At 57.2% G+C, this 137,516-nt stretch overlaps 4 protein-coding genes across 7 annotated transcripts in view; 3 read left to right on the plus strand and 1 right to left on the minus strand.

The window, feature by feature from the left end:
- The first annotated feature begins 358 nt into the window (after nucleotides 1-358).
- Nucleotides 359-34,398, plus strand: UBL7 (ubiquitin like 7). Of its 4 annotated transcripts, XM_056128716.1 has the most exons (12): nucleotides 359-423; nucleotides 3,049-3,261; nucleotides 5,316-5,435; nucleotides 11,103-11,185; nucleotides 11,960-12,044; nucleotides 12,569-12,626; nucleotides 13,424-13,557; nucleotides 13,784-13,833; nucleotides 14,043-14,210; nucleotides 14,702-14,824; nucleotides 17,617-17,761; nucleotides 34,383-34,398. In XM_056128716.1, the coding sequence occupies exons 2-11, from the start codon at nucleotides 3,078-3,080 to the stop codon at nucleotides 17,752-17,754; spliced, it is 1,143 nt and encodes a 380-aa protein (XP_055984691.1). In that variant the 5' UTR covers nucleotides 359-423; nucleotides 3,049-3,077; the 3' UTR covers nucleotides 17,755-17,761; nucleotides 34,383-34,398. The 4 variants fall into 4 exon arrangements, with proteins under 4 accessions (XP_055984691.1, XP_055984688.1, XP_055984692.1 ...); XM_056128713.1 differs by lacking the exon at nucleotides 34,383-34,398 and having other exon boundaries at nucleotides 17,617-17,853; XM_056128717.1 differs by lacking the exons at nucleotides 359-423; nucleotides 34,383-34,398 and adding an exon at nucleotides 488-590 and having other exon boundaries at nucleotides 17,617-17,853.
- Nucleotides 28,907-50,519, plus strand: SEMA7A (semaphorin 7A (John Milton Hagen blood group)). The gene is made up of 14 exons (XM_056128712.1): nucleotides 28,907-29,166; nucleotides 40,591-40,742; nucleotides 41,158-41,199; nucleotides 41,415-41,507; nucleotides 41,612-41,696; nucleotides 41,782-41,892; nucleotides 42,495-42,634; nucleotides 43,029-43,213; nucleotides 44,225-44,333; nucleotides 44,418-44,616; nucleotides 48,031-48,158; nucleotides 48,269-48,423; nucleotides 48,564-48,625; nucleotides 48,839-50,519. Exons 1-14 carry the CDS (start codon nucleotides 28,992-28,994, stop codon nucleotides 49,201-49,203), a joined length of 2,001 nt encoding a protein of 666 aa, XP_055984687.1. The 5' UTR covers nucleotides 28,907-28,991; the 3' UTR covers nucleotides 49,204-50,519.
- Nucleotides 50,520-108,163: 57,644 nt separating this feature from the next.
- LOC130036871 (cholesterol side-chain cleavage enzyme, mitochondrial) lies at nucleotides 108,164-129,057 on the plus strand. The gene is made up of 9 exons (XM_056128795.1): nucleotides 108,164-108,432; nucleotides 117,925-118,080; nucleotides 120,325-120,524; nucleotides 121,643-121,846; nucleotides 123,273-123,430; nucleotides 127,452-127,618; nucleotides 127,971-128,049; nucleotides 128,396-128,593; nucleotides 128,926-129,057. Exons 1-9 carry the CDS (start codon nucleotides 108,164-108,166, stop codon nucleotides 129,055-129,057), a joined length of 1,563 nt encoding a protein of 520 aa, XP_055984770.1.
- A 2,537-nt stretch (nucleotides 129,058-131,594) lies between these two features.
- Nucleotides 131,595-137,516, minus strand: part of CCDC33 (coiled-coil domain containing 33) — a 94,191-nt gene continuing 88,269 nt past the window's right edge. Inside the window, exons 16-23 of the mRNA XM_056128733.1 lie at nucleotides 136,434-136,569; nucleotides 136,175-136,299; nucleotides 135,824-135,955; nucleotides 135,633-135,728; nucleotides 133,912-134,064; nucleotides 133,524-133,625; nucleotides 132,988-133,077; nucleotides 131,595-131,711 (exon numbers count right to left, since the gene is read on the minus strand). Coding sequence (XP_055984708.1) covers nucleotides 131,595-131,711; nucleotides 132,988-133,077; nucleotides 133,524-133,625; nucleotides 133,912-134,064; nucleotides 135,633-135,728; nucleotides 135,824-135,955; nucleotides 136,175-136,299; nucleotides 136,434-136,569 — 951 coding nt within the window. The remainder of the gene's footprint in view (nucleotides 131,712-132,987; nucleotides 133,078-133,523; nucleotides 133,626-133,911; nucleotides 134,065-135,632; nucleotides 135,729-135,823; nucleotides 135,956-136,174; nucleotides 136,300-136,433; nucleotides 136,570-137,516) is intronic.

Below are 137,516 nucleotides of genomic sequence, written 5' to 3' on the forward strand. Positions count from 1 at the left end.
AATCACACAAATCCCAAATCATCCTGTTATTCGTCGATTGCCTCGAGCAGGCCCCAGTAGCGTCTCCTTCATCCTAGCCCCGAGATTATATTCAAGGCTCTTTAGGAGAATGAGACCCGTCATTGTTACTGGTATTTGGCATATTGGGTACGCCACGGGGAGTTTGCCAGACTCTGTCCTGTGGGCAGGCTACATTCGGTAACCTGCCAGTTTGTCCAAAGTCCTTAAAAAAAAAAAAAAGAGAAAAGAAAAAGGAAAAAAAAGCCCCCGAAACCACGCCCCTCCCGGAACCGGAAGCGGGGCCTGGGCGCGGAGACTACAACTCCCAGAACGCAGCGCGGCGCGCCGGCTTCCGGCTTCCGGCGGCCCCGCGGAGTGAGTGTTTGCGGCGGCGGCGCTGCGGTCGATCCTTCCGCGGGACGGGTGAGGGGCGCGGGTCCCGCGGGCCCGACGCTGCTGCCGCGTGTCGCCGGCTCCGCGGGCGCGGGGGGCGCGTCGCGGCGAGTGTCCCCGCGCGGCGCGGCGCCTCTGCGACCTGGGCCGTGACTCGAGCTCTCCGAGGCCGGACCCGGGTCTGTCACCCGCGGCGGGTAAAGCCCGTCCGGGGGCGCGGGCGGGGGCCGGGCCGGGTCCGAGCGCACTCGGCCTGCGAGCACGGGGGTGGGGGGAGGGGTGGGGGCGGCGGCTGGCGGGGGTCGCGCTCGACCTAGAGGCCGGGGAGGGGAGCGGGGAGCGCAGACGCGGGGGAGGAAGGCGGGCAGAGGGGACGGGTGTGTGTGTGTGTGTGTATGTGTGTGTAATGAAGTGTGTGTGTGTGTGTGTGTGTGTGCAATGTAAGAGCCCGGTGTGTGTGTGTGTGTTCAATGAAACAGCCCGGGGTGTGTGTGTGTGTGTTCAATGAAACAGCCCTATGTGTGTGTGTGTGTGTAATGAAACAGCCCGGTGTGTGTGTGTTCAATGAAACAGCCCGGTGTGTGTGTGTGTGTGTGTGTGGTCAATGAAACAGCCCGGTGTGTGTGTGTGTGTGTGTGTGTGTGTGTGTGGTCAATGAAACAGCCCGGTGTGTGTGTGTGTGTGTGTGTGTGTGTGTGTGCACGCAATGAAACAGCCCGGTGTGTGTGTGTGTTAAATGAAACAGCCCGGTGTGTGTGTGTGTGTGTTTGTGGTCAATGAAACAGCCCGGTGTGTGTGTGTGTGTGTGTATGTGTGTGTAATGAAGTGTGTGTGTGTGTGTGTGTGTGCAATGTAAGAGCCCGGTGTGTGTGTGTGTGTTCAATGAAACAGCCCGGGGTGTGTGTGTGTGTGTTCAATGAAACAGCCCTATGTGTGTGTGTGTGTGTGTAATGAAACAGCCCGGTGTGTGTGTGTTCAATGAAACAGCCCGGTGTGTGTGTGTGTGTGTGTGTGGTCAATGAAACAGCCCGGTGTGTGTGTGTGTGTGTGTGTGTGTGGTCAATGAAACAGCCCGGTGTGTGTGTGTGTGTGTGTGTGTGTGTGTGCACGCAATGAAACAGCCCGGTGTGTGTGTGTGTGTTAAATGAAACAGCCCGGTGTGTGTGTGTGTGTGTTTGTGGTCAATGAAACAGCCCGGTGTGTGTGTGTGTGTGTGTGCGTGCACGCAATGAAACAGCCCGGGGTGTGTGTGTGTGTGTGTGTTCAATGAAACAGCCCGGGGGGTGTGTGTGTGTTAAATGAAACAGCCCTATGTGTGTGTGTGTGTGTGTGTGTGTTGTGGTCAATGAAACAGCCCAGTGTGTGTGTGCGTGCACGCAATGAAACAGCCCGGGGTGTGTGTGTGTGTGTGTTCAATGAAACAGCCCGGGGTGTGTGTGTGTGTTAAATGAAACAGCCCTATGTGTGTGTGTGTGTGTGTGTGTTGTGGTCAATGAAACAGCCCGGTGTGTATGTGTGTGTGTGTGTGTGTGGTCAATGAAACAGCCCGGTGTGTATGTGTGTGTGTTCAATGAAACAGCCCGGTGTGTGTGTGTGTGTGTGCGTGCACGCAATGAAACAGCCCGGTGTGTGTGTGTGTGTGTGTGTGTGTGTGTGTTCAATGAAACAGCCCGGTGTGTGTGTGTGTGTGTGTGTTTGTGTGTTTGTGGTCAATGAAACAGCCCGGTGTGTATGTGTGTGTGTGTGTGTGTGTGGTCAATGAAACAGCCCGGTGTGTATGTGTGTGTGTTCAATGAAACAGCCCGGTGTGTGTGTGTGTTCAATGAAACAGCCCGGTGTGTGTGTGGTCACTGAAACAGCCCGGACAGTCAATGAGACCTAGACACAGGTGGAGCGGTTCTAAGCATCAGCTGGGTGTGCCTGGGTCCGACTTGGGTCTGTCTATTTGTTTAGTGGTCGCTTTAGTTTGGGGGAGCCACACTGGCCTCTGTTTTCGGGCCTCCTGCATGCCAGGCGTCCTCCTAGTCCCCAGAGCTTGCGGTCCCTGGGACCGCCCCTGCTTTAAACGGCGAGTTGTGCCTCTGCATGACCCTTTGGAGAGAGGCGAGAGGCGGGGAGAAGCTGCGGTTCTGTCCCCGGAAGGCCAGAACGGTCGTCATTCAAGCCAGAGATGATGGAGGAAAATGAGTGAGGCCAAGGAAGAGAGGACTGAATTGCTTTGGAGTCTCACCGCGTTCCCGTTATTGGGGGATGGGGGGTTGCTGTTCCACTGTCCTCTTCCAAGACACAGGCCTAGGGAGTTGGTGCTTTTGGAAGGGTGGGGAGGGCCACGTCTGGGGATGCTCAGGGCTTATTGACGCCTGGCTCAGTGCTTAGGGATCACTCCTGGTGGGGCTTGGGGGGCCTTATGCAGTGCTGGGGTTTCCCCTAGGGTTGGCTGCTGTGTAAGGGAAGTGTCTTAACCCCTGTACTATTGCTCTGGCCTTAGATGTTTCTTGCTGTTCAACAGAGGATGAGTAGAGAGGGGCCCCCAGCGAACAGTTCTGGCCTCCTGGTGACAGACACAGCTTTTCCCACAGCAGACACTGTGGTGGTGTTGGGGTGGGTGGCAGTAGGGTGGTGACCTTTAACCACCTTGGCTCTGTTCACTTATAGGGAGAAAGAGAGAGCGAGAAAGAGAGAGGATGTCTCTCTCGGATTGGCACCTGACAGTGAAGCTGGCGGACCAGCCGCTTGCCCCAAAGTCCATTCTTCGGTTGCCAGAGTCTGAGCTGGGAGAATACTCCCTTGGGGGTTACAGCATTTCATTCCTGAAGCAGCTTATCGCTGGCAAGCTCCAGGAGTCTGTTCCGGACCCCGAACTGATTGGTAAGTGCAGTCCTTATTTTTGGGGGAGGGGAGTGAGTGGTGGGAGTGCGGGGGTCGGGGTACTTCTGTAATTACTAGGAAAATTCAGAGTTTGGAATTTATTGCCTTATTATGTTCATGCTTGTAGAAAATGAGCATTGGTGAATCTAAACCCAAAGCACAATGAAGCTGTTGGTTGTGCTCTTTTTTGGTGGGGGGTCCCAGATCCTGGCAGTACTCAGGGGTTACCCCTGGCAGTGCTTGAGGAACTGTGTGCCAATCCAACTCAGGTTGGCTGCGTGCAAGGCAGGCATCTCACCTGCTGTACTCTCTCTCTGGCCCATGGTTGCATTTTCATCTGTGGGCTATACTGACCTACTTTTCTCACGGTTTCCAAGTTGTGACGCTATTGAAGTTTTCTTTTGGAAAAATTGGGGGTAGTCTAGAAAGATGAACAGGCCAGAGAAGGCTCCCCACTATATTACTTCTGAGGTGAACCTCTGTTTGGTTTTTGGGTTTGGGGCCACACCTGGCAGTGCTCAAGGTTTATCCCTGACTCTGCACTCAGAAATTACTCCTTGTGGACTTGGGGGTCCATAAGGGTTACTGGGGATCGAACCCCGGTGGGCCACATGCAAGGTAAACACCCTACCCACTGTACTGTACGCTCACTCCAGCCCCATCGAGGTGAGCCTTTAAGTGATGATTAGAAGGATGGTTGGTGGAGAGTTAGTTTTTAAAAAAGGAAAGTATAAAACCCCTACCAATAAACCATGGCTCCTAAAATTAAATTTAAAAAATAGAAAGATAGCAGGGTTCATTCTGGGCTAAGGAAGAAGGGATATCAGCATAGCAAATTATATTAGAAACAGGGTTTCACTAGCGAGGGGATCCAATGGCATAAGTGGGTAGGGCACTGGCCTTGCACACAGCTGAGCTGGGTTCAGTCTCCAGCACCGCATGTAGTTTCTGAAGCCCCGTCAGGGCTGACCCCTGAGTGCAGAGCCAGGAGTAAACTCTGAGCACTGCTAGTTGTGACCCAAAAAGTTTTTCAAATGTGTGCTTTGGAGTCAGAGATGTTACCCATTAGTTCATACCTTGTGTGCTAGAACCCTTGATTGATCCCTGTTACTGGAAAAAAAATAAAAGTGGTCATTCATAAAAACACTGGGTTCGTGGGGCTGGAGTAATAGTTCAGCAGGTAGAGTGTTTGACTTGCATGTGGCTGACCAGGATTTGATCCCCGGCATCCCATATGGTTCCCTGAGCACCGTCAGGGGGTGACTCCTGGCTCTGCACACAGGAACTGCTCCTGACAGTGCGACCCAAAAAACCAAGACAGACAAACAAAAAACCCAGACAGACAAACAAAAAACCCAGAGGTGCGACCCAAAAAACCAAGACAGACAAACAAAAAACCCAACACTGGATTCAGGGCTGGAGTGATAGTACAGGGGGTAGGGCTCTTGATTTGCACAGTGACCCAGATTCGATTCCCAGCACATCCCATATGGTCCCCTAGACCTGCTAGGAGTAAGCCCTGAGCACCGCTGTGTGTGGCCCAGAAAACAAAACCAAAAAAACCAACATTGGAATCATCTTTTTGTTGGTTCTTGCAATTTTCCCATCTAAATTGACCAATCTCCATGGTGATGAGCTCTTTTTTTTTTTTTTTTTTTTTTTTGCTTTTTGGGTCACACCAGTGATGCACAGAGGTTACTCCTGGCTCTGCATTCAGGAATCGCCCCTGGCAGTGCTCAGGGGAGCATATGGGATTCTGGGAATCGAACCCGGGTTGGCCGAGTGCAAGGCAAACGCCCTACCCGCTGTGCTATTGCTCCAGCCCTGGTGATGAGCTCTTGAGCTTACCTGTTAGTGATTCTGTATATTTCTGAGTTTGGGCTTGCCAGCTAACCATTATTATTAAAATGCGTTTATTAAATAAATGCATTTTCTTTTGTCACATGCATTTTAAGGCCCATTATCATACCTGGGGTTAAGGGAAAGGTTTCTTTAGAGACAGAAACAAAATTGTTTTGAGGATCAAATTGTGATTGGATAGTTTTATTTTTTAGATCTGATCTACTGTGGCAGAAAGCTCAAGGATGAGCAGACTCTTGACTTTTACGGCATTCAGCCCGGGTCCACAGTCCATGTTCTGCGCAAGTCCTGGCCCGAGCCTGATCAGAAACCTGGTGAGTACTGGCCAGCTTAGCCATCAGACGGACAGAGCTTCCGGAATGTCCTCCACCAGGCCTCAGCGGGTCAGAACACTGGGGTGGTCTGTGGTGCAGAGAGGAGGGCTCTATTACAGGCCTGATAAACGGGGTAATTTTGATTTCCCTGCTACCAACACCTCTGAGGGAAGCAAAGCTGAGTCTCCTTTTTAAATTCATTCCCCACTGTTTCCTTAGGGGTGGGAAGTGTGTGTCTTTTTAAACCCTTTAAACTAACAGTTTACCTAGCAGTGAACTTTGTATGCTTTTGTTTCTGCTGTTATTCTCATCAGGAAAAAGCTGGAAACTCCTTTTAGGTGTGTGATGCTGCAGTTTGTTCTTTTGATGGCCAGGGTTCCTGCATGCTGCCTCAGGCCGCAAATGGGCCTAATCCCTCACTTTGCACCTTCCGCTTTCTATTCTGGGACTTTCCTGAGGCCTGGGTATGGTGGCGTATTTTTAAAGTATTCACATAGTTTGTGGAAGCCTTGTGTACCTTTCTGATTTAGTAACAATAGGTGCTGCTTGAAACGCATAATTCAGATTTTGCACCTGATACTTCATTTCTATTTTTTGGCCACACCCAATGATGCTCAGGGCTCTGTGCTCAGGGATCCCTCAGGAGATCACATTGGGTGCTGGGGATGAGTCTGGGTTAGCTGCGTGCAAGGCAGGCACCGTGCCCACTGTACTCTCTCTCCAGCCTCTATTTTTAAGTTTCAGTTCTTGGTTTACACCTAACTATGCTGGTCATTCATTCCTGACATGATCCAGGACCATGTGGTGTTGGGGGTCAAACCCAGGACTAGTCCATACAAAGCAGGCCCTCAACCCTTCATGCTATCTCCGCTGCTCTACATCTGTATTTTCTTTGTTTTTCATTTTTGGGGGCTATACTTGGTTATGTTCAGGGCTTACTCCTGGCTCAGTGCTTAGGGATCACTCCTGGCAAAAGTGCCAGGATTGAACTTGGGTTAGCCACGTGCAAGGCAAACACCTTAGTCACTCTCTCTAGCCTTAGGCTTGTGGTTTCATAAACTTTTTTTCTGAGGCTGTAGCGATAGTACAGTGGGTAGGATGCTTGTCTTCACGTGACCAACCCAGATTCATCCCCAGCGTCTCATATGGTCCTCTAAGCCCACCAGGAGGGCGTCCTGAGTGTAGAAGCAGGTGTCACCCCTGAGCACCACCAGCTGTGGCCCCAAAGCCACAAAAAACAAAATTTTGATTTTTTTTTTTTTTTCAAAATTTTGATTTTTGTTTGTGTTTTTGTTACTATCATTTAATTATGATTTCAAATAAAACTTTTTATTGCTGTTCAGTAATATGGTTGCAATAGAGTTAACATGTTTGGGTTTTGGCAGTTTTTATTTTTTCCCACGTAGTCAGTGCACTGTTAGCACCAGCACTGTCCTTAGGTCACTTGGTTGGCAGAGAGGTCGTCTTCGTCACCCTGGCCGGTGGAGGCTCTTGTGGGTGCGCGCGTTTCCCTGCCGGCCCTGCCGGGGACCAGTGGCAGTGCTGCCTGTGAGTGCCGCGTGTGCTCTGCGCTGATGCCCACCCGGCCCCTCACCGGGACGTGGGATTCATGAATGCCGTAATTGCATGCTGGACATTGACTCCCCTTTCAGTTCCACACATACAGGACAGGAGCATCTCTTTCCCATACCCTGCTGGGAGGGTGAGGACAAGAGCGTCTCTAGCGTCTGGGGGCCGGGCTGGCCCCAAGGAGGGTTTGGCATAGATTCTCGCTTCTCCAGCATCTGCTCTTTGTGACAGCGCTACAGTCAGAGCAGAAGTAGACAAGGGCCCGCTCATTTCTTTTTTGTTGTGTTTTGCTTTGGTGGTGCTCAGGGTTTACTCCTGGCTAGCGCTCACATTTGTGAATACATAAGAACCCCGGCATTATCCACACAGAAGTTGCCAGTATCTCTCCATTCCGATTCCGGGTGACCGTTAGTCTTTGTCCCGGCTCTAGTTTTGGCCCTCCTTCTAATCAGCAGTAAAGGCACTTTGTTCCAAAACCACCCCCAGAGCGAAACCTGCTTTCTAAGCCCAGGTAACCAAGCCCACCCCCCACCTGTGTTCCCTGTGCCGTTTGTGCTGTTGGCACAGCCCCCTCGCAGGAAGGAGCCGCACACGTGCCTCGTGCCGCTGCAGCTGTGCCTCTCCGGTCTCTGGCTGGAGGGCACCAACAGAAGGGAAGTCACATTTGCTGCTTCCGAAAGCCAGATTGTTTCTCTCTGATCTGTCATTGAAGCCTTGCAGTCGCCCTGCAGGGTAGGCACCTGCAGTTGCAATTTACAGAGGAAGAAAAAAAAGGAGTAGAAATTCAGTCAAGGTCACCGATTTCGCAAGTAGCTGTAAGAGTAGAGTGTGACTTCGGGTGTTCTGGCAGGGCGCGCACCGACTTTCCCCAGGCCTGGGCTGGCTGCCTCCAATTTCCTAAGGGTAAAATTAGCTCCAAGATGCAGTAGTGCGGATTATCTGGTGACTGGCTAATGGCATTAAGGGACCTTTCCTTCCGTCCTCTGTCTGAAGATTTATTTTGAAAACAAATGAACCTTTTTCATTGGGAGGTGAAAATAAACTTCCAAATTTGAAAGGAAACAGTTTCGTGGAAGCTATTCCATTTAGAATATTTCACCCTGAAGGCTCTTCCAACGAAGCAAATTTCACGTCTCCCTGATTGGAACCTGCGGGAGGAGAACCTGGCCCTCCCTTCCCCCTGGGTCTCTGTGGTGCTCTGCAGGATCCCCTATAGCTTGTGATTTAGGTCAGGGGTGTTGGGCTGGGTGTGGCTGAGCTGGTGTTCCTTTCAAACCTGTCACTTGTTCGTCTGCTGTGACTTGGCCTGGTGCATTCTGTCCGTCCCCTCTGATCTCAAGCCCTCTCAGCTGGACTCTGGGTGGCAGCCTTACCCTAGCTCTCGAGTAAGTGATGACTCACTGCCTTCGTGTTCCTGAGAACTAGCTGGGTTCCACGTCTCTGCAGAGGCCCTCAGCATGGGGCTTTGTAATCGTATGTTTGGGCTTGATCTAGTGTCATTTCCCCTGTGGTCTTAAGAGTTCCACATTGCAGGGATTCTTGATTGATTTTGCGTTCCTGTACCTTGTTCAGAACCAGGCGTGGAGTAAGTGCTCAGTGTAGGTTTGTTGGAGAAATAAATTAGACCATTTACCTAAAGTGATTTGATGTCCATGGCGGCAAACCCTGAGGATTAGAACTGTAGGTATCCATGTGGAATTGGGCAGTACATAAACTGTGACAGGCACAAGGAGCTGTTCGTTGCTGTTGTTGTTTTGTTTGGGGACCATACCCAGTGATGCTCAGGACACCTGGTTCTGCTCTCGCTTAGCTCAGAAAACCATATAAGGTCCTGGGGATTGAACCTGGTCAGCCTTATGCAAGGCTGGTGCTAACCCCAGTTCAAATCCCTGACACCCTGTGTGGTCCCCCGATCCCCTCTAAGAGTAATCCCTGAGCACAGAGCCAGGGGTAGGCCCTGAATACCACTGGGTGTGGCCTAAAACCAAAAAATCAGAACAATAAAGACCGGAGCAGTAATACGGCGAGTGGGGCATTTGCTTCGCACATGGCCCACCCGAGTTTGATCCCTGGCACACACGAACTTCCTACCTGCTTCTCCACTCCAAACCAAATTTCTTCACCTATGAATGGGACTGTGATGTTCTAAATAATAATTTTTTTTTCATTTCATTTCATCATCCTGTTATTCGTCGATTGCCTCGAGCAGGCCCCAGTAACGTCTCTTTCATCCTAGCCCTGAGATTATATTCACGGCTCTTTAGGAGAATGAGACCCATCGTTGTTACTGGTATTTGGCATATTTGGTACGCCACGGGGAGTTTGCCAGACTCTGCCCTGTGGGCAGGCTACATTCGATAGCCTGCAAGTTTGTCCAAAGTAGGAATAAGACAATAAGATGTCATAAAAAAAAAGTTCTGTTAAGAGGTCGCGCGGCCGCAAATGCGGCCGCGCGGTTCCGGGATCTGGATTTTATAGTCTCTGAGTCTTGGCCGCTGATGGGATTACACGGCGCCAGGGGGCCAGGTGGTGGGTGTGACCCCCGCCTACTGGAATTTGGAGGATCTGGGTGGAAGATGCTCGACTCCAATTCGAGTAGGCTTGGAGGTCTTGGCCCCGGAACCCGCGTGGCTTTGTCCCTCTGCCAGTACCTTCATGTGTGCGGAGAGTGGTCTCAGCATGGTGGTGGCTGGTCCTGGAGGTCTTCGGCTGCCGTAGCCCTGGTCGGGGCGGGGAGGAAAGCTCAACCCGCTCCCCTCCAAGGGACTCCGGGAAGGAACACCCAGGCGCGGGGGCAGAGACTGCACTCTTCTAAATAATAAACCAAAATAAAATTCAGACAGCTGCTAAACTTCCTTCCAGAATATGAATGATCATGTCCAGTGATGAAAAAAGACCTTCGAATTCTCATGAAACTCTTGGCTGTCAGGCTTGTGATGGAAGTTTTCTAAGAACCCTAGAAGTGGGCTGGAGCAATAGCACAGTGGGGAGGGCATTTGCCTTGCACGCGGCCAACCCGGGTTCGATTCCCAGTATCTCATATGGTCCCGTGAGCACCACCAGGAGTAATTCCTGAGTGCAAAGCCAGGAGTAACCCCTGTGCATCATTGGCTGTGACCCAAAAGCGGAAGAAAAAAAAACCCTAAAAGTCTTATGCCTATATTCTTTTTTGTTTGTTTTGGTTTTGGGCCGTACCTGGTAGTGCTCACGTCTTATTCCTGACTCTGCAAGAATCACTCCTGGTGGGGTTTGGGGAATCATGTGAGATGCAGGGTTGAACCCGGGTCAGCTACGTGTACGAGGCAAGTGCCCTCCTTGCTGTACTTTACCTCTGATTCTATATCATCGTTTCATTTCTTCTTTAAATTCAGAATTATCACGGAGACCTAAAAGGAACGCTTGGAGAGGAAACAGTTGCCCGATTCTGTCCCCCTTTCTTTGCTGCCTTCTCCCCTTCCCACCGTGGACCACATGCACACTGACACATTTTACATAGTTTTACCAGCAAATACGCACACAACTCTGCATTCTAATTCTTGTTCTTAACATATTGTGTCAGCGTAGCTCCATATTGTTCAGATGGCTTGCAACAGTACTTTAAATCACTGCAGGAAAGTCTGCGGCGATGATTAAGTCCTGCTCCTGCTTAAGCCTTAAAAGTCTCTAGTCCGTGCAGAAAGGAGATGAATCGGAGGGGTCTCTCTCACATGGTCTCATTCCCCTCTGTGTGTCTACTGAAGATGCATAAAAGACAATGCAGTGTTCAGGCTGGAGAGCTGCAACGGCTGGTAGGCTCTTACCGTACACACGGCCAGCCTGGGCCCAATCCCGGCAGCACCTGGGGTGCCCTGAGTCCCACCTGGAGAGATCCCTGAGCACTGCTGGATGTGGCACACACACCCCCCGCCCCCATTCTTCCCTCCAAAAAAGAAAGTGCAGTTTTCACAGCCGTGGCACAAATGGCTCTCTCTGCATGGGCCTTACCGGGGGATGGAGGGATGGGAGCTGCGGATCAGGCGGTGCCCGGCCGTGTGCTGATGGGATGGGACGAGCAGAGCCAGGCCCTGGGCTGCGGGGTGACCAGGTGTCTCTCTCCAGAGCCTGTGGACAAAGTGGCCGCCCTGAGGGAGTTCCGGGTGCTACACACAGCCCTGCACAGCAGCTCCTCCTACCGGGAGGCGGTAAGTGTGTGCCAAGTGTGCGCCCAGGCCTGCCAGGCCTGCGGGCGAGGGTGTGAACACTGGCTGGCAGAGATGTCGGTGGGAGCCAGGAGCCCGTTGTCATGGCTACCCAGAGTTCCTGGGGGAGTGTTTGCCATGTCTGAGGGTCTCTGTGGAGCCCTTCTTCCCCCCAGAGAGGCTCCCTCCCTCGGTTGGGTGCAGTGGGTCCCCTCTGATGCTGGTTGTCCGATTTGCCCCGATACCGGCCCCAGGGACCAGCTATGGCGACAGGCCTGGGCCCTTGCACTGCTCCACAGGCCCTATTCTATGGCCTAGCTGCCTCCTCTCCGCGCCAGGCCTGGACTGCCCTGCTGGGGAAATGTGCTGACATCTTTCTGCAGGAGAATCGAAGCCACACTGGTACAGCGGTGTCGCCCCAGTACCTATACGAATACAAATACCGAATGCTAATTGTTTGGAGGTTGAAAAGCACTTTGGGGACCTAGAGAAACCTTTGTTCTTGGCCTTGTAAAGAGCGCCTTTATTCCGGCAGGATCGGAATCAGAATTGGGGGAAAGAACTGGGAGGCGGGAGGGTGACGTGCTCTTGCTCTTCCCCCTATTGTTTGTTTTCCCTCCAATAAGCCTCAGTCTCAGAGAAAAAAGAGGGTCTCCTGTTTCCTGGGCTATTGTTCATTGTGGTTGCCAGGGTCTGCGCAGGGGAGGAAGTGCTTCAGCCTGTGGGAATCTGCGCCCAGGCAGTGTTGAGCTCCTGGAATGCACGTTTCTCCTGCAGGTCTTCAAGATGCTCGGCAATAAGGAGTCTCTGGATCAGATCATCGTGGCCACCCCAGGCCTCAGCAGTGATCCCATTGCTCTGGGTGAGTGTGGGCTTGGTGGGAGGAATTGCCGGAGCAGACCAGGAGAGGGCAGGGCCCCAAGGAGACTCTGATCGTATGGGGGCAGGTGGTAACCAAGATGTGGTCCGTCCACGGAGCCCCCTCCCCTGCCCTCCCCCCGTTCCTCTAGTGCCACAGATAAGCAACACCTCAGTGGCACCCTGAATGAGAGCCTGCAGCTCCCTGCGAGGGTGCAGTCAGGGAGCACTCCTGCATGTGCCGAGGGAGGTTTGGGGGGTGAGGGTGGGGTGGGGAGGGCACAGTCGGGGAGCACTCCCGCATGAACTGGGGGGCGGGGCGGGCGCAGCGAGATGAGGGCAGAGACCAGCGTGTGGGCATTTGGTGCCGCGGGAGGGAGAGCTGCAGGGATGCGTTTTCTAGTGCCCGGACCCTCTGCTTCTCCTGAGGTGGCCGCACTGCCCCAGGTCACTCAGCGCCCCGAGCCTCTTCCCCCTCCTGGGTCTCACTGGGTTTCCAGGCTCTGAACTGAGCCCTGTCTCCTGCAGGGGTTCTCCAGGACAAGGACCTCTTCTCTGTTTTTGCTGACCCCAACATGCTGGACACGTACGTAGTCCCTTCTAGCTAGTGTACTCTGTGCTCGCTCCCACGGCCACTCCTGAAGCCAGGTGTTGTCTAGGCTGGTTGCATCAGGATGTGAGGACTGAGCAGATGTCCAGGGGCCTGCGGGCAGCCATGTGGAGAGCCGAATGGCAGCTCTGTCCTCTCGCGCCGGTCAGCGTGAGGGAGCCTCTGGAAGGTCTCTCTGTGAGCCGCACCCATAGTGCTGGACCGACCCGGCGCTCCGGGTGCCATCTGGGCCCCCTGTACGAGTGTGGACTCGGCCTGTTGGGGAAAGTGGCAGCTGCGGTGATCCCTGTGATGCTAAGAGTTGGGCTTGAGCTGTGGCACAGCAGGGTGGGCACTGGTCTGCCACGCAGCTAACCTGGGTTTGAGCTCCCCCATCCCCTAGGTCCTCTGAGCACTGCCAGGAGTCACCCCTGAGCATCGCCCAATGTGGCCCCCAAACCAATAAAGAAATAACAGTTTCTTTTTTAAAAAGAAATAAGCTGTTCAGGCTGGAAGGGCAGGAGCGGGCAATGAAGGGCTTCTTACTGGGTGCAGCAGACATCTCAGTTGGCTGGACACTGACTGCCACGTGCCCTTCATGCCTACCCAGGGGCCGATGGGGGGCATCTGCATTGGGTCGGAGCAGCAGGAGGACAGAGCTAGGCAGAGAGCGGTGCTGGCGATGGAGCGAGTTAAGGGCAATGCGGCCCCTCAGCGAGGGCTACTGAGAAACCCTGTCGGTTCCCAGGATGCTCCGTCCTTAACTACTCTGGGCTTCTCTTGCCCTGGCCCAGGTTGGTCCCCGCCCACCCAGCCCTGGTCAATGCCATCATCCTGGTTCTGCACTCGGTGGCGGGGAGCACGCCGCTGCCTGGGGCCGACGCCGCTGCCCGGAGCCTGCCCTCCAGCTCGTACCGGGACATGCCAGGTGAGTGCGGGAGGCGCGTTCCCGCCCCCGGGGTATCCCGGCCCAAGCCCGCTATGTATAGTGCTGTGGAGGGCGTCCCTCGGGAACTCTGGGTTTGATTCAGAGCGTGCATCTGTCTTGTAATTTTCCAAGGGAAGAGAGGAAGAGAGAAATCGGGAGTGCCCGCGCTAAGCCTGGAGCGGCGCCTGTGCCGCTCTGTTCTCCTGAAATCTGCTCTCCCCCCCAGGTGGCTTCCTGTTGGAAGGGCTCTCGGATGACGAGGACGACTTCCACCCTGTAGGTGGCCTGGCTGCCAGCCTTCGGGGGGCACATGGGGTCCACCTGAGCTGGGTGCTGCTCTCCAGCCTATGGGCCGAGTTCTGTGGTGTACAGGCTTCCAGCTGGCCGCTCGGGGACCACCGCGCCCCCGTGGTTCTGGAGCAGGGGTGGGGTTCGTCTGGCAGCTAGCCAGTACCACCGCCCTGACTTGCTGGCCCCCTCTTCAGAGCACCAGGTCCACGCCATCCAGCAGTGCTCCCAGCTCCCGCCCGGCCTCACTGGGGTATAGCGGGGCTGCCGGACCCCGGCCCATCACCCAGAGCGAGCTGGCTACAGCCCTGGCCCTGGCCAGCACCCCGGAAAGCAGCTCTCACACACCAACTCCTGGCACCCAGGTATGGGGAAGGGGCTGGGAAGAGGGTTTGCGATCTCGAGGGTAGCCTTCCGAGAGGGGCCCAGGGCTCGCCTAGCTGACCATCGGCCACGGTGCTTTCGGCTGATGGGACCCACAGCTCTGCTGACCGTCCACTGCAGTTTCGTGAGCATCCCTCGCCTGCTGACGGCCTCAGAGCCCACATGCAGTGGGATGCTGTCACAGCCCTTCAGGGGACCCTCGTGACCTGGACCCACTGGGTTCGTGCACATCCCCTACCTAAGGGGTTGGACATCTGGGGACGGTCACTCCCGTTCCACAGCTGTGCCTCTGGGTGCTGGGCTTCCACAGAGGGCAGGACCTGCCTTTCCGGAGTGGAGGAGCACAGTGTCTCCCAACACCTCTGTCTCTCACAGGCTCCTGGACACCATAGGGCGGGGGGTGTGACAGCAGGGCAGCTTGCTGGGAGATTGAGATGGCTCAGGGTGGCGCTGACCACGGGTCTATCTCCAGGGCCATTCCTCAGGAACCTCACCAATGTCGTCCAGCGTCCAGTCAGGGACCCCCATCACCAACGATCTCTTCAGCCAAGCCCTCCAGCATGCCCTGCAGGCTTCCGGGCAGCCCAGCCTCCAGGTAGGTCTGGCCTTGTGATGGAGAGGTGTGCCCACCAAGGCTGCTCTCTTGGGCCTGCCGCTGCTGACCCGTGACCTGATCTGCCTCCACAGGCTGGCTGGGCTCAGGGTTTGTTCAGTGATGCATGCATCCGTTTACCCGTAGTGACCGGGCTTAGCAGGTGGGGGTCAGCATGCTGGCTGGAGTGAGCTGATTCTCATCCTTTTCCCAGGCAGTTCCTGAGGCGGAACTTGAGGGGAGAGCTGCCGTCCAATTAAGCTTTCTTGAGGACGGAGTGTCTGAGCTGACTGTGAGGGTGAGGGAAGGTTAGCCAGGCAGGGTGGTGGCGTGTAGGGCAGTGAGCTGGCTGGTGTCCAGGTTGAGCACATGTGCAGAATCCATGGGATGTACTTACGGGTACAAAGCTGGTGGCTGGAGCCCTGGCACAGCAAGTTGGGCGCTTGCCACACACAAGGCTGACACGGGTTCCGTCCCCAGCACCCCATGTGGTCCAGGAGTGATTTCCTGAAGGCAGAGCCAGGAATTGGCCCTGAGCACACCAAGTGTGGCCCAGAAACCAAAAGCAAAGACTACCAGGCCAGAGGCAGTGTCCTTGTGTAGAAAATCCAAAGAGAGAGCATGCTGGAGTGAGCGTACTTGCCTTACACACAGATGCCCCTGGCTTGGTCCCCGGTACAACCCCAGTGCCACACACATGGTCCCCTGAGTCCCACCAGGTGTGGCCTATAGACTCTGCCCTCCATCCCCAAAATAGGAAAATCCTGAGATTAGTCTGAGAAATGGTGAGCAGGAGCCTGCCTGGGTGTGAGGCCCTGAGAGCTGGGCCAGGAGGAAGACCCCCTTCCTGTGGTCAGCAGCACTGCCTGTTCTGCTCACGGACAGGTCACCAAGCACCCCTGCAGGCACCCGGGAGTCTCCAGTGCCATGTACCAACTCTCCGTGTTTCCTTCATTCACAAGAGCCCAGGGCCGAGCCAGCTTCCTCCTGGACGGCACAGAGCTTCAGTGGCCCAAGTGGAGATCCAGCCTGAGTGGCCAGGGCAGGGGGAGGACCAGCTGGAGCAGGAGACAGGGGCCCTCTTAACATTCTTTCACATCCCCAGGTTACACCTAGTTGTGCTGTGCCCAGCCTGGGAGCTGCCACTGCTCTCCTAGTCTGGAAAATGAGTTTGAAGTGGTTTATGTGGCTTTAAAATGCCTGCGTGCCCTCAGCCCTGTCTGCCTCTCTCTCTTTTTTTTTTTTTTTTTTTTTTGCTTTTTGGGTCACACCCGGCAATGCACAGGGGTTATTCTTGGCTCATGCACTCAGGAATTACTTCTGGCGTTGCTCGGGGGACCATATGGGATGCTGGGAATCGAACCCAGGTCGGCTGCGTGCAAGGCAAACGCCCTACCCGCTGTGCTATCACTCCAGCCCCAGTCTGCCTCTCTTGAGTCTGTTTCTTCTTCGCTGCGTTCTCTGAGTTTCCCTGTGAAAACGTGATTTTTCTCTAAGTTGTGCTTTTCCCTCCTTCCCGAGAGAGACGAGTGAAGCTGTGAAGGTTCTAGATAAGAAACCGAGGGTGACTGTCTGGGAAGCCGTGGAGTCAGGAAGGCTGACATTCTCAGAGACAGTTCTGGGGCCAGGGAGTGAGGTCCCCGCAGACAGCGCCGTGCTTGCTTTCTGTGCGGCTGCATCAGCTTCAGCCCTAGTGTGAGTTCCTGGCACTACTGAGCACCACCAGGGGTCACTTGTGAGCACAGAACCGGGAATAGCCCTGAGCACTGCTAGGTTTGACCCAAAGTGCCCCCCTCGGCCCCTCCCCCCAAAAAATCTAGGTAAAAATCCAAATAAAAATTCCAGGAGCCATTAGTCAGGGGCTAGAGTGATGGTCCAGCGGGTAGGGTGCTTGCCTTGCACACGGCCAACCCAGTTCCGTCCTGCGCGTCCCATATTCCCCAAGCACCAACAGAATAATTCCTGAGTGCAGAGTTGGGAGTAACCCCTAAGCAGCACTGGGTGTGCCGCAAAAACTTAAAAAAAAACAAGTGATCAGATTTAAATTTGTGGAAGTGAAAATATCTAGCAGACCAGACTCCCTAGCGTGCCCTGTCTGAAGGCAGACCGGGGGGAGGAACCTGCAGCACACAGAAGAGGGTAGAATCTCCCCATCCCCAAGTTTCCTAGTCAGGAGCAGCTTCTTCACAGAGCAGTGGGCAGAGGACAGGAAGAATCTCTTCGTGGAAAAGCAAGTCAGGTTGGACCTTGCTGTCTCCTTTCTCAGAACGCACCATGTGTGCACGCCTGTGTGTGTGTGTCAGGAAATTGGATTGTGTGTGTGTGTGTGTGTCAGGAAATTGGATTGTGTGTGTGTGTGTATGAGAGAGAGAGAGAGAGAGAGAGAGAGAGAGAGTCAGGCAGACAGACAGACAGATAGGAAATTGGAACAGCGCAAACTGATGGTATGCTTCGAGTTTACACAGATTACCCCAAACCGAAATAGCAAAGGTCTAGAGAGAGAGAGAGAGAGAGAGAGAGAGAGAGAACAGTGGGCAGGGCTCTTGCCTGATGCAAGCTGAGCCAGGTTCGATCTCTTACATCCCAACAGTACCAGGAGTGGTCCCTGAGTGCAGAGCCAGGAGTAACCCCTGAGCACTGCCGAGTGTTGCCGAAACCACTACCCCCAAGACAGAGAAAAAGTTGTACTTTTTCTCCAAAGCCGCTCTTTTTCCCTAGAGCTCATGCCCAGGGGTCTGCGGCGGCAGCGCGAGGCTCGGCGTCTGGCTAACTGCTCTCCCGCCCCGTCTTTGCAGAGCCAGTGGCAGCCCCAGCTGCAGCAGCTTCGTGACATGGGCATCCAGGACGACGAGCTGAGCCTGCGGGCCCTGCAGGCCACCGGGGGGGACATCCAGGCGGCTCTGGAGCTCATCTTTGCTGGAGGTGCCCCGTGAACCGTCTGTGCATCCCAAGCCTCCTGCCCCCAGCCCGAGAGGGGGTCCCTGTGGTGGCCCCATCTCCTCTCTCCCCAATACACCTGATGCTTGACCTTCTGCCTGCCCGTGTCTGACCTTGCCGGCGGAGACAGTGGGCAGGGCCGCCTCTGTGGTCTGCAGCACGGAGTGCTGTGACCTCAAGCGTTAGGGCTGGCCTGGGCCTTGGCTGGAGACGTTGAGGTGTGTGGCGGGGGATTCCGTGTGATGCCCACAACCACGGGAAGACCTCGCCACGGAGAGACCCCTGCCCCTTGGGTGCTTTGGGACTCACCGGGGTGCTGGGGTGTGCCTGTGCGGGAAAAGGCGGATGCGGCCGAGCCGCCCGCGGCCCGCCACAGTGCGGAGAGGGGCAGCGTGTCTGCGCATCACTCCCACAGGCTTCCGGGAGATTCCCTGGCCTCGTCCCACCAGCATTCTTGGATGCCCACCCTGTAAGGATGCCAGAAGCCAGGCATCAGCGCCGCGCCAGGAGGCAGGACCCTCCTCTGTCCTGCAGGCGTGAATGCAGGAGCAGTTACCCACGATGCCAGGCAGCTGCAGCGACTGCGAGCCGTGGGCACGGGGCGGGGAGGGCACCAGCCCCCAAGCTGCCGCTCCATCTGCCCGGCTCCCCTCCTCCGCACGGCGCTTTCTGCTGCAGCTTAGACAAGGCCCCGACGAAGGAGTGGATTTCGTTTGCTCTGGATAGTTTGTTAGGAGAACCCCCCCCCCCCCCCCCGCCACCTCCGCCCACCCGTGGTGGAAAGGTACTGCCCTGCCCAGAGCCTTGGGCAGGAGCCCTGGCCTTTGCCAGTGCTGTTGTCCACATGGCACAGAAGTTTCTGCAGCTGTGACCTTGCCGGGCTGGATATGGGACAGTGGGTCAGGCGCTTGTCTTGCACACAGCCACCCAGCTTCAACCCCTGCACCACAGAGGGGCCCTTGAATACCACCACATGTGGCCCAGGACAGAAAGGAAAAAAGAACTGCACCTGCTGGGTGGCTGCCCAGAGTCTGGAGGTGGCCCCGTGTATGAACGCTTAGCTTCGCATGCAGGAGGCCCAGGTTCAGTCCCCGGCACTGCCAGGAGTGACCCCTCAGCCCTACCGGGAGGGGCCTCAAACAGCAACACATCTACCGGATTCCTCAGTGTGGCCTGTGACTGCTGCCTTTCTGTCCTGCGGACCCCCCAGCACTCGCCTGTCCCTCCCAGTGAGCCCAGAGGCCCAAGGAGCGCGGCCACGGTTCATTGTCCCTTTGCTTGTTCCTGGTTTTAGCCCTAGCACACCATGGCCTTCGTGGGCAATGCTCTATAAGGGGGGTACTCTCGAGCACCCGCTCTTCCATCCAGAGTGAGGCCTCCACGTTCCCCACCCTTACCCCTCCGGCAGCAGGCTCAGGGTTGCCCTCTGCTAGGCCTCCCGTGCCTCAGTGGTCCCCCAGGGGTTTAGAGCTGAGACTAGGAAGCTGTCTCCGGGCCCCGCCCATGTCTCTGCGGCAGACACAGAGGCCAGCTCCTTCACCGCTGGCTGACTTCGGTGGAATGGGGCTGACACAGCCCTTCTATGCCTTCCATGTCATACCAACTTGCACCCTGTCCCCGGGGCCTGCCTTCCGGGACGCTGGAGCTCCAAACTCCCCCAGTCCTGATAGGCTGTGGAACATTAAAGTAGCCTGGCACTGACCCCCCAAATACCAACCACATGGCTTCCTAGAACCGCGCCGTCCCACGCTTTCCCTTTCCCTTTCCCTTTGTCAACTCTTCCTCCAGCGTCTCGGCACTTTGGCCAGGCTTCCTGCGGCCATGGCCTGAGAATGCTGTGGAGGCTGGTCAGTGACGTCCCTGAGCCCGGGGCTTTCCAGGGGTCAAGGGCTCCTTGCTCGCCACTGCCCTGTCCACCCGTGGCAAATGACCTCTGAGCACCCACCGTGCCAGGTACTCAACGAGGTTCTTAACTCGGAGCCTTTGCTAAGAGACAGCCCACCGAAGCCCAGTGAGAGCCAGGCCTGGCCTGGCCTGCCCGGCTGGGGGCTCAGAGCAGGGTCACTGACTTGTTAGGGTCAGGGTGTGGGCATCAAAGCTGAGGTCGGGAAGGTGTAGCTGAGTGGGCTGGAAGTGGGGAGCCCGGGGGGGGGGCGGGGTCATTCCAAGACCCATAGGGAAGTCTGGCTTCCCCTAAAAGGGAGGGGCAGCAGCTTCAGGGTCACCCGAAGCAGAGTGGGGAGGCTGGGGGCAGGACACCAGCGAAGAAGCCGTAAGCCATGTGAGCTGGCGCTGGGGAGAGACTTGAGGAATCGACATTGAAGTCACTTGGGGAAGAGACCCCGAGGTTCAGAGAAGTGAGGGTTAGGGTCAGAGAGAGTGAGTACAGTGGGTAGGGTATTGCCTTGCACAAGGCTGACTTGAGTTAAATCCCTAACACCTCCACGTACCACAAGGAGTGACCCCTGAAAACTGCCAGGAGTAAGCCCTAAGCATTGCCCAAGTCCCTAAAACCAAAAATAACAAAACAAAACCAAAAAACATGGGCTGGAATGATAGCATAGGGAGTAGGGCGTTTTTCTTGCACACACCCGACCTGGCTTTGATCCTGACATCCCATATAGTCCCCTGAGCACCACCAGGAGTAATTCCTAAACACAGAACCAGTGGTAAGAACCGAGCATCACTAGGTGTGGCCCCAAAACAAACACCTCCCCTTCCGCCAAACAGAAGTGAGGACACTGGCTCAGATCGTACGGTGAGGCCGGGGACGGTGGTCTTGGAAACTCCCTCCGTCCCAGAGTGGGGATGGTGCGAGCTCTGAGCAGGCCACCGTGGAGCCTGAGCTTCTCGAGGGGCAAACGGCCCACCTCGGGGAGCGTTCTGGGCGAAAGCAGGGAACCAGATTCCTGTGTGAGATCCATGTCTGACAGCTGCGTGGAGGCTGGATTAGTGGGAAGTGAGACTGGGAGGGGGAGACCAGTGCGGGGCTCTGCCTGCAGATGGGACCCGCCGGGGACCCACACCGGAGCTGCAGCGGGGCGCGGGTGGGCCGGAGCATGTGAGAAGTGGAGGGAAGGGAGGCGGCCCGCAGGATGTGCGTGGGCCGATGGCAGGGCAGCAAATGCAGGGCTGGGGTTGCGATTTGGCATGCAGCGCGGGTCTTGGACACTGAGCTGGCCGCAGTGCCAGAGACAGCCTGGAGGAATGTCTGAGAGGGATTTGGAAAACAAAACCAAAAAAGGCACTTGGCTTGGCCTGAGAGAAGGATCAGCAAGTTCTAAGTTGGGCGATAGGGCCAATGTCAAGTGAGAAGTTGACTCAGAGGGACAGACCCCATCCGAGGAGTTGGACACTCAGGGTGTGGCTGGTGGCTGGCGAGACAGGGATAGGGGCTGCTGGCTGGGGAGGCCGGAGCAGGAGTTGGGGGCGGGGGTGTGCAGGGAACCCTGGAGCCAGGAGGAATGACCTTGGACTTTGCAGCCTGGGCGGTGGTGGAGGCAGAGCCTCACGCAGGGTTGGGGGGGGTGGGGGGCGAGGGCACTCTGCAGAACCCAGCTGAAGAGGGGACAGTGCGGAGAAGGACAGAGAGCAAGCCTTCACGGTTCAGCAGAGGTGAAGTTGGAATTGATGACGAGAACTTTTCTAGGAAGCTAAGGGGGAAAAAAAAAAGAAAGAGACCCCAAAATAGAATATGCGAATATGCAGAGATGGGTGCGTTTTCTGAACAGATCCCTTCTCCTGATATAACTCGGAGTTGGCTGGGCTGGCATGGGCTGGGCTGGCACAGCTTGCTGGGCACATGGGCCCGGGTTCTGCTCCTTGCCTCAGCCCCATCTGGCCTGGGCCCTGGCCCAAGCTCCCAGCGCCCTACCCTGAGGTGGCCTCTTGCTGCCTCTGCCGTGGGCTGCCGTGCCTCTGAGTGGAAGTCCTGGGAGGGCGTTGGGGGGCGGCACCTGAGGCCTGTCTCCCATTTCCCCCAGCCCCTCCCAGCCCTCTTTGGCCCTGCATCGGGCCAAGGTCAGCACTGGTGGCCCCCATCCTGTCTGGCTTCCTCTGCACTCCGCATAGCTGGTGAAGAATTGAGTTACCTCATGCTGGAAGGGGCTGCAGAGGCCCTGGCCGTCGCTCTCCTGGGCTCTGGCTGGCAGCTCCGGCCAACCGCAGCACTGCGTGGTTGTGATCAGCATCAGGCCTCCTGTGCCAGTCACTAAGCTCGGCTCCCCATATGCCATCTTCGTGGCCCCTGCTAACCTCCCCAAAAAGCAGAGACCAACCTCAGTCGTCGAGGAGGACCCCAGGACATGCTGGGGCTGGGAGTGGGGTCTTGCCAGCACGATTCCCTCAACAGAGCCCTGGGGAGGCCGCTCAGCAGGGCTGCAGGGGCAGCCGGACACTTGTCCCTCCCCAGCAGTGTCGGCTTGAGTGTTGGCGAGGAATCAGGCACTTCCCCGGACTCCCCACCCTCAGGCAGCCCCGGCGATGCCCTTTCGGATGCTTTCCTCAGTTTCCGGTCGTGGATGCGAACAATGCGTATCCAAGATGCTGGAATTCTCTAGCTGATGGCCCTTACCTGCAGGAGCAGAAGAAACACAGTCCCTAGGGCCTGAGAGATAGCACAGGTGTGAGGCAGACACGGCAGACATGGGTTCAATCCCCTGCAACTCATCTGGTTCCTCGAGCCCTGCCAGGAGTGAGTCCTGAGCGCTGCCGGGTCTGGCTCAGTGCTCTGTCCCCCTCCCTGAAAGAAACACAGTCCCAAATTCTGCCGTGAGGATGAGCAAATCAGGTTCTCAGGCCAGATGGGATCCCATTTCCTCCTGGACCCAGACAGAAACCCCATTCTCACTCTAGTGTCCCAAGAAGCCCGCTGGCTCCAGGTTGGCTTTGAGCTAAAATCGATGGAATTTCACCTGGTGTCAACCCAACATGGCCGAGCCCTGGGAGAGACTGTCCTCAGGAGCCAAGGTGGGCAGGAGCCAGCCTTTTGCTCTCAGTTAACCATCTTTTGATGGAGACACAGCAGACGGCCGGCCCCAGGAGGTCTCCGCAGAAATTGACAGTTAGATAAATGACTGACGAATCTAATCCAGGAATCAGCCGGGATTACAGACAGACCAGGCAACGCCCCAAGAAGAGCCGAGTTGGGAATGGGGTTATTTACTGAGGCAAAAAGCGGATTTAGAAAGATGTGACGTGTGTGTGAAATCCTCAAAAGGGGGATTAGATTGAGCTGGGTGGCCTTGGAGGACATGGGTGGAATTCCTGGTAGGAGGCTTTGTAACTGTGTTTGATTTATTTGATTTTGGTTTGGGGATGACACTCTGGGGTGTTCAGGGCTTACTTCTGCCTCTGGTGCTTAGGAATCACTCCTGGTGGGGCTTGGGGGACCATATAGGGTGCTGGGGATCAAACCCAGGTCAGCTGTGTGCAAGGCAAGCTCTCTACCCACTGGACTCCCTGTCCAGCCCCCCACTTGCATCTGTTTTAAGGCTGTCATGAGAAGCTTCAGGACGGACCCAGTGACCTCTGAGTTACTTCTGATCCCCCAAATGGGGATTCTTGGTTCTCCATATCCGTGACAGCGTGTGAACCGTCTGTGTGTCTCCCTCATTCGTGTGCTACTGGCATGCCCAGGGATCACAGCAGAGCTACCGGCAGACCTAGGAGGGTCCCAGGACATGGCCAGGCAGAGGGCTTTTATTTTTTATTTTGCAATCACAGGGTACTTCATTAAAGATCTTCGCGTCTCTGTTTATCAGGAATATTGGTCTGAAATTTTAGAGGTTGGTTTGAATGCACTTGAGCTTGGGCTGGGGAAGATATCTCAGGTGGAGGAACATATGCTGAGCAGGCGTGAGCCCGGAGTTGACTTTCTGGCTCCATGGCCTCAGCCTCCCTCAGATGCTAAACCCGAGGGTGTGACCTGAGGGTTGCCCAGAACCTTGGGACCCAGCACCAAAGCCCCAGGCTTGCACTGCCTGGCTGGGTAGAGTGGAGTGGAGGGCAGGTAGGCCTGGTCCCTGCTTGCTTACATAACCTGAGTGGCCCCATAAAAACACAAGCGTTTTATTTCAAACGAAACAAAAGGGGAACACAGATTATCCAATAGGAAGTGTGGACCAACTCAGGTCCCTATAGGAGGCAGACCGGAAGAATTTTAGGGCTGGGAAGATAGTTCGAAAGAGATGTCAAGGGCCCAAGAGTTAGCACAGCCAGTAAGACATACGTTGTAGTTGTGGCTGACCTAGGTGTGATCCCTGGCACCTGTGAGACCCCCTGAGCCCCACCAGGAGTGTTCCCTGAGCTCAGAGCGCAGCTGGGTATGGCCCTGAGATGAAAAAGAACTCCTCGGATCCTCCCAGGAGGGGAGATGCATGTTGAAAGTAGACCATGGACTGAACATGATTGCCACTCAATGTCTCTTTTGCAGACCACAACACCCAAAAGGAGAGAGAGAACACAGGGGATTGTCCTGACACAGAGGCAGGGGGGATGGGGGGATGGGGTTGGGGGGATATTATCCATGGTGGTGGAAAATGGGCACTGGTGGAGGGATGGGTATCTGATCATTGTATAATCAAACCCAAGCACAAAAAATTGTAAATCTACAACTGTACCTCATGGTGTTTCACTAATAAAAAAAGAAAAAAGAAAAAAAAAAAGAAAAAGAACTCCTCTACATCCCCCCAAGAAAAGCCCTAAAGAAACAAAACTTGGAACAGGAGAACTACTGGGTCGAGTGATTTGCTTTACACACAGCCAACCCAGGAGTCACATAAATCACTTAATCACTTAACTTCCTGTTAGTCGTCCATTTGCTCGAGCGGGCGCCAGTAACGTCTCCATTTGTCCCTGTCGCGTGCTAGTGTAGCCCAATGGCCTCTGTTCGCTCCGGGAACACGAAGGGCCTCAAACCGATCGTTCACGATCTTGACGAAGAAGTCTGACCATCTGGTAGGTGGGCGGCCACGCGGTCTTTTGACCCAGGATTGACCTCCCATATATAGTCGCCAGATGTGGGAGCCTTGTGGGTGTGAGTTCAAAACAAAAAATACTCTATCTCCGTTGCTTCTCCTTCCCAAACGTAAATAAACAGTGGCCAGGCTGGGGCAGGACTTGCTGAAAGTGGGCTGCTGACCAAGCTGGCACTTCTCTCTGCCTCCGGGCCAGTCAGGAGACTTTGTTGGTCGGGACGGGTTGGTTCCTCCAACCCATGACTCCCATGAGATTCCCCTTGTGCCTCGGGCTCAGCAAGGAAACTGAGGAGGAGGAGTCTGTCGCCTGCAAAGCTAAGGGCTGCCCTTAGCCACCTGCTTCTCCAAGACTCCGCTCGGTTCCGGAGTGGCCACCAGATGGCGCTCCCGCCACAAGCCCCGTGCCCGAACCTGCCTGCGCCCTGTGATGGTATGTCTGCACCTTCTCTGCCAACCTCCCGTCCTTCCCTGCGTCTCTCCTCTCTGCGTTTTCACTTTTGGTCTCTCTTGGCCGGCCTGACTCAGATCTTAAGCGGTTTAGTCAAAGTGCATCGCGACTTTGAGGACAGAGACAGGAGAAGCCGCGGGGGGCGGGGGTTGCCGGGAAGGACTGTCCCTGGGACTACTACAGAGAGTGGTGGCGTTTCTGAGAAGTTCCCCACCCAGGGTGGGCTCAGCGCATCTGTCTGGCCGGGGGTGATAGCACAGCAGGTAGGGTGTTTGCCTTGCACGCAGCCGACCGGGGTTCGATTCCCAGCATCCCATGTGGTCTCCCGAGCACTGCCAGGAGTCATTCCTGGGTGCAGAGCCTGGAGTAACCCCTGGGCATCGCCGGGTGTGACCCAAAAAAAAAAACACAAAGATGGAGGCAGGTGTGGCTGGGTGGGGGACAGAGCCAGGCCTACCTTCTGAAAGGACCCAGCGTGGGTTTGGGCATGGGCAGAGCCCCTCCGCCCCCCGCCCGGGCTGTAGAAACCGAGGTGCATTTCCGCTGGGCCCCACTGGGTCTAGCCCCCAGTCCTGGCAGGGGCTTCCCAGCTGCGTCTGCCGTGGTGCCTGGGTGAGAATGGGTGGCAAGAAGGCTGAAAGTGGGATTCCCGAGCGTGACCTCTAGCCTCAGACCTGCACCCACTTGACCACAGGCAGCCCCTTACCTTTGAATCATCTGCCAAGACTTTTCGGCTGGGAGCTTTGACAAAAAGCCCAATGCTCAAGTTTCACTTGAAAAATTAGTCACCTTAGATGTACTTTCCCATGGCCCCGTGGGCTAAGGTTGAGTGGGGGCCTGTTCCCCCCATCCCCCTCACGGCCCAGGGCCCCCAGAGCTCCTGAGCTGTTCCCCACCCTCGTCACTATTCTCAGGACCTGCCTGGGCTCTGGGCCGGGCTGTGGGGGCGGGGGTGGGGGTCACACAGTGGGGGCTGCTGTGTGTGGGAGCCAGAAGGCCTGGGCGGGAGCCAAGGCCTGAGGCCTCGGGGCAGGTGTAGGGCCCAGTGTGAAGGGGCTGTTGTCCCCGAGGGTCCTCCCCTCCCCTCCACGGGGAGGAGCGGGGCACCCTTGTGGAGGCCGCTGGGGGGTGGGGGTGTCACACTGGGGGTGCAAGAATGTTCTGAGCTGCCTCCCCCATCCTCACGGCTTTGCCTGCAAAGCAGGGGAGAGCCCAGGCCCTCTGCTGCCCAGCAGGGCCCGTCCACAGCTATTCCTACGACTGAACCAAGGCCAGAGATCGATATGAAGCAAGGGCAACTGTCCTTGCCCCAGTGCCTGAACATAAGAACAGCTTAGCCTCAGTTTACCCTCCCCAGCCCTGGTGGCTTTGCTTAGTCTTGTAGCTGCAACCGCCCTTTCCTTCCTGTTCTGCCCCTAGAAAGGTCCCTTCGTGGGTCTGAGCAGACAAGGTGGGTCTTTGAAGACACGAATCTGAGATTTCCTACCTGCCAGCATGTTACCAATAAGTGTCTGCTTGGTCTATCGCCAGGCTCCCAGCTCCCATGGCTACATCCCACCCGGACCTCCCAGCTGCTGGGCTGTGCCCCGCCCTTGGAAGGGACCCCCCTCCAGGCATTTCCCTCCTAGGTAGAAACCCTCACTTCTTTCTCCCAGCCTCCCCACCCCCACTCTCCCATATGTGGGCTGGGGCTGAGGTGGGCAGGACCATGTCTCCCCCTCAGGCAGAGCGGCACCCACAAGCTGTTGATCCCCTCTCGTGGGCTGGGCCTGGGGTACCGTGCCCATCCCGGTCCATGTCAACCTAGCTGTGACCCTGGCCACCCCCAAGCCCCTCACACTTGGCTCTCGCAGTTGTGACAGGAGCCACATAGCAGCACCCACCTCAGAGACTGTGAAGTGGACCAGAAGGCGGCTCCGAGGCTGGGTGTCTGCCATGCAGAGGAGGCCTGGATGGCAAAATGATGATGAAACGAGTTAAAACAGGACTCTGGAGAGACCTTAGCACAGAGTCGCCTGTGACTAAGAACCCCAAACTCAGGTTCTCATCTCGGCTCCATCCAGTTCTCCTGCGCAGGCCCCTTCCCTGCCCTGTGCCTCCGTTTTCTTCCCTAAAATGGGTTGGGGGCATCTCAGGGGGACTATAGAGGTAGTACAGAAGTCAAGATGCTTGGCTTGCATGCAGCTGATCTGGTTCCATCCCTGGCACTGCATCTGATCCCCCAAGAACTTCCAAGAGTGACCCCTAAGCATTGCCAGGTGTGACCTGACCCCACCCCTAACAGGAGGATGTGTTCTCTCTGCAAGAGAGGGAGTGAACGTGGAGAGGTGGAGGAGAGTGGGGCATGGCTGTGCACAGCCGCTCACAGGGTCTCTCTTACGGTAGCTGCACTTCTTAGTTCTTAAAGGTGAAACAGGTGCTTCTTAATGAGCCTTACCGTACCAGGGGCAGACATGAGGTAGGGTGGGAGGCACAGCCCAGCAGGTGAGACCCAGGGTTGGATGGAGAATATGGTTGGAAACTGGCAGGGGCGCGGGCTCAGGGTTGTCAGAGGAGAGGGGGGAGGGTTGGTGCTGCCTCTCAGCTCCTGCTTTTTCTTGAAGCTTCTGCAAGTCCAGCAGTTGGAGGTATTGGCTTTCACTTCTTTTTTGCCCGACGGAGTGGGATTCCTTGGAGTTCTGGAAGATGGAGCAGAACACGGATAGGTAAAGCAAAACTCCTAAGAAGCCCTTTCCTGGCTGTGAGCAGGTTAGGAACTGAGTGGTCTCTGCAGTGTGGACGGAGTCTAGCTAGGTGCATGGTTGCGTGGAGGGTCTCCGACGCTTCCTCCCCGCCTCCTTTCAGAATCTAGGGCAGGCACCTTCGATCTCTGAACTCTCTGATGGTGCTCATCTCTGTGTCCTCCTGCTCCCTAGCAGGGGACCCTCTTCCCTAGCCTGGACATGTGACTCTGAGGGGCTGAGCCACACATCCAGGCTCAGGACAGACTGCGGGGTCACGGGTGTGGGGTGGGGGGAGTCATGGGCGGCTTGCACGGCCTCGCCCAGGCACCTGTGTGGGCAGAGCGCCCCTAAGGCAGCCCTTCGGAGCAGGCAGATTCCCCGTCTCCAGTGCTGGGGAAAGGGGCGTCGGGAATGACATCCCCTTTACTCACATGGAAATGAGTTTGGATTTTCTGAGCATACACCAGCTGGCTGGGAGGAGGCAGCCCAGAAGGCTGCAGGCTGGGGAAGGGAAGAGAAGGGAGGGGAGGGAGCCCGGCCAAGATGAAAATTCCCAGTGTTCTCACAGCCAGAGCGATCATGGGGCGCCGAGTCGCCCCCCACGCCCGAGACCCTGCGCGGCGCCCGTTCCCGGGGAGAGCGCGGTGCGCCCGCGGGCGGACTGGGGGAGCCGCGCGCGCGGGCACCCCCCAAGCAGTCTCGAGGGGAGCCACTTAGCGGGCCAGGCGCGCCGGGCCTGGGCCTGCCCTGCCCTCGGGGAGGTCCTGGGCGGCGGGCGGGCCGGTTCCCACAGGCTGCGGGAGCGGGGCTGGGTCCCGGGGAGGGACGGGGGGCGCGGCGGGGCCCACGCGCATATTGTCTCTTCGCGCCCCGCTTCTCCCCGCGGAGTTGCCGCGGAGGGGGCGGCGGGGGGTCCCCCGGAGGCCCGCACTGCGCCCCCCGGTGCCGGCGGGCGACCGAGAAGGCTGCGGGGCGGGGGAGGGGCGGGGTGGGGTCAGGCTTTGGCTCCTCCTTCCCCGCGCGGGATCGCTGCCTGCCGTGGGGCGCTGGCTCAGTCTCGGCTGCTCGCCGCTCCGGGCCGCGGGATGACACCGCCTCCGCCCGGATGCGCCGCCCTCGGCGCCCGGCGCGCCCGCGCCCGCGCCCCGCCGGCCGCCTCGGAGCTCCCGCGGCTGCTGCTGCTGCTGCTGCTCGGGTGCGCGGCCGCCCCCGCGCACGGCCACCCCAGGAGCGGACCCCGCATCTCCGCGGTCTGGAGAGGTACGAGGCGCGGCGCGGGGCGCCGGTGCGTGCGCGCGGCTCTGCGGGGCCCCGGCGGGCGGAGCGCGGGTCCCGGCGAGGCGCGGGGCCGGGCGGCGCCTCGAGGCGCGCGGGAGCCGGCGGCGGCCGGGCCCCGGCCAAGTCGCTCCAAGTCCGCCCGGGGCCGGGGGCCGCAGCGGCGGGGCGCGGGGGAGCGGGCGGGCCCCGCAGCCGCTCCCGGGCCGCCCGCGCCCGCGCGCCAGCCCTGCTCTCCCCGGGACCCCCGCCCGGCCGCCCTCTCCGGGGCTGCGGGCCGGGCCGGGCCGGCGAGGGGGGCGCGGACCGCTCGCCGCCGCCGCCGCCGGCGCGCTCGGGCTGCGGGAACAAAGACCCCGCCGCCCGCCCCCGCCCCCGCCCCGGCCCCGCGCGCGGCCCGCGAAGGGGGTGGTACCCGGCCGCGGCTCGGGGTACCCGGGCGCAGCCTCCGCAGTGCCGGGACCGGCCGCTCCCCCCTCGCCCGCACGTGGCGGCCGTCACCAGGGACGGGCAGGAGCGAGCGTGGGGGGCGGGGGTCGGTGGGGGGCGGCCGTCGGGACCCCGAGTGGCGAAGCCGGGGCGGGCTGCAGTCTGCGGGGGGGGCGTGCGCGTGGAGCCGGGGCGCGGACTCGCCCCCAGCGGCGCCTCACTTTGGACCCCGGTACAATGGGACCCAGAGCCCCGCCAGGCAGAGCCAGGGGCGTTGCGTCGCGCTCGGGGCGCTCCCGGGGCCTCCCCGCCCCCAGCCCGACTTGGGCTCCGGCCCCGAATTTGCCGCCGCTGCGGCTCCCCGTGGAGATGCTGCGGGACTCCGGCGGGGCTGGGCGGTCCGGGCTGGCCCCTCCGGGCGTCCTTTGATGCCCGAGGCGGCTGGCGGGGACTGCGGAGCCCGAGCTCTATCTGGGGCAGGTATTCTTAGCCCAGGGAGGGAGGGAGACCCACGCGCGCCACGGGCTGCTGGAACTGCGGCTGCTGCAGGGATGGGACTCGCCCAAGGTCACTCGGCCCGTGCGCGCTCCCGGGGCTTGCAGGGGGCTCCCGTGGCGGCCGGCCCGGCCCGCGCGCGCTCGCGGCGCTGGCAAGAGACCCTCCTCGGGGCTGCCCGGGGCTGGTTCTGGGCAGGGTAGGGAAGGAGGCTTTGGCAGGTTTCTGTTTTGATTTCCTTTTATCCCGAGGAGGGTCTCTGGGGTCCAGGTGGCCACTTAGCCAGCGGCTAATGGAACAGCCCCTAGTCCTCTCACCCCGGTGGCACAGTCCAGCCCCGGGTCCTGTGCCCTCCCAGCCACTGCTGTCCAGGCAGCATGGCGGCTGTCCCAGAGCTCTGAAAGGGCCAGTGGTCGCTTCTGCATGGCTGCGTCTGCCTGCACCAGGACCCTTGCCTTTGGCCCTGCTCCCCCGTCCCCCACCAGACGCTCATGCCCACAAGCTTAATGAACACCCACTACTCAGCACTTAATGCACCTTCCCAGGCGCCAGCACTTAGTCCCCACCCTGAGGCTGTTCAAAGCCGCTTTCCTCTCTCTCACCCACTTTGAAAGCGCCCAGCCCCACTCCGCCCCAGCAGACAAACCTGCCGTTATGCCCGCTGCTGGCCCTTGTATCACTGGTCTCAGCTGGGGTCTGCCAGCCCAGTGGCCGGCGGGGGGTGGGGGGGATTTTTCCACCATGCCAGGTGTCCCACTGGCCACCCCCTGTCCCCCAGGACCACCAGCTGGTGATGGTGTGTCTGCCCACCAGCTGCCTCCTGTCTCTTGAGGGGGACACATGGCAATCGGGCAGGCCAAGCCCGGGAGTGGGGCGAGAGGCGCCTCCCAGCCCTGGCCCTGGCCGAGGTCGCGGAGGGGAGTGGGTGCTGACCTCCAGGAACAGGAGGGGGGGTGCCCAGATAGATCTGCCCCCTGCGCTCAGGGGAGGAGGCGTGAATGTCATGACAGGACACACAAGGAGGCATTTCTCCGCGGAGCATTTTCTGCCATGGGTGAAACTCGCTGCCATCTGGGAGATCAGATGGGGATTCTGGGAGGGTCTGCATTGGGGAGATAGGGTCACACCAGGCCTGACCACCCTCCCAGGTGTCTTTACTTCGCCCCAGCCCAGGACCACCAGAGCTGGCCAGGGGAGGAAGGGCCCTTCCACCTACCCCTGGGCAGTCACTGTTCATGGCAGGTGCCCCTAGGCTGGGTGACAGGACTGGGTGATGCCCCTCCCTGCACGGCAGGAGGACAGCAGGCCTGTGATTCCTGGCACCCCACTCACACTCAGGGGTTCAGGAAATGAGATGCCAGTCCAACCTGGAGCCGGAAGGGCCTGCTGCCCCAGGTCAGAGGTGAGCCTCCACCTGCCTGGCTAGTTCTGACCGCCCCCTGGTCCAAGTCAACAACAGGATGTTATTGTTGACATTGGGGATGCTGGGGAAGCCATCAGGGGCCACTGCGAGCAGGACTGGCTGCCACCTTCTCCAGGGATGAGGTCACAGCTGGGGCTCCCCAAGCATCAGCATTTCCAGTGGAAATCCTCGCCCCCTTGGGGACACTGACGTGCTCATCACCCGCCAGTGAACTCCCCCTGCATGCGGGGGCGGCTCCCTGGGGCCAGGGGGTTTCCTCAGCTGGGAGTGGTAGGAAGAGCTGAGTGATGTCACCTGGAGCAGGGCGCCCCCCCTATCCCTGGAGAGTTCAGGTTGAGAGCCCAGGATGGGTGGGCCAACTGGGTCCCGAGCCACATGGTATGGGGCGCCTGGTTCTGCCCCCGCTCTGGCCTGATCTGTGGGGCACACACCAGCCACTTTTTGTTATTTTGTTTGTGTGTGTATGTTGGGGCACACCCAGTGGTGCTCAGGGATTACTCCTGACTCAGTGCTCAGGGATCTCTCCTGAGAGTGCTCGGGGGACCATATGGGGTGCCAGATGGAACCTGGGTGAGCCACGTGCCACGCGAGTGCCCTCCCCTCTGCACTACTGCTCCAGCACCAGCCTCTTTCTGAACCTCAGTTTCCTCACATGTGCAGAGAGAGCGATGGGAGGAGCTGAGCTCTGTGAACACTCAGGTCCCTGGGGGTCCTGCCTCTCCGGAATGCCAAGACCCGGGCTGAGGTCGCAGAGCTGGGACCGCAGAGCTGTGAAGGAGACTGGAAACGCGGCCAGGCAGGGCAAGTCCTCAGCCGCAGGCTCCTGCCTGTCTTTTCCCCTCTCTGGAGTCAAAGGCTGAGGATGGGTTAGAGGAAGTGGCTCAGGGCCGCGAGGTCCCAAAGACAGACAGTAATGCAGCCGACATTCACCTCGACTGACCTTGTGTGGCTTCTGGGGCTAAGTTTGTGGACCCAGAGATGAGAAACTTCGATGATTCTGGATCCTTCTAGACCACACAGTGCAGAGGGGGAGACAATCAGGTGAACCTGGAAAATAAGATGCAGCAGAGGTTTTGAACCCAGTCTGTCATCCTGGGAAGGCTTCCCGGAAGAGGTGGTAGGGCACTCTAGGGTTAAGGAGTCAGCTTGTGAGGGCTGGGCAAATTGAGGAAACACCTGCAGGGTCAAACTTCAGACATCGAATCTTCCAACTTTGAAATCTTTCGAAGAGAGGAACCCTGTGGGAGGGGGTCTCCAAGAGGGGGCCTGAGCCTGAGGCATTCTGGGAAAGTGTCTTGCAGAAGGCATCTGAGCCAGCCCAGCGGTGAGAGGAAGGAGCAGGGGGCGGGGTGGGGACGCTTCTCAGGGTGAGGAGGAAACTCCCTATTAGTAGGGGCCTCTGGGGGCAGACACTGCCCTTCCTGGGGTCAGGGCCCTGGGAACTTGGGAGAGGTACGGAGAGCCGGTCTCCACCTCCGAGAGGGAAACCGAGGCACAACCTGGAGTGGGAGCAGGTGTCTTTGGAGCTGGCTTCCCCCACTTGGCCAGCAACTCCCCCACCCCCGCCTTGGCTTCCTGTTCTGGCTGCCCCAGAAGCCGCCTCTGCAGGGCAGGACCGAGGCTGACCTCCTCCCGGCTAGGGAGGACTGAGGGCTGTGTCCCCTGCACAGATGCCCGGACCAGGAGGAATGAACCATCCTGTCCCGTGTGGCCCCGGGGGGGGGGGGTACTGCAGGGTCCCCTCTGTGGTCAGCTCCATGCCCCGAGAACTTTGTTTGGGCCTGGGCTGGGGCCTGGCTGTGTCCCCAGGATCGTCCCTTATGCTGAGAGAGGGGCTTCCTCTGCACTCCTGTGCCGAGTGTCTGCCTTCCCGCCCGCTGTGCCCCACTCACCCTCCACCCGCTTTCTGCTATGCATCTTTTCAAGCAGCCTGGAGTGTCTCAATCCATAAGCCCTATCTATAGGGCAGAGTTCAGGGCCTCGGAAGATGTGTGCAATAGACCAGCTGGGCCAAGCCCCACAGCCCACAAGTGGGGAAACTGAGGCTAGAGGTGACGGGGATCAGTTCCAAGGTGCCCACAATGGCCGGGCAGCCAGGAACGGGCGTTCCTGTCGGGCGGCTTCTCTGGCTGGTACTCAGCTCCCTCCGCAGACCTGTCTGCCGGTCCCAGTCTGGGGCCCCGTGAGGGTCTCCTCCTGGCTGAATCCAGCCAAGCCCACCTCCCTGCCTGCTCCTGAGAACCCCCCATGGCCCTGACCCCTCCTCTGTCCCACAGGCTGGCTCCTGATTGCCCCACTGGTCTCCAGTGACCGGGGCGGGCTGCTCTGTGTCCTGGTTTAGTGTAATCTGGGTTTAGCCAGTCTCTGCAGCCTGGGATTAGGCCCATCCTGCACCCCAGTTTCTAAGAGGGGGGCTCTTCTTCCCCAGCACCCCTGGGGTCCTTCATATGTTGGAACGTTGGGCAGCAGAGGCTCCTCCCCGCTACCCTTCTCCGCCCTCGCCCCCCCCTGCACCCCCCAAACACACACACCCTACCAAGGTCTGTATGTAGCTCTTCTGAGGAGGAAGAAGAAAAAAGAACTCTTGTTGTTCTAGGGGAACATGGAGGTGCCAGAAAGCTAGGGGTGGGGGGAGGGGTGCTGCCTCCTATAAGGAGGGCACCCGAGAAGGCCGGGAAGGACAGGTAGGGACAGTCAAGGATGATAATAACAGGTCAGAGCAGGAAAGGGCAGTGTGGTGGTGGTTCGACCAGAGAAGACTTCCTGGAGCAGGAGGAAGAAGCTGATTACAGGGAGGGATGGGGACTGCACAGAGCTGTCCTGCCACTGTGGGTCAGCCCAGGGAAGGAGGAAGGCCGCCCCCAGCCTCCCTGGGTCTGTGGAGAGCGGGGAGCCTGGCGCTCCTGTCCCGACCCCCGCACCCTTCACATTGCGGGTGAAATCCTAAGGGTGATGGTGTGTGTCAGATGGCGTGCGGCACAAGGTCAGAGCGGGGAGGAGCAGGGAGGCCCAGAGCAGACTGGCGCGGTTCCTGAGCAGGAGGGGGAACTGAGGCAGGATGGGTCAGCGCGGCCCAGCCTGCGTGCCCAGGGCGGAGAGCAGAAGCGGGAGCGGGCAGGGAGGGGGCCAGGAGATAAGCAGTGATAAGGGGAGGAGCTCTGGCCTTGGGGCCGCAGGGGAGTCGCTCGCCCTGGCTGGGGTGGGCTGCTGGGCGCCACCGAGATCCTTGAACTGAGGCCCAGGGCTCGGGGCGACTCTTTGTAGCCGCTGGGCAGATAGTAAGGAGGGCGGGTGAGCACACAGGCCCATGGTGTTTTCATACTGTCCCGGGCACTGGCCGTTCTGCTCCGTGCCATGGCATGTGCCCACACTCACCTGCATGCTCTCTCGGCCATCACGGCCACGACCGAGGGGGTCTCTGCTCAGGGTCTGCCCTCTCTGAGCCCCAGTCTCCTCATTGGTGTGGCCAGTGAAGGGGGAAGGAAGGGGAGCTGGAAGCTTCCAAGGACGTCTCTGCAGTGGACAGCGTGAGGGACTCAGATCCCTGAGCCCACTGCGTTTCTCTGTGATCCCGGGCCAATGGCTCTGGGTCTCTGGGTCTGGCTGGCCTGTCTCTGAGTGCGGGGAGTGGGCACCCCCTTTGTTGCTCAGCTCCATGAATTCACACGTCTGAACCTCACGAAAACAGTGCTTGGGGGGGGAATGTTGTGCAGCCATGCGTGTGTGCGTGTGCGTGTGCGTGTGTGCGTGTGTGTGTGTGTGTGTGTGTGTGTAGTTAGCATCTCTGTCCACCACCTCAGCCCCTGATTTCTGCTCACCTGCATCCTACTGCCTCTCCCTCCCTCATCAGCCCTGCGGACTGGCCACCTTGGTACCAGCCACCCCCCTGCCCTGCACCAGGCTAAGCCTGAGTTCGACCTCCCAGACCCTTCTGCTTCTCCGCAGTGCTCTGTGATGTCTCCCAGGCCTGCCCTCTGCCCCGACACCCCAGGCAGAAGGAGCCTGACTCGGGTTCAAGGACCTGCTGGACGAGGAACGGGCAAAGGTGGACAGAGACGTGGGTCATCCCTGCCTTGAGGCCTCGCTGCTGGCCTGTCCCCGCTGAGCCCCCGACCCCGACTCTCACAGCCCTTGCGGTGCCCTGGAAGGCCTTGACTTTCCTGTCTGTAAAATATGGGGGTGTCTTGCCAGCTTTGCAGGGTGGGGGCAGTGGAGGCCGTGACCGCTTCTGCTGACCACTCCCCCACCCCCGCCCCATTCTCCACCTCACAATCTCACCTTTTCCTGAAATGATCCCCAAAACATAACCACGGCCAGTTTGGCTGTTTGTCCCAAGGATCACGGAGGATCCTGAAACCCAAACTTAGCCAACGCGCGTCCGTCCTTTCGTCCACCGAGGAGGCCCCGCTCAGGATGGCCCGGCCCTGGTCTGGCCCTGACTGCAGTCCTGGCCAGCCTCCACCCTGCCCAACGGAACACGCGCTTCTGGCTTTTGGGCTGAGCCCATGCCGAACACGGGCGCCCTCCCAGCCATGCTGACCTTGGGGGTGGGGGCGCCCTCCCCCGTGCTGGCCCTGGTGTGCTGCCCCCGGGGGCCTGGAGAGAAGCGGGCGTCTCGCTGCCCATTCCTGGAGGCCCGTATCTGCCTGACTCCTGGCCCTGCCAGGCAGCTGTCTGGATTCCAGCCTGGCTGTTGCCGGCGGCGGCAGGCACAGCCCCTCCCGAGCTCAGCCTGTGCTTGGGGACCCATCCCGGTGGTGACAGCCCGGAGGCAAAGTTCCTGCCCTATGCGGCTGGCTAGGAGGTGCCCCTCCACCGCTGACACAGCTGAGCTGTGGGCCCCTCTGGAAGGCGGGGGCAGCAGGGGCTGCGGGGGCGCTGACCGGCTTTAGTTGCTGGGTTTTCCACTCAGCCAGCCTGTGGGCTAGGAGGCGGCAGAGAGTAGATTAGGCAGGAATGCGGGACACAGGTCAGGCGGCAGCTTCAGTGCCTGCCCCGGGAAGGTGAAGGTGGGGACGTGCTTTTGGAGGCTGGAGTTGGTTGCTGGGGAGTGCGGAGGGGTACCACCAGGAATCCCGGAGGGCGGCTTGGGCAATGCCTCCCGGCTGTGCACTTGTGCACTAGTGGCTCAGTCTCTCTGGTCTTGGTCTGCAGGCTCAGAGACTGCTTGCACCCTCTGCCTTCCCCCTCGGCCTGGGCTGTGCGGGTTCCAAATGGAGGGAGGCTCCAGCTCTCCCCAGCTGCCACAGGCCCTTGCTCTTCTCTGCAGGTGGCAGGGGGTGGCGGTAGGTAGGGCTAGGTAGGGCGCAGTTAGCAATTAGGCAGAGGCTCTGCCCATGGGCTGGTCCCCTGCAGGTGCCTGCAGGCCTGAGTCCAGCATTCCTGTCCACATTCTCCCCTTCCTGCAGGGAGCGCCCGGAGGTCACAGCCCCGGGTCAGTGGGTCAGGGTGGAGACCAGCTCCGATGGCTCCTCTTGCGAACAACATCCCCGCTCTGTCCGCCGCTGCCCTCACGGGTCCCGAGAAGCTGGGGGGCAGTGGGGGCCAGGTGATGGTGATGCGGGGTGAGCTTGGCGTGGCAGCCACAGAAACCCGCACTTGACCCAGCCAGTGGCAGCTGCTGGAGATGCGGGGTGGGGGGAGGGGGGCAAGAGGGGTCAGCTGGGCTGCCGGCCAGTGGGACCCAGGCCCAGGGGCAGCCAGGTGGGGGCGTTCGCCTCCCCCAGGCTTCCTCTCCAGTGCTGCCGGGGCTGCCTCAGGACCGGGGACCCAGGGGTCCCGGCTGGGTACGGAGCAGCTCGGCTGTGCCCTTTATCCATCCTGAAGAAGCAGGGTGGGCTGAGGCTGGGTGCGGGGGAGAGTATGTGTGTGTGGGGGGGGGGTGAGGGTTCACCCAACCTTCCTCTGGTCCTCGTGCGGTCCCTGTGCCCTGAGCCCCCTCCCCTGCCTGAACCCCTGGTTATTCTGGGAGCTTTTAGCTACCACTTAGTCAGCCACTAATGCGTCAGGCCGGGAGCGAGGGGGGCCGCGGTGCCAGACGCGCTCCTTTTAGACATCCAGGATGGGAAGTGGAGGGGCTGGTCAGGCGGGGTGCGGAGGGGGCGGGGGAGCTCGCCGTCCTGCCCCAGCCCTGCGCTTGGCTTGGAGTCGGGCTGCGGTGGAGGTGGACCGAGGGCAGCGAGGTGGTCTGACCTTGGACCGCACCCCCAGCCCCACCCTCCGGCCTGGCCTTGAGCCTTCCTTTGGGCCTCCTCCGCCTGCTCCCGGATCCCGTCTCGGCTCCGCTTCCCTTCCTGCCCTGTGATCCCCGAAGCTTTGATCTGCCTCCTGGGTCCTTCGGTGACCGCCCCAGGGAGCTGACAGATGTGTCCCGGGGGCAGGGGGCACCTGCTTCCTCGCCTTGCTCGGCCCCTGCACGGAGTGTGGGCGGCCCGCAGGCCACCCTCCCCGGCCCAGCTCTTGGTGCCAGTCCAGAAGGGCCGTGGCTCCTGGTCGGGAAGGGCTTATGCTGCCTTCACTTCCAGGCAGCCCTCCTGCCCCGAGCCCCCAGGCCCCCGCTCGGGCGCCCCGAACAAAGCTCCCTTTCATGTATTCATCAGGCTGCTGCCGCTCAGACACTTCCCCGGCACAATTGGGCCCTTTGAGGGCCTGGGGGTGGGGGGTGCGGGAGCCGGGCCGGGGCAGGGGTAGAGAGTGGGCCAAGGTCTGATCCTGGGGCCGAGCTGGTGCCATCCCCCCCATGCACATCCCCAGCCACGGAGCCGGGAGTGGCCGGAGCCGGGGGTCACGGGAGGGAACGTTCCTGAGCTCCTGTTTGTTGTGCAGAGCGGGGAGAGCTGCCGCTGTCCCCTGGCACCCAAGCCAGGGCCCGGGAAATGGGGTGCAGGCGGGCCTGGCACCACGGCCCGCCACGCTGCCCCGGGCATCCGGCCGCCTCACCCGCCCTCGTTCCTCAGAGCTCCTGCGAGCTCCGGGGCTGTAGCTGGACGGTGTGGCCGCCAAGCCTCGAACTGGGCCCCGCGCCGGTCCCCGCCAGCCAGCGCTGGCCCTGTCCTCGTGGCCCTGCCCTCCAGGCTGGACCCACCAGGCTGGGTCTTCTTCCGACGGCCTCCTGGGGCCGCTGGGCTAGGGCCCTCCTAGTGGACCCTGGGGGGACTGCCCTGTGGTGCTGGCTGGGCTAAGTGACCCGCAGAGGTGCAAAGCTCCATCTGAGGGCGGGATCATATCGTCGGCGTTCCGGGCGGGTGCGGTGGGGGCTTGACTGCAGCATCCCTGGGGACCCCAGCCTCTGTTATCCCCACTCAGACACAGCCCGTTCCCTGGCTGCCAGCCTGGACAGGGGAGGGGGCTGCAGACTGGACCCTGGGTGTGTGCTCAGAGTTGTGGGAATGAGCTGCAGATGGGGTGGAGAAACCTCGGGAGCACTCCAGCCCGAGTCACTGCCCCCCGCCCCCCCTCCAGCACTCCAGGGCTGAGGTGGGTCAGGGGCCTGGTGAGGTCTGTGCTCCCAGGTGCTCCTCTTGCCTCAGGAGCGCCTGGCTGTCCCTGGGGAGGGGACACCAACTCAGTATTCTCTGCTCTCCCCGCTGTCTGCGATGCCCAGAAACTCGGGAGAACCGATTCTGAGTCTGTCCTATCTGCCAGCGTGACCTTGGGCCTCGGTTGCACCCGTGCAGGAGCCAGGCCACAGGCAGGTGAAGCGCGAAAGTGGCCCCCCCTTGGGAGACTCAGCGTGCGGGGGCCTGGGGGCACTTTCCAGCAGTGCTCAGGGTGAGGTGGCTCTGCTTGGGCCGGTGGTCCTGGGGGACGGTGCCTGGTGCTAGGATGGACTCGGGTGTCTCACAGGCCTGCACCCCATCCCTGAGCTGTCTCCCCGCTCCAGGGGGCACGAGGCTGTTGGGGGGTGGGCATTGTCCCTGCTGAGGAGGAGACGGGAGGCCTGACCTGCAGAGCAGCTGAGGGAGGGACTGGGGGCAGCTTCCAGGCCGCGGCTTCTCTGCTGCCCGCTGAGCCGCTGAGTCAGCTGTAGCCTGAGCTCCTGGGTGCGGCTCAGGCTGGTTGGAGGTGGGCAGCTGGGATGGGGGGGGGCACAGCCGCGGGGCCATCCCAACCCTGTCATTTAGCCCCGGCCACGAAGGTCTCAGCCCTGTCACCGGAGATGAGGCAGATTTTCCCTGGAGACGTGGCTGCAGACTTTCCTTTTTGGGCAAAACTGTCCTGGTCAGCCCTTCTGCGTTCAAGGGCCCTGCCAAGTTGCAGCGCTGAGGGCTGACTGCAACGCAGGATGGAGAGGGGGCTGGGTGGGAGGGCTGAACCTGCCCGGTGAGAGGGGGCCTGGCCGCAGCCCCACCAGGTGGGGTTCTGCCATGTGACCTCGGGCTCCCCTCTCCCCTGGACCTCTGTCTTCCCAACTGTGAAGTGGGAGGGAGCAGAGGTCAGTTCTGATCTAAACTAATGCGCTCACCCAGGGAGAGGCCGCGAAGATGACGAAGATGACGTTCTGAGCAGAGAATTTCCTGGGAACCTGGGTTCTGGGTTTGCTCTGGGGCCACGCCCGGCTGTGCTCAGGGCTGACTCCTGGCTCTGCGCTCAGGGATCCCTCCTGGCAGGGTTTGAAGGACCCTGAATGATGTCGGGAAGTGGAGCTGGTACAAGGCAAGGGCTTCCCTGCCTGTACTATTGCTCTAGTCTCTGAGCCCCCCCAAGCCTGGACTCTGAGTGGGGTGCTGAGAAGTCCTGTTGTGTGCAGGGGTGAGGCAGCTGTGCACTGGGTCCAGAGTGGGTGTCTGCTCCTGCCTTCCTGGGCTCAGCCCCTTAGCAGAGAGAGAGAGAGAGAGAGAGAGAGAGAGAGAGAGTGTGTGTGTGTGTGTGTGTCTCAGAGGGCCTTTTTCCAGGTGGTCCCCAAAATCCTGTTCTTGTATAATTCAGCTTGAGCATTGTAGCAGCGGGACCCCCCTTCCTTGAAGAGCTGCCACGGCCAGCACCCCAGCCCGCCAGGGGGCTGAGCTTGGGGGGGTTTCACATTCCTTCTGCAGCACTCAACATCTCTGCCTCCTCCTCAGGCCATGCCGGGCAGGACCAGGTGGACTTCGGCCGGGAGGAGCTTCACACGGTCCTTTTCCATGAGCCGGGCAGCCCCTCCGTGTGGGTCGGTGGCCGGGGAAGGGTCTACCGCTTCGACTTTCCTGAGGGGAAGAATGCGTCCCTGCACACGGTGAGCTGGACCCCCCACCCCCCTGCAGCTGCCTCAGGGATGGGGACAGGGGTGGCTATGCCCACCCTGCTTGTGCCTCCCGCCCCACCTGTCCCTTCGGCCGGGGGGGGGGACTTGGGAGGGGAGCTAGCATCTCTTCTTTAAGCGGGTGCCCCTCACTGGATCCAGTCCCACCTGGGAGGCTCCTCTGGGCAGTTTGGTTGGCACCAGGTGGAGGTGGGTAGGGGGCCCTGGAGTTCACCCCTGGCAGCGAGGCAGGCTCACAGGGCACCCCAGGTCCTGTCTCCAGCCTCTCTGGGCTGGGCCCTGCAGCTTGTGTGGTCTGGGGTGAGTCACAAGCCCTCTTCGAGGGAGGAGGGACCTCGTCCCTACCGGCCAGCAATGGACTCATGCTCGCTTTCCCCCTTCCCTGCAGGTGAACATCAACCCCACCAAGGGGTACTGCCTGGACAAGCCGGTGAGTGAGGAAGATGGAGCCCCTGGAAAGAGGGACCGAGACCCCCCTCCCCCCGCCCCGAGTCTGAGGGAGGCGGCCCAGCCGAAGTCTGGGTGGGGGAGGTCTGCTCATTTCCCCAGCGGCCTCTTGTTCTTGGGGGACGGAGGCAGCTGCGCCCACTCTCGGGGGCTGCTTCCCGGGCTGAGACCTAAATCAGGCCCCCTCCCACCCCGCAGGACTGTGGCAACTACATCACACTCCTGGAGAGGGAGAATGAGGGACTGCTGGTGTGCGGGACCAACGCGCGGCGCCCCAGCTGCTGGAAACTGGTGAGAAGTTCCCGGTGCGCGTGGCCCGAGGCTCTCTCTCCTCTCCTGGCCGGGAGGTCGGGTCCGTGGGATCCGTGGCGCTCTGACCCCCGGGTCTCTGCCAGGTCAATGACACCGTGGAGCTGATCGGGGAGCGGCGAGGGTTTGCGCCCTTCAGCCCAGATGAGAACTCCCTGGTTCTGTTCGACGGTAGGTGCGGGAGGGCCAGGAGGGGGGTGGCGCCAGGCTGGGCAGGTGGGCGGGAGGGGGCTCACCCAGGCCCTCGCACTCACAGGGCAGGAGGTATACTCCACCATCCGGAAGCAGGAGTACAATGGGAAGATCCCGCGCTTCCGCCGCATCCAGGGCGAGATCGAGCTGTACACCAGCGACACGGTCATGCAGAGTGAGTGGCCCCCAGCCGGGCTGGGAGGGCACGGGGTTGCGGGGGTCGGCCAGGTTTCGGGAGTCTTGTGTTCTTTGGGTGGGCTGCCCAAGGCCCTCCGGGACTGCTGGCCAGTGGAGAGAGCAGGAGCGGGGGCAGGTGCGTCAGCGGAACCCGGAGGACGGCAGGGCAGAGCAGGGGAGCAGCCAAGCCCAGATGTGGGGGTGGGATGAGCCCCGTCCCCTTGGGAGAGAAATGAAGAAAGCCCCCAGCTGTCGGGGAGGGGCCCGTGAGCCGGAGTGGGTCCCAGGACTGAGCTCACGTGGGGCTGTGCCCCTCCCTCTCATTAGGGCTCTGCTAATTAGGCAGCAGTGACATCAGGGTCCCTAGAGGTCCCCCAGTCCCCAAGCATGAGGTCATTGCTCCTGGGCCGATGACATCTTTGTGGACAAAACAGATGTGGTTTGGGGGAGCAGCGCCTGGGCCCTCTGGAGTTTGGGGCCTGACTCTCTGGGTCTGCTCTGTCTGGTTCGCTCTGCAGACTCAGGGCCGTGTGGCATGGGGTGGTTCCCCCGTGGGGGGCCCCCCAGCCTCACCCCCACCTTTGCCCCTGTCCTGGGCAGACCCACAGTTCATCAAAGCGACCCTCGTGCACCAGGATGCAGCGTACGATGACAAGATCTACTACTTCTTCCGGGAGGACAACCCTGACAAGAACCCCGAGGCCCCTCTCAACGTGTCCCGAGTGGCACAGCTGTGCAGGGTGAGGGGCGACGGAGCGTGTGTGCATGTGTGTGCATGTGTGCACGTGCGTGAACATGGGTGCGCATGGGGGTGTGCATGTGTGTGCGGATGTGTATGGGGTGGAGAGTGTGATGTGGGTGGGAGTCTGTGCATGCGTGTCTGTGTGGCCAAGCCTGGGTGCACGTGTGTTTGTGTGTGTGTGTGTGTGTGTGTGTGTGTGTGTGTGTGTGTGCAAAGGTGTATCCAAAGCAGGCTGCTCTGGGGCTGGGCCCTCCCGCGCTAGGGTCAGCTGGGGGCACACTGCCTCCTCCGCTGGCCATGTTGGCCCCTTCCACAGCACCTCCACCACCTTCCTTGCTCTGGGTGGGTGCGGCCGGCCAGTACTGAGGACCCCTCTCCCGACGCCCTTGCAGGGGGACCAGGGTGGCGAGAGCTCGCTGTCGGTGTCCAAGTGGAACACTTTCCTGAAGGCCATGCTGGTGTGCAGCGATGCGGCCACCAACAAGAACTTCAACCGACTGCAGGACGTCTTCCTGCTGCCCGGCCCCAGCGGCCAGTGGAGGGACACGCGTGTCTACGGCGTCTTCTCCAACCCCTGGTGCGTGAGGTGGCGGCCCGCTGTCCTGGGGAGTCGGCTGGCCTGTGCTGGCTGCAGTGGCCCTGGGTGCTATCACACCTGCCCTGGCGCTGCCCCCCCATTGTTCACACCTCTTAATCACTCCCATTGATTGAAAACAAGGCAGGCAAAAGTGTTGGGTGCCAGGGAGCGGTGGGGTGTGTGTGTGTGTGGGGGGGAGATGCTCTTGGACCCTGCTCTCTATGGGAAGGGCCACAGGGTGGGTCTGGAGGGCATCAACATCCTGCAGGCAGGGCTCCCTGACACACCCACCAGGTGCCTGTGGTCAGCATTCCTGCTGTGGGGTGGGAACTCCCAATGGAATGTTTTTAGGGTAGATACAGATTGTGGTTTTATTTAGTTCTTTTCGGGGCCACACCCGGCAGTGTTCATGACTTTCTCCTGGCTCTGTGGTTAGCGATTACTCCTGGTGGACTTGGTGGGGGCTATATAGGGTGCCGGGGATCAAACCCAGGACAGCTGTGTGCATGCCAAGTGCCCTGCCTGCTGTACTATTGCCCCAGCCTTATTTTTTTTTTTAATTAAAAATATTTGTGGGTGGGGAGTGTTTGGGATGATGCCTGGCAGTGCTCAGGGGTCCCTCCTGGCAGGGCTCGGTGGACCCTGTGCAGTCTCGAGGATCAGGGTGAGGTTGACTGTGCGCATGGCAAGTGTCTCAACCTCACACTGCTCTCTGGCCTGGGTGAGGGCCTGGGGCCGGGTCAGGACCCACCAGCACTGTGTCTTGGAAGCGCAGGTACCCAAGTTCAATCCCCAGCACTGCAGGGTCCCTAGCAGCCCCTACTGGGTCCGAGCATTGAAGCTTCCAAGCATGGCTGGAGCATTCCCCTGGAAAGAATGGATTACACTTGAAGGAGGTCCTGGTGACTCCCTGGCAGGGGAGGAGCCTGGGTGGCTGTCTGGGTCCTATCTGGCGCTGGGCTGGCCTACGGGTCCTGGGCCCTGTGCTGAGCTGCTCTTACGTCCCCACAGGAACTACTCGGCTGTCTGTGTGTACTCCCTGGAGGACATCGACAGGGTCTTCCGCACCTCCTCACTCAAGGGCTACCACGCAAGCCTTCCCAACCCCCGGCCCGGCAAGGTGGGCAGGATCACCTGGGGCTCGGACACCCCTGCTGTCCCTCAGCGCCTGCCCCCCTGACCAGGACCTGCTTTCCTTGTCCAGTGTCTCCCCAACAGGCAGCCGATACCCACCGAGACCTTCCAGGTGGCCGACAGTCACCCTGAGGTAGCCCAGCGGGTAGAACCCCTGGGGCCCCTGAAGACACCCGTGTTCCACGCCAAGCACCACTATCAGAAGGTGGTTGTGCACCGCATGCAGGCCAGCCACGGGCAGACCTTCCACGTGCTCTACCTGACCACAGGTGAGGCCCTGCCGTAGCTAGCCGAAGGTGTAGGGTGCGGGAGCTAGGACAGCAGGTTAGAGGCTCTTCCCTTCCATGTGGCTGACCCCGGTGTGATCCTCAGCACGCGTGTGCTCGCTCCCTTGTGCCCCACCTGAGCACAGAGCGAGGAGTAAGCCCTGAGCACAGCTAGGTGTGGCTCAAACACACACACACACACTCTCTCTCTCTCTGTCTCTCTCTCTCGCTCTCTCACACACACACACAGTACATGTGAGGGCCTAGGGTGTAAGCTTAGTGGGCTGGGCATGTGCCTTGCATATAGGAGTCTGGGTTCGATTCCCAGCACCAGTAGTCTTCTAAAGCACCATCAGGAGCACCTTTGGCCCCCAAGCACAGAGCGAGGAGTAGCCCCTAAGCATTTCTGGGCCCCTCATGCCCCAAGAAGAAAAAGTGCATGTGAGAGTTAGAAAGAACAACGGTCAGAAGTCGGGCTGATCTTTCTACCTGGGAGGAAGTACTGGGCAATGAAGAGCTGTCAGGGATTAGTCTGTGTGTACCCAGTAGGCTTCCTGGAGGAGGTGGGGCTGAGGAAGGAGAGGAAAGCCTGCATCCCGGCATGGGCAGAGAGCAGGCTCCAGGGTGGCGAGGCAGAAGTGGGAGTGAGTCTGAGCAGAGCCGGGTGTGGCTTTGATGGTGGGAAGGATGGGCAGTCGGGAGCAGGGACGGTCGCAGACAGAGTGCTTCTGCATCTGACGGGGGAGCACAGGTGCTGGGGTGGGGAGTGGAGGGAGCCGTGCCCGCACCTGGCAGGGGTGTGCAGGGGTATCAGCTCTCCCTGGCACTCCTGTTCTGAGGGAGCAGGGTCAGGCTGGTGGAGGAGGAGCACTGCCCATGAGCCGGGCTGAAGCGACTTGCAGTTTCCAGGCTGTGGCTCCAGGGAGAGGGTCCAGAGACGACTGCCTGCCCAGGCGCAGGGTACCTCTGAGCCCCGTCACGGTGCTTACAGGCCCCATGGGGCTGCCCCCACTTTATCGAGGGGCTTTCTAGACTCTGACGTTCTCTTTACTGGCTACGGGGTTCCTGGAAGCCTCTAGAGGAAGGAGTGGAATTTCCCTCCGGGCAACTCGTGGCTTCTGGCCCTGAGATCCGACTTCTCTCCTCCACTCACCCTTTCTCTGTTTCTCTGGTCGGGGCTGGGGGCGGCAGGGTGTCGGGGTGAGGGAGGGGAGTGTCCCCACCACTGGGGTCAGGGAGCAGCAACCAGGACAGCAGCCCTGGGAGGTGGGAGCACTTGGGGTGCCACCTGCCTGGGAGCCATTCCGCTTGGTTTGTTTGTTTTCTTTTTGGGTCACACCCGGCGATGCTCAGGGGTTCCTCCTGGCTCTGCACTCAGGAATGACTCCTGGCGGTGCTCGGGGGACCATAGGGGATGCCGGGGATCGAACCTGGGTCGGCCACCGCAAGGCAAATGCCCTCCCCGCTGTGCTATCTCGCTCCAGTCCCCAAATGGTTTTTGTTGATTTCTTTGTTCGCTTGCTTGCTTGCTTGCCACTCTGCTCTGGGCCTATAGCAGGAGAGAGGGGCGGGGAGAGGCAGAACTGCCCGAGCGAGCACTGTGAGTGAGCACTGCGCGGAGCAAAAGGGGAGCTCACTCAGGGGAGCTGTAGGTGGCTGCTCTGGGACTTGGGGGGAGGTGAAGGGCAGTGTGAGTGCGTGAGTGTGAGTGCAGGAGTGTGCTTGAGAGCATGAGTGTGTATGTGTGCACGTGTGTGACTGTTGGGAGTGCATGTTTGACTGTGGGTGAGTGCGTGTGTGCATCTGTGAGAAGTATACGAGAATGGACCTGAGTATGAGTGTGTGTGAGAGTTGTGAGACTGTGTGAGATTGTCTATGTGAGTATGTGTGCGATTGTGTGAAATGTGTACGAATTGTGAGAGTGTGTGAGTATGTGTGTGAGGTTGCGTGTGAATGTGTGAGAGAGTGTGAGATATTGGGTACGAGTATGAGTGTGTGGCAGTGTGTATGTGTGATGAGAGTGTAGGGTGAGTGAGAGAGTATATGATTGTGTGGGAGTGTATAAGTGTGAGATTGTATTAGAGTGTGTGAGTGGTTAACTGTGAGATTGTGAATGTGTGTGACAGTGTAAGTGTGAGTATGCGTGAGTGAGAGTGTGTGTATGGGGGTAATGTGAGAGTAAGTGAGATTTGTGAGAATGTGAGTCTGTGAGATTGTGAATGTCTGTGACAGCGTGTGAATGTGTGACCGTGTAAGTTTGAGAACATGTGAGAGAGAGTGTGTGTGAGATGGTATGTGAATTTGTGAGTGTGTGAGGTTGTGTGTGAATGGTGAGAGTGTGTGATGGTGTGTGAATGTGTTGACTGTGAGTACGTGTACAGTGTGTGTTTGTGATTGTGTGTAAATGTGTGAAAGTGTAACTGTGTGTGTGAATATGTGTGTCTGTGAGATGGTGTGCGAAGTTTGTGTGTGACTGTTTGCGGCAGCGTGTGAGTACGAGTGAGTGAGCATGTGTAGGAGGGAGGCAGTGACCTGGTGTGCCTCATCGTGTTGAAGGAGTGTCGGGACCAGGGCTCGGAAAGTGCTGACGTGCAGGGTCCCCGGATGAATGTTTCTTCTGTCATCTGACAGCATTTTTGGGGCGAGTGATGCCCTGGGAAATTGGGTACGGGGAGGGAGGCTATTTTGGATACTGGGACACGAGTGAGGTGGGATCAGGAGGACCCAGGAGTGGGGGCGTCAGTTCCGGGCAGTTTTGAGCGGCAAGCGCTGGCTTCTGAAGCGGGCAGCTCTGTGGGGGTGACCTTGGGGATCTTTGGAATCACATATTTCACCGGAATCTTAAAAATTCCCCGACTAATGGGGAGGCCTGATTAGATCACAGAACAAAGAAGGGCGTGCGTGGGAACCCCATGCTGTGGGGCGGGGCCCAGGAGGGTGGCATCGAGGTGCCCGCTGCCCAACCCTGGCTGCCAGTTACATAAGCCCGGGACACCCGCGGAACTGGGTGAAGGGGACATGTGCTCAGTTCCGTCGGGGCAACTTTTCTGTGAATCTAAAATTATTTCAGAAGAGAAAGTTTATTTAAAGAGAGAATGTTCCCAGAGCCCTGGAGAGATGGGAGTCACGGATGAGGCGCAGACGTGCGCTTCTGAGGGCTTCTGGCATCACTCACTTGCGCTGTGACCTTGAGCTACTTGCTTAGCCTCTCTGAGCCTCCTGTTCTCATTTGCAAGGGTAGGAGGGACCCCCAGGATAGGGGACTGCGTCTGCACTGCTGTTCCCCACTTCATGCTCCAGCTCCCTGGTGACCTCAGGTCCCTATGCCCCCACCAGTCACCTTCTCTTCACCCCACTCACTGCGTTATCCTGTGGCTCCTGCCCTCTGATCCTCTGCCCTCTGCCCTCTGCCCTCAGACAGGGGCACCATCCACAAGGTCGTGGAGACCAGTGATGGCGAGCGTAGCCTTGCCTTCAACATCATGGAGATCCAGCCCTTCCGTCACGAGGCCACCATCCAAGGCATTTCTCTGGACGCCGAGCGGGTGAGGTGCCCCTGACCCCGGTTTGGGCCGCCCTGTGGCCTGGGGACTTAGGCCACGGGGCTGGGGCTGGGGGCGTGGGCCTGACCGTGTCCTGCTCCCCCCCCCATCAGCGGAAGCTGTACGTGAGCTCCCAGTGGGAGGTCAGCCAGGTCCCCCTGGACCTGTGTGAGGTGTACGGAGGCGGCTGCCACGGCTGCCTCATGGCCCGCGACCCCTACTGCGGCTGGGACCAGGGACGCTGCATGTCCATCTACAAGGCCCAAGGGTAGGTGTGCCGGGAGCCCCCGTCCCCGGGGGCTGGTGGCCTGCAGGAGGCTCGAGGGCTGGGCCAGCCTGGGGGGCATGAGGACAGGCCGGGCCCGGCCAGAGCCCTCTGCCTGCTGAGCACCTGCCCGTGTCGCCCAGGTCAGTGCTGCAGTCCGTCAGCCCAGAGGAGCCGCACAAGGAGTGCCCTGACTCAAAGCCAGGTACCGCGCTGGCCCCCGGTCCCCCTCGCCCTGTCTGGGGAGATATGGCTGGCCTGGAGCCACCGAGATGGGGGGAGGGAGCAGACAGTCCTGCAGGGGAAGCCCCCCGAGCTGGGTGAGGGGGCAGGAAGAGCCCGGGTCCTTGGAGCCCCTCCCTCGGGACGCCTAACCATCCCGTACCCCGCTCATCACCGTGTCGCCGTCCCTGCCCAGAAGAGGCCCCGGTGCAGAAGGTGTCGCTGGCCCGGAACTCACGCTACTACCTGAGCTGCCCCATCGAGTCCCGCCACGCCACCTACTCGTGGCGCCACGAGGAGAACGTGGAGCAGAACTGCGAGCCGGGCCACCAGAGCCCCAACTGCGTCCTGTTCATCGAGAACCTGACGGCGCGCCAGTACGGCCACTACCGCTGCGAGGCCCTGGAGGGCTCGTACCTGCGCGAGACGCAGCACTGGGAGCTGCTGCCCTTCGACCGCAGCGGCACCGCCCAGCACCTGCAGGGCCGCGCCTGCCTGCTGCCCGCCTCCCTCTGGCTGGGCGTCCTGTCCACCCTGGCGCTGGGGCTGCTGCTCCACTAGGCCCTGCCCGGCGGGGGCCTGCCGCGGGCTCCTGGAGCCTCTCGCCCAAAGCCTCTCGTAATCACCTCGCATCTCCCAGGGAGTGGGGGCAGCTGCCTGACCCCGTGGGGGGACAGCCGGCCAGGGGATGGCCAGCCGCGGGCGGCTGTGGGCCCTGGTGGCACGGGGCAGTGGGGACCGGAGGATGAAGATGCCGGTAGTGAAGGCCGGGAGGGTCTCTAGACCCTCAGAGACGCTTTTCAGAAATCCCTCAGACTTGACTTACAGGCAATGATGCTCTCAGCCCAAGAGCCGTGAGCCAGGGCGGGGTCCGCAGAGGGTGCCGGGAGTCCCGTCCCTGGACTTTGGGGCTGAGACCTGAGTCCCTCGGGACTCTCGGGAACCTCCTCCCCGCGCCCTCCCCTCTTTCCCTCCCTCCCTCCCTCTCTCCCTCCGTCCCTCCCTCCCGCCATGACTGGGGGTGCTCAGTGCTCCCGCAGGCCCGGGGCTGCCCTCGGAGGCCGCCCCTCACCAGCCCCCGGCCTGCTCAGCAGCCGCCTTGCATGTTTATCGAAGGATGTTTGCTTTCCGGACAGGACGGAAAAAGCTCTATTTTTATGTTAGGCTTATTTCATGTATAGCTACTTCCGACTGCATCTGTATGAAAATACCAAAACTACATGCGGGGGGGTGGGGTGGGTGGAGGGGTGGGAGAGGGAGGGGCTGGGGAAGGGATGGGTGGTTGTGGGGCGGGGGTCCCAGTCCGAGGCTCCCAGGGGTGGGATAGGACTCCAGGGATGGGCACGGACTCCAGGAGAGTGGCATGAGCTGGCTCTGCCCTGGGAGCCCAGTCTGAGGGGGGAGCACGGTCCCCCGCACCCCCGGCGTGGGGGCTGTCGGGGGGAGGGGTCGGGTGAGGGAGACAGGGGAGAATGAAGGAGAAACTGAGCCCTAGGTTTACCACGTTCTTTCAGGAGGAGCCGGGTCCTCAGGGGAGGTTCCAGGACTCTGCCCTTGGCGTTGGGGGTTGGGGGGCGGGGGGTCCCTCCCCGCCCCTCAGCCCCCTTCCCCAGGGGCCGTGCTTCCATGCTCCTAGCCTCCCCCTTCAGCTCAGGACACGTTATAACTTAGGCGAAACTGTGAATTCCGGAGGGGACAGCCAGAGCAGCCCTGCCCGGCCCTGTCCGTGGATTTCAGCAGAGAGCCGGGTCCTTCTCTGGCTTTACTGGCCGGCCCAGGCCAGGGCTGGGGCCAGCGGCCTTCCAGCTTCGGCCCTGCATCTCTTCTCAATGCACTTTAATAATGTAACATATTACTAATAAACAACTATTTATTTACGCGGGTCTGTTCTTTGCCTGCCAGGCCTCCTGGCCGGGGTGGGGGTGAGGGGGCGCCCCTTCCCCTCTCCTGCCACCTGCCTGTGACGCTCCTCACGGCGCACACGGTCACCGTCTCTTGAGAGCCCGGGAATCAGGAGAGGCAGCTGTGGGCTCTGAACCCCAAGTCCTGGGCGGGGGCACTGCCTGGTGAGCCTCCCACCCAGGAGTGGGCCTGCCCCCTCCTCCCTCCCCTGCCTGGGTTCTGGCCCAGCCTTGCTGGGAACAGCCTCCAGCTCTTGGCCCACTCTGGGGTCCCCCACTGGAGGAGGTGGTGTCTGAGTGGGCCTGGGGCCCCCCAGGCAGCCTGAAGGTCAGAGGCCGGGTCCCCGGCACCCCTGCAACCTAAGCTGACCTGAGCCTCCTTTGCCCCCATCTATGATAATGAGGAAAGTTCCCGTTCCCTCTGCGGGTTGGAGGCTCCGGGGTCTCTGTGTCTGCCCGCGGCAGAAACGGCTCCATCAGAGAGGTTGGGAGGGCGTTCTGGCCCCTCTCTGGGCCTCAGCAGGCTCCCTCTTTCCTGTGGGGGGCACTTGAAGGACGGAGCACACTCCTTTGTCTTCACAGAGGCCCCGGGAGAGGCCAGCGGAGGCTGGGAAGTGAAGGGCATCAAGGCGTGAAATGAGCCCATGTAAATCCCATGTAAATGAGCCGGGGGGCGGGTGCTGCCAGCACCAAGTCCCCCCCCCCCCCGCCCCGCCCCCCCGGGCCCCAAGCCGGGCCAGCAGCATGTGGTGGATGAGACCTGGGAGACCCACCTGATACCGAGGTGGAAACGGGAGTCTGACCTGTCTCATGCAGACCCCACACTGTACAGGGGTGGAGAGTGGAAGTGGGGGCAAGTCTGAGAGACTGAGGCCCGCTTTCAGGGAAGCCGATGGGAATGACACTCCTTCCTGCCTCCTCTGGCCGCTCAGACATCCCACCCTGTGGATCCACAACCTTCTGATCTTCCCTGATGAGCCCCTCAAACAGCCTCTGCCTGCACCGAGGCCTGATGTCAGGCCTGGGATGTGCAGCTCCCCCACAGGGCTCCCCTTAGCCCTCACCTGCTGTGTGGGGAAGGCTGAGTGTGTCCTCTAGGGCATGGGGCTGTCCCAGGAAAGACTTCAGATGACCTTGACCTGGGCCAGAGAGACAGAAAGCACCAGGCATACAGCGCTTGCCTTGCCTGTGTGAGGCCCGGGGTCTGATCCCAGCACCACCCGAAATAAATAAAGACAGGTTGCTTATTTTTACTTTTTTAGCCACACCCAGAGGTGCTCGGGGCTTATTCCTGGCTCTGCACTCAAGGGTCACTCCTGATGGTGCTCAGGAGACTCTGTGGGGGGTCGGGGATTGAGCCCAGGTTGGCTGCGTGCAAGGCGACATCTCTTGGGGACCAAAAACAAGTCTTTGAAAACCCAGGGGAGAAGAGGGAGGGAGAGGGGTGGCGCCTGGGTGTGGGTGTGTCTTGGATCCGGCTGGACACAGAGAGGAAAGGCCCAGCCTGGCTGTCTGCAGACTTGCAGCCTGGTCAGGAGGGGCATATGCAGGGCTGGAAGTGACCTAAGTGTGGTCAGATTGCAGGGTCCTTCCATGGGAGAGCCAGGAGGAGGCAAAGAAAGTCTTTGAGGTTGCGCACAGGCCTGCAGAGGAGAAGTCACAGGCGTGCATGTGGACAATGCCTGCAGGTGAGGGAGGCCAGGCTGTGAAAGTGTGTGAGTGGTAGGAAGGCCCAGGACCGCAGGTGCACAGCTAGTACCCAGACAGAGCCCGCGATCTTGGTGAATGAATGAAGGTGAAAGGGAGCCTCTCTGGGGAGCTTCCTCTGTGCTGAGTAGGGTCTTAGGACCTTGACCATAGGGCTAAAAAAAAGACAGGGCCTAAGACCCTACTCAGGTCATCATCCTGCTGGTTCTAGGGAGCTGTTGCTGATTTGAACAGGATGTGTGTCTATGTGTGTGGGGATGATGATGATTCTGACATTTGGAGACCTGAGATCCAGTGTTTCTTCTCTTCTTCTCCCTTCTCCCTGCCTGCCTCACTCTGATTTCACCCTCCTCCCATTCCCAGCTGCCTCCAGAGTACAATGTGTGTGTGTGTGTGTGTGTGTGTGTGTGTGTGTGTGTGTGTGTATTTGGACCACACCTGGCAGTGCTCAGGGCTTACTTCTGCCTCTGTGCTCAGAGATCACTTCTTGTTTGGAGTTAAGGGACTATGCGTGGTGCCAGGGACGGAACCCAGGTCAGCTGCGTGCAAGGCAAGAGACTTCCCCCATTGCCCTCTCTCTCTCTCTCTGTCGTCCGATTTTTCACTTCTCATTGTCTAGACAAGCCAGTGGTGAGCTGGGGCTGACCTGGAGGTTTGACAGAGTTAATACGGGCACAGGAAATGGTTTCTCTTGGTATTGGTTAACTCTGGGAGGAAGAGGCCATAGGGCTAAAAAAAAGGCAAAGACAAAACCACATTCTCAGGGTCCGTAGAGGTCACAAGCCACCAGAGGAAGGAGTCTAGGACCAAGCCCAGGAGGTCCTGCTGGCCAGTCGGTGCCTTTCTTGCAGACTAGGGTCATGCCAGAACTGCTGAGCCCTCACTGAAATAGGGTTCCAGAAGTCAGACCAGCAATTTTGTCAGGCCGGACCAAATGCTTGAATGTGTGCTGAGGGCCTTAGGCAGTGACAAGCATGTGACTGGGGTTAGACCTGCAGCTCAGGACATGCACAGGGCCAGCAGCTTCTCGGGCTCAGGGACTTGCCCTGCCAATCAATTGCACATCCCATGCTGCAGAATTCACTTAAGAGGTGTCCTCTATGGGGTCAGAGAGATAAGACAGCAGGGAGGGTGCTTACTTTGCACATGGCCAACCCGGGTTCTATCCCTGGCATCCCATACGGTCCCCTGGGTACCACCAGGAATGATCCCCGAGTGCAGAGCAGGAGTAATCCCTGAGCATTGCTGGATGCTCAAAACCAAAATCAAAAGCCGACGGACAAGAGAAGGTGTCCTCTACATCTGCACCTTCCAAGGACTACAGAGCACTGAGAGGTGGCTCATGCAAACTGTTGTCAGTTCTCAGCACGAAAGACGCTTCGCTTTGAAGATAAAGGAGCAAACATTTATCTTCTTAACAAATCGCTATGCTGATGATGTACAAATGGAAATGTCTCTGAGATACGAGGCTGTGAAGCGATTCTCACCTATTTCTTTTCATTTTGAATGCAACTGCTAGAAAGCTCAAAGGGATCTTTGGCTCACATTCTGTTCCTGCTGGACAGCTCTGCTTGGTGAGGGTGGAGAATTTTGTCTCTTCTGTTCACAGCTAAGTCTCCAGAGTCAAGAACACTACCTAAGGGGGCTGGAGAGATAGCCCGAGGATGAAGGTGTCCGTCTTGTGCGTGCCCATCCAGGTTCGACCCCCGGCATCCCATAGGGTACTCTGAGTCCCGCCAGGAGTAATCCCTGAGAGCAGAAAGCCTTTGCGGTGGCTCCAGCCAGTTGTGAAATCCCAGTGCTTTCCAGTTTAAGAGCTGGTATCCCCCTCTTGGGAAGATCCAGATCCTAGGAGCCAGCTGTAGGGGAGGCGGATGTGCCGTTCCCCCAGAAGTCCCCCCAAAACCCCACTTTCGGTTCTTCCTGATGAGGAAGCAGGGCAGCAGTGTACAAATGATATGGAAATCGCCTCTCCCTGGGGGCGGGCTGGCAGTGTGGGTACCCCAGATGCTTCCAGAGCACTTCCTGGCCCGGGGCCCTCACCTCCCCAGGGACTACAGAGGAAAACTCTGGAGACCTTGACTTCCAGGGGACCTGGAGTCACCTCAGCCTTCCCCCAGCGGGCCAGGGCCTGAGCCCGGAGCATCCTCGTCTGCATCCAGCAGGAGCCTAAAAATAGTCTGAAGTTGCAACCTCCCCCACAGCCGCCTGCCTGCGCCAAGCCACTCCGAGCCCCGCGCGCCAGCTCCTCCGCAGACCAGACTGTCTGCGCGCTGCCCCAGCCCGGGCCCGGGGGACCTGAGCTCAGCGCTCTCTGCTGTCCGCCTGCCGCTCTGTCCTTCCAGACAAAACCAGACGGGACCCACCTCCTGGCTGACCAAATCCCACTCTCTGCCCATTCTCCCAGAGCCCTTAGCGGGATGCAACGGGGCGAGGGGGGCTGGGGGACACTACAGCGAGCACAGTGGGAAGAAAGGGACAGGATAGCACTCGCTGATTGACAGGGGCAGAGGGTGGGGTCAAGCAGCGGCCCCTCCCCTAGGTGGTGATCCTCTAAGAGTCTCCATCCCTCCATCTCCCCCAGCACACTGGCACACAACAGGGCCTCCTGTTCACGGCTGTGCCTTCTGCCACGCCGCCCCAAGATCTGAGCTACAGGAAGCCCTGGGACCCCCAGGACTAGCTTCCAGGCTTCTTACTGCTCTTCAGGGCCCGGAGGGGGGGTGCGGGCAGGGGCAGGAAGAAGGGCTCTCCACTGTGACCCCAAATGGAGCTCCTCCAGGCTTCACGAAGCCCCTCCGAAGCCCACTGCCCAGAAGGGACCATGCCCTGGGCAGACTGCCCTTCCTCCGCACCTGTGTCTGGGTCTCGGCTCTTTCTGGGTGGGAGAATGAGCGTGCAGGTGACACAGTGGTCGCCCTGTTTCCTGCTCTGAGCTGAGTAGGGTTCCAGTAGCAGAACGAGGGGAGCAGAGGAAGCACGGTCTCTTGCTTTTGCAGAGCATGACTGCGCGGAAATGCTGAGTTCATGGGGAGCTCTTCCTCCACCGGTTCGGAAATCCTATTACCAAAATGCCCCGCGTCATGTCCCCACAGCCTGGCCGCACCCTGGAGACACGGTGCATGGCCTGTATGGGAAAGAGGGGCCAGAGAACCAGGGAGAATGGAGAGGAAGCTTCTAGACATCGGCCCACAGGGTCTGGCCTAGAACCCAGGATTCATCCCTGCCCCCCGCTTGCACTCAGCCCCAAGAAAGCTGGGTGTGACTAGATGCTCCTCGGCCCAGTGAAGGTGTTGGGGGGAAGGTTTTCTCAGCCCCCACTGTTGGAAGGCTTTTCTCAACTCTCACAGAAGGGAGCACTCCTCAGTGAGCACATGGGCTGTGCTGAGGTGCTCAATGCTTCAGAACATTGACTTCTCTTCCCTAGTTGCACAAAAGCCCACCTCCACCTTGGGTCACTTCTGCCAATGGCACAGCACCCTGGGGGAGCTCGGACCCGTTTCTCAGTTTGAGGAAATGACTGTCCTGACTGTCTGTGTGTGTGTGTGTATGTGCGTGTGCGTGCGTGTATGTGTGTATGCGTGTGTATGTGTATGTGTGTGTGCGATGTGTGCATATATGTGTGTGCGTGTGTGTACGTGTGTGTGTGTGTGTGTTTGAGAGTGAGGTGGGTTGGGACTGTTGCCGTTTTCGCCCTGACACATCCTTTCCTGAACTCCTTTTGCCACTGACTAGCCTCTTCTGGCACCCTCCCCCAAAAGGCAGAGGAGCAGAGTGCGACTGTTGTGAGGCACAGTCCCAGCCTGGGTAGCTGTGCCAGGTGAGCTGGGATTGTGGGGTCCTTTGTTTGGAGCCTTTTTGTGGTGTTCAGCCTCGGTCTTTCTCTGGTGCTCGCTCTGCCTCTCCCTGTTCCTCCTCCCAGTTCTCTCCCTTCCCGTTCTCTAGTGCTCGGCGTAAACCTGCCTCATAGACACAGGCAGCCCTGCCTCTAACAAGGACACGGGCAGACACATATGCCTGTGCATGTGGCCTCACATGGGACCCTCCTCTTAGGTCCCGCCACAGATTCAGAGATACCCTTTTCCTTGGGTGGGGGTGCATGCCTGGGAATGCTGGGAGCCAATTCCACAGTGCTCAGGGCCACACGGGCTTGGGCATGCTGGCACGTGCCCAGCCCAATGAGCCATCAACTCGGCGCTAAGGCTTCTTATTAGTTATCGTGCTTTTGTTTTTGCTTTTGGGCAGGTCATCCCTGGCTCTGCACTCAGGAATCACTCCCGGGGGTGCTCAGGGTACCATATGGGAGGCCGGGGATCGAAACGGGCTTGGCCACATGCAAAGCAAAGGGCCCTATCTATTGTACTATCCAGCGCTACTGTTTCTCATTACTGTGGAAGCCATCCCAGGGGAGAAACCAGAACCATTCCTCGTAGTGTTCAGGGACTGTGGGGCGTTGGCATGTGCTGGGCATGTGCTCCACCCAGTGCCCCATCCCTGGCCCTTAGAGAATGTGGTTTTGTGGGTTCATGGGTCCAGGATAAACTTACGTCTCATGGATATTGACTACCAGGAGGCTGAACCCCTGGTCTGGGATCCCTACTTGTGTCTGGATAATCTTCTGGGGTTGCTAGGCCAACAGGAGCTGTGGAGAGATGGTGGGGAAGGTGGGTGCTGGCTCCAGGGAATGAGAGAGGAAGGTGGTGGCCACAAAGCCCAGGTGGCACAGACCCTGTATAGGTTGTCCTGTCCCTGCCCTGTGGCTGTCCCTCCCTGTGCGTCCCTCCCTGGACTTCTGCTGAAAGGCCCAATGACCCACCTGGGAATTGGGGACAGAGGACAATCGGGCAGCAGGAAGTCCTAGGGTGAGGTGACTGTGGGGAGGAAGCCCTGCGTCCCTGGGTGGGACAGGCGTCTGTGACGAAGGCCTTTGTTCCTGGCCCTCCAGAACAATGGGCTTAAGAGGCCCTGGCAGGTGCTTGAGCTTCCTGGGCGGACCGAGACCTTCCTGGAATGTCCAGACACTGCGTGATCCCATGGAAGTGGAGGGGTGTGTGTGTGTGTGTTTGTGTGTGTGTGTGCGTGCGAGAGTGCGTGTATGCACAGGCAGGAAGTCCTAGGGTCACTCAGAACCTGCTCTGGTATCTGGGTTTAGACTGTTCACTGCCTTACACACACACACACACACACACACACCAGCATTTGGCCTTTGCTCAGAGGACCTCACTCATGGAGCCCCTAGCGAGTGTAGGTTCTTGAGGGGGCCCAGGGGCCAGGGCTGGGATCTCTCCCTGTTTAGGCCCCTCCAGGACTGGGGCCAACCCAGCCAGAGCCTGGAGAGCTTCCTGTGGGGTCACAAGGTATTGGCAGACGTCATCTGGCTGGCCTGTGGGGGGCTGAGGCGTGAGGGCGAAGTTGAAACAGTGCTGGTGGTGACAGATACATCCCAGGACTGACCTCGAAATTTTACATGAGTTTTCCCAGCTAATGATTTTATCAATCCCATAAAGATGATGCCGTCACTGTTTGCATTTTATAGTTTAAGGAAATCAGTCTCCGAGCAGATAAGCCATTAAATCAACGTTGCAGAGCAGAAATTTGCGTTGGCTCCTCTGGGGAAGGACTGGGGGTTGGAGCTGTAGGTCTGAGGGCTGGGACACCTGCTTTGCATGTGGGAACCCTGAGTTTGATTCCCAGCACTGCATGATCCCCTGAGGACTGAGCTGGGAGGAACCCCCTGAGCACTGCCAGGTGTGACCCCCAAGACCCCAATGACCCCAAAGAAAGTAAAGGGGGGTTTTGGGGGTCTGGTTCAGTGACCGAGGCATCTCATGCTTTGTATGAGTGAGCCCTTGAGTCTGTGTGTTTGGGCCTCAGTGCTGTGCTCAGTCCTTCCTTCTGGCCTCCCTCACTAGGATCACTCCTGCCTGCCTGCAGGAAACCCTCGGTGCTGCTGGGAACTGAACCTAGGTCAGCTGCCTGCAAGGCGAGTGCTTTACCCCCTGTACTATCTCTCTGGCCCCGAAGCCTTGAGTTGAATCCCTGTGCTGCCCATGTGCACCAAGGAGATCCGGGTGACTCTGTTGTCTGTGATCCCCGTGTGCAGCATGAATTTCTGGCCACAGCACACCTGGGAGTGAGAGCGCCATCAGTGAGGTGTGAGGCCTTGAGAGACGTGGGAGCACTGTGGCCAGGAGCACAGCCCTGTCACGCACAGAAGTGAGCACCCTCCCCCCCTGCACACACACACACAGCATCACAACCAGAATGCCCCTGGGCACTGAGCTGAAGGCATGTGAGCCCCTGAACACCCCTGCCTGGGATGTGTCCCCACCCCGGCATGACCCCAACTGCAGAGGGAAAGGAGGGAAAGGGACTCTGGGTTCGTGCCATCGGCTCCCGCTCATTTGTTTACTCATCCTGTAGCTGTTTCTCCAGCTCCTGCTTGGTGGCTGAGAGGGGATGCAGAGGCAGAGGGGAGCAGACAAGGGGGAGGGTTTGGGGGGAGGGGTGTCATCTGGTAAAAGGAGAAAGGTCAGGTCACGGCTTCTCCCACACCCTCATCCAGGACCTGGTGCTTGGGCTTTCGGGGGCTGGTGACCCCCTTCCCAGGTGGGGGGGGGCCTGCCCATCTCCCTCTGAGTCACTGAGGCGAGCTGAGGGCCACATCCAGGCGAGGGGGGTGGTGTTGGGGTTTCTTTTGCCAATTCCCACCAGCACCACTTCAGGAAGCAGCTGCGTCGGGGGCTGGGGGCGCCCACATCCTGCCCCATCACCATAAAGTGAGCATCCGGGGGCGAGGACCCCCGTGGAGCCCTGGCGCTGAGTCAGGCTGACTCAGTGGGAACAGGGATGAGCTGAAACGCTGCTCCCAGGCCTCTAGCCCAGGGTGCCGGCAGGGGCGGCCATGCAGGAGGGGCTGGGCCAGGCTGCAGCCAACCTGTGCAGGAAGGACCATGGACGCCCGTCCTGATGCCGGGATCCAGGGGAGGCGTCTTCCCACCAGAGCTGTGGGCTTGGCCCCAGACGGCCTGGAGGTAGGCCTTCCTCACGGCTGGTACCCGCTTCCCTGGGAGCTGTTTGCAGAGACACAGCCACGTAAATGAGTGAACCAGCCCCACAGGTCTCCCTCCCAGCCCAGCTCCAGGGAGGCGGTTTGTCTTTTTTTTTTTTTTATTTGCCTTTTTATTGAGATAAAATTCACCATTTGAAAGTGTAAAATCCAGGGGTGTGTGTGGGGGACGGGGAAAACAGAGACAGCACAGATGTTTGCATCCAACTCTGACTCCATCCAGGCACTATGTGGTCCCCAAGCCCTGCTGGGTGGTCCTGGTCATCCCCATCCCGTCACTGCCCCCAACAGTATCCCTTCCTTGTGTCTCTGCATTCAAGCATCCAGGCTGGTGAGCTGGTGGCCCTGACCACCGCTGGGAGCCACCCCTGATAAAGTATTGTGAAACCCAGTGGGTTTCTGGTATCTGTGTGACCATCACCACCAGCTGCTCTGGTCATGTCCAAAGAGACTCCGTGCCTGTTAATCGTGGTCTTATCCCCCCATGACTCCAATTTCCATCTCCGGGACTTGATACCGCAAGGGCGTATTAACACAGGCTCTTCAAACATTTTTTTTGGCACACCAGTGATCAGGGGACAGGGCTCGGGGATCGTACAGGATTCCAGGAACGAAGCCTGGGTGGGCCGTGTGCAAGGCAAACGCCTCCCTGCTGTGCCATCTCAGCACCCAGCACCCACTTTCTCTCCAACACTCTGTGTCCGTGTTGTCTCTGAGAGTCACAAGCCCGGCTGGCCGTGGCCCCTCGCTGTGTGGGTCATTGGCTCAGCTCTCGGGGGTGTTAGCTCTCAACGCCCACACATGTGGCGTCGGAGTGTCCGTCAGAGCAGATGATTTCAGTGATACCTGGGAGCGGATGGCGGAAGCTGTGGTCACTGTGTTTGGGGAAACTGTCAGGCCTCTGCTCCCCACATGGGGCCCCCCAACATCCCCAGAGCGCCCCACACAGCCACCCTTCCCCGGCCCCTCACCCCGCATCTATCCCCCTGCCATACCCCCCGCCCCCTGTTAGAGCTGGCACCTAGCAAATTCCAGGCCTGCCCGTGGGCCAGAGGCCGTGGGACAGTGTCCAGGGGACAGAGCCAAGAATCTGGGGGCTGGAGAGGTGAAGGAGGAGTGGAGGTGGCCGGGCGTCTCCGAGAGGGACAGCGAGTGGCATTCAGCGTGGCCCTGGGAGTGGGTCTGCTCAGGGTCCTGCCCATGTCCCCTTAGGCACTGCCAAGGATTGGCCCGAGTTTCCCCGTCACCCCCTCCTGAGCTGCCCATCCCACCCCAATGCCCGGAAACTGCCCCCAGAGTGGGCGGCAAGACCAGAGTCCCCCCTCCAGAGCCCAGCCTGGGGGTGTCGGGCTCTGAGAGGGGGAGACTGGGGCGAGGGTGGGTCAGTGAAAGGGACACCCAGGTAGGAGTGGGTCAAGCTTCAAAGAGCTTCCCAGGCTCAGGAGGCCCCCCAGGCAGTGCGTGGGGGTGTGTGGGGGGGAGCAGTCACGGCCCCTGGGGCCTGCTCAGACCGGTTTCTCCTCTGCTTGGTTTCACTTCTGCCTCCTTGGTCCCCTGAGACCCCAGAGTTGGGGTAACTTAGTCCCTCTGAATCCCTAGAGGCAGGGGCTGGTACCCCCCTGTCTGGGAGTCTTCCCCTCAGTCTTCCTGTCCTTACCAGGTCCCTGAGTTAAGGGGGTGGAGGGGGGAGGGGCAGGCAGGTCCAGCAGATGATGCTGTGGGTCACGTGGTGCCTGTCGCCACCCTCAGAGCTGGGCGCCTGCAGTGGGCAGCAGCTGGCACCCCACCACCCCACGCCAGGCTTGGGTGGGGAATGTTTGCTCGGTGAGCTCAGTTTTTATGAGGTGAATTGAGGTGCGCCCACCCCCTCACTCACACACTCTCAGTGAGTCACGCCCCCCCCCCCCGCCCGCCCTGGAGGTTCCCGGGCATCCCGGGGGCTGTGGACAAGGGCAGAACGCAGCCCCCTAGTTGGCTCTCACCCCCCTGGACAGCAGGTGAGTCCTCCATGTCCTTGCCAGCCTGCTTGGGGGCCCTGGCAGAGGCCATACTGATGCCTCGGTGGGGTCCCCTGAGCCCACTGAGCTCTGAGGCGGGGCTGGACCACCTGAGCTCCAGACTGCAGCTTGACCGAAGGGCCAAGGTCTCAAGTCCAGGCCTTGCATCATCCTGGGCTCCTTGGAAACCTGTGGCCTTGTGAGCGAGGGTCTTAGGGAGCAGGGGGTCTCCGCAGGCTGGCGTGACTCCTTGGGGATGCCCCCTTCCCAGGCGCAGCCTAGAGAGACCTGTGGTGCAGAGGTGAGGGGGGAGTCCAGATGGTGAGCCCCACAGTGCCCAGTTTGGGCCGCCCCAAGGCCTCACTTCCCTATCCAGGAGCCCTGTGGGGCTCAGGGCCACTTCCTGGCTTGCAAGCAAAGGCCTCTGAGGACCCGGCTTTTCCGCGGGGCTGCCCAGAGGCTGGAGGTGACGGGAGGGGGCCGGATTTTAGCCCCAGTCACCCGGCATGGCTGACACTCTGGGGCTGGTTTCACTACCCGAGCTCAAGCCGTAGGCAGCTGCCCCGCCGGACAGCCAGAGGAACCCAGCCACGTGGGTCTGCAGGGGACCCCACAGCTGGAACCGGGGTTGGGTGGGGTGATGGACCCAGTGAGGTCGTCTCAGGGGGCGCCTGGTCCCCCCACCCGCCAAGTGGTTCTTGAATTCTGTCTTTGTAGGAGCTGGCAGGGGGGAGCCGGGAATCGGGGAACCGGGGACCAGAGGACAGGGGAAGGAACAGAATGAGCTACGAGAGGAACTGCAAGTGTGTCTGTGGTCAGCAGTGGGTGGACGTGTGCCAGGCAGGGCGGGCCGGGCCGGGAGGCTCCGGAAGGACCCCCAAGCTTCATTTGAGGAGACTCTGAGGACAGTGGTGGGCGGGGAGGGGCGCCCTGTGCCCCCATATCTGTTCTGGGGGGCTTCTGTGGGAGGGGCAGGGCCTCTCCCGCCCCATGTGCTGGCTCACCCGCTCTGGGAGGGCCGCGGAGGCTGACTCGCCCCGGCCAGGGCTGCCTTCCTGGGTGGCCCTTGATCTGTGTCTCTGGGTTCCGCCACCGCCTCCCACGCGCTCTGACCGCCAGAGCCTGGCCAGGACCCGCTCACCAGTCCCCACCCCTGTCCATCCCGAGGAGTGTTGGGTGGGGTGCTGATGTCTGGGGACGGGCGGCCTGAGGTAATGGGCAGGAGGGGGGCCGGGTAGGTGCCCACACCCCTTCCTCGGTAGCACAGCCAAGTGCTGTAAGAGCCCGGGTGGACCCCAGGGCTCTGCCCAGCTGGGGTCCCCCAGGCCTCACGGCATCCGGGCTCAGAGAGGCTCAGCGCGGGGCTGCCACTGAGGCCCGACTCTGAGAGTCTGAGGGGGGAGGGAGCGGCCGCAGCCCCCTAGCCCAGGGGTCCTGGTCTGGGCCTGCAGGGAGGAGACAGCACCGCCACCTCGGACCTGGAAATGGCAGTCTGGGGTCTGGCCTGTAGAGGGACTGTTATCCCCGGGCACAGCGGCTAGACTCAGAAGGGCTGGAGACAGACCCAGTCTCCCAAGTGGAGCCGGGATGTCGGGCCCTACCCACGGTGTGGCTCAGTTCCCCAAACACGCCAGGTGTGCTTCCCCCGCTGCAAACACAAAACTGCGGGGCTGGCAGAGGCGAGGAGGTCCCCGCAGAGTCCCAGCAGCTGCAGGAAAGAAACGGGGAGCTTCCTGAGTCTGAATGAACCAAAAAGCCCAGGGACTTTTTTTTTTCCTTTTAACTAATTTTTTTTCATTTTCAAATATTCTTTATTAAATCATACATTCCAATACAATAGCTCCAGGGACTTTTGTTGAGTCGAAACATCTAGTCCGAGTCAGTGGAGAGTGGAGCGGAGCCAACATGGGCGCTGGGGACCGGGGGCTGCGGGGGCTGGAACAAAGGGGCTGTGCTGGCCCCGGAGAGGGAACGACGCTCCAGGAGCCCTGGGATCGCTTTCAGCAGGGCCTGGGCCGTTTTGTCTGCTAAGCAAACCCCGCAAAGCAATACCCCCACTCATGACACGCTTAATGCCTGTTGCAGCCTCTCGCGGAAGGGAGGCGCCGCCTCTTGCTTGTTTGCGGAAAGGAGCCCAGAGAGATCCAGGAAGCAGCCCAGAGTCACACAGCTGGTTTTGATGGGGCCAGAGAAAGAGCCCAGCTGGCTTGGCTCCTGTGTTTTTGGGGTGGGGGGTGGATCACAGCCTGTTAGAGTGGTGGCTGCACAGGGACAGTGACAGGGCCAGACTGACAACGAGAACTAGGTCGACAAGAAGCAGCGAGGAGGACAGAGTCCAACAGGGTGTTAAGGCATTTTCCTTGCATGTGGCTGACCTGGGTTCGATCCCTGGTACCATACACGGTTTCCTGAGCCCCGCCAGGAGTTAAGCCTGAGCACCTCTGGGTGTGCCCCCCCCCCCCCCCCCCGCCCTATGCAAACCAAACCAAGCCGTAAAAGGGAAACAGTGAGTGTGAGTGTGGGGGAGAAGGCGATGTCTCCGGGACGGGCCCCGAGGTGCAGGTTTCTAGGGACCCATCCCAGGTCTCATGCATGCGAGGCTTATGCTTCACCCCTGAGTCACAGCCCCATGCCTCTCTGGGGCGGATTTAAAGGCTGTTAGGAGGGAGAGACAAGAGCTGCCGGCGAAAGCCTGTGTCTCTGGACAGCTGAGGGAGGGCGCCACCCACCTGGCTCCCCAGCCTTCCTTCTGGCAGGGCGAGGGAAGCAGGTACCAGAAGCATGTGTAGGTGACAGTATCTATGGCCAACCACCAAAGGAAGATCAGGGCAGCGAATTGCTCAAAGTCCTGCCTAGGAGGCCCACACAGGGGGCAGGCAAGTCTCCCCAAGGTGGGAGTTTTCCTGGGGGACCAAACTCGGCCGTGCTCAGGGCTTGCTCCTGACTCTGTTCAGGGATCACTCCTGGACAGTGCTCAGGGGACCACGTGGAGTGCTGGGGATGGTAGCCTGGTCAGCCTCGTGCCAGGCAGGCACCCTGTCCACGATACCGTCTGTCTCTCCAGAGGTGACTTTTGGAGGAAGGGGCGCAGTGAGCCTTGTGTGTCCCAGGGGAAGACATTCTCTGTCAAAGCAGAATTCCCCACAGGAGGGGAGGGAAAGTCTGGGTGAGATGTGGTGAGACACCGGGCGGCTGCAGCACCCATGGCCTTTGAGACCTGCAGATTTGGCTGTTCCAGAGCAGGGAGGGAAAGGCGGATGATGGGTGAGAGACAGGGCAGGTCTGAGGGAGGGGATAAGCCATGAGGGACTCAGGGAGGACAGCCCGGAGGTGGCATCCCGCAGGCACTGGGATAACCAAGCACCCAGCACTGTCTTCTGGAAGTGTGTCCCGGAGGTGCAGGTGCAGCTGTCCCCTGGTCTTACCTGCCTCCCCTCCAGAACCCCCTTCCCGCCCCCAGATAGGCCTCCAGGAGGGGCGATTCTCCTGGACTTTGAGGAAGGCCACCGAGGTGAAGTCCAGCTGGAGACAGCACCCCGCTTCCCAGCCCAGGGCTGCACGGCTGCAGGCCCAGGCGTCTCCCTTGGCTGGCAGCCCTGGCCGTTATGCCCCTGACCCTGCTCACCCCTGGCCGACCTGCAGGGCCAACAAGGTGCTCGCCTGCCCCAGGGCCCGTCTGTGGGCCGGGGTGGGGTGTCGCTGAGAGGCAGCTCCTGGCTGGGGAGTGCATCCTGTCAGCCTCTGGACACACCTGATGTTCCCGGCTGCTCCCAGAAGCAGCCGCTGGCCCAGCCCTTGGGGAGAGTGCTTCTCAGGAGTCCACTCACTTCCTCTTTTCTGAAATCAGGAACTACCTGTGTGACCTTCAGGGAAAGGGAACTGAGCTCAGCGGTGAAGCTCCCTTTCCTTCTCCCCTCCGCCCCCCAACACACACACACACACACACACACACACACACACACACACACACGGGTGAATGGGTACTAGGACTGGGCGCACCACTTGCTGTATGTTTCTCTTCCTTCCTTTTCCCTGCCCTCCTCTCCCTTCCCACCCCAGATAGGTCCTGTGCAAAGCAAACCCCTTATTGCTCCTTTTCAGTACTATCTTTCCAGTCCTTCAGTTTTCCTTTTCCATTTTTGTTCTTTCTTTCATTCCTTTTTTTTTCTTTTTATTGAATCACAGTGAGACACACAGTTACGGAGCTGGTCATGGGCTCGGGTTCCAACACCGATTCCTCCATCAGTGCACATTTCCCACCGCCAATGTCTCCAGTATCCCTCCCGCCCACCCCCTCACCCCCCACCTCCAGTCTGCCTATGGCACTTGGCACTTTCCTTCTCTGTCTGTCTGTCTGTCTGTCTGTCTGTCTGTCTGTCTGTCTGTCTGTCTCCTTTCGGGTATAATGATGTGCCTTCTTTGTGGTCCTGGAAGCCCTTTTGCCTGCATCCGAGTTCAGTGTTGCCCTCGGGCCACTCCGTGGACCTGGTTCCAGAGAGGGGTCAGTGTCCCACGGGCTTGTCCCCCCAAACCCCCTTGCATAGAGGCCCACACAGGGCAGGGAGACTCTGGTCACCGTGTAGTCCTAAGCGCACCACCTGTGGTGCTGGGTCCTCCCTCTCCCCTAGACACCCATGCTGCCCTCTTTCAGGTGGGGGTTCTGTCTGCTGCCCCTGCCCCATTCCCTGAGACCCAGGTCTGGCTCTGTGGACGGCTCTATACCGGTGCCCTGTCTTGTCCCCGGGCCAGGGGACGCCGTCCCTGGACAGCTGGTGCCAGAAAGTGGGCCACGGCATCTGCCTCGGCTGGTTCGTCCCCGCGTCCCCGCTCCCTCCACTGTACAGTGCAGCTGACCTGGCCCCTGCCCTTCCCACGCCCTGCGGGGCAGGGCGGGGCCGGGTCTCACTGCCCTCCCGGCTCTCAGGCTTTGGAGGACACTGTGGACCCCTGCGGGCCAGCAGGGCCTTCCCGAGGTGCCCTCCGTCCCCTCCTGCCCTGGAGGGTAGTGATGGACTGACCCCCAGGGCCCCTTCCTGCCTGCAGCAGAGGCTTGGGGCCTCTTGGGAAGGCTGGCGTGGGTGCGAGGGCCTGGCCCAGCTTTGCTCCCGCAGGCCCCAGGGGCCGCTGGCTCAGCCCAGCCCCAGGCAGCCGCTCCGCCATCCACTCAGCCCCAGCAGTGCCTGGTACAGCCACGTCAGCATCCGTGAGTCCGGCCGCTGTCCAGCAGCTGACCGGCTCCCCAGCAAAGGGTCCCCCCTGCTGCCAAGGGACCTAGCGGTCAGCGAGGATGGACAGGGTCCAATCCTGGGCTGTGCCTGCACAGGGGGCCCATCGTGCCAAAGCCGGGGGACCGCAGCTCCTGCTCCAGCTTAGGTGGGCCCCCAGCTCAGCAGGGGCTTCAGTCTGAGCAGGGGGGCCAGAGTTCTTGCACCTTTCCTGTGCAACTTTGTACACATGGGGGGCCCGTCCTCCTTTCTTGCAGGAGGAGCCCCTGGTTTGGGGGAAGGGACGGTCTCAGTGGACCCCGGGGCAAAGACCAGGCACCCCAGACTGTATCCCCCCTCCTTCTTTCCAGGTGATCGTAGGGTCTCAGAACAGGCAGAGCCTCTACCAGATGGCCCCTACCCTGCCCTGCAGCTGCCCTGACCAGAGATGTCCTTCCGTCCTCCCTACGGGCTCAGGAAGCGATCGAGGTTCTGGCCTCATGTCTGTATCCGTCGGGGCCTGGCTTGCACCAGTATATGTCCCAGCAGTGCCCGCGGGCAGGCGGTGAACCCAGATCTGACCCCAGCCCTACTCAGCGAGAAGCTGTGCCCCACATCTGGGTCCCCAAGTGGGGGCAGCATGGGGAAGAGCAGTGAGTTGGGTTACATCCAGCCTGGAGGATGCCTGCTGTACCGGGGGGTGGGGGCATTCCAGGGGCAGCAGGGGCTGAGGCTGCTGGAGGCCCTGGGACTATGAGAAGGGCAGTTTGGGATGGACACAGGCTAAGGGGGCACTGCCAGGGGCCAGGAGGGGAAGGTGGATCTGAGGAGGGGATGGGTAGTGGGGGCCATGGGGAGCCCTCATTATTTTGCCTTCCTTCCTTCCTTCCTTCCTTCCTTCCTTCCTTCCTTCCTTCCTTCCTTCCTTCCTCCCTTTCTCTCCCTCTTTTCTTTCTTTCTTCCTTCCTTCCTCTTTCTTTCTTTCTTTCTTTCTTTCTTTCTTTCTTTCTTTCCTCCTTCCTCCCTTTCTCTCTTTCACCCACCCTCCCTCCCTCCCTCCCTCCCTCCCTCCCTTCATCCCTCTCTCCCTCCCTCCCTCCCTTTCTTTTTCTTTCTTTCTTTCTTCTTTCTTTCTTTCTTTCTTTCTTTCTTTCTTTCTTTCCTCCTTCCTCCCTTTCTCTCTCTCTTTCTCCCTCCCTCCCTCCCTCCCTCCCTCCCTCCCTCCCTTCCTTCCTTTTTCTTTCTTTCTTTCTTTCTTTCTTTCTTTCTTTCTTTCTTTTCTCCCTCTTTCTTTCCTCCTTCCTTCCTTCCTTCCTTCCTCCCTCCCTTTCTCTCCCTCTCTTTTCTTTCTTTCTTTCTTTCTTTCTTTTTCTTTCTTCCTTTCTTCCTTTCTCTCACTCTCCTTTCTCTCACTCTTCTTTCTTTCTTTCTTTCTTTCTTTCTTTCTTTCTTTCTTTCTTCCTTCCTTCCTTCCTTCCCCTTCCTTCCTTCCTTCCTTCCTTCCCCTTCCTTCCTTCCTTCCTTTCTTCTTTCCTTCCTTCCTTTCTTCTTTCCTTCCTTCCTTCCTTCCTTCCTTCCTTCCTTCCTTCCTTCCTTCCTTCCTTCCTTCCCCTTCCTTCCTTCCTTCCTTCCTTCCTTCCTTCCTTCCTTCCTTCCTTCCTTCCTTTCCTATTTGCTTTTGGACCACACCCAATGATGCTCAGGGTTTACTCCTGGCTCTGCTCAGGGGTTACTTCTGACGGTAATCGAGGGAACTTACGAGGTGCCGGGGACTGAACCCAGGTCCACCGTGTGGCAGGTCAGTGCCCTCCCTGCTGTCCCATTGCTCCAGCCCCGAGGAGGCCTCCCTGAGCCATCCTGGTGGAGGAAGGCCCACGCCCCATCTGGAGTGCTCCTGCACCTGCTGTTGTGGGGTGCGTCCCTCTGCTCGCTTCCTCTCCCCACACCTTCCTCGCCAGCTCCCACCTGTGCTGCGCCCAGCCCACTCGGCTGCCTGCCGCAGGAGCAACCGAGGTGAAGAGAGACTGCAGGAATAAAGGTGGTATTATTATTAGCAGGAGTCAGATTTGACTTGCTAATGAGATTCCTAAAAATAGTCCCGTTTATTATAGCTCGGGGAGAACCCTAAGCTGCAGCCGGCGCCCTGGATTCTTGGTGAGGCTCCACGGCACGCTTGCTGTGTGACCTTGGGCAGGGCCCTGGCCCTCTCTGGGCGTCTGGTGCCAGCTGTGGGCCTGGCAGTGTCTCAGGTTTTGAGTCAGAAGCAAGTGTCAGATGCCAGCTCAGGGTGCTACGCGCTGACGCCTGGGACTGGCTTCCTCTGAGTAATTCAGTACCTGTTGGCAGGGAAACTTCCGGAGTCTGTCTTTGAGCCTGGGATCTGGGCTGGGGGTTCCTGGGATCTCCTCAGAGTCCAGCCATGAGGACCTTGGTGGGCTGGGGGGCAGGGTGGGAGGAGATGGGTGATGGACTCACCCCGGGCACCCGTGGGGAGGGACTCAGAGCTCCTGGTTGGCGGGACTGTCTACGACCCACAAGCTGTGTCACAATAGGTCCATTCAGACCCTCGAATCCTACCGTGGAACCCAGCAAAAACATGGAGCAACTCTGACGAGGATTGCAGAGAAGGTGCACAGGATCCCAGTCATGAGGGAAATCTGACTGATTTGGGAAATCAAGGAAGGCTTCCGAAGGAGGTGATGTGGGTTAACCCTGGAGGGCTGAGTAGACGCTAAGTAGATCTGGGAGCAGAATAGCAGGTAGAGAGGACCGAGGTGCCAACGCAGGTGAGCCAGTCATAGAAAGGATGGCTGGGTGACACGGGCAGGGATGAGGACCAGGACACCTGCCCTGAGCATTCGGGTGGAGAACCTGGGAGGAGTACTCGCCCCTGGGCTGAGCCACTGGAGGTGTGGGGTCTGGAGGTGGGTTCACCCTCAGATGTGGGAAGGGCCTGGCTCTGACTGCAGGCTGAGACAGCGGGTGGGGTGCAGGAAGGTGGCTTGCTAGCCCCTGATTCACAGAAATCCCTTAGGGAGGCCTGCTGGTCAGCGTCCCACCTGCTGTACTTCCTGGCTGGCCTTTGCCCTGGCAGGAAGTATCCTTTGTGAGTCACACCGTCTCCTGACCCCAGGACCTTGGGACTTCCAGTCCCTGCCTGGATGGATGCAGAACTGGCCTCCTGGGGGCTTTCCTGGTGACGAGGCCTAGTCTTTTTTTTTTTTTTTTAAATGTAGCCACTGGGACTGGAGAGATAGCACAGCGGGTAGGGCGTTTGCCTTGCACGCGGCCAACCCAGGTTCGATTCCCAGCATCCCATATGGTCCCCTGAGCACTGCCAGGGGTAATTCCTGAGTGCAGAACCAGGAGTAACCCCTGTGCATCGCTGGGAGTGACCCAAAAAGCAAAAAAAAAAAAAAAAAAAAGTAGTCACTGTATTTATCCAGCCACTGATTAGGCTGATTGAATTGGGCATGTACTCCACCTTACTTTTTTTTCTCATTTTTTATGATTTTATTTATTGCATCACCATGAAAGCAGAAACAAAGCTTTCGGGTTTAAGTCTGGTCATACAATGAAACACCAGTACCTTCACCAGTGCCCATTCTCCACCACCAAAAACCCCAGTATACCCCCACCCCACACCCTCCCCCTACCTGCGGGGCAGATGATTTCCACATTACTCTCTCTCTACTTTGATCACCTTCAATATTTCGACACCAGACCCACCATTATTATTTGGGATTTTACCCCGACACTCAGATCTGCTGAGAAGGCAGCTGTAGACAATTTGTTTTCTACAATTTGTTTTCTATTCCTGGCTATGAACAACATGAATGATGTCGCGTGGCTGCAGTAGTGGCTGCATGATTTTGGAATTCTAAAATTTTAACAGTTAAATCTGGAGGGATTTCTGCCCAAACCTGCTGGGTTCCAAGATTTGTTCCTGAGTCTCTTGGATCATGGCCATTAAGCAGCTTGATCAGGAGCCAGAGAGGCTGTTCATGGGTGGCGACTCTGCGTCTTGTTGGGACGGGGAGGAAAGGGCCGGCTCCACTCTCATTCTGTGTGTCTCGTCACTGAGGGTCCAAACCTGATTGTCCAATGACCTCTGGAGGCTGGCGGCCACCAAGGGGGAGCAGGCGGAGGGACAACACCCTTCCCCCCCTGTGGTGGCCCGGCGCCAGTAACCTACTGCGGGGTCCAGACGCATTTTTGCCAAAAGCCTCTGGGTTCCAAGGTTTGTTCCCAAGTCTCTGGGATCATGGCCGTTAAGCAGCTTGATCAGGAGCCAGAGAAGCCGTTTGTGGGTGGCTCCCCCCCCAGCCCGTGAGGCCCTGCGTGTCTCCTCACTGGGCAACGAGGCCTAGTCTTTGGTACACGACTGATACTGGAAGAGCTCGGGAGTGAGAGGTGCTGACCCCACACAAAAGCCCCTCATTGGGGGGCCCGAGAGATAGTGCAGCAGGGAGGGTGCTTACCTTGTACATGGTCAATCCAGGTTTGAGCCTCAGCACCTGGACTGTCCCTGAATTCCCACTAGGAGCAATCCCTGAACGCAGAGCCAGGAGTGACCCCTGAGCATTGCTGGCTGAGGCCTCCTGACAACAATTACTTATGATTAGGCTAGAGAGAAAGCTCAGTGGTCAGAGCAAGTGTTTCGCACTCAGGAGATTCAGATTCCATACCTCACCGGGCACGGTCCTCTGAGCACGGAGTGGGGAGTAGCTCTTGGGCATAGCCAGATGTGAACTACCCCCACCCCCACCAAGAAAGGTCCTTGATTGCTGATTCTTAACACCTCAGTTCTATGTATGAGCCGACTGACGTCCCAGGTGGGTAGGTGACACCCATGGAGGAGGGGATGCAGCTGTGTGGGGACCCACCGAGGGGGTAACGCTGAGAGGGGCCCCTGGATGGAGATCTTCATGTCTTAGGGGCTCTTTCTTCTCTTTTTCTTTTTACATTTTTTTTTTATTTTATAAGTTAGTTCACAATACTTGATTACATTCGATATTCAAACACCAATCCCACCGACATAATCTGGGATGTTTCTTCCCACCACCAAATTTGGAATGTTTCCTTCCCAAGCCCCAATCCCTGTCGCAAAACACAACTGAAATAATATATTTTGTATTGTCTGTTATGAAGAACTGCTGAACATGCCTACAAAAAGGTGTTCATATAGGAAGCAGTGTGAAGATGGTTCTATTTTGGCAGGAGCCATTAAGACATTCTATCGGATATCACTAACATGTTGTTAAAGTTTGGGTGATGACCAAATAAAGGATGTTTGGAGGATCCTCCCAGGAGGGGAGATGCATGTCGAAAGTAGACTATGGACTGAACATGTTTGCCACTCAATGCCTCTTTTGCAGACCACAACACCCAAACGGAGAGAGAGAACACAGGGGATTGCCCTGCCACAGAGACAGGGGGGATGGGGGGATGGGGGTGGGAGGGATATTATCCATGGTGGTGAAAAACGGGCACTGGTGGAGGGATGGGTATCTGATCATTGTATAATTGAAACTCAAGCACAAAAAAAATTGTAAATCTACAACTGTAAAAAAAAAAAGTTTGGGTGATGTGAGCTTTGATATATATAAATCTGAAAATATGCATATATGCATATATATCTATATTTTTTAGGGGCTCTTTCTGTGTGGTCTTTCTGCCTGACCACACTACTCCCAAACCCTCAAACCTTGGCAGCTGTGTTACCCCCATCCAGATGCCTCTGTTCCCTGGGAGCTGAGCCTCAGGGCCCTGGAAGCGTGAGTATCTCTGGGCTGGGGTTCTAGGAGACCCACCCTCAGCAGGGGGAGTGTCTGGGGGCTGCGGTGAGGGCCGGGGACCCCTCTCTGTCCTGTGCCCTTCCTTGTCCCTGGCAAGCTCTCTGCCTTCTCATGAAGAGGGAGGGGGGCTAAGGCCACAGCAGGACATCCAGCCTGCCCTGCCCACAGTGGGCTGACCACCCCCCTATGCTGAGTAGGACTTGAACATGGGGTCACCTCCCTGCCCCATGCACATGCATGTGGAGAACTCTGGAAGTGACCCCTCAGGTCAGTGTCCTTTGCAGGACCCCGGGGAGGGCATGGACCTCGGACCCCTGTTTCAGATGAAGTTGAGCACTCTCAGGATGGAGGGGCTCCCTGCATGGACCCCGAGGGAGAATGAGTTGAGGTCCACAGTGCATGTAGTCTACACACCCCTCTTGGCCCTTGTGTGGCCCCTCTCCAGCCTCCTGGAGCCCCAGGCATGGCCCCTAGGGATGCCCCCCACAGAGGGGACGTGGCCTGCTCCCTGTGGCTCTTGGGATAGCACTGCCCCCTGCTGGTCACCAGGCAGAAGGGCAGCAGGTGCTTCTGGTCAGTCCTTCAGGCCAGCAGGAGGGAGTAGCTGGGCAGAGTGAGTGTGGGTGGGCGGCTGCAACCCACGCAGCCTGGACTTAATCTTAATGGACCTTTCTGCCTGCTGCGCCCCAGGCCGCTGAGGGCACCCTGAAAGTGGAGGTTGGAGACTAGGACCAGCCCTCTAGTTTTCCTTCCTGTCCGGGCTCAGTTTACTACTCTGTACAATGAACATGGAGACTCAGGATGCCTTCCCCTGACTTAGCCACTCTTCCCTCTCTCCTCTGTGGCGACCCCCTCTCTGTTGCATCACCCCACCTTTTCTGAACCCAGTTGGTCCCCTTCGGCACCAGCCACCTGCACAGCCCCAGCGAATGGGCCAGGAGCAGCCTCTGGGGCTGTATTGGGCTTCCAGTGGCTAATCACAGGCTGAGCAGACCTGGGGGACTGGCCGGGTCAGCACGAGCCCAGCTTCTGCTGGCCCTCAAGGTCGCGCCTCCCCAGCCCCTCTGACCCAGTTGCTCCAGGCCCACTCTCGGGGCTGGCATTCAGGTTGGACCCTGAGGACGCCCCCAGGTCTGTGGATGTGCCAGAGGCTGATCCTGTGACACCCCGATCAGGACGAACGGGGGAGGACAGGCATGGCTGGGCCCATGGAAGTTACCAAGTGTCCTTAGGGATGCGTCTCTCTCCCCTCAGAGGGGGCTGTTGGGCTCCTGGGTCTGGGGCCCAGCCCCTTCCTGCCCCTGCCGCCCTGGGAGGGAGCGGGCAGTCCCAGGGTTGGCACTGAGGGAGGAATCCCAGGGAGGAGTCTGGGGCTGAGGAGCTGAGGTGGGAGCTCAGGGGTGGGGGGAGGGGACCCCCTGAGGCCAGGGAGTGAGTGCCCTGAGGACAGGGGGGGTCCCGGGTGGGCTGCCTGGGATGGCAGAGGTGGGCACGGGGCAGAAACCAGCTCCTGTGGCCCCCTGCTAAATGCATACAACTGGCAGTGTCCCTGGAGACAGGGCCTGTCCTCTGAAGGGGCAGCAGGGAAGGTTGGGGTCCGGATGCGGTGCGCAGAGGGGCCAGCCCACCCCTCAAGACAGAGACTGTGGTAGGTGTGTTTTTTTGGTAGGGCATTTGCCTTGCACGCAGCCAGCATGGCCGACCCGAGTTCGATTCCTCCGCCCCTCTCGGAGAGCCCGGCAAGCTACCGAGAGTATCTCGCCCGCACGGCAGGGCCTGGCAAGCTCCCCGTGATGTATTCGATATGCCAGACACAGTAACAACAAAGTCTCCAATGGAGACGTTACTGGGCCCGCTCGAGCAAATCGATGAACAATGGGAGGACAGTGACAGTTTTGGGACCACCCCAATGGTGCGCAGGGTTTTCTCCTGGCTCTGAGCTCAATGGTCATTCCTGGTGGGGCTCAGGGGATCGTATAAGGGGCTGGGGCTCGAGCCCAGGTAGGCCGTGTGCAAGGCAAGTGCCCTACCCACTGTACTACCGCTCTGGGAGGGCGTCTCTGCACTTAGTTTTCTCCTACATGGCACCCCGCCCCCCGGAGCCTTCCCTTCTGGGGCCCTCTTGGGGCTGAGCACAGGAGGTGTCGGGGTAGGGCAGGGTGGGGTGGGTGGAGCAGCAGGTGTGTGTGTGTGTGGGGGGTGAGGCCCATCTGCTCCGGGTCCTGCTCGGCTGGGTCTCAGGCCCTCTTGGCCCCACGCCCACTCCAAGACAGACCTTCGAATGGCGCTGCCCGCCCCACCCCCAGCGTTCTGATCCGGGCTGCAGTTGACAGGCCGGCCCTGGGGAGGGGGCTCCTGAGACGTTTCCTTAGACGTATAATTGGAATCGCACGGCTGGGTAATTAGGCGAGGCTGACGCTGTTCTAGAAATGACTGTAATTAGAGTTACTTGCTGCACCAAGCCAGGAGTTTCGGGATCACCTGGGGAAGGAGTGGAGGGGGAGGGGAGGGGATGGGATGGGAAGAGCGGCCGGTGGGGGGTCTGTGCTGCGCCACTGCACGAGCCCCCTCCACAGGCTGGGGGTGGGGGAGGAGCTCCCCAGACAGCAGAGAGATGCTCCTTGGAGAGAGGGGCTGGCCTGGAACCACCACAGAAGAGCTTGCTGGAGCCCGGGTTCCTCTCAGGCGGCTCCTCCCCCGTGGTCTCGGCCAGGCACACATCCCTGATGTGTAGGGACTCTTGTTCCCCACCCCTCATCTCTGCGTGTTACCTCCACCTCCAGGAAGCCTTCCCTGAACTCCTGGGTAGGGCCTTGCGCCTCCTCAGATACCCCACGCCTCCCCTCTGCTAATGACCCAGCTGCAGGGACCTCAGATGGGGGCCTGGAGGGTAGGACCCCATTCCGTCCCCGCTGGGAGGCTGAGCCGCCACATCCTGACTCTCTGGAGCTTGTGGGTCCATTTTCAGGAATGTTCTTTCTGTCTGCTAGCCAGGCATTGCTAGTGGGGAAGTGACATCAACTGGCAGTAAAATTCTTGTTGTTAAGGGCTGGAGTGACAGACAGCACAGCGGGTGACTTGCTTGCTTTGCATGAGACCAATTCGGGTTGGGTTTGATCATTGGCATCTCATCGGGTCCCCCCCCCCCCCCCCCCCCCCCAGGTACTGCCAGGAGTGATTCCTGAGTGCAGAGACAGGAGGAAGCTTTGAGCACCACTGGGTATGGCCCTCCCCCTCCAAAAAAGAAGAAAAAAAAGAAAGAAGAGAAAAAACTTGTTAAATGGGGCCAAAGATTTAGTACAGTGGGTAGAGGGCTTGCCTTTCGTAGGCCTACTCAAGTTCAATTCCCCGGCGCCCTGTATGGTCCCACAAGTTCTGCCAGGAGTGATCCCTGAGGACAGAGACAGGAGTCAGTCCAGAGCACAGCCGAGTGTGGGCTCCCACCCCCCAAAGAAAAAAGTGGTGCATGTTACAAAGACCTCACTCCATCCCAGGCTGCTTTCAACTCAGGCCCTGGCTCCATTTTTTGGCACCACCCACAAAATAATAGACAAAATAAAATCCTTCACTTCCTGCTCATCTGCCCACGCTCGTGACCCTCCAAGAGAGCTTATCCAAGACTGTGGGAGTGTGCGGGGAGTCTGACCTGCTCAGGTTCAGGACCATCATGTTGGTGGCTCGAAACTGCCCTGGAGGGAGAATCACAGTGGAGAGGAGAGCAGTGGGGCTGAAACAGTCCAGAGGGCAGAGCACACTTTGCATGCAGGAGCCCTGGGTCCCATCCCCGGCACCAAATGGCTCCCTGAGCACCACCATGCTGGAAGTAGCCCCTGAATGCCACTGGGTGTTGTCCCAAGCCAAAAATACAAAACTAGAAATGGGTAAATGCTGCAGTCCGGCCCTGCACCTCGTGAACCAGTGCTTCAACGCTCTCGTCTCCCCTCAGCTCATCTCGGACCTTCTGGCCTGCACAGCAGGCCTTGGCACTTGGCAGGGCTGAGAGGAGGGAGCCAAGAAGGACTGAGGGAATGTGGGGCCTGAGTCGGCAGGTGTGGGCGGCCTTGGCAGGGCAAGTGGGGGAGCTGGGGCCCCGAGGAGGTCCTGGCCTTCCGCCCCCAAATGGTCTTTGGCGGTGTGCCTGCTTCCTGCACCCTTCCCAGACTGGCCACAGAGAAGGGGCTGCTAGTGCCAGAAGGTCCAGGAGACTGTCCTGGCTTCTGAGAGGGGCCAGGAGTCCCGTCTGCCTAATAGCCCTGGGTAAGAAGCAAAGTTTACCGATTCCTTCTAAAGGGCTCTCTGGGTAGCTGTCCTCTATAGTCCTAGAGAGACAGAGGTGAGGAGGGAGGGAAGGGGTGAGGAAGGAGGGGCAGGGGTGAAGAAGGACAGGAAGGAAGGAGGCAGGGGTGAGAAGGAAGGGAAGGGGGCGAGGAGGGAGGAGGCAGAGGTGAGAAGAGAAGGCAGGGCTGAGGAGGGAGAAGGCAGGGGTGAGAAGGGAGCGGCAGGGCTGAAGAGGAAGGGGGGACAGTAAATGATTGCCCTGTGAGGCAGCCTGAGCTTCCTGCAGCCCAGAGGCTGACAACCCACACTCCAAGTTCACTGAGCTGCCTCCTGCAGCCTTTTGTAGTGGGTCTCAGCAGGGCTTGACCTCCACCTGCAGCCTGGGGGACACCTGGCAAGGGCTGGACATATTGTTTTATCTTACTTCAAGGTCACAACCATCAATATTCAGGGACCACTGCTGGAATCCTCTGCCGTGGCGGGAATCAAACTGGGGGGTCGACTGGGCGCCAGCTGAGTGTCTTAACCCCTCATCCCCACCCCCGCGCTCTTTCCCCAGCCCCCCGGAGGTGTTTTCCCAGCAGAGATGCAGTTAAACAGCTTACAAAACACAACAGGCCCCCACAAGAAAGAATGATCCCGGCCAAAACAGCCCAAGCGCCAAAGTTGAGAAACCCTGGTCTGGAGAGATGTGCTCAGACACATGAACTCACGTGCGCACTCATACACACACACACACACACACACACACACACACGTGCACACAGCACACACGGACACGCTCACACAGCTTTGGGCAACGCTTCAGCGCCCCTTGAGAACGCCGAGCCCCCTGCGCTGCGCTGGCACAGGAGGAAGGAGCGCAGGGCAGGGTGGGTGCAGTGTTTTCAAGGTCACCCAGCAGGTTCCCCTGCCCAATGCCGGGGCTGCGCACCCACACACAGTAGCTCGGCAAAGGGCTGTTCGCTTGGGAAGGAAGTCAAGGAAGGATGGCTCTGCCTTGGACAGGGTCCCTCCAACACACTCTGATCCTTGTTGGACCGCAGCCTGCTGGCAACTGTCCCCACGCTGTCCCTCTTCTGACTGCAGAGAGGCGGCCTGCGCCAGGCTGGCAGTGGGCAGTGGGCCGGAGAGGCTGCATGGGGGACAGGGAGAGAGGGGTGCGGAAGGAAGGGCAGAGGTGGTGCTAGAGGGTTGGAGCAATAGATAGCACAGAGGGAGGGTGCTTGCCTTGCATGTGGCCCATCTGGGTTTGCTCCCTGACATCCCACAGCGTTTCCCCAAGCCCACCAGGAGTGATCCCTGAATGCAGAACCAGGATGAACCTCTGAGCATCACTGGGTGTTGCCTCAAAACAAAACAAAAAAAAGAGATCGAGGGGGCCAGAGTGATAGATAGCACAGCAGGTCGGGAGTTGGCCTTGCATGCAGCTGATCTGGGTTCTCTCCCTGGCATCCCATATGGTCCCATGAGCACTGCGAGGAGTAATTCCTGAATGCAGAGCCAGGAGTTAGCCCTGAGCATTGTCCCAAACAATCAAACAAAAAAGACTGTGCTAGAATCTTGGCCTGGTGACCACCGCTGGAAGTGATCATGGAGAGCTCGCAGGGGTGACATGTGTGGCATCAGCTGCCTCATCCTCTCTCCACCCGCCACTGACCTCTTCACAGGAAGCAGAAATACAGTGTTAAGTGTGCAGGCCCCACAGTTCATGCCTGGGTTTACCTGTCACTGGCTGTGTGACCTTAAGCACATTATCCCACCCTCTGAGTCTGCCTCCTCACCTGTAGGTGGAGGCTAACACGGCTGCACTCACCTACTGGGTTGGCGGAGGATACAGGGAGGTCACTTTCAGCAGCGTCTGGAAGGACGCCTGGCCTGGAGTCAACACTCAATAAATGAAAACTGTCAGAGGGTTGTTTTCATGTTGGGGTTTTTATTTGTGCTCAGGATTTACTCCTTCCTCTGTGATCAGAGATCACTGCTAGTGAGGTTGGGGTACCAGATAGGGTGCTGGGGATTAAACCCAGGTCAGCTGTGGGCAAAGCAAGCACCTTGCCCACAGCACTATGGCTCCAGCCCCATGGTGTTGTTTTTTTTTTTTTTTCAAATCAGACCAGGGATCATCTTTTATTTTTAAATCATCATGAATCCCAAAATTACAAAGGTATTTGTGATTTTTATTCATGTTTAAAAAGTATATCTTTTTAGAGAAGAGAGCACCAAATGAAGGGTGTTGTGAGGACCCTCCCAGGGTGGGAGAGACATGCTAAAAGTAGTCTATAGACCAAACATGATTGCCACTCAATGCCTCTCTTGCAAAACACAGTGCCCAAAAGAAGAGAGAGAGAACAAGGGAGAATGCCCTGCCACAGAGGCAGGGTGGGACGGGGGGGATGGGGGGTGGGGGTGGGGATGCTGGGACCCGTGGTGGTAGAGGATGGGCACTGGTGGAGGGATGGGTACTTGATCATTGTATAACTGAAACCCAAGCACAAAAACTTATAAGTCTATAACTGTACCTCATGGTGTTTCACTAATAAAAAATTTTTAAAAAGTATATCTTTTAATTTAAGTTTTTATTTATTTTATTGGGCTGGAGCGATAGCACAGCGGGTAGGGCATTTGCCTTGCACGTGGCTCACCCAAGTTCGATTCCTCCATTCCTCTTGGAGAACCCGGCAAGCTACCAAGAGTATCCCGCCCGCATGACATAGAGCCTGGCAAGGTCCCCGTGGCATAGTCAATATGCCACAAACAGTAACAACAAATCTCACAATGGAGACGTTACTGGTGCCCGCTCGAACAAATTGATGAACAATGGAAGGACAGTGCTACAGTGCTACAATGCTATTTATTTCATTATTTATTTTTGGGCCACACTCAGGAATGCTTGCTCAGGGGATATTTCTGGTTTTGCAAACAGCAATTTCTCCTGACAGTACTCACGGGGCCATGGGGTTACAGAAATCAAACCCAGGTCTACTTTGTGCAAGGCAAGAACCCTAACCACTGTACTATAGCTTTGGCCCCGACTGAGCTTTCGGTATACATTGTTTCAACACCGAACCGTCTGTAGCACTGTTGTTACTGTTACTGTGTTCGGCATATGGAGATACTCGAGGTAACTTGCTGGGCTCTCGAAGAGGGGGCGAAGGAATCAAACCCAGGTCAGCCAGGCCAGTCACGTGCAAGGCGACCGCCTACCCGCCGTGCTCCAGCCCTCAACACCATTTCTTTCCTAAGTGCCCACTGTTATCCACCAATGTCTCCAGTTTCCCTCCCGCCGCCCAGCCTTCCTCTGTGGCACTACACACTAGCCAGACTATGGAAACTACCCAAATGCTCACAGGATAAAGAACAGGATAAAGAAACCACGCTATTGTTCATATGGGGCTCAACACGCCTCTGGCAATTGGGTTGGGGGCCTGGCAAGCCCACTCTCCATCTCTCTGCTGCCCTCAAGTGGACCCTGGCTGCAGGTCAGCCTGAGAACAAGAATACTTGGTGTATCCAGAGATGTCCTTTCTTCCTTGAGACTTCAAAGGAAGTTAGTCAATTAAAGAACCGTGTGGCTGAATCTGGCATCGCATCACATAACTTATTTCTTCTCTTTCCGTCCTCAAAACGGAACAGGCCAGTGGCTGAGTATTTGTACAAGGGTCTGCTGGGAGCAGCACCTTCCTGTAATGCAAAGGCAGTGAGCGGGCTAAGTTCTCTTATGGACACTGATGGTAACTGACCGTTTTCAGATTGCAGAGATGTGACGATTTCTAACCTCCAGGCATTTCTGCACCCCTTTCCTCACTCGCCCACTTACTCCCCAGCCTGGGGACAGCCTGGTGGTTTTTCCAAACGCTCTCTCCCTCTGGATACCTCAGCAGGCGGGAACTGGGAACAGCACTGACCACGTTTTTGCTCACAGCTCCGCATCTGTCCCGCCACAGGCTCTGGCACACAGTAGGCGCTTTTGCCGGTCTGTGCCATGTGCAATGCACTCACGGCAACCAGGCTCACTCTCACCCAGTTCTTCTCCAGACAAGCACGATCTGTGGGAAGAGCACCCATAGAAGGGGGTGGGAGTGGGGGGGCTCTGTGCTGGGTGTCGACAGTGCAAAGCTAAGTGTGATGTAACTGTGGACTCTAGAGAGAGCGACTTTTTTCCTGAAGAGGAAGATGAAGATAGACAGGGGCCTGGCTGTGGGTGAAAGGGAGTGTGTGGGTTCCAGTAGCTCTGGACGCGGACCGGGTCGGTGGGTGGGAGGTTTTGGGAGAACGCCCCGAGTGCCAGGCTAAGTAAGAGTGCAGAAATCAGGTCATCTCGGAGTCCTTGAATGGGGAGGAACTGAGTTCTAGAATGTATCGAGGCTAACTCAGAGCCTGGAACTTGGTCTGTCGCAGCACAGCTTGGGGACCACTAGGCCGGCGCCAGCTTTTTTTTTTTTTTAACTTTTCTTTTTTTTATTTATTTATTGAATCACTGTGGGAAAGGTTACAAAGCTTTCAGGTTTATGTCTCAGTCATGCAAATATCAAACACATTTCCCTTTACCAATACTTATTTTTGCGCTTCTCCTGCCCCTTCTGGGTGTCCTGATGGATTTCAGCCCCGCCCTCTGCCCCGCCCACTCAGTTACAGCCAATAAGAGAACCCCGGTAACCGCCAGGCCCAATGGGAGGGAGCCTCTGGGCCCGGGCCCCGCCCCCAGCCCGCCCCTGGTCGGGGCCGTTAGCGGCTGGGTCCCGGGCAGCGTCCGCCCGCCTCGGCCCCGCGCGCTGCTGCGGGGGGCTGGCGGGGTGGGCAGTGCCCGCTGCCGGGACCCCCCTGTCCTGAGGCGGACCCGTCCTCTCGCGCACCTTGCTCCCGGCAGCCCAGGCCCGCAACCCCCGGCCCTCGGCCCCTCCGACAGATGCGGGTTGGGGGCCGCCGGCACCCGTCCGCTCCGCAGCCGGGCAGCCTTCCTTGCCGCCGGGGCGGGCCAGCGGACTCCGGAGGGACGACGATTCCGTCTGGGGACGGGCCCCTCCGCCTCGGGGCCAGCCCACCCTGCACCCGCGGGGACCCGCGCGGGAGCGTCCCGCCCCGGAGCCGTTGTCGCGGGCTCTGGCTCCCCCTAGCGGCGCAATGCTGCACTACACGGGCGCTGCTCGGCGGCCGGCGGCCCGGGGGTGGGGCAGCTCGTGGCCCCTGGGCCCCCGGCCCACCCTCTGCGGAGGGCAGACGTGCCGGTGCCCACCTCTGCGCCGACGCGCCGCAGCGCCGTGCCCTTGGCGGCCTCCGCCGCCGAGGATGCTGAGAAGCTCCTCCTGGTCTGCTAGGACAGTGCTCCCCGCTGGCCTTTCATTGTCCTCCCGGAGCTGGACGCTGCCTGCATGGTCCAGCCCAGCCCGGATGGTGCTGCTCCTTGTGCGCGCGCGCGCGGGCTCAGGTTTCCGGGGGATCAGAGCCGAGACTCCGGGCCCCCAAGGGCCTGGGGGCCTTTTTAGGGACCCTCTGAATATTTTTGACATCTGACCAAAAAAAAAAAAAAAAAGAAGGAAAGAAAAGGATTGACTCTAAAACAAGAACCCTGCAAAATTATTGAGATCGATACATTCTTAATCAAGTGTCCGACTGTAACATTGTATCAACCTCATTAATTGTTAAATGTATTCATAAAAATTTCATTACCTCTGAGAGAATGTGTGGGCTCCGGTTTTTCTTATTTTATAAGAATTCCCAATTGTCATTTAAATCAGTTACTCCTAGCCAAGTGATTTCAAGAGCAAAACTATAAATATCCCTTTGAAAATGTTACAGTAGATTTTAAAAATTTGAATAAAATCTGCGGTAACATTTCTGAAAGTTTGCATCGATGTGGGATGAAGTTGTCAAAAATAAAAATGCCAGGGGACTCTGGGGTGGGTGGGGACGTGTCCCAGTGGCAGAAGCGGCTGCCTTGGAAGCATGAGGCCTCAGGTCGGGTCCTTTGTTCTGCCCACAGGCACTGGGTGAGTGCTTCCTGCTCGGCTGTCTGGGACCAGGTGCTTCTGCAGAGTTTGTATGTGAGCGCCGGAACTGTCACATACTGGAACTGTCACGTCCGGCAACAATACAGCTAAAGGGTATGCAAACACTGGAGCATAAGTACACCAGGTAGGCCATTTGCCTTGCACGCGGCTGACCCGGGTTCAATTCCCAGCATCCCATATGGTCCCCTGAGCACCTCCAGGAGCGACTCCTGAGTGCAGAGCCAGGAGTAGCCCCTGTGCATTGCTGGGTGTAAACCAAAAAGAAAAAAAAAAGGATATGCAAGCACTGTGGTCAGAAGTGTGAACACCAGTGACCTTAACATCTCCTGTGTCCTCAAACAGTCTTTTGACTTGGGGTGAGGCAGGAGGCAGGAATGAGAGTGACGATATGTGAGGGACCCAGGGGGTGGCAAGGCCAAATTGTCACTAAGACGAACTGAACCCCATTCTGCTCAGAGTGACTGAGGTGCTGGGTAGGGAGGTAGTCATGAGGAGAGGGACTGACAGTGTCTCCCCACTGCACCCCAGCAGGGAGCACCCCACTTGCTCTCTTACCCCTCATGTCGGGGTGCAGTGATTCTTCTGGACTCACAGAAGTTGCTGGGAATTGTGAGAATGGGTCACGTCACTCAGGGCAGCTGAGTGGAGACTAGGATGCAGGCTCTCCCTCCCCCCCAACGGGACCTCCATGTGGAATCTGATCCATCTGGAGTGAATTCTCATAGGAGGACCTCAGGGGTGCTCCAGGGACTCCCAAATGGACAGCACTTCTTTCTGAGTCAGGTTCTAGGGTCTGAATTTCAGCTCCTATCTTGACACCTCTGCTCCCTGTTTCCACTCCGTTCTCCAGAGTTCCCTTCTTCTCTCCCTTGCCCTCTCTGTCCGCAAGGAATTGACCAGGATCCAGAAGGGACATGGATCCAAATTCCAGAAGTCTCTTTCCTCCCGGACCCCCAGACTGCCTCGTCCGGCAAACAAGCAAACACAGTAAACAAGAGCAAAAGGAACTTCATGTTACTTTGCTAGTGGTCAAAGACTCTGGGAGAGCCACACTCGGTTCCTTAAGATTACAAGGGCGACGCCCTTGAGTCCAGGTTTGGCCTTCAGATATTACCCAACACTCCAGGGCCAACTTTCCCTCTTTCCTACTCCGGCTCAAGCCTCCAAACTTTCAGAGGCAGTGGGTCAAGAGGAGGACTGAGGAGAAAGTTACTCTGAGCGGGACGGGGTTCAGTTTGTCTTACTGACAATTTGTCCCAGCCTGGGCTCCGTGAACACACCCCCAAAACACACCAGGCACACACTCTTTCCTGCTCTCCCACAGCCCAGCGGAACTGTGGGGGCTGACAGGGAGAAGGCAGTGGAGTCAGGTGGTTTGCTCTGAGAACTGATGAAATGTGTTTGCTTGTTCGCTTATTTTGGGGCCACACCCAGAGGTGCTCTGGGAACCATGCAGTGCCCGGGGATGGAGCCTCCAGGTAAAGCATGTGCTCCGGCCCTCTGAGCTGTCTCCGGCAGAGAGACCATCGTGATTTGCTCGAGCGGGCCCAGTAACGTCTCCGTTTTGAGACTTGTTGTTACTGTGTTTGGCATATCGAATACATCACGGGTATTCGAATACATTGCCAGCTTTGCCATGTGGGCAAGATGCTCTCGGTAGCTTGCCAGGCTCTCCTAGAGGGGCGGAGAAATCGAACTCGGGTTGGCCATGTTGGCTGTGTGCAAGGTAAATGCCCTACTGCTGTGCTATCGCTCCAGCCCAGAGAGACCATTATATATTTTTTTGGGGGGGGGCGGGCAATGCACAGGGGTTCCTCCTAGTTCTGCACTCAGGAATTACTCCTGGCGGTGCTCAAGGGACCATATGGAACGCTGAGAATCGAACCTGGGTCTGCCGCGTACAAGGCAAACGCCCTACCCACTGTGCTATCGCTCCACCCCCAAGACCATGATGTTTGAATTAAAATAATTAATTAGTTATTCTTTCTTTTTGGGGTCACACCCGGCGATGCTCAGGGCTTACTGGCTCATGCACTCAGGAATTGCTCCTGGCGGTGCTCGGGGGACCATATGGGATGCTGGGAATTGAACCTGTATCAGCCATGCTGGCTGCGTGCAAGGCAAATGCCCTACCCGCTGTGCTATCATTCCAGCCCCCTCTTATTATTAGGGCTGGAGCGATAGCACAGCGGTAGGGCGTTTGCCTTGCACGCAGCCAACATGGCCGACCCGAGTTCGATTCCTCTGCCCCTCTCGGAGAGCCCGGCAAGCTACCGAGAGTATTCGATATGCCAGACACAGTAACAACAAAGTCTCCAATGGAGACGTTACTGGGCCCGCTCGAGCAAATCGACGATCAACGGGAGGGCCTTTACCTTTACCTATTTTTGCCATGTCAGGGATAGCGCCCAGGGCCTCAGCTATGCAAGGAATGAGCTCTGCTGCTCAGCTGGGTCTCCTGTCCCAGCCCCTGGGCCTTTCTTTTTTTTTGTCGGGGGGGGGGTGGGGTGGCGGCATACCCAGCAGTGCTCAGGGGTCATTCCTGGCTCTGTACTCAGGGACCACTCCTAGGGGACCTGTCGGGGGACCATATATGATGCTGGGGGATGAACCCGGGTCAGCCACATGCAAGACAAGCGCCCTCCCCGTTGGACTATCTCTCCGGCCCCAGACCTGTGCCTTTTCTAAGTACTGATTTTTCTTCACTCCTGCCATAGTTCTGAAGCAAAGCTCTGAGTAATTCTGAGAACATTAAAGCTCCAGTCACCATCTCAAGGACCCACTGAGGTTGACTTAGAACTGGTCACTGACCATGACCAGTTGGCCATGGCCACTGACCCAAGGACTTTGTTTCTGTCACAATGTGGCCCCCAAACAAAACCCAAACAAAACCGAAGGAAAAAAAAACTCGATGAGGAGGTCTGTGGTGTACCCAGCACCTCCTTCTGTTCAGGAGCTGTCTGTCTGCCATCTCTGGGCCTTCCCCGAGTTCCATTAGTCTCAGTGGCCGTGGTTTCCGCCTGCAGGACTGGCCGGTCACTCAGACCCGCTCTCATCTTCAGTGGTTCTGTGCACTCTGATTGGACTACGGACTAAGCCTTGGCTGGCCAATCGGAGACCCTCTGTGAGGTGGGTTGTCCATGGGAGATGGGGACCAGCAGCCTCCCGGAGGGGGAACCGGGAAGGTCAAGCCCACAAATGGGAGCAGGGGCTGGGAGAGAGTTCTAGAGAGTTCTGGAGAGAGCAGGACAGCCCTGATGGTCTGTTTTCACCCTAGTCTTCAAATATTTGTCAGTGGACTTTTGTTTATTTATGCCTTTATTTTTGTTTAAGCCAATTTGAGCTGGATTTCTACCACTTGTGACTAAAATTTGTCTAATACAGTTCTAGGAATAAATGTGTTATAAACAGAGGCGAGGCAAAGGTGACTGGAGCAGCCACAGTTCTTGGAGGCAAGTGACAAAAATCTAGCAGGAATGGGAACACAGACTGAGCAGTATCAGGTCAGGGGTCACTGTGTCCTAAGGCTCCCGGGGGCAGAGTGAGGGCTGCCCGCGCCAGGGTGCCTTTGAGGACTCTTGCTGCCCACGCCCTGGCCTCCCCCCTCCCTGGCTTCCTCCCTGCTGGCCACCAGTGAAGCCAATACACGTTCTCATGTGAACTTTGGAATACTCTGGAAGCAACCGTGAGCCCATCTGGGCCAGCAAGTAGAACTCATCCGTGGCCAGAAGGAAATTTTACTTGGGACCCTCCTCTGAGTTTGGGGGATTTTTCCCAAGAAAAGGGGACTCAAGACATCTGGCTCAGTAAGTAGGGACCCTGTTTTTGCTTTATTTAATTATTTATTTATTTTTGCTTTTTGGGTCACACCCGGCTTTGCACAGGAGTTACTCCTGCCTCATGCACTTAGGAATTACTCCTGGCGGTGCTCAGAGGACCGTGTGGGATGCTGGGAATCGAACCCGGGTTGGCCGTGTGCAAGGCAAACGCCCGACCTGCTGTGCTATCTCTCTAGCGCCACCCTGTTTTTTTTCTTAAGAAAGAAAAATAGTATGAGGGGCCAGAGCAATAGTACAGTGGTAGGGCACTTGCCTGACATGTGGCTGACTCGGGTTCGAACCCTGGCATTCCATATGGTTCCCCAAGTACCTGCCAAGAATAATTCCTGAGTGCAGAGTCAGGAATAATCCCTGAGCATCTCTGGGTGTGCCACCCCACCCCCCAATAAAAGTATTATAATACTTTTATAAAAATAACATATATATATATATTTTTTTTTTTCAGGGGTGGCCACATCTGGTGGTGCTCAGGACTTATTTCTGGCTCTGCATTCAGGGATTAGCCCTGGCAGGACTCAGGGGGTCCATATGCCGGGTTGTGCAGGGCAAGCGCCCTACCCACTGTACTATCTGGTCCTATCTATGCACATATTTTTCTCTGTCCTATTCCCTTGCCTCTGTTGGTGTTGCAGTGACCTGGGTCACACAAGCTGAGTCGTAGTGCTCAGACATCTTTGGTCACTGGGGGTCACACTCAGTTATGGTCGGCACTTCCTACCCAGTCCTTAGCCGGGATGTCAGCGCTCATGCTGCTGTGTCACCAGTATCCAGGCAACAGCCCCCAGAAGACCTTGCAGGATGCACATGGGCAGCCCCGGGGGATCAAACCCATGGTCTCATGCTTGCAAGGCAGGTGTTGTTATCTCTGGCCCATTTCCAAGCCCCCAGCTCTTCTAAGCTTGTCTTCCTCCTCCCTCCCCCAAGCCCTTCCCCTTCCCTTGGGCCCCAGCCAGCATCTTGGGTTACGGTGATCAAAGCGAGGCCAACCACATGCTGGTGTGTCTGGAGCAGAAGGCCCAGCCTGGTGCCCACACCCCACCCCTGCCTCCCTTTATGTAAACTAGCTGCCTCCCAGGAGGTTGGATTTGCTGGGAGCCCGTCCAGCTCTGACCCCAGCCCATCGAGTGGCCTTCTCAGCCACCGGTGGCCTTTTAATGAGTCTAGACATGTAGCTCTCCTGCTTTGGGAGCAACAGGCCCACCTGGGGAGGGAGGAGTTACCAGGGCTGCAAGGCCCTGGCCAGGCGAGCTGCTCCCTGATCCAAATGCTTCCAGAACTTACCTGCGGACAGAACGGCTTTGGGCACTGCTAGGAATGGAGGAAGGGAGGAGAATGACCTGAGATAATTCCTAGACCTTGCTTTAGTATATAAATTTTTCAATGATTTTTGGGGGCCACATCCAAACATGCTCGACCCCAATCCGAAAACAGTGCAGTCTCCTGCCCCCGCGCCTGGCTGTCCTCGCCGGGGCCCCTTGGAGGGGAGCGGGTTGAGCTTTCCTCCCCGCCCCGACCAGGGCTCCGGCAGCCGAAGACCTCCAGGACCAGCCACCACCATGCTGAGACCACTCTCCGCACACATGAAGGTACTGGCAGAGGGACAAAGCCACGCGGGTTCCGTGGCCGAGATCTCCCAGCCTACTCGGATTGGAGTCGAGCATCTTCCACCCAGATCCTCCAAATTCCAGTAGGCGGGGGTCACACCCACCACCTGGCCCCCTGGCGCCGTGTAATCCCATCAGCGGCCAAGACTCAGAGACTATAAAATCCAGATCCCGGAACCGCGGCCAACATCTTATCAGAACTTTTCTTTATGACATCTTATTGTCTCATTCCTACTTTGGACAAACTGGCAGGCTACCGAATGTAGCCTGCCCACAGGGCAGAGTCTGGCAAACTCCCCGTGGCGTACCCAATATGCCAAATACCAATAACAATGATGGGTCTCATTCTCCTAAAGAGCCTTGAATATAATCTCGGGGCTAGGATGAAAGAGACGTTACTGGGGCCTGCTCGAGGCAATCGACGAATAACAGGATGATTTGTGATTTGTGATCCAAACATGCTCAGGGCTCACTCCTGGTGGGGCTCAGGGGACTATAGATGTCATGCCAGGGATGGAACCCAGGTTGGCTACAGGCTAGGAAAGCAACCTACCCCTTGTATCATCTCTCCGGCTTTGACGCATCATTTTATTAACTAATGCTGGTCTGGGGGCCACACCTGGCAGTGCCCCTAAACAACTTCTTACTTGGTGCTCAGGGGGCCATGTGATGCCAAGGATCAAACTCGGGCCTCCCACATGTAAAGCTCATCAGCCCTGGGGGTCTCTCCCTTGTCTGATAATCTCACTTTGCTACTTTTGGTTTTGGTGCTGGCTGGCTGATCACGCCCCCCTTTTTTTTTGGTGGTGCTTGTAGACCCCAGACTGGGGTGCAGCGGAAAGCTGGTGCTGTGGGCACTGGGGGTGTGAACTTCTGATCATACCCTTGCGAGGAGGGTGCCCGAGGGCCGTGTTCTTCTCCCAGGCCCCTGGTGCCTCGTTTCATTGTGCTGTGCAGACACTGAATTTTTCATAAGTGCCTCTACCAGCAGGAAGATGAAGACTCACTGTAGGCTCAGATGATGGGGAACCATTTTTAGCCATAAAGGATTTTTTTAATAAGTTTTTCTTTTTTCACATAATACTATGGCACCCTTAAGGGACTACAGCAGATGGCGGAGGGACTGGTGTTGAATTATTGTTATGCCTAAAATGCAACTATCTGTAACATTGTAAATCATGCCTCTTTAATGAAAATTAAAAAAACTTAAAAAATTTAAAAATATTTGAGAGCATTAACACAACTTTTGTGTGTCTTGGTAGGCCTCCGTGCAACTCCCAGTGGTGGGACTCACTCCTGTGGGGAGATTTGCTTTATTGAGCTGATCTGGAACTGAACCCACAATCTCTCTCTCTCTCTCTCTCTCTCTCTCTCTACCTCCATACACCTGGTGGTGCCCAGCACTCACTCCTGGTTCTACACTCAGGGATCACTCCTGGCAGGCTTGAGGGCCCATTTGGGATACCAGGGATCGAGCCTGGGTTGGCTACTCACAAGGCAAGCACCTCACCTGCTGTGCTATGGTCTGGCCTCAGACCCGAGTATCCCTGAGGAGCACTGCATGATATATACACACACATGCATGCTTTCATTCCTCCTTGTGGTGGTCCATAGCGAGGGGGCATTTTTCTATGACCACATGAGGAAACTGAACATTTGCTGCCCCCACCCCATCCCCGCCCCTGCCTCCCGCTCCCAGTGATTGGACTGGAAGAAGGATGTCCCCCAAGGAAGCCAGTTTGGGGAGGCTAAACCTGCATCCCCACAGGGGCACATGGGGGCTGTTTTCCTTTCAGTTATCTAAACGCTGGCTCTTAGCTGGGATGGAGGGGGAGAGGGGGTGCAGCTGGGGGGACAGGGCTCGGCAGGCCTGAAAATAGAGCCCTGGGGTGAGGGGCGAAGGATGCCTGGCATGTGTGAGACCCTCTGTTTGGGCTCAGAGGTTACTCCTGGCTCTGTACTCAGAAATTACTCAGGGGTTACTCCTGGCTCTGTACTCAGAAATTACTCAGGGGTTACTCCTGGCTCTGTACTCAGAAATTACTCAGGGGTTACTCCTGGCTCTGTACTCAGAAATTACTCCTGGTGGTGTTCAAGTGTTCTTCAATTCTACTGTTCTTCCTGCATTAACATACGCTTCAGAGACCTGGGCCCTACGAAAACAGGACAACATTATTCGGGTCTCCCAAAGAGGAATCGAAAGAGCTATGCTTGGAGTATCACGCTTCACTCAAATGAGAGAAAGAATCCAGAGTTCCGACCTCCATCAATGGTCAAGAATCAGGGACGCTGTCTCGTTTGCCAAGGCGTCGAAAATCAGATGGGCTGGACACGTAATGAGATTTGGAGACGACCACTGGACTAGAGCCATTACCGACTGGATTCCATGGGATGTCAAAAGACCGCATGGCTGCCCACCTACAAGATGGTCAGAGTTCTTCGTCAAGACCCTGAATGACCGGTTTGAGGCTCTTCGTGTTCCTAGAATGAACAGACGCCACTGGGCTACACTAGCATGTGACAGGGACAAATGGAGACGTTACTGGTTATGTCTGGACAAATGGAGATGTTACATCGAGCAAATCGATGATTAACGGGAAGTCAAGTGATCAAGTGATCAAGTGGTGTTCAGGGGACCACATGGGATGCCAGGGATGGAACCTGGGTCTGTCACCTGCAAGGCAGGTGCCCTACCTACTATACCATGGCGCTGGCCCCCTGCGGATTAGATTGGGAAGCCCCAAGAGACAACTCCCGCACCCAGCCTCACCCAGGAGAAGGAGGTGCTGTCTCTGGAAGAGCTTCTGGAAGACCTTCCTGGAAAGGAGGCGTTTCCCCCCAGAGGCTTGGCAGGGCTTGCCTCCCATCTCTCCCCAGTCCCTCAGGATGGCTACTGGGAGCAACGGCCAAGCCCAGTCACCTCCAGCACTCCAGGGCATGTGGAGGCCCGAGAAGACCCTCCTAGTCTTCATGCCATGCCCACCCGGGCTCCTTCCAGAAAGAAACCCCTTAAAACGCAGATGGATGGACCAGAGAGATACAGGAAGAAGGCACTTGCCTTGCGTGGGGCTCACCCTGATTTCATTCCCAGTCTTACATAAGGCCCAGAGCAACGCCAGGGGTGCCCCCTTCCCCAAAGTAAAACAAAACAAAAACCCAGGAGTGACTTCGTTTATCTGGTCCTATACCAGGGCAGTGAACTCAGGGAGTCTGCATGCCAGGCCTGTGTATCTGAGCTATTTCATGGGTGGAAGCTCTTTCCAGATGGCTCTGAGCCTCCCCTCCCCTCCCCTCCCCTCCCCTCCCCTCCTTTCCCTCTTCTTCCTTTCCCCTCCCTTCCCTCTCCTCTCTCCCTTCTCTCCATCGCCTCCCTCTGTCCTTCCCTCCCCTCCCCTCCCCTTCTTCTCCCTCTCTTTCTATCCCCTTCCCTCCCCTTCCCTTCTCCCTTCCCTCCCCTTCCCTTTTATTCTTGCACCCAACTGTGTTCAGGGCTTGAGATCATTCCTGCCATGCTCGGGGGGCCATATGTAATGCCAGGGATTGAACCTGGGTAGGCAGAATGCAAGATCTCTCCAGCCCCTTTCTCCTTTCTTTCTTCCTTCTTTCTTTCTTTCTTTCTTTCTTTCTTTCTTTCTTTCTTTCCTTCTCTCTCTCTCTTTCTCTCTCTCCTTCAGAGCTGGGGATCAAACCCAGGGCCTCACACAAGCCGTGAAGGCCTTGAGACACGACCTTCCTGGCTGATGTCATTCCAGGCTCAAGGCCCAGAATGAAGCAAACAGGCCCTCTCCAATCTTTTTATCAGAAAATCCCTGAGGCGCTGTAGTCACTCACTTTCCTAGGGAGAAGGACCACTTTGATGCCTGTTTTTTTTGTTTGTTTGTTTGTTTGTTTTGTTTTAAGAAGTGGATGCTCTGCATTTTTGGAACACGACTTAGCATTCTGGAAATCCTGGGTCAAGTGGGCACACGGAGAAGACTGTGCAGCTGGTCAGCAGGCTGGTGAGAGCAGCACAGCTCAGGGGAGGAGAGCGGGGGTGTATGTGTGGGGGGTGAGGGGCACAGGGGTTCTGTAGAGAAGATCCATGTAGCCCGTGTTCCTCCCGCCTAAAGTGGAGAGCACAGACATTTTCAGGAGTTATGGTCCTCAGTTACAATCCTCACCACAAGCCATTTTAGTGCAGTTTCCTGTTCATTGCCCAGCCCTCTTCCTGCCCACCCCAAAATAACCACTCCAGACCCTTTCATTATTGTCCTCTAATTTTGGTCACCGATATGCATGTTTTCAATAGGCCCTTTAAGGGCTGGAGCAAAAGGTAGGGCATTTGCCTTGCATCTGGCTGACCTGGATTTGATCCCCACCCTCCCATAGGGTCCCCTGAGCCCTGTGAGGAATGATCCCTGAGTGCAAAGCCAGGCCCTGGGTACCACCAGATACAGCCCCAGAGTCTAAAATAATACAAATAACATACAGTTCAATTCCTCCCCCCTCTCGGAGAGCCCAGCAAGCTACCGAGAGTATCTCACCTGCACGGCAGAGCCTGGCAAGCTCCCCGTGACGTATTCGATATGCCAAACACAGTAACAACAAGTCTCATGATGGAGTCGTTACTGGGCCTGCTCGAGCAAATCGATGAACAACGGGAGGACAGTGACCATGACAATGACCCTTTAAAATATGGGGCTGTAGCATAGTGATAGAACACTTTCCTTACAAGTGTGAGGGATGAATGCCATCCCTGGCATGGCAACACACACACACACACACACACACACACACACACACACACACACACACACAATTCTGCTTGTCTGATTAGAAAATAAAGGGCATATTATTTATAGGCTTACACCCTGAGGTCTGACACAAGAGAGGCATGTGTCTTACCACTGAACCACATTCCCAGACATGCAGATAGAATCTTGGAAGAAAATGGAGAGAAATCATATCAGCTGATGGAAAGCAAGCTGGAGCACTGAGATCACGTCTCCATATAACATGTGTATGCTCTCTCTCTCTCTTTCTCTCTCTCTCTCTCTCACACACACACACACACACACACACACGCACACACGCACACACACACATGCTCTTGTGTCAACTGGGCTGTCGTTCTGCTGAAATGATCTGACAACTCGTCATCAATTTTTTTTTTGTGTTTGGGTCACACCCAGTGATGCACAGGGGTTACTCCTGGTTCCGAACTCAGGAATTATTCCTGGTGGAGCTTGAGGGACCATATGGGATGCTGGGGATCGAACCCGGGTTGTCCACGTGCAAGGTAAATGCCCTACCCGCTGTACTACCGCTCCGGCCTGTATAATCTCCGGGGCTGGCAAGCCGCCTGGGTTTGGGGGCCCCTGGGCCGCTCTCCCAGCCCAGGGAAGCCCGGGCAGCCCTGGCCATGGGCCAGAGGGTAGAGGAAACAAGGGCCAAGCCGGTTGGTTGATCATTTGCCGTTTATTCCGTTCTCCCTACGTGCCTGTTCCAATCTCTCTGAGCCCCCATTCTAGTCTCACACTGCCCCTCATTTCCATCTCCTCCTGTCTCTCCCACTCATCTCTCTGTGCTCCATCTCGCAGCCTGGGCTCTCTCTCGCCATGTGCCTGCTCCTGTATTCTTCTACATTATTCTCCCTTGCTGGTCTCTCCCGGCACTCCATCTTGCCGCCCTGCTCTCTCTCTCATCTCTTTCCTATTTTCTCCTCTCTCCAACTCCAGCACTCTGGGCTATACCCAGTCTGGTAGCAAAATCAACATAAGAAAGCCCTTCTTGACTGCCAGGCTCAAGGGCAGAAACACCACCTAGGGGTATTCCAAAGCCCTTCCTGACTACGAGAGGGCAAAATACCCCTTAAGGTGTTTTTCTCCTTTCCTCAGTCCAATAACTCAATCAACATCTTAATATTAGTTATTTTTGTATGGACACAGTAAAAAATACATTGAGGCTTGTAGGGCAGCTCTCCTGGGAACATTTTGCCACAGACTCAGACTACAGTGCTCAGGCCAGATTAATCTTTCCTAACCCGCAGCCAACCCAGGTTCGATCCTTCTGTCCGTCTCAGAGAGCCTGGCAAGCTACCGAGAGTATCCCGCCCTCACGGCAGAGCCTGGCAAGCTCCCCATGGCGTATTCAATACACCAAAAACAGTAACAAGTCTCACAATAGAGACATTACTGGTGTCCGCTTGAGAAAATTGATGAACAACAGGAGGACAGTGCTGCAGTGCTACAACCCTAGCAGGGTCCGAATCTAGTTATTACTTTTTGGATCGTGACAGAATTTGTCCATGACCAAGCCCTTAACTTAGAGTTAAGCATTAGGCATCAGGCCCATCTCGATGCCAGGGTAGCACATAGCTCATTGCTTGCCCTGGGTCCATCCAGTCCCTCGTCGGGACCCTGCCTTTGGGGGCACTAGGAAGTAAGGGCAGCGGAGGCTTAGGTCTAGAGAACAGTTGCCCAGGAGGTAAATATTAAGTACTCCCAAGTTACAAAAGCAAAGCATTAACTGTCTTCTTGTGTCCATACAAAAAGGACATTGCTCTGAATTAACGATGCAAAGGACTTAAGGAGAAGAGAAAAAACATTTTCTCTTGTTACAAGTTAACATGTTAACTTGTAAAGAAAATATTTACAAGTTAACAGAGCACAATGAAAGAAGTTACAAATAAACGCAGAGGAATGGGAGCACTGTGATGGGAGTAACCCAATAAACCTAAACTACCTTACGAAACTTTCATGTTTGAGTTTCAGTCATACAATGATCGAGTACCCACCCCTCCACTATTTCCCATCACCAATGTCCCCAGTATCCCTCCTGCCCTCCCCTTGCCGTCCCCCGTCCCCCCATTCCACCTCTCCCCCTGCCTCTATGACAGTTTCTCTCTTTCTCTCTACTTATGGGCATTCATCACAAATCACAAATCATCCTGTTATTCGTCGATTGCCTCGAGCAGGCCCCAGTAACGTCTCCTTCATCCTAGCCCCGAGATTATAGTCAAGGCTCTTTAGGAGAATGAGACCCATCATTGTTACTGGTATTTGGCATATTTGGTACGCCACGGGTAGTTTGCCAGACTCTGCCCTGTGGGCAGGCTACATTCGATAGCCTGCAAGTTTGTCCAAAGTAGGAATGAGATAATAAGATGTCATAATAAGATGTCGCGCAGCCACAAATGCGCATTGTGGTTTGCAGTACAGATACCGAGAGGCCATCATGTTTGGTCCTTTATCTACTTTCTGCACACATCTCCCATCCCGACCGATTCCTCCAGCCATTATTTTCTTAGTGATCCCTTCTCTGTTCCAGCTGACCTCTCCCCTTTGCCCATGAGGCAGGCTTCCAGCTATGGAGCAATCTATCTGCCCCGCGTATCTACTGTCCTTAGGAGTCAGCCTCATGTTATGTTGTTTTATCCTCCACAAATGAGTGCAGTCCTTCTGTGTCTGTCCCTCTCTTGCGGACTCATTTCACTTAGCATGATACTCTCCATTGTCATCAGCTCTTGTTGTAAAAGGACAGAGGTGCCTGAGTATGCGTGTTGTGTGTGAGTGTATGTATAAGATTGTGTGCGTGTAAATGTGAGTGTATGAGAGTGTGTGTGATTATGCACAAATGCTCTCAAGTATGTGTGTATGAGTGTGTGAGTGCACGAGCTTGTGTATGTGTATATATCAGTGTGTACACGTGTGAATGTGTGTATAAGTGTATGTGTGTCTTGTATGTGTGTGTGAACTCTGTGTGCATGAGCATATGTATGTGTGTGTGAGTGTATGTGTGCATCAGTGTGTATGTTTGTATACGTGTGAATATATTGTGAATGTGTATCTATATACATGTGTCAGTGTGTATGTGTGTGTGTGTGAGAGAGAGAGAGACAGAAAGAGAAAGAAAGAGAGAGAGAGAGAGAGAGAGACTGAGACCTGGCTGGACTGGGACAGATAGGGTGGGGTGCAGGTTGGGTACCCCCCAGGGGTAGCTTCAGACAGACAGGGTGGGGGGGCGGGGAGAAGTTGACTGGAGCTGAGCCTAGGCGGGGATCGGTTCATTCTGGGGTGGCTCAGAGTGGTCTGCCCACAGGCCTCGGCGGAGGGGCCCTGGTCCTCTGGCACGAGTTGCGCTATTCCTGGCCACGGATCAGGGCCGGCTGGGAGCGATGACGAGGATGGGGTTTCAAGGCAGAATTCCTTTATCTCACAGCTCCCCAAGGCCTGCGATTAACGTCCTCTACTGGCCTCTGGCCCAGGCGCGAGCCCCTGCTGCGGACCTGCCGCACCCCCCGCTGCCTGGGGGAGGGTTGCCCTGAGTGCCCCATAGATAGACACCTGGGGTTCTGCGCGCCGTGTGTGCGTGTGCGTGTGTGAGTGTGAGTGTGTATGTGTGTGTTAGTGTGTGTATGCGTGTATGTACACATGTATGTGTGCATGTGTGAGAGTGTGTGTGAGTGTGTGTATGTGAGTGTGTGTACATGTATGTGAGTGTATGAGTGTCAGTGTGTATGTGAACATGTGTGTGAGTGTATGTGTGTGAGTTGTATGAGTGTGTATGTGTGTATGTGTGAGTGGGTATGACTGTGTGTGTGTGTGTACGTGTATGTGAGTGTATGTGTGTGTGTGTACCCAAGGCCAGGCTTCAGGGCTGCTTCTGCCACTGTTCTGCTCTAGTGTTCTGAGGTAGATCTTGGCTCTTGCCCGCACCTCAGTCTTCCCATCCATCCAATGGGAGATTCAAGAATTGATCAGCAGGGACTTTCCTGAGCTTTCAGCCTGCGACTTGGTTCAGTCAGATGATGGAGACAGCTGGATGGCCTGTAGCTCCCCCGTAAGGCTCCCTCATGGCTTAAGCACTACCTCTCGCAACTCTGCCCATGAGCAGGCCTCGTGTGTCCCTAGGACCCCCAGGAGGATGGAATGATCCTCATGGTGATGCACGAAGGTGCTCAGCTCTGCCTCCCAGGCCTGGAACAGAGAGGCGGACCCCTGCCGGCATTGCAGGAAGAAGTCCACGCACAGTCCTTAGTTGTTCTACAAGGTCTGATCCAAACCAACAGCCTGAACTGAAGCCTGAACCTCACAGCTGTGAACTGAAAAGAACGTGGCCCAGTTAACCTCAGCCACGGAACGAGCTGCAGCTTTTCCAAGAGCGTGGCCCAGAGCGCTGACTTGTAAACAGGCCACGGTGATGGCAGTTTTCAGAGTGGCCTTTGCTGGGCTTCCCGCGGTCCCCTGAGGCCCAACGGTCGCTGGCCCCAGGACACTGAGGGCAGGGAGGGAAGTTCATAGAGAGGATGTGGAGAAGCCTTTCTGAGGAAAGTGGACAGGCACACGGCCACGACCACCGCGGATCTGTGTGGGTCCGCCTCAGGGACCATGTCACCAAGGCCACAGCTAGTCAAGTCGCACCCACATCCTCCAAACTGGCCAGACTCTGGGGACCTGAGTTCTCTTTTCTTTGGTGTTTGGGTTATACCTCAAAACTTTCATTGGTGCTCAGGGGCTTATTTCTGACGCTGTGCTCAGGAGTGAGCCCTGGCCTTGGGTGGGGGAACCATGTACTGTGCCAGGGATCAAAGTGGGTCAACAACACTCAAGGCAAGCGTATCCCAGACTATCTCTCCAGCTGTCCCCTGAATTTTGTTTGTCTTGGGACCACACCAATGGTGCTGAGGGAGCACTTCAGGGGATCATGTGATGCTGGGGATCAAATCCAGGCCTCCTGCCTTCAAAGGATGTGCTTAGTCCTTCAAGCTATTTGCCCAGCTCTGGGGCCCTGGTTTTTAAGTTTTTAAGTCTAGGAGGGACCCCAGATGGATTGCCTCATGCCTGTAGTCTGTTGAGTCAGTATAGACTCTGAAAGATAGGGACCAAACAGAAAACAGAACCCAAAGGAAAGAGGAAGGGTAGCGTTTGCAAAAGAAAACAGAGTAACTGCAAGTAGGGTCTGATGACTAGTACCCAGTCTTGGGAAATGATTATGTTCACAGACAGATAGAAGAAGGGAGCCCAGGAAACAAGGAGGAGGGACTCAAAACTTCAACAGACGGGCTAAAGGAGGGGCTCCCTTTGAGGTGGGATGAAAAGACAAGTGGAATATGGGAGAAAGAGAAAAAAATAGATAGAAGACAAACCTTGGAGGTTTGCAGCAGACTCTCCAGAAGATAGAAAAAGTGAAAGGAAGAAGCAGTGAAATAGATTCACTGTACCGCTGTACAGGGTACAGTGCAGGGCTGGAGCGATAGCACAGCGGTAGGGCGTTTGCCTTGCACGCAGCCAACATGGCCGACCCGAGTTCGATTCCTCCGCCCCTCTCGGAGAGCCCGGCAAGCTACCGAGAGTATCTCGCCCGCACGGCAGAGCCTGGCAAGCTCCCCGTGATGTATTCGATATGCCAAACACAGTAACAAGTCTCATGATGGAGACGTTACTGGGCCCACTCGAGCAAATTGATGAACAACGGGAAGGACTGTGACCATGACCGTACCACTGTCATCCTGTTCATCGATTTGCTCCTTGAGCGGGCGCCAGTAACGTCTCCTTTCACCCCAGCCCTGAGATTTCATTTTTTTAAATTGTTTTTTTAGGATTTAAAATTTTTAAAATTAATTAATTAATTTTGAATACACATCCCTCCACCAGTGACCATTTCCGACCACCTCGTATCCCAGTATCCCTCCCACCCCCACCCCACCCCCCCATCCCACCCTGCCTCTGTGGCAGGGCATTCCCTTTTGTTCTCTCTCACCCATTGGGTGTTGTGGACTGTAAAAGAGTTAAGCCTGGTTTTCAGGGAGAAACGTTGGATGATTTAATTTCCATTGATCACCTTGCATATAGGGAGATGTCACGCAGCCACGTAAGCGGCCGCGCGGTTTGGAGTAAAAGTCCTGGTTCCCGCATACTCGAGCTATGCTTGTAGAGGCTCAGGGTCACCAGGGTTCCATCTGCCAGCCCTGAGATTTTAGCAGCCTCTCCTTACTTGTCTTTCCTAACGGTACCATATTGGAGGCTCTTTCAGGGTCAAGGGAATGAGACCCGTTATTGTTACTGTATTTGGCTTATCGAATACGCCACGGAGAGCTTGCCAGGCTCTGCCCTGCGGGCGAGATACTCTCAGTAGCTTGCTGGGCTCTCTGAGAGGGACGGAGAATGTATATAAGAGATTACAAGCAAGTGTGTTCAAACCAAACACATGTGTGCTGCTTCAGGTACACCAGTGGGCTAGACTATAAGTGAGATAGATTATACAAGAAAATGTTCAAAGTGTAAGGACATGGGTTTGCAGGTTGAAAATACTGACCGCATTTACTTATGGTAAGAGGCACTGTGAACTCTCAGAGCGAGCTCCTGAGAGCGAGGCGCGGGGGAGGGAAGCTGAAAGCAAGCCCAGGGCCCAACAGGCAGAAGGACTCTGGATTTCTTCCCTCATTGTCAGCACGTGGATGACTATGAAGCCAAACATTCAAACATGATCTGGAAAAAAATCCTGGAAATTCTTTCCAACTTAGGATTCTCTATCCAGCAAGACGCTTAACCCAGCCCACAGGTGCGATGAAGATATTGTTAGGGAAACAAGAGCTTACAGTTTCCTTCTCTTGAAGTCTCTCCAAGGAATGCACCCAAAACGGCAGGGATCTGGGAGCCAGGAGGCAGCTGGGAGGAAAAGGGGGTCGGTCCCCATGCACAGACTCAGACACAGCAGCATGGTCTGGGAAACAGGCTCCGGAGTGGGAGACCCCAGAAGAGGTGCTTCCAAGAGGAAGAGTTGAGAGGGAACTCTCCCAACCCCACTGATGAATCTGGGGGATGGGGTCCTCCAGTTCCCAGTAGAGAACAGGGCTGACGGGGGGGGGGGCGCTGGAAGATCCAAATGGGAATCATGACAAGGCTCCCCTGGCCACCAGCCCCCACCCATAGGTACTTACCCCGAGTCACCTCATTGTAGAACACAAGACACCTTTCACCACGTTTGAGACTTCGAGAATGCCAATGTTGGAACTGTGAACCAGAAATAGTGGGGTGAAGACCGAATAGATGTGAGTGACCCCCTATAAAGTTCTGATAAACGACACGTAGACTCTTATCTCAGTTGCTCATTTCACCACTAACTTAGGAGTGAATGAGAAAGTAATTTGTAGATTTAATTCAAGTTCTTGTTCAACCGAGTGTCAGTAAGAGCCGATTCTAGACTCTCCAGGCTGGCCTGATCCCACCCGTGGGAAGCAAATGGAATGAAGGAGACCCCACCTCTGAACAATAGCTTCTGCCTCTGCCCTGCTGTCCAAGTCCAGCTGGCCCTTCTGATGCCTGCCCCAGCCACCCCCTGGCACTAGACAGCTCCTTGCCACTCTCTCATGACTGGACTCCTACTGGGGCTGGAGCCAGAGTACAGCGGGGTGAGCTCGGGTTAAATCCCTGGGCACTCCTAGTCCCTCGAGCCCCTCCAGGAGTGACTTCCGAGTGCAGAGCAAGGAGGAACCCCTGAGCTTGGCCCGGCGGTGGTTCCCAAGCAAAAAAATAAACACAAATAAGCGAAAAAGACTGCACTCCAACCGGTTTTTAAGTTAAAATTTGAATTTTTAAACCACCTTCACGGACTATTTGTATTATATGTTGAAGTACAAATAAATATAATCCTAACCACATAGAAAAAGGAAAAAGAGGGGTCAGAGCGACAGTACAGCAGGTAGGGCGTTTGCCTTGCATGCGGCCAACCCAGATTCAATTCCCAGCATCCCATATGGTTCTTGAGCACTGCCAGGAGTTACCCCTGAGCATCGCTGGGTGTGATGCAAAAAAAAAAAAAAGAAAGAAAGAAAAAGAAAAGGAAAAAGAGGGCCAGAGAGGTAGGACAATAGAGAGGGCATTTGGTTTGCATGAGACCCACCCAAGTTCCATCCCTGACCTCCCAAATTGTACTGCTGAGTCCACCAGGAGTGATTTCTGTTTTTTTTTTTTTAATAATTTATTTATTTATTGAATCACGGTGGGAAAAGTTACAGAGCTTTCAGGTTTAGGTCTCAGTCATGCAAATATCAAACACATTTCCCTTTCCCAATGCTTATTTTTTACCACGAACCCCAATAAAACCCCACCTCCCACCCCTCCCCATTCCTGTGAGGCAGATGAGTTCTAGTTAACACTCTACCTACTTTGACTAGATTCATTGTTTCGATAAAAGATGCACCATTATTATTTAGAGTTTACCCCCCCCCCCCAAATCAGACATGCTGAAAAAGCGTTGTGAAATGATTTGCTTTCTACAGCTGGGTTCAAGAATGAAATGTCGCGCGGCCACTATTGCGGCCGCGCGGTTTTGGATTTCTGCTATTTTACTTATTAACCCTGGAAGTATTTCTACTAAAAGTCAGATAATTAAGAGATTGGTTTCTGTGCTCTGGAGTCCACAAGGCTCCCATGCGGCTGCCATCTTTCTTTCCAGAGAGGAGAGGGCAAATGGGGCAACACCCTTTCCCCTCTGGGCAGGCAAGATGGCGTGGTTTAACGCATAGTCCATTTGCTTTTCTGCTCCAAGCTGCTGGTTTTCTGCATTAAGTCCTTGTGCTTCTGGGGCCCACCAGGAGTGATTTCTGAGTGTAGAGCCAGGAGTCAGCCCTGAGCACTGCCAGGTGTGGACCAAAGGACTACTCCTCTGTCCCCCTTCTTCCCCCCCACCCAAAAAAAGGAGGAGGGTGGAGAAGTGATCCCAGCTGCCTGGGCATATGTCAGGGCAGACAGGACTGGCGAGGTGGGAGTGTGAGGAGCACTGAGTGAGGGAGTAAGGAGTCTTCCCCTCTGTAGCTCCCAGGTCTTCATGGTCCAGACCAGAGTTCACTACGCTCACAGGGTGTGATGAGCCCACAAAACCTACAGGAGGGGAGACACAACCTTGGGTGTCTAGGTCAGGGCAGGGCTGTCTGTAGCCCGCGCCCTCTGCACCAGCTCACACACACAGCTGGCCTCGGCTCTAGTCTCTACGCTCACGTGCCAGAGTGGGCATTCTTGGGTGCCCCCTCATGGTGCCCCTCTGTTCTTGGCCAAAGCTTCACAAGGGCACAGCTGATGGGTGGAGCCACGTCCTGGGCCTTCCCCTGAGTTGTAAGGATGCTGGGACAGAGGCTCTGACCTGTTGCCCTGGAGTGGGGCAGACTACCGGGATGAAAATTCTCCATGGATCCAGGTGGGATGCTGACCCTCCATCCCCAAAGCTGGTTATAAAGACAGACCACACATGTGGGCGCCATCAACATAGTGAGTCCGGTGGCTGCCACCTGGGCCAGCAGGAAAGCTGGTCTGTGTGGCCACCAGCATTCTTGCTGGGACCTGGTGAATGGCGGCACCCCGAGGGCTTCTTGGACAGCGCCCCCAGCAGGCCGCTGCTTGCTGTGCCCATCCAACCTGAGAAGCTCCTGCTGGCTTTTCTGTTTTCTTTTAAGTTTAAAATTTTATTTTCTGGGGGCTGGAGCAATAGCACAGCGGGTAGGGTGTTTGCCTTGCACGCGGCCGACCCGGGTTTGATTCCCAGTATCCCATATGGTCCCCCGAACACCGCCAGGGGTAATTCCTGAGTGCAGAGCCAGGAGTAACCCCTGTGCAATGTCTGGGTGTGACTCAGAAAAGAAAAAAAAATTATTTCCTGGTGGCTGGAGCAATAGCACAGCGAGTAGGGCGTTTGCCTTGCATGCGGCTGACCCAGGTTCGATTCCCAGCATCCCATGTGGTCCCCTGAGCACCGCCGGGGGTAATTCCTGAGTGCAGAGCCAGGAGTAACCCCTGTGCATCACCGGGTGTGACCCCCCACAAAAAAAGCAAAAAAAAATTTCTTTCCTTTTCCATTCCCCTTGCCCTTTACATTGGTTTAATTTGACTTTTTAAAATTTGGATTTGGGGCCACATCCGGTGGTGCTCAGGACTTACTCCTGGCTCTGTGCTCAGGGATCACTCCTGGTTGGGCTTGAGGAACCCTATGTGATGCTGCGGGTCCATCTTGGGTCGGCCTCTTGCAAGGCAAGAGCCCTACCTGCTGTCCAACCTCTCTGGCACATTTTAAATTTTACTTTCTCAATTTTAATCTAGTCTCTTTGTTTGGGGGCTACACCTGGCAATGCTCAGGGCTTACTCCTGGCTCTGCACTCAGGGATCTCTCCTGGCAGGCTCTGAGAATGGGTGCCAGGGATCACACCTGGGTTGAGTGCACGTAAAGGCAAGCGCCTTATCTGCTGTACTATCTCTCTGCCCCGCCCTCTCCCCTGGCACATTTTTTTAAAAAAAGGACTTTTTAAAAAATATCTGATTTATCGATTGCTTGCTTCCTGTTGGGTTTATCTTTTTAGTGGTGGGGCACAAAGGTGCCGCTCAGAGACTGCTCCTGGCTCTGTGCTCAGGGGTGATTCCTGGGGTGCCTGGCATCAGGTACCGTGTCCCGCGTCGCTAAATAGAACAGGGTCCCCGAGGCGAAAGGAGATTGGCCACAGGGTAAGGAGGGCTGAACAAGCAATGCTCATATAACATCTTTTTTTTTTTTTTAATGTAGGAGTACTGCTGTTTATTCAGCCACTGATTAGCTGATTGAACTGGGCATGAACTCCACCTTACTTTTTTTAGTTTCATTTTTTATCATTTTATTTATTGAATCACCGTGAGAGCAGTTACAAAGCTTTCGGGTCTAAGCCTCGGTCATACAATGAAACACCCGTACCTTCACCAGTGCCCACTCTCCACCACCAAAACCCCCAGTATACCCCAATCCCACACCCTCCCCCTACCTGTGGGGCAGATGATTTCCACATTACTCTCTCTCTACTTTGATTACATTCAATATTTTGACACTAGACCCACCATTATTATTTGGGATTTTACCCCAACACTCAGATCTGCTGATAAGGCAACAGTAGACAATTTGTTTTCTATTGCTGGTTATGAATAACATATGATGTCGTGCGGCTGCAGTAGTGGGAGCGTGATTTTGAAATTCCGAAATTTTAACAATTAAATCTGGAGGGATTTCTGCCCAAACCTGCTGGGTTCCGAGATTTGTTCCTGAGTCTCTTGGATCATGGCCATTAAGCAGTTTGATCAGGAGCCAGAAAGGCCATTTGTGGGCGGTGACTTGGGGTCTCGTTGGGACGTGGAGGAAAGGGCCTGCTCCATCCATCCCCATCCTGTGAGGCCTCAAGTGTCTCATCACTGAGGGCCCAAACCTGACTGTCCAATAGCCTCTGGAGGATTGCGGCCACTGAGCTGCCAAGGAGGAGCAGGCAGAGGGATAGCACCCTTTACCCCCTGGAATGGCCCAGAGACAGTAACCTACTGTGGGGTCCGGACGCATTTCTGCCAAAAGCCTCTGGGTTTCGAGATTTGTTTCTGAGTCTCTGGGATCATGGCCGTTAAGCAGCTTGATCAGGAGCCAGAGAGGCTGTTCATTGGTGGCGACTCGGGGTCTCATTGGGGTGGGGGAGAAAGGGCTGGCTCCACCCCCATTCCATGAGGCCCTGTGTGTCTCATCACTACAGGCCCAAACCTGACTGTCCAATGGCCTCTGGCAGATGGAGGCCACCAAGCCGCCAAGGGGGAGCAGGTGGAGGGACAGCACCCTTTCGCCCCTGGGGTGGCCCGGTGACAGTAACCTACTGTGCAGTCCGGACATATTTCTACCAAAAGCCTCTGGGTTTCAAGATTTGTTTCTGTGTCTCTGGGATCATGGCCATTAAGCAGCTTGATCAGGAGCCAGAGAGGCTGTTTGTGGGCAGTGACTCGGGGTCTCCTTGGGACGGGGAGGGAAGGGCTGGCTCCACGCCCATCCTGTGAGGTCCCACGTGTCTTGTTACTGTGGGCCCAAACCTGACTGTCCAGTGGCCTCTGGAGGATGGCAGCCACCAGGCCGCCAGGGGGAACAGGCCAAGGTACAAAACCTATTCCCACCTGGGGTGGCTAGGCACCTGTAACCTACTGCAGGGATTGGACGCATTTCTGCCAAAAGTCGTTGGGTTTTGAGATTTGTTTCTGAGTCTCTGGGATCATAGCTGTTAAGCAGTTCGATCAGGAACCAGAGAGGCCTTGCCTCTAATTATATAGCTGAGCCGGAGGTGGTTTGTGGGTGTGTCTCCCACATACCTAACTTTTGGCCATTTACTTTCTTGGTAAACTTTGCCCCAAGTTTTTGGGGTCTGGCCAAAAGCACAGCAGCAATTTGGGGGTATCTGGAAGTCTGAAGGTGCCATCAGGCTGCTGATGCACTCGCCTCACAGGTACAGATTGACCTGCTGGTGGCACCATACCCCCAACAATATCTTTACTGAACAAGCAACAGACTTTTATGAGTCTCTAGAAGGAAACATACATGGGAAAAATATACAGGAATGTTCAGGATACGTAAGTTTAGAATGTACTGGGCTCCAGACGTCAATGATGTTTTTCTATAATTACGTCATTTTCATGATATTTTCCTTGGTTATATATTGATATACCTTCGCAACATGTTCTGCCATAAGAACAATGAAAGAGCCTGCTAGAAAAACAAGAAAGTCAGCCCTTAGAATGTGTAACCCCAAGACAATGGTTTCTATAAACCAGTATTTGGACAACACATCCCCAGGACAAGAACTTTCTGAATATTCAACTAGCACAGGTTCCCAACAATCAGAAATGGAACCCATGCAAAGCCCACACTCATCTTTTTCAGCTATTCCTCTGACCCCTAAATTTCTTTTATTTAGGCTTCATGATTTATAAAACTTTCAATAATAGAGTTCCAGGCATTCGATGTTCCAATTCCAAACCAACCATCACTTTCGGCGTCCCCATGGCCAAAGTTCTCTCCAGCTCACCTCCTTATCAAACTCATCTTAAAAACTTTTTGTTGTTGTTTACGGACCGTGAATGGCAGGGTCTCAGGGATTACTCCCGGCTCTCTGTTCAGGTACTACTTCAAGCAGGGTTTGGGGAACCATATGGGATGCCAGGGATTGAACCCGGGTTGGCTGCATGCAAGACAAATGTGTGACCCACTGTACTATCGTTCTGGTCCCTACAACACACCTTCAGTACCCATTCGTCTGTCATCGGACATTCGGGTTGTTTCCATATTTTGACTATTGAACTAACTTCTACAGTGAACATCGCTGTGCCTATCTCGTTCGAATTCATGTTTTTGTCTTTTAAGGGTAGATGCCAAGAGGTGGGGTCATTGGGTCATGTGGAAGCTCTATTCTTCGTTTTGTAAAGAAGTGTCCATAGCGTTTTCCGTAGGGGCTGGAAGGGGTGACATTCCCACCAGCGTGCTAGAGCCCCTTTCTCGCCACCTCCCCGCCAGCACCAGCTGTTTACAGTTTTCCTAATATGTGCTGTTCTCACTGGTGCTGGATGATATCTCACTGCCATTTAGATTTGGTTCCCTGATAATAAGTGAATCATATGACTACTTCCAAGGCCCCTTCTTGTTTTTGTTGCTACTTGTCTTCTTTGGGGGGCCATAACAAGCTGTGCTCAGGGCTTACTTTTGACTCTGTACTCAGAGATCACTCCTGGCAGTGCTCAGTGGCCCAACTCTCAGGCCTGGGATCCAACCCTACCCCTACTCCTAACATCCTAACCCTAGCCCTAACCCTGACCTAACCCTCACCCAACTCTAAGCCTAATCCTAACCCTAACTATAACCCTAATGGTTTAACCCTAACACTAACCCTAGGCCAAGCCCTGACCCAACCCTAACCCAACTCTAAGACTAACCCTAACCCTAACCCAACCCTAAACTTAACCCTAACCCTAACCATAACGATAACCCAACCCTGACCCTCACCTAACCCTAACCCTGTACTCTCTCTCCAGCTCCTATTGTTGTTTTTTTTCAATTTTGATTTATGGGTTTCCCAAGTGGTGCTTGGAGCCCTCTAGGGCTGTTTGCCCCAATGCTCAGGGGACCATGTGGCACTGGCAATGATTGAACAGAGTTGGCAGCTTACAAGCATATGCCTTTACCCCAGTACTATTTCTGCATAGATGAATCTTCTAGAAAGAAAACGAAACTTTAAAAATTACTTAAAATGTAATTATATATTTTAGTAGGTCCACATCTATAGGCGTTCTGGGTCCATTAGGCTGGTCATCTGAGCCTGGGGCTGGTGCATGTGGGCGTTCTTTGGCCACTTGAGTTTTCTTCCAGCTTGACTATTGCTATATTTTTTTGACACTTTTACTGATGAAACATAGAAGCTCCCCAAGTGGGAAGTCAGGTGAATTTTCACACAAGTGAACAGTTAGACTAGGGCAACTTCTCCAGCTGCCCCCACACAGTCCTTTTTTTGGACAAGAGAACACCTGGCAAGTGCTCAGGACTTGCTCCTGGCTCTGCGCTCAGGGGTCACTCCTGGTAGGCTCAGGGGACCGTATGGGGATCGAACCCATATGGGATGCAGGGATCCAGCCTGGATTGGCCACGTGCAAGGTGAGCGCCCTGCCCACTGCACTAGGGCTTCGGGCCCTGTCACTGGTTCTTGATGCTTGTCAGAGGGGAACTCAGCAGCCTATGTCCACGCAAGACTATGGACAAGGGGACTCTGATCCTCTCATCAACCCATACCTGCAACAAGCAAATACTTCCTGTTGTCATTTCATTCGGTTTCCACAGAGAGCAGAATTTAAAAAAGAATAGTGCCACTGGTCAGTTATGTTTGCAGTAAAGAGAGGATATTGTCATGATTGCTTGCAAGGAGAAACCAGGAAACACTAAACAACATTTACAGTAGCCTGTCGTGGGCTGCCACTATTTGAACCCTATTTCCAAGTGGTCAGGAGGCACATCCTGTCCCCAGGCCATGCACAACCAGCTGCCACCAGCTGCCCACCCGCCCCTCCCCCCCACAGCCCTGCTCCTGGCCACCATTCCCGAGTGCTCCTCCAGTGCTCACTGAAAGGTGCTGGAGACAGAGGTGGCGTCCCGGGGCTTTGGAAGCTGTGTGTGGCTCCACCCTGCACCCTGAGCCTTGGTCTGGGAGGAGCTGTGAGTGGGTCACTCTGGGCTGGGGGAGGCGGGGAATCAGCTTCATAGCCTTGAGCTGGAGGTTATAAGCTGCCTCTGGGGCCCTGGGCCAGAGCCACCCAGCCAGGGCCGTGGGGATAGCATGCTGGCCAGGGGCCTCGTCCCGCGCTCAGGCCTGCTCAAGGGCCACCAGCCCCTCCTGAGCACCCCTCGAGAGGGCCCGGGGCATCCCTGGGGGCCTCCTGGAGAGGGAGCTGGCATGTCCACACGCAGCCCTCGCCCCTACACCGAGATCCCCTCCCCCGGAGACAACGGCTGGCTTAACCTGTTCCACTTCTGGAGGGAAAACGGCTCCCACAGGATCCATTACCACCAAAAGCAGAACTTCCAGAAGTACGGGCCCATCTACAGGTAAGGTGGGGTGGGGGGATAAGGGGGGCAGGAAGGGGTGAGCGCCCCCCACATGCTCCCCTTCCCAGTAGTCTGAGACCCTGTCCATCTCTCCATGCCAGGGGACCGTGGAAAGAGGGCAAGGCTTGGCAGATAAGGGGTTCAGTTCCTTCACCCACCTGGGTGCCGGCCCCTTTGGGACTTTGCAGGGGGAGGGAGACAGACCGTTCTCGGGCCACCGCCACCATCAGAGCGCCTCAGGGAGAGGGTCAGCCCCAGGGTCAAGGGGCTGAATGAAGCTCAGAGGCAGGGCTGTGACCCGGCCCCCAGCTAGACCCTGTCCTGTGCCTAAGGAACCCTGGGTTGTGCCCACCCTCATCAGTCCAGGAGGATCTCTGGTCTTTTACCTGAGTGGGCTGGAGCGATAGCACAGCGGGTAGGGCGTTTGTCTTGCACGTGGTCGACCCGGGTTTGATTCCTCTATCCTTCTCAGAGAGCCGCAAGCTACCGAGAGTATCCCGCCCTCATGGCAGAGCCTGGCAAGCTCCCGGTGGCGTTATTCGATATGCCAAACGCAGTAACAACAAGTCTCACGATGGAGACGTTACTGGTGCCCACTCGAACAAATCGATGACCAATGGGAGGACAGTGCTACAGTGCTACCTCTGAGTGCTCCAGGAGCCTGTGGGGAGGGGTCTTCTGAGGTGGGGGGCCTGCCTGGTTTTCATTTAGAGGCTTCTTGCTTGCTTACTTTTCCCTCTCTCCCTCTCCCTTCTGTGTGTCTCTCTTTTTTCTCTCCCCGCCCCTCCCCTCCCCACCCCTCCCCTCCCTTCCCACTCTCCTCCCTTCCCCCTCTCATTCCCTCCCCTCCCTCCCCCTCCCGTTCCTTACTCTCCCCTCCTCTCCCCACCCCTCCTCTCCCCACCCCTCCCCTTCCCCTTCCATTCCCTCTCCTCCCCACCCCTCCCATTCCTTGCCCTCCCCCTCCCCACCCTTCCCCTCCCCTTCTCTTTCCTTCCTTCCTCCCTCCCTCCCTCTCTCCCTTCCTCCTTCCCTCCCTCCCTCCCTTCCCTTTTCCTTTCTTCCTTCCTTCCTTCCTTCCTTCCTTCCTTCCTTCCTTCCTCCCTCCCTCCCTCCCTCCCTCCCTCCCTCCCTCCCTCCATTCCTCCCTCCCTTCCCCTTTCTTTTCTCTATGCTGTGCTCAGGGCTCTGTGCTCAGGGATGACTCCTGGCGGGGCTCAGGGACCATCTGCAGGGCCCAGGAGCGAACCGAGGTTCTCATCTGCAGACAAGCGCCTCAGCCCCAGGACTGCCCCTCCTGCTCCTGCTTCAGAGTCCAGCCTTCAAGCCATCCCTGGACTCCTTCCTGTGTGCAGTGTTGAGTGCGTGGGAGGAAGGGACCTGGGCAGGGAGGGACACCCCTGCGGCTTTGCTGACAGGGCCCAGCACTCACCCCCCCCCCGCCCCCCCTCCCCCTGTCACCCTCTCCCTCTGTACTTTTTGGTGCCTGCCGAGCAACCAGGGAGCTGTCCCCTCAGTCCCTTCCAAACGCCTTTGATCTGGCCAGGGCCCAGGCTGATTGGGTTTAGGTCTCTTCTGGGCTTGGTCCTTGCCCAGCTGTGTGGCACCCCTGTGCCCGCCTCTCCATGTCGTCGTCCCTCCTCCTGCCCCACTCCCTCCTCTCTCCCGAGAGGGGCGCCTGCCATTCCCCAGCTGCTTTCTGGTCCAAGTGGCTTTCATCTGAGCTGCAGCCTGTCTTTGAAGAGGGCCTTATCTCCGCTTCCCAGGCGGGGAGAGGAGAGGCAGGCAGCCGAGTCTGAGCCAGCACAGCCACCAAAGCCTGGCACCCCCCAGCTGCACTCCAATCTAGAGCCCGGAAGCGCTGCCTGTTTGATGCAGGGAGGATTTGGAGGCTAGCCTTCCCGTGCTTTGTCTTCTCTCCCTCTTAAACGAGGCCCTTCCTGTTGGTGTCTAAGTCCCAGTCCGTTCTAGAAATACGGAGGGGCAGGAAGGAGCTGGAGGTCTGCCCTGGGCCCTGCTTGGGCAAGGGGGTTTTGTGTCCATCTGCTCCCAGGCTGACTGCTCCCGGGGTGGCTGCGCTGGGCTTCTGGCTCTTTGAACCAGATGGATGTTCAGCCCACTTGGGGCTGTTTGTGGGGTGCAGCAGGGGGACCCCCTTGCCCACCAGCCGCCTGGTCTTTGTGGTCTTGGCTCTGGGCTTGGTTCCTTAGATGACAGCCAGGTCCAGGCTTCCGCTGAGCTGCGGGGGGCCAGGTGAGAGCTGGACAAACACACAGGGCCTTTCCGGGCCGGGAGCCTTGGGAAAGGGAGTCTCTGGCATCAGGGGGCCTGGGTTCGAGCAGGCTGTCTGCTCTCCCTCCCTCAATGCCTCTTCTCCCAGCTTACCCCTCTCCTCCCCACATTCTAAGGGCAGGAGGGAGGGAACTGGGGGGAGGGAACCGGCCTGAACCACATGTTCTTAGGGTACTTTTGACCTTGGAGTGTGGAGAGGAGTGGAGTCTCACAGGTGGTGCGTGAGGCCATAAGTTTGACCCCAGCTGACCTGACCCGCGGGACTAGTCAACGTGGATAACCGGGAGAGGGTGCGCGAGTGGGGAAAAAAAGAGAGAGAGAGGGGCTGGAGTGATAGCACAGCGGGTAGGGCATTTGCCTTGCACGCAGCCAACATGACTGACACAGGTTCGATTCCCAGCATCCCATATGGTCCCCTGAGCACCGCCAGGAGCAATTCCTGAGTGCATGAGCCAGGAGTAACCCCTGAGCATCGCCGGGTGTGACCCAAAAAGCAAAAAAAAAAAAAAAAGAGAGAGAGAGAGAGAAGAATGGGAGCAAGTCAAGACTCTGATCAAGCTCCAGATTTATTTCTCTCAAGCTAGCCTTTTATAATTAATTACATGAGGAAGTGGGCAAAATGGGAAATTAACAAAGCCTGCAGATTTTCAATAAATCATGGTGTGAGCCCTAGCGGTAGACTCATGGCACTTATCCTGGACATATCTCAGAAACTTACGCAATGTAACACTGTAACACTGTATTTTAACATTTTTCCAAGAAGAGATTTGTCTTAAATCGCAGGTAAGGCTGTACTGACATTCTGGCTCCCTGCATCTCCTCCCTTTTTATTATTAAGATAGGCAATTAAGGGGCTGGAGTGATAGCACAGCGGGTAGGGCGTTTGCCTTGCATGCGGCTGACCCAGGTTCGATTCCCAGCTTCCCATATGGTCCCCGGGGCACCGCCAGGAGTAAGTCCTGAGTGCAGAGCCAGGAGTAACCCCTGAGCGTCTACGGTGTGGCCCAAAAAGAAAAAAGATAGGCAATTAAGTATCTAATAGAGAGTCTTAATTTTTATTTTTAAAATAGGCAATAAAGTATCGGCAGTATAGAGGGCCTGTTCTTGCAGCTCCAGAGATAGCTCAACCCGTATCACAGAAGGCAAGTTCTCATTCCTGGAAAGAAGGGCGTTAACCAGCGGGGAAAGTAGGGGCCTATCCCCCAGTCACTATTAAGGATCCTTTCAGTGGGGAGAGGAATATTGTTCAGATATGCAGATAGGCATGCTTCTGCAGAGCTCAGGATGGCCTTTGAAGGCTCCTCGTCGGCGGATACCGCCTGGTTCCACCCCCCGGAGGTGCCCATAGCATCATCACAACTGCCCTGAGATGCAGCTGCCCTAGTTCGGGTGCAAGGAGCCAGTAGCTTCACAAGGAGCGGGTGTACAGGTCCATCCAGGCACCTCTAACCCTTGATCAGCAAGATCCAATCAATGGTAATGAATTTGGATGGGTTTTGATGCCAGGGAGTTAATCTGCTTTTTTATAAAAGCCATAACTCTATTAAACAAAAATGGAGCCAGGGATATTACAATCAGGATACCAAAAGGGGACCAAGCAAGGGAAGCATATAAGGTAATATTCCTCCCATCCCCCACCACCCTTGGGAGGCCTCTGCTTGGGTCGTCTCCGCTTCTCAAGGTCTTCTTGGAGCTGTCTTATTCAATATCAGACCACGCCACTCTGGTTGACGAAGAAGCAGCATTCTTCTTGCAAAAAAACACAAAGACTGCCCTTTTCGGCAGTAAGGAGGTCCAGGCCTCGTCGATTCTGCAATACAACTTGGGCAAGAGAATTTAATTGCTCTTGAACGGTCAAAATAATTTGGGATACCTCTTGGATGTCCCCTATCAGCCGATTCTGCGAGGAATCATGTAAGGAGACAGCAGTGGTGATGCCCGCTGTGCCTGTGGCAATCGCAGCTGCCACTCCCAGGCCAAGGAGAAAAGGGATGAAGGCAGGAGACCGGGGTGTACGAGTATGTTCTTTCAAAAGTATTGGGATGGGTTTGGATGCTGGGTATACTGAGTATACAAAGGTGTGGGAAAACAAAGACAATGGTACAAATTCCAGTCCAATTTCCATACAGAAAGGGGCTAATACCCGTGTCACAAAGAAATGAGGCATTATAGGGAGGGCAATACTTAAGGGCAGCATCCATAACTGGGGGTTCCAGGAATTTTTTACAATCAAGGGAAAGTTTCCCAGTAGGAATACTGGTTAAGTTAGACTTATTAAAGCAAGTAAAATTCTCCGGAACTGTAGACAGCACATGATGGAAAAAATAATACAAAGGTCTATTATCCTGACAGGGCTTAATTACTTCAGAGAAATTAAGGGTATCATTAACCAGCAAGCTGGAGGCATCTAGGGGGACCTCAGAGGAGGGGCACATACACAACCAGCACCCTTGAGCGTACTCAACTGAGTAGCATTAAGCAATTGATAGGAATATTTCAACAATGCAAGTGAAAAGGCAAAGGTCCAAGAATGTACTGGGTTAACTTGTTGTACAAGAGCTTGTAAAGCCTGGAATGAATGAGCCAACTGTAAATATAAAAAGGGAGGTTATGAATATCAGTGTTTGAATGGCACTCAGAGACCCAGTGGTTTCCTTGTTTGCAACGTGGGCAGGGAGTGTTAGGAGAGGGACGCTCCATAGAGCAATTTTGTGCAAAACTACCTGGTTGCCTGCATTTGAAGCAGGTTTTTCCTCTAGGGGCGACATATTCCTTTAAGGCAGCCCCAATGGCCATCCCAATGGCATGAGAAGAGCCAATCCCTGAGCATAACCGAATGTAATCTGAGAGGTCGGCACCAGATGGCCGCCTGGCACGCGGGGTTAGCGGGTTCGGTCTCAAATGCCAGGTGTTTGACAAAAGCACTTTCATTTTCTCTGCTGCCACTGCCGACCAAGCTCTCAGCGGCGTCAGTCAGGCCGCTGATGAAACTGCTATAGGGTTCATCTGCACCCTGCGGCAGCTTCGCGAAGGGAGGTGGTCGCAGACCCCTTAGGGAGGAGGCGTTTCCAAGCCTTGAGACCAGCACGCTGAATTTGGGCAAGGAGACTAGGGGGGAAGTGGGTCTGGCTATCGTTAGTGTCATATGGACTGCAGCCCAAGAGTTTATCTCTAGTCCAGTTTTTAGAGGCTACATTACCCAGATTTCATTGGGCAGTTTCCCTGCAATTCTCAGTGAACTCAGTCCTCCACAGGACACAGTCGCTTCCGGACAAGGTGGCCGCGCCAAAGAATACCAATCATTAGGTGTCAGCCAGCGGTCACTAAGATTATCAAGGGATGCCAGAGTAATGGGAGCTGTGGGTCCATACTGGGTTACCGTCTCTTTCAGTTCTTTAAGGTGTTTAATGCTAAGGCGGTGATATTTTTGGCCAGCGACCTTGTCTGGGTTGGACTGGTCTGGGTGATCAAAAGTTTCCTCCTCGTCAGAACCTGAGTTTTCTGAACCATCATCCTCTTGGGAGTCTGGCTCCTGAGCTCCAGTTCCAGGCCAAGTTCGTCGAGGACAGGATCAGATCTTGGGATGGTGTTAGCCTCTGAGGAGGTCTTACTACGGGTGGCAGGGAAGGCTAGGGCAGGAGGTTTAGGCTTTTTGGGGTGTTTTGATTGGGCTTCCTTAGAAAGGGAAAATTTCACTAATTCTTCATCTAATGCATAGAGTTCCTTAATCAAGCGGACATATTCCTGTTTCTGTTGGAGATCAGCTCGAAGAGTGGCTGCCTCTGCACACAAATGGCTTTTAGCCCTCTGAAGATTAATAATCTCAGGGTTAAAATCAAGAATCAGTGGAGCACTAAAAGGGGAAGTTTTAGGTAAAGCAGAGGGAGCAGAAGGTCGAATTGGAGCAAAATCAGAATAGGGAGGCAGAGGAGGGGAAGACAACTCAACTTTTTGAAGTGTATTATCATCATGATAACGGGCGGCCTCATCTTCCCAAGATGTAAGGTCCGCAGGTGAAAGATCATCAGGAGGGACAGTAAGGGAGGCATAAAGGGACTTAACCTGAAGAGAATCTTTAGACTGATCATTACAAGGGGGGAATTTGTATGGATTTGAATGGGTTTTGGCCGGACTGTTCGCTGGCCTGTTACCAGCAGCCAGGGGGCCATCCGGCATAGAAATGACAACAGAACCACAAGCTGAGGGTGGCCTCGAGAATCGCTGTAAAAGTTCTCTGCCCTGTTGAACAACGTCCCGTGCTTCAGGGGAATGATTATACATTTTAAGGATATCATTAGTGAGGTTCAGTAGGAAAAGGTTTGAACAGGGACCTTTTCAGGTCCAAAGGTGCCATAGTAATCCTTCAAATAGTCACCCACTCTCCCCCAGCATTAATAGTACCCTCTTGGGGAAACCAGGGCCAAACCTCAGTAATATAGGTAAAAAAAATTCATGCAAATCCTTTTTCTTTACCCTAATTCCTCGTGTTTCCAAGGAATCTTTAAGTCCTTTAAGAAATAAGTCATGTTTACTCAATGTCTGCCCCATGTTAATAAAGAAGGAAACAAAAGATGCAGTTATCAATGATCTCATAGTAATCAGGGGCCAGTGGAGTGATTGAGACGAGTGCCTAACAGATGCATAGTTTTTCTTCTGTGGGGGACGCAAATTTATCTGGGATTCGCGGCTGTGACCCCCTTATCCTGTCACAGGAGTCTTCTTGCTGCGGATGCACTAATGGCTCTTAAATGCCTGACCCGTGCCCGCAGGGGAGAGATCATTGTTGTTTCAGGAAAAATAACACTCAAACAGACTAACAAAAACATAAATCAAGTAAACAATAAGAAAAAGTATAAAAAAAGTGTACACAAACAAAAGAAACAGACTGAAGACAGGCCATAAGTTAGTATCTCGGTCAGTGCCTCGACCACCTCACCTGATGGGCCGAGGTTGAAAAGGATCACCGCTAACCTGTCCAAAGTCCCTGACTTCCTGTGAGCGCGGCCAATTTCCAGCGGTGCTCATCGCAGGGACCCCTCATGCCCAGCCCCACGTGGGCGCCACCTGCTCCAACCCGTGGGACTAGTCAATGTGGATAACCGGGAGAGGGTGTTGGAGTGGGAAGAGAGAGAGAGAAAGAGAGAGAGAGAGAGAGAGAGAGAGAGAAGAATGGGACCAAGTCAAGACTGATCAAGGGGCTGGAGCAATAGCATAGCGGGTAGGGCGTTTGCCTTGCACACAGCCAACATGGCCAACACAGGTTCGATTCCCAGCATCCCATATGGTCCCCTGAGTGCATGAGCCAGGAGTAACCCCTGAGCATCGCCGGGTGTGACCCAAAAAGCAAAAAAAAAAAGGGCTCTGATCAAGCTCCAACTTTATTTCTCCCAAGCTAGCCTTTTATAACTGATTACATGAGGAAGTGGGGGCAAAATGGGAAATTAAGAAAGCATGCAGGTTTTCAATAAATCAAGGTGTGAGCCCTAGCGGTAGGCTCATGGCTCTTATCCTGGGAATATCTCAGAAACTTACACAATGTATTTTAACATTTTTTCCAAGAAGAGATTAGTCTTAAATTGCAGGACAGGCTGTACTTACATTTTGGCTTCCGGCACCCAGCAAAAATAAATATAAAATAAGCATACATCTTGAATGGTTTCTTTCTTAGGGAGGCAGCCCAGGGGCCTGTGGGTCCCTCTTTGGGACATGGCCTGGCAGTGCAGGCTGGGGTTTGGCACTGGGGCCTCATAACGGGGTGTTGCTGGGGTCGGGGGCTGGGGCTTGGGGCCTGGCACACTCCCCCTGTGACTCTCTCCTGGCCTTGAATTAACTTTCCGATGCCACAGACAGTTGCAAGGGAGAAGCATTTGGTGAGAGCAAAGTGCTTTGCGAGGCATAGCAAGACGGGGGCTGGGCCCGGGAGCACTGTTATTTGAGTAGAAAGACAATTTGTCAGGTGGGCACCTCACTTGTGCCAGGGTGGCAGCACCTCGGGCTTCCTTCCTGGGGCCTAGGAGGAAGGGCAGAGGGCACCTGGGTTAGCAGGTCAGCAACCTGAAATGCCCTGTGGTGACCAGAGAGCTCTGGGGAGCAGGTGGCAGGGGGCTGTGGGCACACCGGAAGAAAGGGCATGAGACCCGGATGGCTCTGGGCAGGGGCGGGGGCAGGGCCCTGGTGGGGACAAGGGCTGTTTGACAGCAGGCATCGTGGTAGATCTTCTTTCAGCGGTCAGTGCCATGTTTCCCCCTCCTCACACCTGCCCTTCTCTTCTCACTTCTGCTCCCTTCCACCCCACTCCTCCCTGTGTCCCCTTCTCTCCTCACCTCTGCCACTTCCCTCCCCAAATCCTACCCCTTCCTCCTCAAGACTGCCCTTCTCTCCTCACCCTGCCCCTCCCTCTTCACCCCTGCCCCTCCCTCCTCACCCCTGCATCCTTCCCCCTCCCCCATCCCTACCCTGCCCCTCCCTACTCACCCCTGCCCCCTCCCTCCCACCTCCTGATCCCTCCCTCCTCATCCCTTGCCCCATTCCTCCTCTCTCCCCTGCTCCCTCCCTCCTTTCCCCTGGCCCCTTCCTCCCACACCCCTGCCCCTCCAGGACTCCAAAGGGTCCTAAAGAAATGAGGAGCCACATTTCTATTGGTTTAGATACTGCACCCGAGGATACTCAGGGGCTACTCCTGGCTCTGCACTCAGGAATCACCTCTGGCAGTGCTCAGGCTACCATGTGGCGTTCTAGGGATTGAACCTAGGTCGACTAAGTACAAGACAAGTGCTCTTCCAGCTGTACTATCCCTCTGGCCCCGAGGGCTCACTTTTCAGAAGGACGCTGGAAAGGATGATTCTATTTTTATATTTTATTTTTGGCTTTTGGGGTCACATCCAGCGATGTTCAGGGGTTTATTTTGACTCTTTACTCCTGGAAGTCTTCTGAGAACCACATTGGATGCCGGGGATTGAACCCAGGTCTGCTGTGTGTAAGGCAAACGCCCTACCCACTGTGTTATCGCTCTGACCCCTGAAGGGTGATTCTTACCCCCACAGAGCTTGTGTTCATGTGTAGAGAGTGTGCAGGCGTTCAGAGAGGGCGAGGGCCTGGTCTGGGCTCACACAGCAAGGGGGTAGTGGAAAGGGACCTCGCTTGCCTCGGTCTGCGCAGTGCTCCATGAATCGGCTTCTCAGCCCTCTGTCCACCCTGCAGGGAGAAGCTGGGCACCGTGGACTCGGTCTACATCATCAACCCTGAGGACGTGGCCCTGCTCTTCAGGTTTGAGGGGTCCTACCCGGAGCGCTACCAGATCCCACCCTGGGTGGCCTACCACCAGCACTTCCGGAGGCCCGTGGGGGTCCTGCTGAAGTGAGTCTCTGTGCGGGCTCCCTGTGGGGCCCAAGATAGGACCCAGGGAGGCCTGGGTTCCCTCCCTGTCATCTCATGGTCCCCCGGGACCGCAAAGTATGACCCAAACCAGAACATAACAGAGCAAAGCCAGACGAGCCGGTGCTGCTCTGTGGTGACGCCAACTGGTCCGCCAGCCTCGGGGAAACGGCCAGTCTCAGCACCGGCCAAACTCCTAGCTGACGGCTGGGGACTGAAGGTCCCCAACTCCATGCAGGCCCTGGGCCAGTCTGTGGGACAGAGCAGATAGGACAGGGCCCTCCCCGTTCAGTGGCCAGTGGGAAACTGGACGCATGAGTGTCCTAAAGGAGGGTGACGGCCTTCCCCCCTCTCCCCAACAGTGCTTGGACACAGACCCTCTCCCTTTGTGGCAAGGCTGTGGAGCCCCTGGGCACTAGCTTTGCTGCTGGGGGCACAGGGTGACATGGCTTTGGAAAGGGCTGGCCGTCCTGTGGGAGGACTCTCAGGAGCCTTGGAAGGGGGCCTCTCCTCAGGGACACCTGTGGAGACCTCCATCCTGCCCCCAGGGCACATGAGCTGGGATGTGTGCACAGCCACTGCTCCTGGTAGCCCACCCAGACAGCACCTCCAGCCCTGTGGTGGTGAGGCCGGGGTGACATCAGGGAGACTGGCCTACAGCTGAGTTTAGCGTGAACCCGAATCTGGGCGCTTTCCCACCAGCAAAGGGCAGTGGGGTGCGCTGTGGGGGCTGAGGGTTGTCAGGGAAGGGGGCAGAGTGGCTGGGAGAGGCAGGAGGCGAGCGTGGGCCAGGAGAAGGTCAGCGGCACGAAGGTGCGCCCACTGCGGAGGCTGGAAAGTGACCTGATGGCTCTGGAATCATGAACCGCTGGCACGCAGGGTACGAGTGTGTGAGTGTCAGGGCGAGTGTGTGTGGGGGTATATGCCGGTGTTGTATGTCTAGTCTGTGTATATTTGTGTTTGTGGTGTTGTGGTGTGGTATATGTATGGTGTGGTGTGTGTGTGATGTGGTATGTGCGTGATATGGTGCATATGTGGTGTGTGCATGGTGTGTGTGGTATGGTGTGTGGTGTGTGTGTTGTGTGGAGTGTGCGGGTGGTATGGTGTGTATGTGTGGTGTGGTGTTTGTGTGGTGTGTGTGGTATGGTGTGTGTATGGTATGTGTGTGGTGTCGTGTGTGTGGTCTGGTGTGGAGTGTGCAGTGTGTATGTGTGTTGTTTGTGTGTGATGTATGGTGTGTATGTGTGGTGTGTGTGTTTGTGGTGTGGTATGTGAATGGCTTGTGTTTGTGGCATGTGTGTGGCGTGTTTGTATGTGGTGTAGTGTGGCGTGTGTGTATGATGCATGTGTATGAGTAGTTGCGTGTGGTGTGTGATGCCTTTGTGTGTAATGTGGTGTGGTGTGTGTGGTGCGTGTGTTGTGTGGTGTGGTGTGTTGTGCATTTGTTGTGTGGTGTGGTGTGTGTGGTGCATGTGTGTGAGTGTGGTGTGTGTGTGGTGTGGTGTGTGTGGTGCATGTGTTTGAGTGTGGTGTGTGTGTGGTGTGTGGTGTGTGTTGTGTGGTGTGGTGTGTGGTGCATTTGTTGTGTGGTGTGGTGTGTGTGGTGCGTGTGAGTGTGGTGTGTATGTATGGTGTGTGGTGTGGTGTGTGGTGCGTGTGTTGTGTGGTGTGTTGTGTGGTGCATGTGTGTGAGTGTGGTGCGTGTGTGTGAGTGTGGTGTGGTGTGTGTGGTGCGTGTGTGTGAGTGTGGTGTGGGGTGTGTGTGATGTGGTGTGTGTGGTGTGTTGTGTGGTGTGGTGTGTGTGGTGCGTGTGTGTGAGTGTGGTGTGGGGTGTGTGTGTGATGTGGTGTGTGTGGTGTGTTGTGTGGTGTGGTGTGTGTGGTGCGTGTGTGTGAGTGTGGTGTGTGTGTGGTGTGTGATGTGGTGTGTTGTGTGGTGTGGTGTGTGTGGTGCGTGTGTGTGAGTGTGGTGTGTGTGTGGTGTGTGATGTGGTGTGTTGTGTGGTGTGGTGTGTGTGGTGCGTGTGTGTGAGTGTGGTGTGTGTGTGGTGTGTGTGGTGTGTGGTGCGTGTGGGTGAGTGTGTTGTGGGGTGTGTGTGATGTGGTGTGTGTGGTGTGTGGTGCGTGTGTCTGAGTGTGTGGTGTGTGTATGGTGTGTGTGTGTGTGAGTGTGTGGGGGGCTGGGGCTCTATGTGTCCCTGAGGCCGCGCGGGGCTGTTTTCTCAGGAAGTCGGGGGACTGGAAGAGAGACCGGCTGGTGCTGAATGAGGAGGTGATGAGCCCCAAGACCATCAGCCACTTCGTCCCCCTGCTGGAGCCTGTGGCTCGGGACTTCATGGGGGTCCTGCACAGGCGCATGGAGCAGCAGCAAGCAGGGACCTTCTCTGGGGACATCAGTGAAGACCTGTTCCGCTTTGCCTTTGAGTGTAAGGGGGCTGCACCCTGCTGGGTGGTGGGAGGACCCCGCACCCCGTCCTGGGACCCAGCGCAGACCTGGGCAGCTTCTGGAATGAGTTTGTGGACACCCACCTGGCTTTCGCTCGGGAGAAAGGGCTCCCCAGTGCACCTCCTGTCACCCTCCCACAAAGCCCGTGTTCGGTGCAGCCCTGCACGCTGGCGTCTCCGCCTGGGACGGGAGCTTCTGGGTGGTGGTTGACATGAGTGGGCGCTGGAAGGAGCTGCTGATCAGGTGGGTAAGGGGGTCCACTTTGCACGTGCAAAGTCCCAGTGGCTGTCGGCTAGCCTAAGGGGCCCGGCAGGAGGTTCTGGACATTGAGTTTGGGATAAAATCCACATCAGAGTGCACAGCGGGTAAGGTGCTTGCTTCGTGAGCGGTTGACCCAGGTCTGATCCCAGGCACCACCTATGGTCTCTCGAGCCCCACCAGGAGTGATCCCTGAGAGCAGAGCCAGGACTAAGCCCTAAGCACTGCTGGATCTGCACACAACCCTCTCCCCCCATTTTTCACGTCCTAACTCCTGGCGTGGGTCTGGATGGCCAGTTGTCCTGGACTGCGTGTTCCCTGGGTCCGTGGCTGCAGCCAGCTCTGTGGTGGCAGTGGTGTGAAGACTCTCCAGTGGGCTTCTGTCTCAGTCCTATGGGGCTGTGTGGAGATGGGTGGGAACGCACTGCACACACAGGCGTGTTGAGAGTTCTCAGGAGGACTCAGGGAGACATCACGCAGCAGCCGTACGTCTCTCAGGCCTGTCCTGTCACTAGACACGTGGACCGTGTCAAACCCACTGGCTGGAATCCACAGGAGAACCTCGGGGTTCAGGAGAGGCACCGGAGGCTGCTTTGGGGGGTGCTCTGAGAGGGGCAGGCGGGACAGTGTTCCACCCACGGCCCCTCTTCAGGGTCTTCCCCCGCCCCGCCCCCTCTCTTCTTGGACCGAGCTGGTGGCCAAAGACTGACTTGGGCAGTGCTGCAATCCTAGTCCCCCCTTCTCAGGCCTTGGTTTCTCTCCTGTGTTGTTGTTGATGGGGGGGGGGGTTCAAGTCCTGGCTGGACGGGACAGTCCCCTTCAGCTCTGCCCCCCCTGCAGCCATCACCCATGTCATCTTTGGGGAGCGGCTGGGCACGCTACAGGAGATGGTGAGCCACGAGTCCCAGAGCTTCATCGATGCCGTCTCCCAGATGTTCCAGACCAGCGTCCCCATGCTCAACCTCCCCCCAGACCTCTTCCGCCTGCTCCGGACCAAGACCTGGAGGGACCACGTGGCCGCATGGGACTTGATCTTCGACAAAGGTGAGTGGCCCCTGGCTGCAGTGGGGACTAGACACCCAGATCTGGAGGCAGAGGGAGGAAGGGCGGGGAAGGAAGGGAAAGGGCTGAGGCCCCCCTCCCTAGAGCTGTGCCAGCCTCTTTGTGCCTCATTATGGCAGCGGGCACCGACACCCTCTGATGGGTGGGTGCATCAGGAGTGCCTGGAGACCCTGGAAACAGTGGGCAGAGCCGGCTGCTCGTGAGGAGTTTGTCTGGAGAAAGGAGGGTAGAGAAGCCCACCACAGTCTTTCCAGGATGCCAGAGGGCGCAGACAATCTCGGGGCACTGGGCTGGGTGCCCACCCAGGCCTTTGGGGACAAAGACTGTGGGGGGGGGTGGTGACAATCTCTCCACACCTGGGCTGAGCAGCCACTCCCCTGGATGGACTTCCTCTGGTCTCCACGTCTGCCACAGAGGCAGGGGTGCGAGGGGGTGGGGGTGGCAAGAGGGATACTGGGGACATGGATGGTGGAAATGTTCACTGGTGGAGGGAGGAATGAGTGTTTGATCATTGTATGACTGAAACCCAATCATGAAAGCTTTGTTACGGTATCTCATGGTCATTCGATAAAAAAGAAAGAAAGAAAGAAAGAAAGAAAGAAAGAAAGAAAGAAAGGAAGGAAGAAAGGAAGAAAGAAAGAAAGAAAGGAAGGAAGGAAGGAAGGAAGGAAGAAAGAAAGAAAGAAAGGAAGGAAGGAAGGAAGGAAGAAAGAAAGAAAGAAAGAAAGGAAGGAAGGAAGGAAGGAAGAAAGAAAGAAAGAAAGAAAGAAAGGAAGGAAGGAAGGAAGGAAGAAAGAAAGAAAGGAAGGAAGGAAGGAAGGAAGGAAGAAAGAAAGAAAGAAAGAAAGAAAGAAAGAAAGAAAGAAAGAAAGAAAGAAAAAAAGATGGGGCTGGAGTGATAGCACAGAGGTAGGGCATTTTCCCTGCACATGGCCGACCTAGGTTGGATTCCCAGCATCCTATATGGTCCCCCGGGCACTTCCAGGAGCAATTCCTGAGTATAGAGGCAGGAGTAACCCCTGTGCATCACCAGGTGTGATCCCCCAAAAAAGGAAAAAAAATAGAATGAATGACAAGGAGCCAGAGCGAAAGTACAGTGGGGAGGGTGCTTGCCTTACATGAGGCCACCCCGGGTTTGATACATGACATCACATATGGTCCTGCCGAGACCACCACGAGTGACATCTGAGCTCAGAGTCAAGAGTAAGCCCTGAACACTGCCAGGTGTGACACCAGACAAAAACAATGACAAAACAGAGATGTGGGTTGAGCACAGGTCTGGGCTGTGTGCCACAGCGCCCTGGAGCTCCAGCACCCCCAGCCCACATCAGCACCCCCTCGTCCCGGGAAGCCGCCTCTCCGCACCCCTGCCCAGACCCTCCGTCTCTATCTCCCTCCGGTCCCTCAGCGGAGATGTACGTCCAGAACTTCTCCTGGGAACAGAGGAAGCAGCAGCAGCTGGACACGTACCCGGGCATCTTATACTGCCTGCTGGGCAGCAACAAGATCCCGTTCCAGGACATCAAGGCCAACGTGACGGAGCTGCTGGCGGGTGGCGTGGACACGGTGAGACAGGCCCCGTCGGGCCACGGCCTGCCTTCCTGATCCCTACCAGCTGCGTCTGAGACTGACTGTCAGTATCTCTCACCTATTCTGGGATGCAGGCGATGTGGGTCCCCATGGGCCAGGGCTTGACGCCGCTGGGAGCAGATGGCACTGAGGAGGGCTGAGGCGAGCAGAGGGAGCTGAACCCCCCACTTGGCCTTCAGAGTGTGAAGCGGGCAGAAGGATGGGAGCTATTCCAGAGAGTGCCTGTGCCCGGGCGACACCTTGTCCCCCAGGCATCTGGTTCACAGTGCTCAGAGCTTACTCCTGGTCCTGTGCTCGGGGATCACCTCCGGGGGTGATGGGGATTGAACCCGGGTTGACCGTGTGCAGGGCAAGCGCCCTCCCTGCTCTCCTAACTCCCCAAGCCCTTGAGCAGACTGGAAACCGAGACCACTGCCATTGTGCTGAAGCCACCAAGAAGCACCCGCCTGTTCCAGGGTGGATGTCACTGCCAGGTACACCAAGGAAACATCTATGGCAGCGGGACCCTGCAGGGCCCACTCCCTTAGTGCCAGCTCTGCTTCTCTGGCACCTGCTTGTTTGTGGTTGTGGTGTCAGGGGTCACTGACATGCTTGGTGGTGGAGTACGCCCACTTGGTCACGATAGTCACTGATGTGGGTCACCTGGTGTGGTACTCACACGTTTCCTGTCCTGTGCTCTCTAGGACCACGGGCACAGAGGGTGCTGCTGGGGACAGCCTCATGCCTGCAAGGCAGCTACTTTTTTTCTCTTTTTGGGTCACACCCGGCGATGCTCAGGGATTACTCCTGGCCCATGCACTCAGGAATTACTCCTGGCGGTGCTCGGGGGACCATATGGGATGCTGGGAATCGAACCAGGGTTGGCCGTGTTGGCTGCGTGCAAGACAAATGCCCTACCTGCTGTGCTATCGCTCCAGCCCAAGGCAGCTACTTTTAAGCTACGGAACCACCCTGGGCTCCGACTCTCCCTCCCTCCGTCCCTCCCTCCGTCCCTCCCTTCCTCCCTCCCTCCCTCCCTCCCTCCCTTCCTTCCTTCCTGTCTTCCTTCCTTCCTTCCTTCCTTGCTTCCTTCCTGTCTTCCTTCCTTCCTGTCTTCCTTCCTTCCTGTCTTCCTTCCTTCCTGTCTTCCTTCCTTCCTGTCTTCCTTCCTGTCTTCCTTTCTTCCTGTCTTCCTTCCTTCCTTCCTTCCTTCCTTCCTTCCTTCCTTCCTGTCTTCCTTTCTTCCTGTCTTCCTTCCTTCCTTCCTTCCTTCCTTCCTTCCTTCCTTCCTTCCTTCTTTCCTGTCTTCCTTCCTTCCTTCCTTCCTGTCTTCCTTCCTTCCTTCCTGTCTTCCTTCCTTCCTTCCTGTCTTCCTTCCTTCCTGTCTTCCTTCCTTCCTTCCTGTCTTCCTTCCTTCCTTCCTTCCTTCTTCCTTCCTTCCTTCCTTCCTTTCTGTCTTACTTCCTTCCTGTCTTCCTTTCTTCCTGTCTTCCTTCCTTCCTTCCTTCCTTCCTTCCTGTCTTCCTTCCTGTCTTCCTTCCTTCCTTCCTTCCTTCCTTCCTTCCTTCCTTCCTTCCTGTCCTTCCTTCCTTCCTGGCTTCCCTTCCCTTCCTGGCTTCCTTCCTGTCTTCCTGTCTTCCTTCCTTCCTTCCTTCCTTCCTTCCTTCCTTCCTTCCTGTCTTCCTTTCTTCCTGTCTTCCTTCCTTCCTTGCTTCCTTCCTGTCTTCCTTCCTTCCTTCCTTCCTTCCTTCCTTCCTTCCTTCCTTCCTGTCTTCCTTCCTTCCTGGCTTCCTTCCTTCCTGGCTTCCTTCCTGTCTTCCTGTCTTCCTTCCTTTCCTTCCTTCCTTCCTTCCTTCCTTCCTTCCTTCCTTCCTGTCTTCCTTTCTTCCTGTCTTCCTTCCTTCCTTGCTTCCTTCCTGTCTTCCTGTCTTCCTGTCTTCCTTCCTTCCTTCCTTCCTGTCTTCCTTTCTTCCTGTCTTCCTTCCTTCCTTGCTTCCTTCCTGTCTTCCTTCCTTCCTGTCTTCCTTCCTTCCTGGCTTCCTTCCTTCCTTCCTTCCTACCTTCCTTCCTTCCTGTCTTCCTTCCTTCCTGTCTTCCTTCCTTCCTGTCTTCCTTCCTTGCTTCCTTACTGTCTTCCTTCCTTCCTGTCTTCCTTCCTTCCTTCCTTCCTTCCTTCCTTCCTTCCTTCCTTCCTTCCTGTCTTCCTTCCTTCCTGTCTTCCTCCCTTCCTTCCTTCCTTCCTTCCTTCCTTCCTCCCTCCCTCCCTCCCTCCCTCCCTCCCTCCCTCCCTCCCTTCCTTCCTTCCTTCCTTCCTTCCTTCCTTCCTTCCTTCCTTCCTGTCTTCCTTCCTTCCTGTCTTCCTCCCTTCCTTCCTTCCTTCCTTCCTCCCTCCCTCCCTCCCTCCCTCCCTCCCTCCCTTCCTTCCTTCCTTCCTTCCTTCCTTCTTTCCTTCCTGTCTTCCTGTCTTCCTGTCTTCCTTCCTTCCTTCCTTTCCTCCCTCCCTCCCTCCCTCCCTCCCTCCCTTCCTTCCTTCCTTTTTCTTTCCTTCTTTCTTTCTCTCCTCCTCCCTTCCTTCCAGAAATCAGGGCGCAGAGTGGTTAAGTAACACAGCGTCACACAGCTAGCATCCCCCATGCAACCGTTCTGTGTCCCATCTTGTGGGAGGACAGGCTTGCAGGGTGGGCGGGGCATCGAGTAAGAGGACGAAGGAAGCTTTCTGGGGTTGGGGGCCGTGGAGAGAGAGCTCAGGGAGTTCAACGCCGTAGATGCATGCTGGAGAGAGGTTGGTGTGGGAGAGCAGGGGACCCGTGGTCCAGAGCGGAGGTGCTGCTGGGGGTTGGGGGACTCAAGGGAGGGCTGCAGGCTAGGGGCAGTTGCTTCTGCTGTGGGAGGAAGCAGTGCTCTCTATGGGTGTCCTGGCCCCGAGCCCTGCGCCAGCACTTAGGGAGGAGCCTGGGGGCCCTTGGAAGGGCACTCACGCCCTGGTGGAGTTGTCCCACCTCTCAGGGTTAGCCAGCAAATCAGAGCGCTGGTTTGAATTGTGGGGGGTAATATTGCATCCTAACCATAAACTGGGGTCCTTGAAGAAGATGTGGACGGGGGAGAGAAACCTCCACTTGTGGAAAGGCCATGTACAATATTCAGTGTCCTCAGTTGTCCTGTGGCGTCGGGATACCCCCAGGTATCAACCCCATCCTTTGTGTCGTGACCCTCCAGTCCTGAGCATCTGTGGGTTCCGCAACAACCTCCTGCCACCCCGAGGATCAGCACCCGTCCTGCCCCCAGTCCACGGACAGCGGTTAGGACCCAGCAGCAGAGAGTGACCCTCAACCTTTCTGTCCCCCCAGACTGGCACCGTCTGAAGCCCTTTGTTCTCCGCACCCCGATGGACAACCAGGAGAGGCAGTTTCCATGCCTTCCATTGGGGCTGTGCTGCTGTGGGCAAATACTCTTATTCTGGAAGATTCTCTGGGGAGAGGGGAGAGGGCTGCTTCTCCCAGGCAGGGAAAAGGAAGGGACACTGTTCAGTCCAAGTGGGAGCCAAGCCGGTTTGTCCTCCAGAGGGGTGAGAGTTCTCCTGGCTGGGGCGTGGCCAGTGCTGGTGACATGAGGAACAAGGACGGGAAGATACTTCCCTATCCCCTACCCCCAAACGCTTGCAGGGTGGCCAGAAGGTCTGTGTGAATGGGAAACTGGGTTTGCTTTTGTGGCTGGCAGGGCACTGGGATGAGGTTCTCGGGAATGAGAACTCCGCAGGGGCTGAAGCGACGGTCCAGCCACGTATTGGCCTCACACGTAGCCAACCTGGGTTCAATCCTCAGCATCCCATACAGTCCCCCTGAGCGTCACTAGGGGCGATCCCCGAGCAGAGAGCCAGGGGAGCCTTGAGCACCGCTCCAGGTGGCCCCAAATTCAAAAAATCAAAAATAAAACCCAGAGCTCCGCGGGGGACCAGCTGGCATGGGAGTGGGTGACCGCCCCCTCTGCTCCCTGCCCTCTTCCCCGCCCACCCCCCCAGACCTCCACGACGCTGCAGTGGCACCTGTACGAGATGGGTCGCAACCTGATAGTACAGAGGATGCTGCGTGAAGAGGTCCTGGCCGCCCGGCGCCAGGCAGCCGGAGACGTGATCAAGATGCTGCAGCTGGTCCCGCTGCTCAAGGCCAGCATCAAGGAGACGCTGAGGCAAGCTCCCGCCCCCACATCCAGGGCCAGGGGAACAGTGGTGTCTGGGCCAGGGTTAGGGCCAGGGCCAGGGCCAGTGGAGGAGATTGGTAGCAGGGAGTGAGGAGTCTGCAGGACACACCTGGGAATAGCAAGGAAGGGTGTGTGTGTGTGTGAGCGCGCGTGTGTGCATGCGTGTGTGTGCATGCATGCGTGAGTGTGTGTGTGTGCGCATGCGTGTGTGAGTGTGTATCATACCAGAGATGTTCCTAGTCCTGCTTCTGGGACTGTGAGGCCATGCTGAGGATGGGGCATGAGGCTGGGGGTATCCAGACCTGGGGAAAGCCAACTTCTGGGTGCTTCGTTCTGGCAGACTCCACCCCATCTCCGTGACCCTGCAGCGGTATCTCGTGAATGACTTGGTGCTTCATAATTACAAGATCCCCGCCACGGTGCGTGGAGCAAGGCCAGTGGACAGAAGGGGCAGGGTGGGCTCCCCTGCAGCCAGCAGTGGCCACAGGGCCTCTGTCCCGCCTCTGTCCTACCTAGTGGGAATGGGGATTAGTAGAAGGGCCGGACCCTGAGTAGTTTGGCTGAGCACCCATGGGCTCTCTAGGTCTTGGGGGCCTGTGGGGGCCGAAGGATGGACAGATGGTCCAGTGTGGTGAGGGAGGGAGGACTCATAGGGTGTCAGCTGCTGGACAGGCAGGGGAGTGTGTGTGTGAGCGGGGAGGGGGCGAGTTGTGCCTAGGGTTCTGAGGACATGAGGCACCCCTCATCTTGCTCATCTGCCCCCAGACCTTAGTGCAAGTGGCTGTGTATGCCATGGGCCGGGACCCCACCATCTTCCAAAGACCCGAATCTTTTGACCCCACACGCTGGCTGAGTAAAAACAAGGAGCTCACCCGCTTCCGCCACCTGGGCTTCGGCTGGGGCGTGCGGCAGTGCGTGGGCCGCCGGATCGCCGAGCTGGAGATGACGCTTTTCCTCATCCATGTGAGAATCAGACCTGCCTGCGTTTCCCCAGTCCTGGCCCTTCCCATCCCCTGCCCCGCTGCCTCCTATGGGGTGGTGGTCCCCGCTCGAGCCTGATGCCATTGGGGGTGATGACAGGGGGGTGGGTGGGATGCAGGTTCGGGGCAGGACCCGGCTGTGTGATTCTGGGGGATCAGGCAGGGTGATATGGGGGGCTAGGGGCTCAGAGCATCACGCTGCTGACAGTGGCGGGGAGACAGCCCCCCCTGAGCCCTCTCCTCAGCCCAGCGCCCCTTCTCTCTCTCTCTCTCTCTCTCTCTCTCTCTCTCTCTCTCTCTCTCTCTCTCTCTCAGTTCCTGGAGAATTTCAGAGTGGAAATCCAGAAGCTCAGGGATGTGGACACCACATTCAACCTCATCCTGATGCCTGACAAGCCCATTCTCTTCAACTTCAAACCCTTCCACCAGGAACCCCCTGCGGAGTGACCAGAGAGCGTGCCCCGTGCCTCTGCCTGCTTGGCTGCAGCTCTGTGGGCGTCTCGGCCCCTGACCCCTGGCCCTGCTCCCTTTTCGCCCTCTTCACCCAAGCAAGCTGGCCCTCCGGGCAGCTAAACCTTCCCCTTGATGCCCACTTCCTTGCCCACCCTGGGTGGGTAAAATAAACCGCTGGACCAGGCAGGTGTGTCCGTTCCATCTGACCCTGAGGTGTCCATCACTCTGGTGATGGTGTTCCTGACCTGAGTCAACAGCAGGACTGATGCATGAGTGGGGGTGGCAGGGGGCAGGGCCATGCCTGAAGCCTCCCCCTCCCCGCCCTCCACTGCTGGGGACAGTCCCCCTGCCGCTCAGGACTGGCCTCAGGACTTCACATTGGCAAGGCTCGTGTCCCCTCACTGCTCCCTGGGGCCGGGGTGAAGCAGGGCCATGGCTGGCTCTTCCCTGTGCCCGGTGACCCTACAGCAGCTGGCAGAGGCCAGAGAATGAGGCGGGGTCCTGCGGAAGAACAGGGCAGCCGAGTGTGAGTGAAGTTCTGCTTCCTGCGGGAAGCAAAGATCCCTGTGGGATCCTTCTAGCCAAGGCCAGGAGCAGGGAGAGGTGACTGACCAGGGGCAGTCTCTGCTGACCCCTTAGACCACCTTCTGGGCTTCTCAGGACCCCCACTTCCTGCCTTGGGGACAGGCCCCCTGCTGAGCCCCAGAAAGTGTGTGTGTGTGTGTGTCGGGGGGAGACTGAGGCAGTGTTGGTGAGGACTGAACTGTCTGACATTGTGCCAGTGCCAACTCGCTTTGGTCACTATGGACTGGCCCTTAGCACCCAGAGTCTAAGTGTGCCCAGCTGAAGGTGCTGTTGGCACCACCGTGTGACCGGCATGACCGAGCCGGCTCCACTTTCCACTCTTAGTTTCACATTTATTTTTGGCATCCTTGGTATACCCAGGTGGCTGGGTGCTCGGGGGTTGTTCCCGGAAGTGACTGGGGGACCACACAGGGTGGGCATGGAAATGGGGAGTCCTGCATGGAAATGGGGAGTCCTCAAGTGCTTTTGCTTGAGTCCACCGAGCCCTCTCCCAGCCTTTGAAATCATTCTAGGAGCTTCTCTGCTTTGCCCCTCCCCACAATCCTCTTCCTTCTTGTCTTTCTCTCCTCTTGCCGCTTCCTTGCTTTTTTTTCCCAGGCCGGAGTCGGAGCTTTGACTCGGAGCTCGGGAGCTGGGAAGCGTGTAGCTGCAGTCAGAAAACATTAAGCTCTGCCTGGGCTCCCAGAGAGGGTATCAGAGGGTCCTGGGCTCGCCCTGCGGGCTGGGAGCCAGAATCCAGGCGTGCAGCCTCCCCGCTGTCCACTGGGGGGCTCCCTCCCCCGGGCCCCGTCTGCTTTGCTTGTCTCTTGGACCCTGCCCAGCCTAACCCTGGTTCATGGGAGCATTTCACTCTGACACGATGTCCGACTGCCACAGACAGTCTTCAACCTCAGCCTCCCCAGAAACTGGAAGGCCAAACTGGAAGGAAGAGATTTCCGATCTGCTGGGCGCCGGGGGACAGGTGGGAAGTCCCAACCCACTCACGTCTACAGAGCGGAGTGGGTCTTGGGTCTGCTCTCGGCCCTCCCAAGCTGTCACTGCTGGGGAGGTGGTAGGTGTGGGACTGCTGAGGGGAGCGAGCCCCGGCCCATAGCAGGGCCTGGGGGAGGTAGCAGGGGGTCCACAGACAGCCCTGCCCCCTGCTCTGGAAAGAGGCCAATGAACAACAGCCTTGGATGCAATCATGTTTTGGGGAATTGGTGAGATCCCAGCACACACAGAGGGAACCCTCCAGGACTCTGATCCGGACATGTGCAGGCTTGAGGTGGTTCAAGGGCAGACATCAAGGGCTCCAGCTTCAGGGCGGCGTCTAGTCTTGGGGTGACTCAGGGGATTCTGCAGGTACAAAGCAAGGAGAGGTGAACTTGCCCCGGAACCCAGCGGCTTCCCATTCGGATGCACCTTGCCCGGCATGCTGTGTTTGGAAGAATCCAACCCCATGGGCTGAGGGTTCTCCAAGATGACGAGCTGGGGAGGGAGAGTGTGGGGTACAATGTGTGTGAGAATTTGGGGTATAGCATATGTGGGGGAGATTGTGGAATGCAGTGTGTAGAGGGAGCATGTGGGGTACAGTGTGAGAACGTGGGTTACTGCATGTGTGTGGAGCATGTGGGGTACAGAGTGAGAATGTGGGGTTCAAAGCGTGAGGATGTCGAGTCCCGTGAGAGGCCAGGAGCCGGGCAGCCATAAGCATAGCCAAGGCCAGAAAATGGAGAAAGGTCCCCACGGCAGCAGCATCCACCCGCCGCCGCCGCCCTGGGTGCCATCATCCCATGGTGCGTGAGCTGGGTCGGTTTTGGCCCCAGGTCAGCGGGACAGAGGAGGGCCAAGGGCACTGGCCTTGGGGTGTCTGAGCCCGCCTCTCTGACCCTCTGGGGCGAGGCTCCTGCAGGGAGCGGGAGGGCCAGCCTGCCCCTGAACCCGGAGGGGCTCCCCCGAAGGCTGACTCACTGCAGGTCAGTGTGGATGGACCTTGCAGGGTGCTTCAAGCCGTACTCCTGCTCCTGCATCCGCGTGGCCAAGTCCTGCTTCTCTCGCGCCCAGTGACGAGCAGAGTTCTCAAGCTGTGAGGGTGCATGGGAGCTGGTGAGTGCAGGGTCGACCCCAAGGAAAGGGTGCCCGGGCCCTCGTGCTCTGGGAGGGAGGAGAAAGGCCAGACCTGCGGGCACCCATTCCAGGGAGCAGGGGAACAAGGAGTACGGGTGCATGGACAGGGACCAAGTATTTACCTACTTGGGTGCAACAGTGTACAGACCTGAACCTCAATGAACCATGAGTCAGTCCCTCACAGAACCCCGAGTCTATTGTACACTGAACCCCAACTCTGTCCCTCACAGAACCCTGAGCCTGTCCCTCGTTGAACCCCGAGTCTGTCCCTCACAGAACCCCGAATCTTTTCCTCACAGAACCCTGAGTCTGTCCCTCATAGAATCCCGAGTCTGTTCCTCACAGAACCCTGAGCCTGTCCCTCACTGAACCCCGAGTCTGTTCCTCACAGAACCCTGAGTCTGTCCCTCACAGAACCCCGAGTCTTTTCCTCACAGAACCCTGAGTCTATTGTACACTGAAACCCAACTCTGTCCCTCACAGAACCCTGAGCCTGTCCCTCGTTGAACCCCGAGTCTGTTCCTCACAGAACCCTGAGTCTGTCCCTCATAGAATCCCGAGTCTGTTCCTCACAGAACCCCGAGTCTGTCCTGCACAGAACCCTGAGTCTGTTCCTCACAGAATCCCGAGTCTGTCCCTCACAGAACCCTGAGTCTGTCCCTCTCTGGACCCTGAGTCTGTCCCTCACAGAACCCCGAGTCTGTTCCTCACAGAACCCCGAGTCTGTCCCTCACAGAACCCTGAGTCTGTTCCTCACAGAACCCCGAGTCTGTCCCTCACAGAACCCTGAGTCTGTTCCTCACAGAATCCCGAGTCTTTTCCTCACAGAACCCTGAGTCTGTCCCTCACAGAACCCTGAGTCTGTTCCTCACAGAACCCCGAGTCTGTTCCTCACAGAACCCTGAGTCTGTCCCTCACAGAACCCTGAGTCTGTTCCTCACAGAACCCCGAGTCTGTTCCTCACAGAACCCCGAGTCTGTCTCTCACAGAACCCTGAGTCTGTTCCTCTCTGGACCCTGAGTCTGTCCCACAATGAACTCTGTGTCTGTCTTACACTGAACCCTGAGACTGTCCCTCACAGAATCCCAAGTCTGTCACATACTAAACCCCGAGTCTGTCTCTCACAGAACTCTGAGTCTGTCCCTCATTGAACCCTGAGTCTGTCCACAGGAATCCCAAGCCCTGTCATTGGCCCCTGGCGAGCCCCTCACTCAGGACCCCCGGCACACCCACCTGGCTCTCCAGGGACAGGATGCGGCTCTGAGCTTGTTCCAGCTTGGCCATGAGGCTAAGCTTGTCTGACGACGACGAGCCGAGGAGATCCTGTGGGGACGGCGAACACTCACCACCACCCCTGGGCCTTGTCTGTCTCCTGCACCCAGCGCCCTGTCACCCGCATCTGTCCCTGCTCAGACCAGCTGGGCCTCATGCCCGGGTGGTCCCTGCCATGGTGTGTATTTTTATCCTGGCACTGCTCCCCCAATTTGGAGGTGCAGGAAGATCTCACACATGGTTAGTTCATACGAAAGGCTCTGGGCGGCACTTTCGGGTGCCCAGGAAGGAATCCGGAACGGGGCATCCTTGCAAAGTGAGTCCCCGTGGGGCGCCCTGGCCTCACATCCAGGCTGGGGTGGGCTTTCAAACCACTCACCTCCTGGGTGCAGAGAACAGCTTCCCTGCGTCCCGGACCCTCTTCCAAGGCATCTGCCTTCAGGTTTGCATGAAGCAGGGGCACCTGTGCCCACCTGGGGAGGGAGCGGGGCACCCACCTGTGCGGGCCGGGTCTCTGTGCCCCAGGGGTGGCCTCGGGCATCCACGTTTCTCGGCCTCTGTGCCTGATCGCCTCCTGCTCCCAACTCCCCGGGGTCCACCTGGCATGGGGAAAGGGCTCTCCAAGGTGGCCTGGAACCCAGGAAACACGCCGGGCTGGGTGCTGGAGGGCCCACGTGGAGTCGAGCAGGGTGGAGCCGGCTGGCCACGGAGGTCAGGCTCGGGGTAAGGCCAGTGCGGGGTTTTCTCCCCAGACTCTAGGCGAGGACCCAGGTGAGGTTCTGGGCAGCGGAGAGGGTGCCAAGCGGGGTGGAGAGCGGACGGTGGCCTGGCCCCGGGGAAGCCCAGCTTCGTCTCGTCTTCATCTGGGTGGGCCGCGGCTCTTACCGGCAGCGCCTGCTGCTGCAGGATGATGGGGGCCGAGCGGCTGCCCTTGTCCAGCTCGGCCCGCAGACGCGCGTTTTCTGCCATCAGCACCGAGTAAGCGTCCGGAGGCTGGTTGTCGGCTGTGGGACGGGCTGAGTAAGGGGACAGGGAAGGCTGTGATGGCGCCACACGTGGCCTGCCGTGTCCACGCCCACGTCCCGGCCTGCTCTGCCCTCCTCTGCTCCTTCCAGGCTCCCGGGCTCCCCAGAATCACTGCCCTGCCCCGGCGCCTGGCTCTGTCCCAGCCCTCTGCCCTCTGCGGCCTGTCTCTTCGCCCTGGGCCTTCGCCCCGCCTGCTCCAGCCGCTCCCCTCTGGCCTCGGACACGCGCTGGAGCTGAGCCTAGAGTGTCCCCTGCTTCTGGCCTGTCCCCGGGGTCCCCTCTGATGGGCAGCTCTAGCCTGGGCTGGCTAACCCAGGGGAGAGAGACACCGCGTTTTCACAGCAGCACCTTGTCTGCGGGGCGGGGAACGGAGACGCGTGGAGTGTGGGCGTTAAGGACGGGGCAGTCATCCTCTCTGCTTCTCTCAGCCTGTGCGGCCTTTCCCCGAAGGTCCAGCGGCCTCCTAGCCTGGCTCACTTGCAGGGCTGCATGGAGGGGGGCCCTGGGAATGCTCGGGGTCTGAATGAGTGGAGGCGTAGTGTCCTCTGCCACTGTTGGAGGGGCCACCCGTGACGGAGCTCCGGCTCACCCCTGCTCAGTGCTTAGGGACGACTCCTGGCTCTGTGCTTGGGACTCACTCCTGGCTCAGTGCTCACTCCTGCTCAGTGCTCCGGGATGACTCTTGGCTCAGTGCTTGGGGATGACCCCTGGCTCTGTGCTCAGGGATGACTCCTGGCTCTGTGCTCGGGGATGACTCATGGCTCACTGCTTGGGAATGATTCCTGGCTCAGTCCTCAGGAGTCACTCCTGGCTCTGTGCTTGGGGCTCACTCCTGGCTCAGTGCTCGGGGATGACTCCTGTCTCAGTCCTCGGGGCTCACTCCTGGCTCTGTGCTCGGGAATGATTCCTGGTTCAGTCCTCAGGACTCACTCCTGGCTCTGTGCTTGGGGCTCACTCCTGGCTCAGTGCTTGGGGCTCACTCCTGGCTCAGTGCTCAGGGCTCACTCCTGGCTCTGTGCTCGGGGATGACTCCTGGCTCAGTGCTTGGGGCTCAATCCTGGCTCTGTGCTCAGGGCTCACTTCTGGCTCTGTGCTCAGGGATGACTTCTGGCTCAGTGCTCAGGGCTCACTCCTGGCTCTGTGCTCGGGGATGACTCCTGGCTCAGTGCTTGGGGCTCAATCCTGGCTCTGTGCTCGGGGCTCACTTCTGGCTCTGTGCTCGGTGCTCACTCCTGGCTCTGTGCTCGGGGATGACTCCTGCTCTGTGCTTGGGGCTCACTCCTGGCTCTGTGCTCGGGGATGACTCCTGCTCTGTGCTTGGGGCTCACTCCTGGCTCAGCGCTCGGTGCTCACTTCTGGCTCAGTGCTTGGGGCTCCCTCTTGGCTCAGTTGTTGGGGGGCTCACTCCTGGCTCTGTGCTGGGGGCTCATTCTTGGTGAGGTTTGGGGGGTTCCTAGGGGTGCCCATAATCAGACTAGTGTTGGCCTCTATTCTCTCTCTCCTGCCCCTGGAAGGTTCTCTTGCACCTGGCAGGCTCCTGGCAGGCAGGGAGAGCAGAGGGCCGGGGGATGGCGGGGGGCAGCAGACTCACCCAGGGTGGGCTTGCCCTGAGGCCTGTTCTGCTGAGCCTCCTGCTGCAGTCTGCCCTCCAGCACTTGCTCCATTTTCTGGATCACCTGAGGGGTCGGTCAGGCAGAGAGGCGGGGCTGGCAGTGAGGTGGGGTTCTCCACACCGTCCCCGGGGTGAGCCGGGCCGAGCCCCTCCACCTGCCTGCTCCTGGTGCCGCACCGTCTGCTCAAGTGCCTTCACCTTCCGCAGCTTGCCCTGGAACTGCCTCAGTGTCCCGTCCTGGGCCTGGCCCGCCTGGTTCTGGAGGATCAGCTCCTTCTCCCGGTCATTCTTCTGGGGCGGCCGGGGAGAAGGGGCAGGGCGGGGGCCAGACGAGCTATCTGGCCATCGCCCTTGACCCTGGAGTCCACCACAAGCCACTGTGCCGAATACCTCTCCCCCTATGTTCTCGCCTTTCTACCCCCAGAGTCTCTTCTGCACCCCCGACTCCTCCCCCTCACCCCCCCCCCCCCCATGCTCTGTGCTCTCCCCCGTCCCCCGAGCCCAGCTCACTCGAATCAGCTCGTTCTGAAGATGCTGCACCTTGTCCCTCAGTTTCTGGGTGTCCAGCTCTCTCTGAAGCAGCTTCTGCCGCAGGGAATCTGAGTTGGGAGGCAGGGTACAGGGGCTGAGCCCAGCTCCCAGCATCATGCAGGGGAGGAGAGGAGTGTCTCCGGGGGGGCTCACGGGCGCTGGGCTCTTTGGTCTCCACCCCTCGCAGCCCTGGGCAGCAGCGCGGCCCCCGTGCCCTCACCCAGGTCCTCGTTGTCGCTGTCCTCGTCCGCCCGAGTCTCGGCCCGGCAGTTACGCAGCAGCTGGTTCTCGGCCTCCAGCGAGCTCACGCGCTTCCGCAGGAACAGAATGTCCTCGGCCATTCGCCGCAGAGCCCGGCGGCAGTTCTGCAGATCCTGTGGACCCCAGCCAGGCTGGGTTCGTGCTGCTGGGACCCCCCTCGCCCCCCACCGCCCAATGGTCCACGAGCAGGGGAGCCCTCGGTTGTGACCGGCAGGCGCAGCCCTCCCCTCCCGCCCGGGGACAGCATCGCTGAGCTCAGGAGGCCTTTCTGGGGCCTCGTTTCTGCTCCTCTGACTCGGGGGACCCAGGGCTCAGATGCTGGGGAGAAATCCCCAAAGGGACAGAAGGAAGGTCCGTGGGGTGGGGGGCAGGCCCAGGGCTGGAACTCCACCAAGCTCTTTCCTGCCTCCTTCCCACCCTTCTCTGCCCCCCATCCTTTCTGCCTTCTCCAGACTGTCAGGAAACATCCCCGAGAGCCCGGGGGCTGACCCAGGCCTTGGAGGTGAGGACAGGAGACCAGTGCCGACACTCAGGAGGGGGGCTCAAGCGTCTAAGCAGTGGGGGCTCCCAGGTCAAGGGGCTCCCTCACCTCGAATCCTCCCGATGCACCTCTGCACACAGCAGCACCGCCATCTCCCCATCTGGGCACCCCAGAACCAGGGAGAGACAGGCGAGAACTGGGAAGGGGAGGAGCGAGGGGCAGTGCTGGGACCTGCGTGTCATGGTGGTGCCGTCCCGCCCCGCGCCCCTGTGGGTGGAACCATCACCCATGGCAAGACGGGGTGAAAGCTGGTGACCCAGGAGGACTGTCAGTGTGACCTCAGCTGGGTGAGTTTCCCGCCGCCCACAGGTATGCAGGGAACATTCCACATTTGTGATAAATGGAAATGCTTGTCACGGGACTGCCTCAAGTCGAAGCAGTGAAGAAGCTAAGAGGACCCGAAGGTCCCGGCACGGCCCATGAGCAGGGGAGTGCGGACTAGCGGGGTGCTGTCGAGCCTTGTTGGCTGGGAGATGCTCCTGGGCTCCCCACAAGCCCCTCAGAACCTCAGGAAGAACA

Source organism: Sorex fumeus, unplaced genomic scaffold (genome assembly GCF_029834395.1).
Source record: "Sorex fumeus unplaced genomic scaffold, SorFum_2.1 ptg000067l, whole genome shotgun sequence".
NCBI classification, from domain to species: domain Eukaryota; kingdom Metazoa; phylum Chordata; class Mammalia; order Eulipotyphla; family Soricidae; genus Sorex; species Sorex fumeus.

Bases quoted from the DNA above. Each gene is read 5' to 3' on its own strand.
- UBL7 (XM_056128716.1), top strand. From the start codon at position 3,078: ATGTCTCTCTCGGATTGGCACCTGACAGTGAAGCTGGCGGACCAGCCG. The intron at 3,262-5,315 runs GTAAGTGCAGTC...TTTATTTTTTAG, and splicing joins TCCGGACCCCGAACTGATTG to ATCTGATCTACTGTGGCAGA. The intron at 12,045-12,568 runs GTGAGTGTGGGC...TGTCTCCTGCAG, and splicing joins CAGTGATCCCATTGCTCTGG to GGGTTCTCCAGGACAAGGAC.
- SEMA7A (XM_056128712.1), top strand. From the start codon at position 28,992: ATGACACCGCCTCCGCCCGGATGCGCCGCCCTCGGCGCCCGGCGCGCC. The intron at 40,743-41,157 runs GTGAGCTGGACC...CCTTCCCTGCAG, and splicing joins AGAATGCGTCCCTGCACACG to GTGAACATCAACCCCACCAA. The intron at 48,424-48,563 runs GTAGGTGTGCCG...CGTGTCGCCCAG, and splicing joins TCCATCTACAAGGCCCAAGG to GTCAGTGCTGCAGTCCGTCA.
- LOC130036871 (XM_056128795.1), top strand. From the start codon at position 108,164: ATGCTGGCCAGGGGCCTCGTCCCGCGCTCAGGCCTGCTCAAGGGCCAC. The intron at 120,525-121,642 runs GTAAGGGGGCTG...CCCCCCCTGCAG, and splicing joins GTTCCGCTTTGCCTTTGAGT to CCATCACCCATGTCATCTTT. The intron at 127,619-127,970 runs GCAAGCTCCCGC...TCGTTCTGGCAG, and splicing joins AGCATCAAGGAGACGCTGAG to ACTCCACCCCATCTCCGTGA.